At 47.6% G+C, this 144179-nt stretch overlaps 2 long non-coding RNA genes across 2 annotated transcripts; one reads left to right on the top strand and one right to left on the bottom strand.

The window, feature by feature from the left end:
- The first annotated feature begins 81518 nt into the window (after positions 1-81518).
- LOC132657836 (uncharacterized) lies at positions 81519-95747 on the top strand. Its single transcript, XR_009596554.1, has 2 exons — positions 81519-81787; positions 91561-95747. It is a non-coding gene; the product is annotated as an uncharacterized LOC132657836 (long non-coding RNA).
- Positions 95748-104838: 9091 nt separating this feature from the next.
- Positions 104839-130394, bottom strand: LOC121816716 (uncharacterized). Its single transcript, XR_009596553.1, has 3 exons — positions 124928-130394; positions 120097-120178; positions 104839-119382 (listed from the first exon to the last, which is right to left on the bottom strand). It is a non-coding gene; the product is annotated as an uncharacterized LOC121816716 (long non-coding RNA).
- Between the last annotated feature and the right edge of the window lie 13785 nt (positions 130395-144179).

Genomic DNA, 144179 nt, shown 5'->3' with positions numbered 1-144179 from the left:
AATGAGTTTCTGGAACAGTGTAAGAACACGGTAAACTCTAGCTCCCCTGCAATAGCTGTTCTGGTGCTGGCTTATCGAAAGGCTCGTGCATGTGAAAGTGTGCGCTGCGGTGTTAGAACTGGATTCTGGTTCTGACTCAGCACCGTGCCTGGAAGGAGATTCTAAATTTCTCTGGAACTTAGTTTCCTAATGTGCGAAATGAGGAGACAGGACGGGTTTAGGGTGGTGCCGGCGCTCAGAATTCTTGCTTCAACCTGTGCAGAATCCATTAGAAAGCCCAGTTAGTGGGCTCCCCTGGTGGACCAGGGGTTAAGATTCCTCGCTCCCAGTGTGGTGGCGGAGGTGGGGAGGCCCTGTTTCCATCCCTGGTCAGGGAACCAGATCCCACGTATCACAGCTAAGATCCAGAGCAGCCAAATGGAAAAAAAAGAAAGCCCAGTTTAGAGACAGAGTGAGACCCCTCGCCCTGAAGCAGGAAGTGCTGCTGGAAGATAGACCAACTGGTGTAGCCAGAGGTCAGCAACAGGGACAATGAGGGCTGGATTAGGCCTGTAGGTTTGTTCCCTTTGGGGTGTGTGTGTATGTGAGCGTGTGTGTGTGTGAGTGTGTGTGTGTGTATGTGATGTAATGTAAGGTGGGAGGAGAGTTAGTGGATTTCAGTGTGTTTAGACGGGGTCCCCCCTCCTGAGGGTAACCAAGTTTGATCCACGTTCAAGCTTTTCCAACCCAGCTCTTGGAGTGTAGACTCCTTGAAGGAGAGGCAGAATCTCTCCCATTCATCCTTCACTGCAACCCCCTCCCCAGCCCTGATCTGGTCCCTTCTTTCCTCCCACCCTTTTATGATTATGAGCCCTTAGAAATTCCCACTAGCATAACATTGGTGCAAAGGGCTGACTCTCTGCCAAGGGGCTCTCTTGGGAGCCAGCCTTGATCAGAACTATGGAGGCCCGTTCTGTAGCTGTGTCCATGAGCCCCCATTTAAACGGCATCCTGAACTTTATACTGTGAACAGTGACAGGGGAGACCAGAAGCATGGGAGAGGAGATGAGGGGTCAGCCCGGACCATAACGATGCTGGAGAAAACCTATTGAATACATCTTCTTCCCCAAATGACTTTCCTCGTGTAAAATTGTCCTCTGTTATTGCCGGAAAAAGGGTTTTTAAAAGAGGTTAACATGCGATTTAATGAATATGGAGTAATAATGTTCCTTGTATCAAATTAAAATTCTAAGACGGCCACATGAAACAAGTGCGTTATGAGTACCCGACATTATGTATTATTATTATTATTGAGCTGCTTGATTGCCCTACAAATGTGGGAATAAAAGAAACAGCTCCAAGTCCTGCATTTGAATTGGTATGCATCACCTTCAGAAGGAGAATTTGGGCAGACCAGGAGCAGGCCCACCCAGCTAAGGAAGATCCTAGGGTATTAAGAAATAACTTTAGGGACTTCCCTGGTGGTCCAATGGTTAAGACTTTGCCTTTCAATGCAGGGGGTGTGGGTTCAATTCCTGGTCGGTGAGCTAAGATCCCACAAGCCTTGCAGCTAAGAAACCAAACACAAAACAGAAACAATATTGCAACAAGTTCAACAAAGACTTTAAAAATGACCCACATTAAAAAATCTTTTTAAAAAAGTAACTTTATAATAAAGCAAAGGGATAACAAAAAGCTGGCTTAAAATTCAACATTTAAAAAAACGCACAAAAAACTAAGATCATGGCATCTGGTCCTATTGCTTCATGGCAAATAGAAAGGGAAAAAGTGGGAGCAGTGACAGATTTTATTTTGGGGGGCTCCAAAATCACTGTGGGTGTAACTGCAGCCATGGAATTAAAAGACTCTTGCTTCTTCGAAGGAAAGCTATGACAAACCTAGACAGCATACTAAAAAGCAAAGACATCATTTTGCTGACAAAGGTCCATATAGTCAAAGTTATGGTTTTCCCAGTAGTCATGTATGAATGTGAGAGTTGGACTGTAAAGAAGGCTGAGTGCTGAAGAACTGATGCTTTTGAATTGTGGTGCTGGAGAAGACTCTTGCAAGTCCCTTGGACAGCAAGATCAAACCAGTCCATTCTAAAGGACATCAATCCTGAATATTCATTGGAAGGACTGATGCTGAAGTTGAAGCTCCAATACTTTGGCCACCAGATGGAAAGAGCTGATTCATTGGGAAAGACCCTGATGTTGAGAAAGATGGAGGGCAGGAGGAGAAGGGGGCGACAGAGGATGAGATGGTTGGATGGCATCGCTGACTCAAACATGAATCTGAACGAACTCTGGGAGATAGTGAAGGACACGGAGCCTGGCTTTCTGCAGTCCATGGGTTCACAAAGAATCAGACAAGACAGCAACTGAGCAACAACAACAGCGGTGATAACAATGGAACAGAGAGACGATAGTACTGGTCTTGTGGGCTCAGCAGATAACAAGGCTGTGTGTGAATTTGGATTCTAGCGGCTCTATGCTAGTGCTGTGTCATTTAGGCAAGTCGTTTCACTTTTCTGAGCCTCTGTTTCTTCACACTGTTATTTAGCCTGGATAAAGGACTGTTATGAGAGTAGAACCTTTGTGTTGTCGAGCTGGGGTAAGGATAAACTGAGGTTACAGACGTGAAAGCACTTTGTAAACGATGGGCCACTGAGTTCTGGGATTGAGGCTAATGGAGAGATCTTAAGTTTTATCTACTTGCCATTATTATGATTTTTTGGCTGCGCTGGGTATTCGTTGCTGCACGCTGGCTTTCTCTAGCTGCAGCGAGGAGGGGCTCATCTCCAGCTGCGGTGCGCAGGCGTCTCACTGCAGCGGCTTCTCTTGTTGTGAAGCACAGGCTCCAGGGCACGTGGCCTTCAGTAGTTGTGGCTCAGGAGTTAGTTGCCCCGCAGCAAGTGGACTCTTCCCCGACCAGGAATCGAACCTGTGTCCCGTGCATTGGCAGGAGGATTCTTACCTACTGGGCCACCGGGGAAATCTCGATAACGGAGACAGCTTATGTTGCTCTCTTCCCTATTCCCAACCTTTCTCTGTTTCTGAAACCTGGCCGCTGTTTATAATGTTTAAGAAGATTAAGCTACATTCTTGGAGAAAGCAATGGCACCCCACTCCAGTACTCTTGCCTGGAAAATCCCGTGGACGGAGGAGCCTCGAGGGCTGCAGTCCATGGGGTCGCTAAGAGTCAGATACGACTGAGTGACTTCACTTTCACTTTTCACTTTCATGCATTGGAAAAGGAAATGGCAGCCCACTCCAGTGTTCTTGCCTGGAGAATCCCAGGGATGAGGGAGCCTGGTGGGCTGCCGTCTATGGGGTCGCACAGAGCCGGACACAACTGAAGCGACTTAGCAGCAGCAAGGGCCAGGTATTATTTCACTCAGTTCCACTGTAACTTTACATGATAAGTGTTATTATTAACTCTATTTTATAGACTAGGAAACAGAGGCTCAGTATGGCTCATAAGTTGCCCAAGGTCACAGGACCAGTAACTGGTAGAGATTTAAACTCAAGTTTTCCTGACTCTAAAACCTCTTAGTTCTTAGACTGTATTTGCCTCTAAAATATGCCAGACAAGCTGCTTCCAAACTGTGCTTGAACACCTCCAGGGACGGGGGCCTCATTATCACTCCCCATTCCCATCTTCCCGTGAGTGCTCTCCCCTGACACATAATGCATTATCGTGGTGATATTATTATCTGTAAAATAGAGTGATTGGAGAGGATGCTTGCTTCAGATCTATCCCAGAAACATCACTTGACGAGCACGTGCATTTACAGACAAATTCAGCCCGGCTACAGAAGAAAGGATTTAAAAAATCTTTGTATGAAAATGGAATACAGCAAGTAAGAGATGTGTGTGAATGGGGGCAATTAATCCTCTTTTGCTGATCGCTGTAAAAAAACATTTGCTGGAGAGGAAGCATTTATTCCCTGCAGACACATGGTGTGATTTTGAAATATCTCCACAGAAGGAAAGATGACTGAGGAAATACAAATCTATTAAATGTGCAGGGCGCAAGAAAAAAAGGGCTCCCATAAAAGGATTTCTAAGCCATATCAAAGGCTTGTGAGGTCAGGGAGGGCTGTCGAAACACTACCAATTAGAGCTAACTGAGAAACCGGCTTAAATCTCAAAATTAAAGATGAAGAGCAGCAATTAACCTGTCTTGTAACAGAAAACATAGCCCTTAATGCTCGGTGTAATTTAATATTTCAAAATCATGACCACAAGCATCTAAGGCTCCTGTTCAACAGTATAACACAGACAATAAAAGTCTCAGTGGGGCTTCGGCTATCATGGGTGAGACGGCAGAGGAATAATGCCGGGGCCAGGGTGACTCTGAAGTCACAGTGGCGCTGACACAGTTAGAGCTCACCCCAGGACATGAGTCCACAGGCTCAGCTGCATTTGGCAAAGACCCGTTCTGGCCAGCAGGCACATTTTGCTTTGTGTTTCATGGGCTTTGATAGGGTGGATTAAGCTGATGTGAGTGGATATGCATGAGGCACGCCTGCCGTGCTCAGAGGGTCCACAGCCTATTCCAGTGGGTTTCTCTAAAGCGATGCTCTCAACATTGGGGAGCTTTGAAAATGCCTCCCCCTGGAGCCTTCTCACAGAGAAGAAGGCTGGGGCATCAGTATTTTCTAAGGTTCCCAGTTAATTTTCATTGGCACCAGAGCTGAGAACTGCTGCTCTGAAAGTTTGTGGGAACTTTCAGACCAGAAGGTGGACGTTTGCTACGCAGTCAAGTCTTGATTAGAGTCAGATCAACAGGGTGGCACCTGATGTGCTGATTGTGAGCTGTGCAGATAAGAAAATGGGTCCACAGAAAAACTTACAGCTGGGAGCTGGATAAAGCAACCACGTAGAGTCTCGCCCCTAACGAAGTCTCAGAGCATAAGATCCATGGCTGAGAATCTAGGTTTCCTTGTTGCCAAAGAATATTGGTGGCCACTCCAAGCGTGTGAGGCCCTGGTGGGTGGCCGGCCGGCCTTCCACAAGAAGATGGAGCTGGGGACTTTCCTGGTGGTCCGGTGGCTAAAGTCTTCACCTTTCAATGCAGAGGTGTGGGTTCGATCCCTGTTTGGAGAGCTAAGATGCCACGTGCTTTGCAGCCAAAAAACCGAAATATGAAATAAGTAATATGTAACAAATTCAGTAGGCCTTTAAAATGGCCCACATCAAAAAAAAGAAAAATCTAAAAAACAAAAGGATGGAGCTGAAACACATCCCTGGAGCTCTCCAAGTCCTAGGGCCTGGCCCCCAACTGACTCTCCTCCTATTGCCCGAGTGACAGCGTGGGGCACTGGGAAGGTCACCAGCTCTGTAGACAGATGGACCAGAGACATCATTTAACGGGAGTGATCTTGGGGAAGGAGCTCTGCTCTCTGAGCTGGCTCAGTTTCCTCATTTATGAAATGCAGGAAGTAATGGGACTCACAGGGATGATGTGAGGAGCGCATGAGATCAGCTGTGGGAGCCCCCAGCGTGGTCCCTGGCTTGCTTAACCACACATATGCTAGGCACTGCAGAAAGCCTTTTCACGGACCCATGCCCAGCATCAACCATGTGTGTGCCCTTCTGGGTCCCACCCTAAGCTTCCTGCCTCCATGCTTTGCCCAGCCAGGTCCCCCCCACCCGGAGCACCTTTCCGCCTCCTCCCTCATGTCCAGTCCTACAGTATTTGCCCAGATGCTGTGTTAGGCTCTAGATACCACCTCTTTCTCCTTCTGCACCTTCCTCATCTCAGAATTTAGGTTTTAAACCCTCCAATGGGACTGTTTTCTCCTCTCCCCATTTAGCTCACCAGCATTCTAGCCCCTACTCTAGACACCATCACTCCCACCTACACTGAGAATTCCCTGGGGATAACATCTGTGATGTCTCACCACCTGGAGGACAATGTGAAGTCCCAGAAAACATGTAGGCTTTGGGACCTAATCCCCCACCCCCCACAAGTCTAGGAGGTAGGTCCTATTATTATAGCCACTTTACAGATGAGAAAACTGAGGCATAAGTTAACCTGTCTCAAGTCAAATAGCTAGTTCAGAGGTGGGGCCCAAACCTAGCAGGCTGGCTCCAGAGTCCTGGGTCTTAACAACTTTGGGATAAATGTGAACAGGAGGGAGGAAGGGAAGACCCAGGAGAATAGGAGGTGGAGACACTGTGCGTTCTAGCTGGACCAGGGAGGCGTGTTACCAGCATTGGGAGCCTCAGGGATGCCACATGAGCCTGGGTTTCCCTTTCCATTGCTGTCAGTGTGAACCACCACGGGACAGGACCAGAGGTCACTGGTCAAGCCTCCAGTCTGCACTGACCTCCGGGCTAGAGCCCGGAGACAGCCCAGTCCCCCCTCAAACCACCCCAAATGGACCACTCCAAGTCCACAACTTTCCCCCACCAGAGGGAGGGGGCCCTGGGCATCTAGAATGATGGGAGTGGTGACGTGAAGGGGAGCCCCAGCCCCTGACCAAGGTCACACCTGAAAGAAGAAAGACCCACTGTGAAGGGTGCTGTCCAGCAGGGCAGCCACGGGTCGCGAGCAGTGACAGGCCGTGCGATCAGCGCCTCCGTGGCCGGAGCTCTTCCACCGCAGCCCAGCCTTCCTCCTCCCCGCCTTCCCACGGCTGGGCTCCGCTGGCCTCCTCGGATCCCGCCGGTGCTCCTCTTGCCCACGGCCCTCCACATACGTCTCTGCCAGCACTGTCCTCTGGCCCCCGTCCACTGTCCCCGCTGCTTTAGGTTTTCTCCCGTGGCCTGTTTTGTACTCTAGTCATTCAGTTGTGTCCGACTTTCTGCGACCCCATGGACTGTAGCCCGCCAGGCTCCTCTGCCCATGGGATTCTCGAGGCAGGACACTGGAGTTGCCCTTTCCTCCTCCAGGGGTGTTATATTCTCTGCTCTTCCTGAGGACAGTCTGCCCTGCTCCTCCGCGCCTCCCCCATGTCAGCCCGCTGGGGCCTCAGTAAGCCATGGATGGTGCTCCCCACTAGCCAGCTGGTTCAGATCACCTTGACCTGAGGAGCACCAGAATGCTGAGACCCAGCCCCGTCCCGACCCTGTGCCCCCGCTTCCCAGTGTCTCCCCAGCTCACTCAACACTAGGATCTTCCGGCCCCCCGGCCCCCCCAGAGGCATTAGTTCTGGGGTCATAGGTAGCTCGCGTAACTCTCTGAGCCTCCGCTTCCCCACCTGCCGTTGTTCAGTTGCTAAGTAGTGTCTGACTTTTTGTGACCCTGTGGACTGTTTATAGCACACCAAGCTTCCCTGTCCTTCACCATCTCCCAGAGTTTACTCAAACTCATGTCCATCTGTAGAAGGGGACAATCACACTTACCTTCCGAAGCCATCTGAGGCTATAGTTAGCAGCCATTTAGCAGGAGCATGCAAAGGCCTGGCACAGAGACCCCGGGCATTCACCAGTTCCCTGCTGGCCTTCCAGCCCAAACTGCCATAGAAAGTGGCTTCCATTTGTCCTGCTCGTGTCCCTCTCCCAGTTTCTGGGCAGTGCAGGGCTCCAGACCCACCCTGCAGGCCCCCCCTCTTAGCCCCTTTCTCTGTGAGGGGCATGGGAACTAAGTCTGCCCCTTAGAGGTGTCCCAGGACTCCTGCAGCTCTGCCCAGCAAGAAAGGCTGGCATCTTGGAAGGGCATCCAGGAAGCGAGACACCTGGGCAGAACCTAAAACTAGTTCTGGTGGTGGTCGGGTGCCCCCATTCTGCTCTGAACCCCAGCAAACCTCCTGAGGGGCCTCCAAGCTTCAGCTCCAGTGGCTGAAACCGCTCCTGTATAGAATCAAGCCACACAGACAAAGCTGAGCGGGGACGTTTGGACACCCAGAGTGGCTTCCAGCCCCAGAACCCAGTGTTCAGAACAGAGCTCGGAGAAGGCTCTGTTCCACAGAGTGGGGAGGGAAAGCATTTGTCTTTTTTGTTTTTTGTTTTTTTTTCAAGCAAAAACAGAAACAGTTTCCACCCTCTCCTCCCCCGCCCCCAGAGTTTAGCTCCTCACCAGTTAAAGGAAGGTCTGCTTCCGTCACCTACAACCTGAACACAAAAAATAAGAGGAGGAGAGGGGCGGGACACAAAACTCAGCGAGGTATTATTTTTTAATTCCGAGCACAGCCCTTCAGGGTTTGTTTTCACATTCACAATTCCCTGCTGTCCTCTGAGCAACACAGAGGGAGGTGAATGCAATTGGTCTTTTTTTGTCTGCTGCTGCTGCTGCTGAGTCGCTTCAGTTGTGTCCAACTCTGTGCGACCCATAGACGGCAGTCCACCAGGCTCCCCCGTCCCTGGGATTCTCCAGGCAAGAACCCTGGAGTGGGTTGCCATTTCCTTCTCCAATGCGTGAAAGTTAAGTCGCTCAGTCATGTCCGACTTGTAGCGACCCCATGGACTGCAGCCCACGAGGCTCCTCCGTCCGTGGGATTTTCCAGGCAAGAGTACTGGAGTGGGGTGCCATCGCCAGCTCAGAGAGGCTCAGGTACTTGTCCTTGGTGACCCAGCCAGTGAGTGCTGGACTAGGATTTATACCCATCTCACCACCAACTAGGGCCTTCCCAGGTGGTGCAAGTGGTTAAGAACCCGGCCACCAATGCAGGAGACTTAAGAGACAGACGTGAGTTCAATCCCTGAATCAGGAAAATCCCCTGGAGGAGGGCATTGTAACCCATTCCGGCATTCTTGCCTGGAGAATCCCATGGACCAGAGGAGCTTGGCTAGCTACAGTCCATAGGGTCGTAAAGAATCAGACATGACTGAAGTGACTTAGCACACACCACCGACCAGGAAGTTTCCCATTGTGTCCTGGGGGTGCTAGGGATTCTAGGGGGTGGCAGAGGGAGTTGCCGGGAAAGAAGGAACATGTCTGGGTTGTAGTGATTGCTCACACGGAGCAGAGCCCTTGAAAGGCTGTCCAGAAAGCAGGAAGCATGGGATGGCAGGAGATGTGATATTCACACATGGGTTAATTTCTGTTCCTGTTGCACATTACAGATATTTGTTCCTCTGACATATCAATTGGGCTTCCACATTAGATTTCATTTGAAGAAAGGGATAAACAGCTTAAAAATAATTGGAAACCAGTGCACCAAGCCAAGTTAGGTCTGTGGCTTGTGCCTCCTGGATTGGTTTGTGATGAGGTCGTTTTCTGCAGGACGGTATAAGGATAAACTTACCGATCTAGAGATGAGGCTGCGTGGCAGAGAAGGCCCGCACCAGTTGGGTAGGAACAGGGCCTCTTCACTCATTTCAAATTTAAAATCTTTAGCTGTTAAAAAATGGGCAAGAGTCTCCTTGATGTTGGCTAGACTGGAGTAGCCAGCTCCCAGGGCAAAGCATGCGGGAAGCTTTTGTAAGATCTGGGCTGCGAGGCGTGGCCCTCCAGGCAGGCCAGCTCCTGAGACTGTGCCAGTGTCTCTGAGCTCCTGGCTGGGCTAAGAGGCAGAACTGACATCGGCCAACACCCAGCCATTGAGCCCTGACCTTCAGGCAGTGGGTAGGGAGGTTGCCCTCCTCCAAGCAAAACACTTCAGTCTTCTTGGGGCCCTCAGGTCAGCTGGGCAGATGAGCTGGCAAGGCCACTTGAGGAGTTTAAGAAAGTCTCTGATGTTGCTCGGACAGCTGCAGAGGCTAAAACAGCAATTTCCTCTCAGTGGCTGGACACAGCGTTCCCAGAGCAACACGTGGCCCCCAGGTGCTTGTGGGCAGCCCCTGTGGGTCCTGACCCTTTTCCTGCTGCCTGGCCTGCTCCCAGCCAGAGTCAACCTGCTCCAGAGCTGACGGTTCACACAGCAGTGAGGACCAGGCCCAGAGTCACCCAGATTGATAAGACAAGACCCGTGCCCCTGAAGAGCAGAGGACATGCCAGAAACACCCATCCCACCAGACAGTGAGATCTGGAGGAGATGAGTATAGTCATGAATACAATTTATTGAGAGCTATTTTCTTTTTTCCTTTTTGACTGTGTCTGGTCTTAGTTTCAGCAGACGGGAACTTCATTCTTTGTTGAGGCATGTGGGATCTAGATCTCTGAGCAGGGATTGAACCCAGGCTCCCTGTACCGGGAGCAAGGAGTCTTAGCCACTGGACCACCAGGGAGGTCCCTATTGAGAGCTGTTATTATTATGCGCTGACCAGGAGCTGACTGTGGCTCAGATCATGAACTCCCTATTACCAAATTCAGACTGAAATTGAAGAAAGTAGGGAAAACCGCTAGACCATTCAGGTATGACCTAAATCAAATCTCTTATGATTGTACAGTGGAAGTGAGAAATAGATTTAAGGGCCTAGATCTGATAGATAGATTGCCTGACGAACTATGGAATGAGGTTCGTGACATTGTACAGGAGACAGGGATCAAGACCATCCTCCCCATGGAAAAGAAATGCAAAAAAGCAAAATGGCTGTCTGGGGAGGCCTTACAAATAGCTGTGAAAAGAAGGTAGGTGAAAAGCAAAGGAGAAAAGGAAAGATATAAGCATCTGAATGCAGAGTTCCAGAGAATAGCAAGAAGAGATAAGAAAGCCTTCTTCAGCGATCAATGCAAAGAAATAGAGGAAAACAACAGAATGGGAAAGACTAGAGATCTCTTCAAGAAAATTAGAGATACCAAGGGAACATTTCATGCAAAGATGGGCACAATAAAGGACAGAAATGGTATGGACCTAACAGAAGCAGAAGATATTAAGAAGAGACAGCAAGAATACACGGAAGAACTGTACAAAAAAGATCTTCATGACCCGGATAATCAGATGGTGTGATCATTCATCTAGAGCCAGACATCCTGGAATGTGAAGTCAAGTGGGCCTTAGAAAGCATCACTACGAACAAAGCTAGTGGAGGTGATGGAATTCCAGTTGAGCTATTTCAAATCCTGAAAGATGATACTGTGAAAGTGCTACACTCAATATGCCAGCAATTTTGGAAAACTCAGCAGTGGCCACAGGACTGGGAAAGGTCAGTTTTCATTCCAATTCCAAAGAAAGGCAATGCAAAAGAATGCTCAAACTACCGCACAATTGCACTCATCTCACATGCTAGTAAAGTAATGCTTAAAATTCTCCAAGCCAGGCTTCAGCAATATGTGAACCGTGAACTTCCGGATGTTCAAGCTGGTTTTAGAAAAGGCAGAGGAACCAGAGATCAAATTGCCAACATCCGCTGGATCATGGAAAAAGCAAGAGAGTTCCAGAAAAGCATCTATTTATGCTTTCTTGACTATGCCAAAGCCTTTGACTGTGTGGATCACAATAAACTGCAGAAAATTCTGAAAGATATGGGAATACCAGACCACCTGACGTGCCTCTTGAGAAATCTGTATGCAGGTCAGGAAGCAAACAGTTAGAACTGGACATGGAACAACAGACTGGTTCCAAATAGAAAAAGGAGTACGTCAAGGCTGTATATTGTCACCCTGCTTATTTAACTTATATAGAGAGTACATCATGAGAAACGCTGGACTGGAAGAAACACAAGCTGGAATTAAGATTGCTGGGAGAAATATCAATAACCCCATATATGCAAATGACACCACCCTTATGGCAAGAAAGCAAAGAGGAACTAAAAAGCCTCTTGAAAGAAGAGAGTGAAAAATTTGGCTTAAAGCTCAACATTCAGAAAATGAAGATCATGGCATCCGGTCCCATCACTTCATGGGAAATAGATGGGGAAACAGTGTCAGACTTTATTTTTGGGGGCTCCAAAATCACTGCAGATGGTGATTGCAGCCATGAAATTAAAAGACGCTTACTCCTTGGAAGAAAAGTTATGACCAACCTAGACAGCATATTCAAAAGCAGAGACATTACTTTGCCGACTAAAGTCCGTCTAGTCAAGGCTATGGTTTTTCCTGTGGTCATGTATGGATGTGAGAGTTGGACTGTGAAGAAGGCTGAGCACCGTAGAATTGATGCTTTTGAACTGTGGTGTTGGAGAAGACTCTTGAGAGTCCCTTGGACTGCAAGGAGATCCAACCAGTCCATTCTGAAGGAGATCAGCCCTGGGTGTTCTTTGGAAGGAATGATGCTAAAGCTGAAACTCCAGTACTTTGGCCACCTCATGAGAAGAGTTGACTCATTGGAAAAAACTCTGATGCTGGGAGGGATTGGGGGCAGGAGTAAAAGGGGACAACAGAGGATGAGATGGCTGGATGGCGTCACTGACTCGATGGACGTGAGTCTGAGTGAACTCCGGGAGTTGGTGATGGACAGGGAGGCCTGGCGTGCTGCGGTTCATGGGGTCGCAAAGAGTCAAACACGACTGAGTGACTGAACTGAACTGAACTGAGCTCAAGTACTGTGTATATTACTTAACTGAATTATCATTAGCATCCAGTGTAAGGGGAGTCCTGTTTCTAATTCCATTTACCAGATGAGGAGACTGAGGTCCAGAGAGCTTAACTCAAAGCAAAAGAGTGGAGCCTTGAATCCAAGTCAGATGTTCATCCTTTACTCCAGGGGGTCTGGAGTGAGCCCCATCCCCGCCAAGTCTATATGCCTTAGTTTCCCTACACCAGACATTCTCAGTAGGGGCGATGTCACCGCTGAGAGGACAACTATTGATTTGGTGGGGGTTGCAAAAAATCTGACGTTTTCGTATATAAAGCATACATACAGATACATAAGGCTTCCCAGGTGGCGCTAGTGGTAAAGAACCCGCCTGCAGATGCGGGAGGCATAAGAGATGAGGGTTCGATCCCCGGGTTGGGAAGGTTCCCTGGAGAAGAGCATGGAAACCTACTTCTGTATTCTTGCCTGGAGAATCCCATGGACAGAGGAGCCCCACGGGTCGGCTACAGCCCATAGGGTCACAAAGAGTCAGGCACGACTGAAGCAGCTTAACACACACACACACACACACACACACACTCATACATAGCATATTGGTAGTATCAAAAAATTAATGTGGAATGCAATCAAGAACTATTAGCGAGTGGCAGGAACATAGTAGGAACATCATAGGTGCTCAGTAAATGGTTAGTCCCCCCTTTCACTGCCCACTGGAGCCAAATGTGAATTGGTTCCACTTTGAGCTTTTGTGCATCAGCCTTAGTCTCCCCATGGTCCCACCCAGCTCTCCCCCTCCATCCTTTTATCCTTCATGCTGAGGCCCCTGCGTGCTCCACATCTGAGTCTGCACCCAGTAGGACCCAAGTTCATTCCCAGCACCCCTGGTTCCTCCTTAGAGGCCCCTGCTCCTCAGAGTTCCCTGCTGGGACTTGTTACAGGTTAAACAGATATAGACTTAGCTTAGCTGAAATGAAACTCAAACACTTCAGGTCATTGTTGTCAATTCTCCCAACACAGGGAAAAAGGTAATTGTCAATTAATGAGCCCATCAACTGAGGCGGGAGAAAAATCAATAACACGGACCAATACAGAGTGTTCTAATGCCAGTCAGGCTTCCAGGAACAGGAGCCTTTCAAATAGGTACATGGAGTAATTGGCTTCTCCCTTGTGACCCGTCCCATGGACTCTACAACTCTCCAATTAACATGTACCGTTGACAGGCACACAATTATTTGGGTTCACTGTGCCCCAGCCAGTGTTTGTTCAATCAGAACTTGCAAATACGTGGAAAGTGCACAGAATAGCAAATGCAGGGAGGCTCTAGGCAAAACCAAACAGTGAGCGGAACTTAAAGGAACCCTGGACCTGGGATTTCTCTTTCAGAGATCTGCCCCGAGTCTCCCCTCTGATGCTGGCTCAAGCCCTCCGCGCCTGCCCATTCTGACCAGTTTCTAACTAGACCCTTCCCCATGTGTGTGTGTTAGTCACACAGTTGGGTCCAACTCTACAATCCCATGGACTGTAGCCCACCGGTCACCTCTGTCCATGAAATGCTCCAGGCAAAAATACTAGAGTGGGTTGCATTTCCGGCCCAAGGGGATCTTTCCAACCCAGGGATCGAACTTGGGTCTCCTGCACTGGAGGCAGATTCTTCACTGTCTGAGCCACCAGGGAAGCTCGCTTGCCCCCATCCCCACTGACAAACTCAGAGAAGGTTGCCTATGACTTGGCTGGCATTGATTCCTGCAATCTAACAGAGAGAAGGGGAAACCATCCCCCTCCAAGTCCCACTAGAAAGGTGGATCTGTGCCTTTGCACAGGAAGTTCCTTCTGCCTGGAAGATAGTTCTGACCATCCATATCAGCCTTTACATCCTCAGAGTTTTTTTTCCTGGTCTGCCCCAGGCTACTTCTGGAGCCCTTCTCCCCATTCAGCCATAGCACCACAGGCTCATTTTGTCCTTAGTACTGACACCATTGGGTCCCCCCACTGGTTCATCTTCTGGTTTACCATCACAAGAGTAAGCCATTTGATGTCAGAAGCTAAGTAGCATTCATCTCTGAATATCAGCACTCGGCATAGAAGGTGCTTGGTGAATGGTTGTTGGATGGATGGATAGATGGATGTGTAGGTGGTGCAAAGGAGGGTGGGTAAGTGGATGGATAGATGTACAGGTGCATTGAAAAGGTGAGCTTCCCTGGTTGCTCACTGGCAAAGAATCTGCCCGCAGGGCAGGAGACCTGGGTTTGACCCCTGGGTTGGGAAGATCCCCCGGAGGAGGGCATGGCAACCCACTCCAGTATTCTTGCCCGGAGAATCCTGTGGACAGAGGAGCCTGCAGGCCACAGTCCACGGGGCCACACAGAGTTGGACACGACTGAAGCAACCAAGCAGCAGCAGCAGAACAGGCAGAGAAACAGACAACTAGCTGGGAACGAAGGTGGATGAGAGAGTAGAGAACAAGTGGAGAGAGGTGCACTGGGCTGGGTGGATAGTGTGTGGGCACTTGAAAGGCCACTTAACACAGTGGTCGGGTGCGTGGGCTCTAAAGTCAGACCTCTAGTTTGAATCTTAGCTCTGGTGCCGTGCTGGGCTTAGTTGCTCAGTTGTGTCTGACTCTGTGATCCATGGACTGTAGCCCACCAGGCTCCTCTGTTCATGGAGATTCACCAGGCAAGAGTACTGGAGAGGGTTGCCATGCGTTCCTCCAGGGGATCTTCCCAACCCAGGGGTAGAACCCAGGTTTCCCACATTGCTGGTGAATTCTTTACCATCTGAGCAACCAGGGATGCCCAAGAATACTGGAGTGGGTAGCCTATCTCTTCTCCAGGGGATATTTCTGACCAGGAATCAAACCAGGGTCTCCTGCATTGCAGACAGATTTTTTACCAGCTGAGCTACCAGGGAAGCCCCTGGCTCTGGTATATCCTGATAAGTAAATCACTCTTTTGGGGCCTCGGTTTTCTTATCTGTAAAGTGGAAATAATGAAATTTCCTCTTAGGCTTGTTGTGAGGACTAAATTGGACCTATGAAAAGCTTAAAACAGTGACTGGCACAAAAAAAAAAGGACTGAATAACCATTAGCCATCATGATTTTATTATTATCATTATTACTATTAAGAAGATGAGAACTGAATGGATGCATGGAAGGATGGATGAACGCGCAGATGGTTGGGTGGATGGATAGATGGACGGATGATTTGATAGGAGAATGGGTAGATGGATGAGAATGCATGCATAGATGGGTGATAGATGAATGGATGGATGATGAGAATGGAAAGAGGACAGGATAGAGGAATAGATCTCTGTGCCAAAAGTAGTGGATGTCGTGGAGCTGTTGCACCGGAAGCCCTCCTCTGAACTCACCCCCAAGCTATCAGAGAGGGTTGTCTACTGAACTCCCCCTGCTTATCCAAGTTTTACTGTGGGAGGTCCTGTTGGATTCCTCGCTCACAAATACCAAGGCTGGCTCCTTGTAAGGTCCATGATAATTCACAAATCCAAGCTGTCCTTCTCTGAGGGTCCTACTGGAACTGAGAGACTAGTAACTTGGTGTCTGCCCTCCTCTCATAGAGCCATGACCCACAGCCCAGACTGACTCTTCCTAGAGACTGACACCCCGTGAGCCAGGTCTGAATATATTGGAAGTCTTCAGTTTGGACATGTGGGAGCAAGACACAGCTTTGCTTCTATCACTGGTTATTACTCTCAGTTCATGTAATTGTCCTCAGGCTCCCAGGCAACTAAGGAAATTGACTGAGCATCTACTGTGTACCAGACCCTCGACATTTGTTATCACATTTAATCCTTATTAGAACCTCAGAAGGTAGCGTGTAATTATCCTTGATTTACACACAAAGTCAAGGGCTCACATCACAGCATAAGCGGAAGAGTGAGGATTTGGACGTGGGTTTCCTACTCCAATGCCAAGGCTCTTTCTACAATCCCAGTCTTCTTGGGGGTCCTCAGAAGAAGGTCTCATCCCATTTCCAGGGTGCATAAAAAGTGCTGCTTGGGGACAAGAGCTGGGACTGTGCTACAATTCTAGACAAAACAATGCCTTCTAGGCATAAAATTCTATTTCCTAATGATTTGACGTTAGAACTACTTGGCTGGAAGATGTTCTCTTTACCAGTTTAAAGAGTTTGACTGTCCCCCACCCTCCACCATCCTCCACGCCTATTTGATATTGATAGTGAAGAATATGGACTTATATCCCCTTTGCTTGCCAAGGATACCATTATCGAATGTGTTATCTCCACAACGGAAGTGGTCCTTGTACTGGTAAAGTGGACGAATCAGCCCTTCTCTGCCCTGTCTCCCTGGAAGCTAATCTTGAAATTAGCTTCAGCTGTAACCCACTGTCAGGGCTTCTCGGATATTAATGGGACTCTTGAGGACCAAAGAACCTCAAGAATCATGGTTATATTCTGAATTGTGGAATTCCAGGCCCTGTGCCATCCAGGCACCTCACACTGTCTCATGTATAGAATCCAACATACCTTCTGGCCAGGTAGAGCTTCCTCTTCCTGAGCCAGTCTAGAGATTCTTGGAGGCAATTATTAATTATCTAAGTATTTGGAGTGCTATATAATGTTCAAAGCATCTTGTTATTGGATCTTCAAAATAGCCCCAATACAAAAAAGAAAGTATAGATCTATCTCACTTATGAACTTGAGCAGGAAAATTCTAAATAAAATATCAGCTAATGGGACTCAGCAATATATTTAAAAAAAATACATCATGATCAAGTAATGTGTAACTCAGGAATTCGAGTTAGTTCAATATCAGAAAATTGATTATATAATACAGCATAGTAACAGATTAAAGGAAAAAAATTAGAGGGTCATCTCAAATGATGCAAGAGTGCACTTAATAAAGTTAACACGTATTCATGATTTTTAAAAAATCTTGGCAAAGTAGGAAAAGAAGGGCATTTTCCTAATCTGATCAAGTGTATCTGCATTATTAAAAAAGTAAGCAAGCATTGTGCTCAATGATAGAGCTTTAGACGTAGTTCCACTAAAGTCGGGAACAAGAGGCCCTCTATCATTGGTTCAGTACAACATTGAGCTAGAGACCCTAATCAGCGTAATCAAGAAAGAAAACATAAGCAAATTGCACAAGAATTGGAAAGAAGGAAACATAACCTGCTTTCCTTAAATTTCTGAATAGAAAATCCCAAATGAACTACAATCTTCTGGAATGATTAGGAGAGTTTGCTATGGTTGCCCAGAATAAGTTCGATATCTAGGTATCAATTGTATTTCCATTCACTTCCAGTGACCTTCCATTCTACTAGAATGGAGGACTTGGAGGGTGGAGCGTAGAAGCCCCAAACTGAAAAGAAGATGCTTCAGCTGGACACCAGGCCTAGCACGGATGCAACTGCCGTTATTACTTCTCCCTGGGACCCATCCTGGGGAATATCCGCTCAACTGCTGTGGAATGCTAACCCTCCAGCTGAGTTTTGACCAGGAATCCCCATTCTGGCAGAGTGCTCCAACCTTGCTGAGGATGCGGGGGCATCTGAAGTCAGTCAATCAGACAACATCATGTCACATCTTTCTAGCATAACTGGCAGCCAGAAACTTGGAACATACTCGCTTAATTTTTGTTTACAGTTGGGAGCCTGCCTTGTGGAAATTAACTTGCTCCTGGCCTGTTTTAGCTCTCTTCTCTCTGAATCACAGGGTTTTAGCAAGACAAGGGAATCCAGAAGCTATGTCCTTTGTCACTGGAAAAGCTAAAGCACAAAGTAGGAAGGTAACCAACCAGGTGGCTATAGCCAGAAGAAGCAGGGCCTGGGTTATCCATCCATCCGTCCATCCACCATCCTTTCATCCACATGTACATGAACATTCAATATGCACGCACACACACCCAGTGCCAGGCACTGTGGCAAATCCCAGGGGATTAAGACAGACTCTACTCTTGATCTTTTAAACTGCACAGTCTTGTAGAAAAGACCACCAAGAACAAACAAATTGCATTAATCAAATGTGCACCAAAAAAAGAAATTAAATAACCCCAAATGAAAAATGCACAAGTCGTGAAGGAGACATTCATGGTGCCCAGAGGCAGTGGGGTGTCAAAGATTGCTCCAAAATGGACTTAATGTATAAGCTGCAATCCAGAGAAGCCTCCACTAAAAAACAAACAAACCAAACTGTAATAGAAAAAAAAAAATCCTTTTAAAATAGCAAGCCAATCTGAAAGTCACCTAGGGATAAAGACAGCAAAAGATGTGCCTGACTTTTATGGAGAAATTTATAAAGCATTACAGAAAGAACCAAAAGAGCTGGGGTGGCTGAGGGGATGATGGGAAATTAGGAGGAGAGAGAAGAGGCGGGCAAGGGGGTCCCCAGCGCCGGTGCTGGGGTGGACTGGGTACGCACTGAGATGAAAGTCAACAGAAAGAGCAGAGAACAATTTGGATGCTGGACTCGGGGCTCTTGAGGAAGATTTTCTTTCTGTAATGGACCGTACTTTCATGCTCACTTGTTACAAGCATAGCTAATGCACAGGCGATTTTGTAACCAGTTTTCTTCCCACTTAACAATATAGAGTGGATATTTCCCATATCATTTAATAGCGTTTGATGAAAAACCATAAGAATGGTTCTCCAAGGCAGACAAGCAGGGGCGTTTCCTCTGTTTTAGAAATGAAGGAGGAAGCTGAGGGGTGGAGGAAGGAGGCCCACATTCAGGCGGCCTCTCTTGTTGCTGCTCTTGAGGCGCTCAGTCGTGTCCATTCCTTTGCGATGCCATGGACTGTAGCCCGCCAGGCGCCTCTGTCCGTGGGATTTTCCAGGCAAGAATTCTGGAGTGGGTTGCCATTTCCTCCTCCAGGGGATCTCCCCAACCCAGGGACTGAAACTGTGTCCCCTGCATTGGCAGGCGGATTCTTTACCAGGAGCCACAAGGGGAGCTCACAGCATCTATTACCGGCCGTCTAGTTCTCACACCCACTCTGGGATGTGGAACTTCTCCCTTTATGCTGCAAAGCAGGGAAGGTGGGTGGGGTTCAGATTCCGGCCGCTCAGTCGCAGGCTGGGATTGGAACCTGGGTCTCCAGGAGTCTCGGCTCTGGGCGGTTTCCCTAGCCGAGGGAAGGGACACCCCATGCCTGTGCTTCTTTGTCTCACTGAGGGCCGTCTCCCTGCTGTGCAGAAGGACATCTGTTCAGTCTCTCTGCATGTGGGTGATCACTCTGCCTGGCATGGCGCTAACACTGGGGATGCAACGGGATGAAAGCAAGATCTCACCTGAGTTTCCTAGGACTGATACAAATGGCCCCGAGCTTGATGGCTTAAAACAAGAGAAATGTATGGCCTTGCAGTTTTGGAGGCCAGCACCCTGAAGTCAAGGTGTTGGCGGGGTTTTGCCCCCTCTGCAGGCTCCAGGGAGAGCCCGTCTTTGCCTCTTCCAGCTTCTGATGGCTCCTGGAATTTCATGATCGTTGCCAGCATTGCTTCCTCTTTGCCTTTATCTCCACGTGGTCTTCTTCCCGGTGTCTCTGTCCCTCAACTCTCTCTGTCTTTTCTTGGATTTGGGGTCCACCCTAAATTCAGCATGACTTCATCCTGAGACCCTTAATTACATATCTGTAAAAACTACTTCAAGATAAGGTCAAATTCCAGCCACAGGGGTCAGGACTTGAACATATCTTGTGTGTGCGTGCGTGCTCAGTCATTCAGTCGTGTTTGACTCTTTGTGACCCCATGGACTGTAGCCCGCCAGACTCCTCTGTCCATGGAATTTTCTATCCAATGGAGCTGGTTGCCATTCCCTACTCCAGAGGATCTTCCTGACCCACCGGTCGGACCTGCACCACTTGCATCTCCTACACTGGCAGGCAGGTTCTTTACCACTATGCCACTTGGAAAGCCCTGAACGTATCTTTTGGGGAAACACAATTCAACCCATTATACAGACCCACATTCTAGTGGAGGGGAGTGAAGAACAAGTAAATATATAGCATGCTGGATGGCAAGAAGTGCTCTGCCAAAGGAGGTGGGGGGCGGGTGGAGAAGGAAGACGAAATAAGTGGGGGCAGGCACTGCCGTTCTAAATAGATGCTTAGGGCAGGGCTCACTGTGAAGGTAACATCTGAGCAAAGATGTGAAGGCGGTGACAGAAAAAGCCAGGTAGGTGTCTGCATGGAAAGCATTCCAGGGAGACAGAATAGCAAGTTTAAAAAGCCCCAAAGAGGGAATAAACCTGGAAAGACTCAAGCATGGAGAAGTGAAGGAGGGAGGAAGGCCAAGCAGAGATGAGACAAGCACCAGGAGGGTCTGTGGAGCTTGGTTGCCCTAAGAGAGTCAGGGCCACTGTAGGGTTTGAAGTCAAGGTTGATATGACTGTTGTGGAGACCAGAGTGGAGGGAACTATAAAAATCCAGGTGAGAGATGCTGGCTTGGACTGGGGTGGCAGGAGCAGGGATGGGGAGAGTTGATGGCGGTCCAGGTACACTTTGGAGATAAGTTCAACAGGATTTCCTGACGGATGGGGAAGGTGAGAAAAAGAGAGGAGTCCAGATAACACCAAGCTGTTTGGGTCTGACCAACTCAAGGATGGAGCCGCCACTAACTGAGCTGGAGAAGGACTGCAGGTGGAGCAGAATTGTGTGAATGATGAGGATCTGAGTTTTGGGTGTATTGAGTGTGAGGAGGAGATGCTGGTTGGGCAATCGGATATTTGAGGCTGAAGTTTGGAGCAAGGTCCGGTCTGGAGCTGGAAAGGTGGGCGTTGCCAGTCTAGAGATGTAATTTATAGACACCCCAACAAGGAGAGCCCAAAGTGTGGAGCCAACACAGGAGGCGGGAAGGTAGGGCCGGTGAGGTGGGAAGAAAGACAGGGATGTGTGGCGCCTTGGAAACCAATTAAGAGCGATTTCAAGAGGAGGCGGTGATCAATTATGTCAAATGCTGCTGCTGGGTCAAGGGAGATGAGTGCAGAGGAGTGGCTCTTGGGCTCTTAGAGGTCTTTGGTGTCTTTGTTGAGAGCAGTTCCACTGGAGTGGTGGGGTGGGAGCTGATTGGAGTGGGATTGAAAAGGACTGCAGGAAAGAAACCAGAGACAACCTGCAGAGACAGCTCTCATAGTGTTTTGATAACAAGGGGGAGAGAGAAGTGGAGTAGTACCAGAGTAAAGAGTGAGGTCCAGAGATGCTTTATAATTTTCTAGGAAGGGAGAAATAACAGCATGTTTGTATGCTGATGGTGACGATCCAGCAGAGAGCAGAATTGGCGACAGAGGATAAAACAGAAAATCTCTGAACGCTGGGCTCCAGGGAGCCAGAGGGGCTGGGATCCAGGGAACAGAGAGGGGTGGCCTTAGTCTCGGGGACAGTCCATGCTGGTAATGGGGGGAGGTGGGAGGGAGGCAGAGGACTCGGACATATGCTCTGGAAAGTGGATACGGGGAGGCATGAGCTTGTGGAAAGCCTCTATTTTGATTGCTTCTATTTTCTAAAAGAACCGAAGTAAGACCTTCTGCTGAGGATGGGGCTGGAGGAGGAAGTGCTGGGGATCTAAGGCAAGAGGAGACGGTGGGTCTAGGAGATGGGGGCCCAGAATGTGATGGAGAAATAAAAACCTCAACTGCAGATACCATCGAGGGCCTGCTTGAGAGTTGTTTTCCATGTGCTGGTTGGAAGGATAAGTGAATGAACGAGTGATTTTGAGATCATGAGGTCAGAAAACCCTCCCCTGTGATCACGGCTATGTGTGTTTCCAGCCCCCAGCACAGAGCCTGGCACTTGGTTCACTTTACTGATGACTGACCAGGTGAACAAGCATGTGACTGGCAAAAAAAGGGGCTGTTCTATCCGTTTGAAAGTGCTTTTCCCTTTGTTGTCGTTCAGTTGCTAGGTTGTATCTGACCCTTTGCAACTCCATGGACTGCAGCTCACCAGGCTTCTCTACAATAACTGTCCTTTACAGCATCAGACTTTACGTTCACCCCCAGACACATCCACAATGGAGTGTTGTTTCCGCTTTGGCCCAGCCCCTTCGTTCTTTCTGGACCTGTTAGTAATGGCTCTCTGCTCTTCCCCAGTAGCAAGCATTTTGGACACCTTCTGATCTGGGGGAAAGTTTTTCTTTTGAGCACAATAATCTCTAATAAGATGGAGCGAGACCCTGGGCAGCTGTAAGACCCCTGGCACCAGCCATCTTGCAGGAAGTTAATTACCTCTGGTCTTTTCTCCTTTCTGTTCTTAGTGGTGGAGAGCAAGCCTTTGTCCCTGACAACCTCAATTATTTCTTGCTTCTCTTGAGCTCCCCTCCCTGACTAGAAGGCTGGTATTCTGGTCACCAGCCTGCTTCTGGGCAACCAAGATAGCCTGGCTTCCCCTGAGGCCAATCCACCCTCTCAGACTCAAGACATCCCCTGTGCTGCGTGTGCCCAGGGATAACAGCAAAATGGTGCCTGACCTCACCCAATCCATCCTTGTGGGTCAATGGTTTGGACATCGAGGGACTGTTCTGGGCTCACTGCAAAGCCCAGGCTCCTGGCCCCACCCACCTCTACTATAGTCCTCCCCACTTGTGATGAAGCCCCTTTCCTAGGCTCTTCCCCCACCAGGTCCTGCCTGGGCATTTGCTTTTTCAGCACCTTGGCAGCTGTTCTCATCTTCCCCAGATGGGACCTTTTGCCAAACACACTGGGGTTAAACCCCAGGAAAAGTTGAGGCTTTAGGGGCACTCCAGCACCTGTAATTTAAAAAGTTCCCCAGATGTTTTTGAAACACAGCCATGGTTGAGAACCATTTCTTAATCCATAAAATCAGCCTTGTTGTTCAGTATCTAAGTCGTGTCTGACTCTTTGCGACCACGTGGACTGCAGCATATCAGGCTTCCCTGTCCTTCACCATCTCTCAGAGTTTGCTCCAGCTCATATGCACTGTGTCGGTGATGCTCTCTAACAATCTCACCCTCTACTGCCCTCTTCTTCTTTTGTCCTCAATCTTTCCCAGCATCAGGATCTTTTCCAAGAGTCAGCTCTTTGCCAAAGTATTGGAGCTTCAGCTTTAGCATCAGTCCTTCCAATGAATATTCAGGGTTGACTTACCTTCAGGATTGACTGGTTTGATCTCCTGGAAGTCCAAGGGACTCTCAAGAGTCTTCTCCAGTTCAGTTCAGACTTGGACGTGAGTCTGAGTCTTCTCCAGCACCCCAATTTAAGGGCGTCAATTCTTCCATGCTCAACCTTCTTTATGGTCCAGCTCTCACACCTGTAGATGACTACTGGAAAAACCATAGCTTTGATTATATGGGCCTTTGTTAGCAAAGTGATGTCTCTGCTTTTTAATATGCCATCTGGGTTTGTCATGGGCTTCACCAGTGGCTCAGATGGTAAGGAATCTGCCTGCAATGTGGGAGACCTGGGTTCAATTCCTGGGTTGGGAAGATCCCTGGGAGTAGGAACTGGAAGCCCACTCCAGTATTCTTGCCTGGAGAATCCCGTGGTCAGAGGAGCCTGGCAGACTATGGTGAGGCAAAGAGTTGGACACGACTGAGCGACTAGATGACGTGATGAGGTTTGTCCGAGCTTTCCTTATCATTATGAGGAATTTTTTGTTGTTGTTTCCTTTCTCGCTATGAGTGAAAAGCAAATCAGTGTGGGCACTGTCGATCCAGCAGTCTTCATGTACCCAGAGTGTTAGTTACACCTTCTTTAACTTCCATAGCAGACGTGGGTAGATGTCACTAGTCCTGTTCTACAGGTGGGGAAGCAGATTCAAAGAGGTGAGTGAACTTGCCCTTGGGTACTGAGCTGGTAAATGGCAGAGCTAGGGTTTGAACCCAGATTCATGTGCCTTCAAGATAGCTGTCCATCTGTACCTGACACATAGCAGGCCTTTACTCACAGAGGATGTCTTCTTTCTCTTCTGTCAATTATCAATATATAGATACTGATAATCCCAGCCAGGAAGAGTAAAGTGGGCCTTTTTTTTTTTTTTTTTTAAACTGGTCTACAGACACAGTCCTATAAAAGTCAGATAGTTGCTGCAGTCCATCCTACCTAGAAGGTGTCAAGAAGGCAAGGATGGAAAGGGGTATGTGAACTGGGAATTTAGGAGCCACTGAAGGACTTGAAGGAGCAAAGGGATGTGACCAGAGCAGGAAGAATCAAGCTTAAGAAGGGAACGAGCACAGACCACAGGGAGACCACTCGGGAGCCTACCGCACCGACAGGCTATTGCAATGGTCTAGGCGCAGAAGCAGGGACAGACAGGAGTCGAGATGCAAACAGGCCAGCAAAAAATGCAGGACCCTGTGCCTAGCTGTCTCTCCCTGGACAGCCACGCCGTTTTCACAAGGCAGCTGGAAGCGCTCTTGGGCAATCTCATCTCCAAAACGACCACATTTCATTATCATTTAAGTCTTTCTTGGGCTCCACCAAAGGCTACGAGTGTGTTGAAAAAGAGAAGCGTCTCTTTCCTCAGGTGAGGGGAGAGCATGCCAGAACTTTCTCTTCTAATATAAACTAGACACGGAGATGCAGCTGAACTTGGCAGAGCCTGCCGGAGAACACTAATAGACTCGACGAGGACAGAATTATAGGAAGAGACAGCTCCAGAGGGTGGTGAGGTAGGGAGGGGAAGCCGCCCCGGGAGTGCCAGCCCCAGGTGGGCTCACAGGAAACCGGGTCAGTGCGGGCAGCCCAGACAGCCCCAGAGCCTGGCCAGGCTCAGCTTTTCACCTAGATAGAGGTTTCTCCCTCTGAGGAGCAGAGATAAGACCCCTCGCCCCCAGCCTCCTTCTTGGTGGGTTTCTAATCAATCTCATTAATTATGGAGGCTCAGGGACTGGAATGGAATCCACAGCGTTTCCTGCCTGGGAGTTCCCATTGGGGGGGTATAGAAGTGACCTAGAAACATTTAGCTAGGAAAACAAACAAACAAACCAGCCCCCGAGGGTTTGACACTCCCACCAGAGACAGGGAAGGGGTTGGGGTCTACTGTGTTTATGTACAAGGCTGCAAGATATCCTCTGGGCAGCGAGCTGTCCCGTGGAACATTTAGCTTCGACCACTGTGCTTTGCTTTTATAAATCAGATTATTTTCCTTCTGCCTTTAATTAAAAAAAAAAAAAAAAAAAGCCAGCGCTGGTCTCTGACTCACAGGCTCAAAACAGCCTGCGCTGGTTACAGAGGTTGGGAATTTCAGCAGTGGCACAGGCTGGAACTGCTCTCCAATAGGAAATCGAAGACCGGGAGACAAAGGAGGGGAGGTGGAGCGGGGAGGGCAGGCAGAGCAGGAAATAGCGGCTGAGTTAATGTTCAGCTGAGGGGTGGGGAGCTGGCTCCCGGGTGCTCCCCCAAAACCGAAAGGTTGCTCAGACCCAGGAGTGAGGGAGCAGGGAGGGTCTCGGCTCCCAGCGGGTAGCCCGTTAGTCCCCTGTGAGCATCAGTGGGCTGCTCATCCCAGCTCCTGGGTCTTAGGCAGATGCTGAGCTGAGTGAGAGGCTGTCACCTCCCCCAGAGGGCACCGTCACTCACGGTTGATAAGGTGGCCGCAGGGTTGCGATCAGCTGGGGGCTGCGGGAGGCCCGGGGAGGCCAGAGCTGGCTGCTAAGAGAGATGTCCCCTGTTCTGACTTGTGTCTCTCCTCTCTCTCTGCGCCTGGCTTTGTCTTCCTTTTTCTACCTTCCTTTGAGTCTCTGGCTCATTTTAACTCGCTGTCTGTCTCATTCTTTGTCTCCTCCCCTCTTTTCTCTGCCTGAATCTCTTTCACTCTCTGAAGAAAAATGGCCAAACTTGTGAAACCAGAGATCACACCGCCCCCCTACCCCCGCCCCCAGGCTGGATGTGTAAGAAAGAAGCAGGGCTTTCACCTCCAGGCTCTTGTTCTGCTGTGTGGAGGGTTCCCTGCCGAGAGGAGGAAGGGCTGGGAAAAATCAATGCAAACCCGGGTCATTTTCTGGGCCTGGTGACAGGGGGCTGGAGGGCTACGGCGGGCAGGGAAACCCGGGAAGGCCAGACACTGGCTCTGACCCAGGCTGGACACAGCCAGGGCAGGCCTCCGCCCTGCAGGGGGAAGCCGGCCGTCAAGGCCGGGATGCCCCAGGGAAGTCAGGAGGCAGCGAGACTGCAGTCCGACAACCAGGACAACCTGGTCAGATCCCGCTGCTGTTGCACCGAGTGAGACAGGGCATTTCTGGGGGTGAAGTGCAAGGACAGAAGGCCCCAGAACTGGGGGCTGTAGGATCATCATTGCATCAGTCCTCCTAAGAGCCCCGTGAAGGGGGCAGGGGTTCTCATCTGAAAGGTCAGGGAGGCTCAGACAGGCCATGGACTGTGTCCAATGCGCTCAGCTGGGAAGAGCAGGGCCGGCTCCTCATTGTGGGCTTTTCCTGCTAGTACTTCTTCCTGGAGGAGCCGGCCCCTCAGCCGCTGGTAGGTTCAGAGTAGAGGCAATCAGGTGAGGATGAGCCCAACGGTGGGGAAGACGAAGGGAGGAGGAGGATGGGAGAAAACTGCCCTCCAGACCTCTCCCTCTGGAGATTGCTTGGGAAGACAGTTCACGGTGCCCACGTCCACTTTGGGAGATGGAAACGTTCTGTCGCTCTGAAGAAAGCAGAGGAGGAGGAAAGAACCCGACACAGAGAGACAGAGAGAGGGAGGCAGAGTCCTTCCCGTTTACTCCAGTCCCGAACTCCCCTCCCTGGAATGCAGGCCTGTGGGCAGAGGGGACAGACACAAGAGAACAGTTACTGAGCCTACTATGAGCCTGTGCTGGGCTAAGTGTGGTCACAAAGGGGCTCTTCTGTCATAACACCCCATCTTTATTTTATTGAGAAGTAAGCTGAGGCATGAGGTGGCTTCCCTGGTGGCTCGGCAGTTGAGACTCCGCCTGCCAAAGCAACCCACTCCAGTGTCCTTGCCTGGGAAATCCCATGGACAGAGGAGCCCGGCAGGCTACAGTGCATGATGTCGCGGAGTCAGACACAACCTAGCCACTGAAGAACAAGAACAAAGGGAGGCACAGAGAGGGTAAGCAGTTTGCTCACGATCACACAGCTAGGAAGTGGCAGAGCCGGAGCTCACTCCCTCCACTTTCCTTGGCCCCAAGCTCTGTCTCTCTCCCCATCTTCTAGCATGGAGCTGGGGGTGGGTGGGCAGGGTGAGGGGGGACACATCAGCTGATCTGCCCTGCCCCCAGGTAGCAGCGGAGACTGAGCCAGGCCTGCTGGGGCAGTGCCCGCCGCTGGGAGGGGAGGAGACAGGGCCAGCCCACAGGCAGTCCAAGCCGCCTCCTCCCCAGTGCCCTGCACTGCCTGGAGAGTGGTAAGCCTGTGTGGGGCCCTCCTTGGCTGGCTGGAGGAGCAGACTGTGTCCGGCATCTTCTCCAGGGAGCACGACCGAGGCTGCACGTGGTCGTGGCGGGCAGAGCAGCTGAGCGTGGATGAGGGCTGCGATCAGGGGCCCAGGGAGTCTGTGCCACAGTTTCCGGCTGAGAGCTCTACTCCTTCACACCCTGGGGCCCCCAGCCCCGCGACTCTACCTGGACAGGCTCTGAGAGGGAGAGGGGACCGTCCGTGAGGGGCACAGAGAGCCAGATGCGGGGCTGGAGCCGAGGGACATGCACCTCGCGCCACCCTGTGAGCTGACATGCGACCCTGAGATGTTCACGCGACATGAGTGCACCCACCAGGTGGCTTGAAGATGAACCCGCCGCGTGGCACTAACAAAAAGCTGATGTACCCCTAACATCACTTCCTCCCCAACTCGGGCACCCTGGAAAGAATGTAACTCGAATATGTTCTGACATGCAACGCTGTTTATTTAACCCATGACTGATATGTTGCTTTCACTCATATTAAAAAATTTTGGAACCAATTTTTCAAAATCAGGGTATTCACATACAGATCAGAAACTCTGGCTCTCCCTGGTGCCTGTTCCCCACAGGGCTGCACTGGCTGGAGCTGAGAAGGGCACCCCCTACAGGCAGGGCAGGGCAGGGCTTTTGAAACTAACCAGGAACTCTGTCCTGCCCACTTCGCTCTTTCCCACTGCCTGCGGGCCCCACAAACCCCAGGGCTTGGGACAAAAGTCTGACACATGCCTGTGGTGGCCTCCATAACACTGTCTTTCTGGTCCTTCTCAAAAACGCAGCCACTTTTCAGCTCAGGAGAGGATGGAGGCAGCCTGCTACAAGCTAGGAAGCCTTATCCCAGGTCCTTCATTTCTGTCACTCTGCAGATGACAGACAGCGTATTTCTCTGAGGGACACCCAGATTGGACACGCAGAGCCTGTCATGATAACAAATGGAGTCCCCATTGCCTATTCCTGAGCTGCCAGGGAAGCCTCTCGGCCTGTCCATCATGCTCAGAGAGTCAGGCCGGGCCATCCTGGGCCTAAGGGGGTGGTTGCCATGAGAACCAGAGCTGAAGCTGGACTGAGGAAGGCGGGGTCTTAGCCCTTCAAAGGTTGCATCTCCTTTTTCGGTTCTGGCTTAAGGAATGTTTGTCGAGCACTGGTGACTTGCCAGGCCCTGTATGAGATTTGGAAAAGAGACTAAGATTCATCCCCTTGCCTTAAGAAACCCATGGTTTGATAGACTAGTTTAGGATTAACATATGCACACTGACGTATGTAAAATAAACAACAAGGACCTACTGTATACTATAGGGAACTATATTCAATATCTTGTAATAACCTATAATGGAAAAGAAATGGAAGACGTTATATATACATATATGTGTATGTGTGTGCATGTGTATATATATGGAACTTTGCTGTATTTACAGAATCACTTTGCTGTACGCCTAAAACTAACACGGCATTGCAAGTCAACTGCAGGGGGGAGACAAGAATGGATCACACATCCTGGCTGGATTTACAGTTCAAGGTTAGGGAGAAGCCTAGTCGAAGGCTGAAAAGAAAAGTCCTTCAGTAAGGGCAAAATCAGGACAGTTTCATGGGGAGTATGGTTTTGAGCTGGGCCTTAAATATCTCACTAAGGAGAAGGGGTGAGCGGGTATTGGGAAGGCGCCAGGGGCTGGGGGAGAGAGAGGAGGAGAAGGTGTGGAGACAGCAAGTGCAGGATAGGGAGCACCCATCTGGCTACAGGAGCGGGTTCATAGGGACTGATCTGCAGGCTGCTACGGTCCTCCATGGTCAGACATGTCTGGGGAAGGCTGGGTTCATTTCCAGGAAGGAAATAGAGACTCTTCCAGGTATATTTACCCACAGGCCGTCCCTCTGCCCGTCTCTTTGCATTTACAGGTGGGGGAGCACCGCGGGGTAGGGGAAGGGAGTGGCAGGGGAGGTAACACGCAAAAGCCAGGTCATGCAGAGCCTTGGGTGACAGCTAGCAGCTTTGTTCTGCAGAAAATGGGAACACTCAAAGTTTCTAAGCAGAAAGTGACTTTATCAGGCTTGCTAATATTTTAGAAAGATCAGGGACCCCTGGAAGAAGAAGAAGAAGAACAAGGTGAGGAGTAGAATGGGCAGGGAAGCGGACGAATCCTCCAGCCCTGGACCAGCAAGAGGACGTGGGAAGGAGCCGGAGGGGAGAAGCATTGGCTGGCATCCCCGTGGGGCTGCAGGGCCTACTCGAGGAGAGTGGCCAGTGGCTCCCTTCCCAGTGATATGAAGCATGCCAAGGGTCTGAGAAGGCTGACCACTCACCTGGGAGAGCTGGGCGGTCAGGAATGGATGCCTCGTTTATAAGGGCATTCATCCCTAAAGGCCGGGATGCACCCCTTCTCTGCAGAAGTGTAGGGGCAAGAAGGACTCCACAGCTGTGTGGACTTGACCTCCTGTGCCTCCATTTCTTCAGATGAAACAGGGATAGAGACGAATTGGAGGGGAGGAGGTGCCTGGAGGATGAAAGAGCCACGAGCACCTTGTGGGTACTCAGGGGACGGTATTCCCATGGTGCTCAGCTCCTTGTCACTTCTTAGGAGCTAAGGTTCTGGAGTCAGGCAGAGTTAGGATCAAAACTTAGCTTTGCTCTGGGCTAACTGCGGGGCCCTAATCAAGTCACCTCCTCCCTAAACCTCAGCCTCCTCATCTGAAAACGGGGCCTCATGAAGCTCTCCCCTCAGGAGTGGTAAGGGTTAAGAGAGATAGCACTATCGTCTAAGGGGTTAAATGGTATCTGACATGGTAACTGCTCAATAAATATTAGCTATCATTAATTTTTAATATTAATGAAGTGTTAGACTGTTGGTAGTAAAAGTCCAATTTGGATTTCTATCGCAGAACTTTTAAAAGCAATTTTATTACTTTCAGGTACAAAAGTGACCCCTGTTGGACTACGACAGTGTTGGCAGGAAGCGTCTCGGGGGCTGTCTTGGCCCTTCTGAGCTGCTTACAGAATACCACAGACTGGGTGGCTGACAAGTAACAGAAGCTTATTCCTGACAGTTTTGGAAGCTGGAGGTCCAGACTCAAGATGCTGGCAGATTCAGGGTCTGGTGAGTGCCCGTGTGCTGATTCATGGACTAACTTTAAACTCACGTGGTGCGGGGGACCAAGGGATCTCTCCCGGACCTCATCTAAAATGGGCGTTACTCCCTGAAGGCCCACCTCCTAATAGCATCACAGTGGGCATTAGGATTCAGCCTATGGATTTGAGGGTTGACACAAGCATTCAGTCCAGAGGTCTCTGTTAATCACTGGATAATAAAAATTTGACTCATTCCTGTATCTTCAAAGGTGCTTCTCAAGTACTTAAAAGTTTCTCCTGTTTTCCCATTCCCTGTGAGCCCTTAGAACATGGACACCAATGCTTACTTGCTGCCCAGGGTTCTTTACTGAGCAGCAGTGCCAAGGTCCAGGTCTGGTTCAGAGTCACCAGCAGCCAGGAATGAATGGTCAGCTGGGAGCGGGGCTGAGGAGAGGCCCGGCCACTGAGAGCATTGTTCACAAAAAGGAGCAGACTGAAGTCAGAAGAGGTGGGGAGAGAGGTGATGGTCTCTTCTTAGGAGTGAGTCTCTTTGTTATAGCGGCTTAGCTTCCTCTAACTGATACAAGGAGCTTCCAACGAATATGACAAAAAAGAATAAGAAAGTGCTTGGCAAGTCACTTCTGAATCTGTGACTCTTGGTTTCCCTTCTGTAAAACAGAGTTAATGTCCAGTATCACCAGCTTACATCTAGGATTTTTTTCACTGAACTTCCACCATATATCCAGGATGGAAAGAGGGCTAGGGATACAAAGAAATAGAAAACAGGAAAAATCTTCAAATTCCTTGACCCATCCCAGTAGGACCTTAGTGAAATTACCCAGCTCACCTTGTCCAATCTCATGACGCACCTGTGTCCCAGTTTTGCGGGGTCCATACCCTCTCCCCACGCAGGCCTCTGCTAAAGCTGTATGGTCTACCTGGAATGCCTTTCCCCTTCTTCCTTGCTGCAGAAACATCCCTCATCCTTCGAGACTTTCTCTGGGGTAGAGTCAACTCTTCCTCTTTGGGCGATATTACCAGGAAGGTACACGTCCTTCTGGCTTTTATTTAGCTTCTCATCAACTTTCAACTGTGCTAAATCACTTTAGTCATTTCTGACTCTTTGCAACCCCATGGTCTGTAGCCCACCAGTCTTCACTGTCCATGGGATTCAACTTTCAACTACTAAACTTTGAGTGACCAGTGCTGAGCACAAGGCCTGTCAAAGAGCAAGTGCTGAAAAGTGTATGGTCACTCAATAAGCACTAACGAGGTCCTGAGCTACAGATCAGAGGCATCATCCTGAAGAAAACACACACCTTTGCCCTCAGACAGCTTATATTCTCATGGGGAAAACAGACATTTTCCCCTGGTAGCTCAGACAGTAAAGAATCTGCCTGCAATGTGGGAGAACTGGGGTTTGATCTCTGGGTCAGGAAGATCCCCTGGAGAAGAGCATGGCAACCCACTCTAGTATTCTTGCCTGAAGAATTCCATGGACAGAGGAACCCGGTGGGCTACAGTCTGTGGGGGTCATAGAGTCGGATGCAACCAAGCAACTTTCACTTTCAAACACACACACACACACGCAAACGTATATTCACACAGTGGTGAATGATATAAGAATCAAGCAAGGCATGGTCCCAGAACATCTCAGCGGGGTGACTGATTTTAGATACGATGTCAGGGCAGGCCTCCTTGAGGAAGTGCCATCTAAGCTGAGACTTCAAGGGAGTGGGCTTTGAGAAGGTGGAGGAGGTTGTCTGGGGTGAGGATGGTGCTCCAGGTGAAGGCACAGTGTGTGCAGAGACTGAGTCAGACAAGAGCTCCGTGTGAGATTATAGGCTGATGAGCGGCAGAGAGTGGAGGGAGCTGGGGCTGAGTGGCTTGAGGATTTGGGGTTTTATCTGCTGAGTACCCAGCAGCCATGGAAGGGCTTTAGGTAGTGGAGTGGCCTGTGTGGCTCCCATCAGCAGGAGAGGAGGTTACTGCCATGGTCCAAACCCAACAGGCTGCAGCCTTGGACCTAGGAGGTGGCCGTGGGGAGGAGACAGGTGGGCAGGGCAGTGCTGTGGGAGCAAATGGAGGTATTGAACGGGACCGTTGAGGGGGAAGGTTTCTGGAAGAGGGGAAGGACGGATATCAGAGAATAATGAGGAAGGAGAGAGCACCTACGTCTTCAAGAACCGTATCTAGAAAACCAGTTGGAGCTGGGACAGATGGTGTGTGAGGAAAGCTGAATGACTAGGCAGAGCTTGCCAGAGAATGACACCATGGGCTTCTTTAAATGAATGCTGTCAACATCTGAGTGAGGCGGAATAGAATCTGTTTAAGACTCAGGCCTGGGACTTTCCTGGCGAACCAGTGGTTAAGACTCTGCCTTCCAATGCAAGGGGTGCAAGACTGATTCCTGGTCAGGGAGCTAAAATCCTACATGCTTTGTGGGATCTTAAACTATCTCACCTTAATAAAGGTCCACATTAAAAAAAAGGAAAAAAGACTCAGGCCTGTAAGAAACGAAAACAACCAGCACATCTGTCATTAGGTAAATACGCCAGGGCTCCTCTACAACAGAGAGTGTGGCCACACCAAAGAGCAAGGGGGCTTGACACAGACAAGCAACTGTCCCCAAGAGGGCTGTGGAAAGGCCGGGCCCAGACTGTGGGCACTGCATGTGGCCACTTATATTAGAATGGGGGGAGTGTGTGAATGCTGCGTAGCGCTAAGTCGCTTTAATTGTGTCCAACTCTTTGCGATCCCATGGACTGTTGCCCACCAGGCTCCTCTGTCCATGGGATTCTCCAGGCAAGAATACTGGAATGGGTAGCCATTCACTTCTCCAGGGGATCTTCTTGACAATATAAATATACAAATATAAACTATGACTATATTTTCTTCTGGAATAAAAATAAACTATCTCTTAGAAGCACCCAAAAAACTGAAAACATTTGTTTCCTCCAAGAAGGAAAACAAGAGAGAGGAAGACTTTTCACTCCACATCCTTTAGTGCCTTCTGGATTTTCAATCATGAGAATGAATTAACTGTTAAACAATTAATAACTGTCATTAAAGAATAAGTTCTGGCTTAAAGATTAACCAGCTGTTACACAAAATGTATAGATCTAAGGAGCTGCTCTTAGGGAGGTAGTTTGCTTGCTCTGGTGAGGCCCCATCTACTACCTGCCCCCACCCCCAACACCTTACCCCCACCCTCTGGTGCTGGGGAGGCAACAGTGAGCTGGGGGGACCCCTGGCTCCTTGCCTCCCTGTCCTATAAACCAGTGTATAGTAAGATAAGTACCAGTTGCAGGGTTCTACAGTTTTGACTGGTGCTATTAAAATTGATTTTTTTTCCTTGAAATCACCTAATATTCAGAAAATATATGGTCAATTCCGCAGCAGCAAAGAGCCTCAATCAACACACTCCAAGGTCAGAATCCTAAGCCAAAAAGTTTCCACTGAAAGCAGGTCCACGTGTCATCCAGAGGGGACAATCCCCCTTGTGCCCTTGGAGGCCAAGTCTGGTGAACCCAGGGAGGGCCCAGCCACTTCTGGGTAGCGCCCTGAATTCCACACATGGGCGGCCCCTGGTGGACCAGTGGTGGGCCCTGGTGCCCAGTCCAGAGCAGGACAAGGCAGGAGATGGGAGAAAAGAAGGTGTGATGTGGTCTGCAGGACCCAAAGTTGAATGAAAAGGAGAGACTGCTCAAGACTTCGTACAGACTCTAAGATGGCAAGAGCATAGCATGAACACAAGCGTAGGGCTCTATGTGATCCCGGAAATCCCACACCCATGAATCAGGTCTCGTAACGACCCTCTAGGGTAGGCCACCCAGAGGAGGCTCAGATAAGGTTCAAAGAGATGTCTAAGGTCACAGGCACCTTAGTGGAGGTACCAGGATTTGAACTCAGGTAAAGACCGTGCTTCCCGTACACACTGCACCCTAAGAATGGTAATCAATGTCCTGGGCACTCACTCCATGCAGGGCCCTGTTCTTAACGTCATTCACGTATTTGTTGAACACACAACCATCTGCTACGTACTATTAGTATCTCTGTTTTACAGATATGGATGTAAGTACAGAGAAGTGCAGTAACTTTTCCAAGAACACCCAGCTAGTGAATGGCAGAACAAGCATTCAGCCCCAGGCGATCTGATCCCCAAAGCCCAGTTTCACCACCACACTCTCCTGGGAAAGGTGGTTCAGGGGGTCAGGGGGCTGAAATCGACCAGCCATCCAGAGTGGGTGGGTCAGACTTGGGAGCAGAGAAGAAGACTTTACTGTGACCAGATTCTAGATTAGTCTGGGACAATTCAGGCAGTTCTGCATCATTGCCGCAGGACAGTCGTGCAGGTTTGAGACACTCGGTCTGTTTGTAGGAAAATGGGCAGCCACATCTTCACTGACGGCCTCAGACTGGTGGGACAGCCGCTTGCAAAGAGGAGGGATAAGGTAATGGAAAATACTGAGAGAAGCTTGAATGTTCATTCCTGCTGCCGTGCTTCCTCCATGAGGCAAACAGTGACTAACACCAGGGGCAAAGCCCCCTCGCCTCCCGTAAGTGGCATCCCCACACCATGGGCACTTCAAGAGCCCCCTTCCCCAGCCCAGGGCCACTTTGCCGAGTCGACGGGACGCTGAAGCTGGGTGAGGACGAGGAGTGGGCATCTAGCAGGTTGGGGCAGGAAACTGGCATTTTGTGCCTGTGGTTATTGGGAAAATCAGCACTTTCGTGGGAGACAGAGTGGACCCCAGAGAAACAAGAATGAGACTGACTAAACCCTGTCTCCTCCTCATCACAGTGCTGCGGGATCCCCGAGCTGTGTTCACCGAGTGGTTCATGGCAGCCTCACCCAAACCTTCAGGAGTAACTACGTGAGTGTTCCCATGCTCTCAGCTGGAAGGCTCATGCCCTTGAAAAAGGAAGTAACCCATCCAAGAATACTCAGTTGACAAAGGCCAGAGCTGGGAGCCCAAGACCTGTCTGGCTGACTCCAGCAGGTGCATGGGTAACCACCGTGTTATGCCCCAACCCTAGGTCACCTGGGCAAGGTTCTACTTCCTCATCGGAGCATGAAGACTGAATAGCTGTAGTGCGTGGAATCATGTGAAAACTAAAATAAGACCCCGCGTGGAGAGCTCCTAGCGCAGCAGCTGGTATACAGTAAGCGCTCAAGAAATGAGCTGCAGAAAAGAGCCCGCTCGGCTTCGGGCTGCTCAGACCTCCCGTATTAGATGTGAACCCACCTGCAGCAGGTTGTATGATTTCATTTTATCTCAGACACCTGAAGTCTGGACCCTGGACTTCAGCACACCAGTGGATGTAAATGAGATGCAAATCAAACTGCCCTCAGATAAACAGGGAACCAACCAGCTGGAGATCAAGGGGATGGGCTGCCTCTGAAGATGAGCCGATGCTCACATCTGTCTGATTTACGGGTCATCGCCAGTCTTCCCGAACAGATGATGGCACCTCCAAGCACTTAGCGAGGCAGAGGGGCCTTCACGGCCCGATTCTGGGCATCTCCCTTCTCTGTGCCCTTGTAGGAGCCAGGTCCTCACAGGTCTCCATCAAACCTGCTCAGAAGATGTGGGGAGATTTCCTCTTGCTCTGGACTGAGTGACTGAGATTCACTTGAAGTGGCAGCCCCACCCGAAGTGTCCACACCACAGGGGTAGATGGAGCTCTGCATAGAACGGTGCAATGCAGAGAGGCAGTGTGCTAATGACATGCAAATACCCAGACGTAACGTGGGCAACGAAACCCACCAGCGCAACCCAAGGACCCTCATGTCTGGAAGCGGCAGGCTCTGGGGTGACGGTGAGCACCTTCCGTTGCCCAGCTGGCCACCCCACTGTGCAGAAGCTGCAGACCCAGACAGGCCAGTCTTTCCCAAGAAAACTGCAAATCTTTGATCGTGACATTCTTGATTTCTGGTTCAGTTTGCTCTAAATACCATTAATCTTAACAAAAGTTTGAGGTTTTCTGGCTCACGGGCCTCCTGTTTATGGAACTTCTTACAGGAATGGTTCTCAACCTTCCCTGGGGTCATGGGCCTTTTGAAATTACAGTGAATAAAGTCTAACGAAAAGCCATGGTGTGAGAAGGTTCTCGCAACTCCGATAAGAGCAAAGGACTGATGTCTAGAGTACTTTAGTACAAGAACAAACCAAAAGTCCAATGTGAATCAATCATTAAAAAACAATACAACGCAATAGAAAAATGGGTAATAGACCAGAGCTCTGCTTTCTGGAAAGGAAACCCCGAAGGCCAATAGACATAGGAAAAGTGACCACTCTTACTAATCATCTAAGAAATACAAATTAAACAACAGGGAATTCTCTGGATGTCCAGAGGTTAGGACTCTGAGCTCTCACTGCCAAAGGCCTAGGTTTGACCCCCTAGTCCGGGAACTAAAATCCCACAGGTCACATGGCATGACATAAATAAATAAATAACATTACCACCCCTTCACCACACACACACACACATACACCAGCTTGGTAAAATCAATGTGCCTGACAGTGTGGACCGCAGTGAGATATCAAGGAACCAGAACATTCATCTACTGCTGAGGGGAATGTAAATTGGAAAAAACACTCTGGAAAACAATCTGGCAAGGCCTGGGAAAGCTGAATGTGCACACAGCCCGGGATGCAACAATCCCCCCCAGTTACTTTCCTTAGACAAACTCCTACATACACACAGGACAATGCCTACAGAACACTGCTCATAATAGTCAACTCCTAGAACTAGCCCTCGTTTCCGGAAAGCGGCGAGCTGCGGCTGAGTTATGCAACACGAGGCCACAGAGCAGAGAGAGGGAGCGAACATCAGGGCCACACTCGACTCGGCGAGTCAAGTTCCTTGGGAAGCAAGTCCGGATGTTCACGGTCAGAGTTCAAAAGCAGGTGCCACCGAACAAGCTGTCATTTAGGAATGGGCTCCTAGGCAGGAAAATGATAGAGGCAGCTAGAAATGATCATTAAAACACAAACAAACCAGGAGAGTAGTTACCTCAATGGAGAGAAGGGTGATCCAATTAAAGTGGGGCTCACTGGGGGCCTCCAGCTACTGACAGTGTCGTGCTTCTCAATGCAGGGATACCCAACACTTTCTCCATTATTCTTTCCATTATTTGCGACCCTATGGACTGTAGCCCACCAGGCTCCTTTGTCCATGGGGATTCTCCAAGCAAGAATACTGGAGTGGGTTGCCATGCTCTTCTCCAGAAGATCTTCCCAACCCAGGGATCGAACCCTCATCTCCTGTGGCTCCTGTCTCGCAGGCGGGTTCTCTACCACTGAGCCTCCGGGGAATCCCCCTCTTCATGTGTATTCCATCACAAAATAAACATAAAGATCATTCTTCTATTAAAAAAAAGGTCTGATGAAATCTAGGGATCCTCCTTCCAGAACTATGAAAAAACATCACATATTTAATCTAAATGCAGGTGGCTCACAGGGCCTTTTGAGGTCCTCTGTAGGAGGAACTCACCTAGGCTGCCACAGCTGACTCACACACTTGTCATCCCGGGAGGTGGGCAGCCATCGTATCCCACTGGCACCCCGAAGAGAAGCTCTCCACATCTGCACAGCCTCCTGCCACCAGCCTCGGCACACTTCCCTCCCTTCCTGGAGTATTTCCGCCTCCAAGACCCCCGGCAAATGGAAATACTGGGGTCTTGGAGGCGGAAATACTCCAGGAAGGGAGGGAAGTGTGCCGAGGCTGGTGGCAGGAGGCTGTGCAGATGTGGAGAGCTTCTCTTCGGGGTGCCAGTCCTAGAACATTCCTTCCCCCGCTGGCACCCCTAATCTGCAGCTCCCCCAGAGTAAGAAGTATGGAAAGAAAGAAGTATGGAAACACCAGAAGGTAGCTAATTGCTTGTGTTACAAATAGTAATCTTGCCTTTTAAACCTTAGGAGGATAATGATCTGTTTTTGGTGTATTAAAGCTTAATTGTTTAAGTAGGGGAATAAAAATCAACTTCTAAACAGGGGAGTCTAGAAGCAGCACAGACTTCCTGGAGAAGCAATGCTGTGAGGTGGCGGAAGAAGGCTCACCGTACGGCTTGGGGAAGACACTTCTTCCCCTTGGGCCTCAGCTGCCCATCTGTTCAGTGGAGACACTGGGTTTCTAGAAGACCCCTGAGAAGTCCCCATCCCTGACATCCCAGAGTTCTGATCGCCAGCTTCATCTTGCTTCCTTCTGGAATTAGGTGAGGTGAGAACGGTCTTCCTCATCACCACCCGGGGCCAGGCACGTGGTGGATGCCGACTGATGAGGCTGTTGACCTTACTGTAAGTGCTGCATATTCCTCGCAGGGCTAATCACAGACAGAAGCCTCGCTCTCCTCATCTATAAAGCGAGAAGTACCGTGTGGGGCCAACGTGAGCCACGCAGGACGTGAGAGCCCTTGACCAGTGCCTAGGACACAGTAGGTTCCATCTGGTTGGTCCCATCTTACCTTGGCCGCCTGAAACAGTGCTTCTGCTCTGGCTGAGCTTACCCTCTCCCGGCACACACAGCACAGCTGCTCCATCCCTGGGTCCTACCGCCATCCCACTAGATGGGCCAGGCCATGGGCAGACAGGCCCTAGGCTGTACTCCAAGTACAAATAGAATACCAAGCCTCTCACTCCCAGGAGGTCCTAGGAGCCTCTGTTTGTTGAACACGGTTTCCAGAGCTCTCGGGGCCCCAATACGTGAACAACTAACTGCACACCTCTCTCCCTCGGGGCCAGAGTCCACAAATGTTGGGTCAAAAGTGAGGGCAATAAATCCATCTAGTAAATGAAACACTCTGTAATAGACCCAGCAAGCTCCTTGAAATGTAAAGACAAGTAAAATAATGAAATTAGCAAGCGAAAAGCAAGAGCAATTCTGACTGAAGAGTGGCTCTTTTGAGGTGTTGGCTATTAAAGGAGGTCAAAAGTCGGCGGTGGAAAGACAGAGAGGAGAGAAAAGGAAAAAAGAGGAAGAAGAAGAGGGAAAGGAGGCAAAGAGGCAGAGAAAAGAAGAGGGTAGAGGGAGACAGGACATAGAAAAAGATAATTTCAGGTCCTGGTGGTAAGGGCTTTGAATAAATCTGATTTGGTGTCAGCAGCTTGCCTTAGCTTCTCTGTCTTATTTGTTTCAGGTGAGGAGGCTGGAGTCAAGACTGAATCCATGCTGACCTTCAGATAAGCTGATTGTTGGCTAGAGAGGTCCACTGCCTTGCTCACACTCCAGAGGAGACAGATACTCAGTCCCTTGGGGCGTAGAGTGATGACTGGGGAAGAGGGGTATTCCTAGACTGAAGGTCTCAGCTCCTGCCAGGTAGCCTTCCCCACACAGGCCTGGGGTGGCAACGGGAACCACAGTCCCCCAGGGCACTCACTGTTCATTGAGATTTCCCTACATCCCACTCAGGTCTTCATGAACAGTCCCTTGATTAAACTCTTCTCCAGTCTCCCAACTTGAGTGAGCTGTCTGCTTGCTGCTGGGACCCACTTGAAATAAGCGCACAGGCAGTGATCCTCAAGTCAGCCCTGCCTACAGGTTATCCCATTTCCAGATAAGAACACCGAGCCCAGAAGCTCAGAGAGGGGAAGTGACTTGTCTGAGGTTGCACAGCTGGTAACAGAGGAGCTGGGGTTACCACCAGCATCTACTGGTTCCCCAGCCTGCCCTCAGGTTTCCCAACTAGAGAGAGGGCTTCCCAGGTGGCTCAGTGGTAAAGAGTCGCCTGCCAATGCAAGAGATGCAGGTTCGATCCCTGGGTCAGAAAGATCCCCTGGAGAAGGAAATGGCAATCCATTCCAGTATTCTTGCCTGGGAAATCTGCGGACAGAGGAGCCTGGCAGGCTATAGTCCATGAAAAGAGTCAGACATGACGTAGTGATAAACAACAGCAAACCAGGGAGAGAAAGAAAGAGAGTGGTTCAGCGATGGAAGACTGGGTCAGAAGTCGGGGAGCTCAAAGGCTAACACCGTCACTGCCCACTTGAGTCCTCTCTTAAGCAGGAGCCTCAGAGGCTGCTGGGAAGCTGCCTTCCTTATCTCCCAAAGCCCTGTCAATTCCCTGCATCAAATGTCTCCATCACATCTTCCATCTCCACTGCCAGTGTCCCAAGAGACTCTTTGTCGTCCCCTCCTACCTGGTCAAAGTCACTTGGCTGCTTCTTACCACCATCAGCTTCTCTACTATGAGAGGGATCTTTCTAGAATGCCTGCCTCACTCTGACATCTCTTCCCAGAATCTGTCTCTCCTTCTTCACTGCCTATGAGATCAAGTTCAAACTCCTGGGGATCAAAACCCTTTTCAGCTTGGCCTCTGCTGACCTTACCTCCCCCAGTGACCTCCTCACCACCCGGTGTGGCAGCCTTTGGAACATCTGCAGTTGATGCATGCACCCTGCCCTACCCACATCTGGGCCTTTGCACAGACTCTCTCCTCCACTCGGAGTGCCCTTCTGAGCTTTCTGTTTTGGGCAAACTCCCATTTTTTCTTTCAAGATCAAGCTGAGGCATGACTAAGAGGAAGGTCTCCTAAGTTCCCCCGCTGTCATCACTTTCTCTGCCCCCAATCTCCCTCCCTGACTATCTCTTCCACTATTGTGCTCAGAATCTTTGTTCCTGCCTTGCCACAGCTTTTTGTTTGTATTTTCTGCATCAAAAATCCTTCAGGAAATAAACCATGGCAATAAATCTAAAATGAACCATGAATTTGTTTGCCCCACACAATAATTGCTACCCTGCCTCTCTCCCTTGCTGTTCTATGAACGTTTGAAGGCAGGGATGTATCTTCATCCTCTAGGTTCCCAGGTCAGGGCCTGGACACCTGCAGTGCTCAGTACATCTTGTTGACTAAGCCACTAAGATCACTGATTCTTGACTGCGTGAATAAGGAGCCTTTGGACCCGAGGCCGCTGTGTGGCCTGGGGCAAGTCCCTGAACCTCTCTGTCCTTCTTCCTGAAGTCTCAATGGTAAGCCCTTCCACTTGTTCTTAGATATATAACTACCCTTTTCTTCCTCTTCCTCAGAGCCCAAGCCCTCTCCCAAGTGCTACAGCACTTTTTCTTTTAGTTTTATCCCCAGAGCCCTCTTTAAAATTCTCCTCTTTGAGTTTCTGTAAGTTCTCCTGCTGTTGATTTATTTATGCTCGGAGGAGAGCTTGTTGGATCACAGAGGTGCCGCTGGCAGAGCCCGGGAGCCCCCACGCATGCTCACAAAGAGTTTTCTCATCCATAAAGGATTCTGGCTCCAAGGCAAGCGTGATGGGCCATGGGAACACACAGGCCTTCTTGGTACCCGCAGGCGTGTGACGGCATTTTGGACCAAGACTCAGGACTCGCTGCAAACCCAGCTGGGGGGTGTGGGGCATCCTGGGCAGCACTCCACCTCTTCTTAGGATCATCAGGCAGCATCTGGGGCGACAAATACCGTTCTCCTCTTGCGATTTACTTTTCCCTGTTGCTGCAGCCCCGTCCCACCTCCAACCAGTCTTCCAATAAATGTGCTAACCCCCCTGAGGCGGAAGTCATCCAGAAGCGAGGCTGTGTGAAACATCAGGCTGGCGGCAGACACGCCCTGGGAAGACCTGGCCTCCCCTGTCGCCTCATTACAGCAAGCTTTCCCACACACCGCCACCGAATCACCGATCCCAGAAGACAGGAAGCCATCCCCTTACAGTAACGTGACTTATGATTTACGGTTGTGATTACGATTCCCTTCTCCACCTCCCCCCCCGCCCCCAATTTCTTTTTTTTTTTTGCAAAACATCTGATTTAATGGGGAAAATGCTATTCAGAGGAGCCGTGAGCTGTAAAATGCAATAGCAGGGGAAAATGCTAGTATATGGTCTCTACTAGTAACAGCTACAGGAATCAGCTCTCAGATCGGAAACAGAGGCTTCTCAGGAACTGGCCTGTGACATTCCTGCCACTGGCTGAAAGAGACCCAGGCTCAACCCCAGCCTGGAGAGGCAGCCTGGAAGGAAGGCCCGTCTCCACCTCCTTAGCCAGCCCTTGCTTTTCATCACCTCCTGGCCCTCCCTGGCTTGCGCTGTCAGCGATGGGAGAGGGGCAGAGACCTTAGACTCCGGGGCCAGTAGCTTCCTGCCAGGCTCCTTGGCTGAAAGAAGCAGCCAGCAGCTGCTGACAGGGCATTCAAACCTACCTCTTTCCTCTAATTACAAGGTGAACAACCCTGACTCAGAGGTACTTTTAGCTACTTTAACTCCTATGAGCAGCCTAGGGTGATGGGAGCCCTGCTGGCTAGCGCCCAGGATGCCTGGGTTCAGGGACTTTTATGACCCTGGGCAAGTCCCTTCCCTCTCTGGCTTTGCTTCTTTGTAAAATGGGACAGCTGGACATGGTCTTGAGAGTCCCTTGGACTGCAAGGAGATCCAACCAGTTCATCCTGAAGGAAATCAGTCCTGAATATTCACTGGAAGGACTGATGTTGAGGCTGAAACTCCAATACTTTGGCCACCTGATGTGAAGAACTGACTCATTTGTAAAAACCCTAATGCTGGGAAAGATTGAAGGTGGGAGAAGGGGACGACAGAGGATGAGATGGTTGGAGGGCATCACCGATTCAATGGACATGAGTTTGAGTAAACCCCGGGAGTCGGTGATGGACAGGGAGGCCTGGCATGCTGCAGTCCACGGGGTTGCAAAGAGTCGGACACGACTGAATGGCAACTGAGCTGAACTGGACAGGATCTCAGGGTAAGCAGGGTGACCTCTCTTCTCTCTTCATTGGAACATGAGCTCCAAGAGGGCAGGATTCTCTAACCTGCTGAGTGTCCAGCACCTAAAGTACAATGCCTGTCACCCGGAAGTCACTCCAAAAAATAAATAAAATCTGATATATGAATTCTGTAGAGCCATAGACTCATGGCCTGAAGGTTTATGAGCAGAGGTTTAAGAAGGACCTCAGAGCAACTCAGAGATTTCAGCTGAGGTGAGGACTTTTCCAAGACTCCTCTGCTCCCTCACCGAACCCTTGTTCCCCCACAGGAAGCTCCTTCATTTTCCTTGAAGGAAAGTCATGTTCCTGGAGCTGATGCTTCCAACCCCAGATCGGCCAGTGGGGATGACTTCTCCCTCCCACATCACAGGGAGAGAAGCAGACCCGGCCAGTGGGCCTGGGTCTCAGGCTGTAGCGGCTGCTGCCCCTTCTAAGAGGCTTGGTCCTGACTTTGAGAGCCAATTGCTCTAAGCCCATGTCTGGATGGGCCTCTTGAAGCTCTGCCTGCTTTAGCAAGCAGGAAAGCAATTGGGCAGCTTCCAAAAATCTTGAACTTTGGCCTTTGATGGTTGAAGGTCACGATGGACACACAGACTAAAATCTCAGGACACAGGAGGGTATGAGGCACAGGGCCGGGACTGTGTGGTCAAGGTCCCGTGTGCGTTGGCACCAGGGAGCTGCAGGGACCTGGAGGGGCTAAAGGAGAGAACGGAGGACCCCAGGGCCTCCTCCAGAGCCCTCCCCAACCCCTACAAGCGCCCACTCCCCAGGAGTGCAGGCATCACTTGGCTGAGGGGCTCAGTGCCCCCTTTGTCCAGGCCTCTCTCTTGAGCTCTGGTGATTAGACACTTGCCCCTTCTGCTCATCCCTGCAAAGTGTCAGAAATCAGACTCAGCATCTCCACCCAAACCTGGTCCTCTGGGAGCTCAAGATGAGGCTCTCCCTTGTGGTTGAGAGAGGCGGCTCAGAGATCAAACTGGTAGCGACAGCAACAACCCTAATATTAGCATGAAGCAGGCCTGGACAGAGGTCCTTCCTGTGGGTCTGGGGTCGGGCACACATTGTGCCCATGGCTGAGGGTTTCTGGATCTCCTGGTCCGGCCCCACTTGAGAGGATCAGTCCCTTTTTCTGCCCTCAGACGGGGTGCTCCAGGGGTCCTGGAAGCCCTGGGAGCCAGTTTGCAAAGCACAGAGCAAACAAGGGCGCTGCCTCCTCTCCCCGTTCCGACACACAGTCTGGTCTTTGTAACAATCACTTGCTCACGACTGTCTCAAATTCTAGTGGTGGAAACATCGTAATTGAACCGGCTGCAACAGGAAAACGCTTAGGACAGCGAGGGAAGAAACCAGACGGCGAAGTGGTACGTTCATTCCAGCTGCGCCTGTCTCACAGGCCACCCCACCCCACCCCACCCCTGCACCCCACCCTGGAAGGGGATCAGCCAAGACAAAGCAGTTTTTTACGCCCTTTCCCACTGGGTTCTTTAATATTCTTGCTACATTGTGTTTTTGCTTTGTTTTTAAATTGTTTCAAACCTTCCTGAAGCTGCGACAACCTTCCAGCCTCTTTTGCAAACTCTGAAAGTACCTTTTAGGGGAAGAAGAGGTGGAAAGACGGCAGAGTTGGGTTTCAGTAGAGCAATAGCCAAGGTTCCGAGTGAATAAATGCAGAGACTGGTGAGAGCTCCCTCACCTCCTGTTTGCACCATGTGAGCTGGGGGTGAGCTAAGGTTCACGAGGGCGAGAGGCAGGGGCAGACTGCCCACATCCCTAACCAGGCTCCGTGGGCCTCCTGGGGCTGGGCTGTCAGGGCACGGAGCAGCCTTGTGACTGCTGGTGGCTTTCCTATGTCAGGGGTGCCAGCCAGTGCCAAGGGAGGACCCTGCTTAATCGCTTTTAATTTTAAAATCCTGACTTTACAAAAGGAATCCCCCACCATAATTCCCTAACTATTCCAGGGGCTCAGGGACAGGATGAAACACCTTCCCCTCGGGAAATAAGATCACATTTCCACAGAAGTAACTTCAGGACTCCAAAAGCAAAGATATAGTCCAGACCATCCCCTCATCCAGAGATCCCAGAGCTCAGAGCCGCATCTCCAAGGCTGAGGCTTGACCCTCTGGGAGAGGCTGAGTCATCCAGGACAGAAGGCAGGTCTCCTCTGCGACCAGACAACCTGAAACCAAACCCTAGCTCCTGTAAGTCAAGGAACCTCTCTGAGCCTAAGGGTCCCCATCTGTAAAATGGAGCTACTAGTCCCTGGCCTGACCATCTCCCGGAAGCCCTGTGAAGCTGTCAAATACGGGCATGCATGCATGTGGCAGTGCTTTGGCAGTGGTTAAAACTTGTGTGCCGTCAGAAGGGCTCGTTTCTCTGCAACTGGTAGGCTCTGCTCGCCAAAAATCACAGCGTTTGTGAAATCTGCACCAAGTACACGTGGCTGCAGATTTTAGCTTGTTTCCTTCTGCTGTGGATGAGGGAGGAGTTGGCTGGGGCAGAGGGCGGGTGGGGTGGGGGGTGGGGGTCCTGGCAAAGCCTACCGGCAATCCGAGCTGATAGAGAGTAACAGAGGCTTTTGTGGGGGAAGGAAGGGTTGATCATCAATCAGAACAAATAGATAAGACAAAAAATGTCATTTTGAGCATTTCCTCTGTGCCATGCGCTTTACATCTGATATCTTTTATCTTTCTAGTCCTCATCACAACCCTATGGCAAAGGAACCATGCTTTTTTCAGATGAGGACATTAAGGCCCAGAGTGACTCAGTAACTACCTGCAGGTCACCACAGCTGGGAGGGGACCCCAGTGCTGTCTGCGCCTGGAGGTCACACCCTCCACCACTAGGCAAACTGCCTCTCTGTTTGGACGATGGCCCTGGTGACCCCCAGGGAAGAGGACACCAAAGTGTTGCTCTATCTCTTCAAGGAGAGTGCAAAAATCAAAGAGGCTGTGGGGCAGATATACTCACTGTATCAGTTAGCTATTGCTGCGTAACAAATCATCCCCCAAATTAGTGACTTTAAACAATAGCTCTTTGTCAGTGTTCACAGTCTGCATTTTGGCTGGGTGACTCTCCTATTCTCTGTGGTAAGATGCAGATGTGGAGAGCCCTGCTGCTCTGTGCTGTAGGCTGGTCTGAGATGCCTGAGGTCCCTCCAATCCTTCCAGCAAGCCAGCTGGGACACACTCGTGTGACCAAGTCAGCGGAGCAAGAGGGAATGGAAATACTCAAGTGCTTTTGCAAGCCCTGCCTTGCATCAAGTCTGCTGCTGTTCCATTGGCCAAAGCAAGTCCTGGCCAAGCCAGAGTCAGCGTGGGAGGGTGCTGCCCAAGGGCAAGGAGACAGGAAGCAGGCAAAACTGGGAACAGTATTGTCAGCAGCCCCGTCTGGCAGCCACAGCCTCTGCCGGCTCACAAGTCCCTCCTTGGTAGATCCCCAGAAAGCTCATCCAGGCTCGCAGACGATACCCTTATAAGCACTGGGAAGTCTTTCCATTTTCCTAGGAGCTTGGTCTTCACTCATCCGCAGGACAACCCTGAGGGTCTGGGTCCAGGAACCCCTGTTACTGGCGAAGAGACTGACAGACACACTTTGCTGTGACTGACTTTGCAGCCAGTCACAGAGCTAGAAAGTGATCAAGTCTAGTCATGCGTTCATTCCACAAACGTTTCATCAACACGCACTCGGTGCCCTTGACACCCCACTCCTGGTAGCAGAAGAGCCCAGGTCACCTGCTTCAGGAGTCAGAGCAGCTGGAGAGGAGTCTCCTGCAGGCAGGAACCCTTTCCAAAGCCTCTCCCACCCTCTCAGCTGTGAACTTCCTGCCCCAGCTGCGTGAAGGCCATTTCCTCTCATTTACAATTGACGACACAGAAACCCAGAGAGGACTAGTGATCTGCTTGCCTGGGGTCACACAGCAAGCTCACCAGAGGGTCCAGACTGAAACCTGGGTCTTCTGGAACCCACAAGGGCACTCTCCAGAACACCAGCACTTGATTAGTCCAATTCTGCAGATTCTTTTTTGTTGTTGTTTTAAAAGAACTTCTGTGAAGTCCTGTTCCCTCCTCCCCGACCCCAGTCATTCTCAGCCTCTCTCCCCTCCCATCCCCGTCACTGCAGGATTCTGCAAGAGCACTGCTGGAACAGAGAGGCCTGGCCACGGAAGGGGTTAAAATCCTCAGAGTCTCTTATAAATATTTCATGAAAAATATCTGCTGAGATAACCCCAGACTGTTGATGTCGACATTATGGCACCTGCACATTTTAATTGGTCTGAGAGAGCTGGCCCGTAATTGGTGCCTGGAAATTGGCACAAACCTGACTTGGTTGTAAAAGGGAAGAGTGGATTCTCCAGAGAACTGGGCATTTTAACTCCTGCCTGGCCGAGGGATGGGAAAGTGTGGAGGAGAGTCATCAGGGAGAGGAGGAACGGGACAGGCCTGCCCGAATGTGCCAGCCCCCAAGCTAGTCCAAGCTTCTGACTCTGCTGGAGTCAGGAGGAAAGGGAGAGATGAGTCAGTGGTTAGGAGCGCAGACTGGGGGCAGGCTGGCTTAACCTTTTCTATGCCATGACCCCTGAGACCGTTTGGTCAAGACTGTGGGCTCTTTCTCAGAACAATGTTTTTAAATCATAAAGTATGTATGATTACAAAACAAGTCAACTTTGTTGCTTCTTTTTTAAAAAAAGTGATCTATTTTAAATTGGGCTACAGCAATGTATGTGTTGACAAAGGTCTGTAGAGTCAAAGCTATGGTTTTTCCAGTAGTCATGTACAGATGTGAGAGTTGGACTATAGAGAAAGCTGAGCACAGAAGAACTGATGCTTTTGAACTGTAGTGTTGGAGAAGACTCTTGAAAGTCTCTTCGATGGCAAAGAGATCTGACCAGTCCATCCTAGAGGAAATCAGTCCTGAAAATTCACTGGAAGGACTGATGCTGAAGCTGAAACTCCAGTACTTTGGCCACCTGATGCGAAGAACAGACTATTGGAAAAGACCTTGATGCTGGGAATGATTGAGGGCAGGAGGAGAAGGGGAAAACAGAGGATGAGATGGCTGGATGGCATCACTGGCTCAATGGACATGAGTTTGAGCAAGCTCCGGGAGTTGGTAATGGACAGGGAAGACTGGAGTGCTGCAGTCCATGGGATTGCAAAGAGTCAGACACGACTGAGCAACTGAACTGACTGTGCTTCCTTATTCCTTTTACCTGACAAGATCTAATGGTGTCACAACCACTGTGCTTTCAGAGTAAACATGAGCACAGATGATATTTCAGGCTCTCTGCCACAGTGTGACATGGAAACACCTGTGATTTCGACTGGTGACCAAGTCAGAGGTGCTGTTACCATAACTGGTGTGTTGCTTACATTCACACTTGAAGGAAATACTAAATTTCAGTTAGCGGTGGGTGAACATAAAGTTGTATTTCTTCCCACGCATGTTCATAGACCCCAGCCTAAGGATCCTGGCCTTAGAGCCTCACAGCTCTGATATTTCCTAGTGAGGGCCTTGGCTTCCCCTGGCCGTGGTTTCTTCATCTGCAAAGAGGGCTTGGGAGGTGGGCTGAGCTGGCTTTAAAAGCAGCTCTGTGGCTTGGGTGTGCCCTGGGAATTTGGCTGGGCCTGGCTAAGCCTCACTGGCTGCAGAAAGGGGCTCCTGGCAGTAGCACCCTCAGGCTGATCTGGGATGGGATGAGATCGTGCAGGCAAAGTGTCCAGCAGAGGAGCTCAGGACGAGGTAGCAACCCAAGGATGAACCTGGTGCTTTGGTGGCCAACCCAGGCTGCCCAGAGGCAGATGAGAAGCCTGTGTTTCCCCCACTAGACCTCAGATACTCAATACACTTAATCTACTGTCCTGTGCGCATCTACTGGCCTGGCCTCTGCTGCTTCCTGCCGGTAGCCCAAAGAGGGTCCTGAACTCCTGAACACATCACCTCCCGAGCAGGGCTGCTCTGGGATGTTGTCAAGTCGGTACCCACCAAGCCAGCTGCGATGGGGAAGCCAGACCCATGTGGTGACTGATACATCCCTGCCTTGGGCGGAAGTGCCAACTTTAAGATTGTTCTAAGTTCCCAGCTCTCCCGCAGCGTGGGCAGTGATGTCACCTCCCCTCCCATCCCCCATGCCTGCTGAAGGGCCTCCTGTGCAAATCTCAGGCTTTACCCCAACACCATGCTAGTGGTGGGGAGGCAGGACCATCCTCAAAAGAGTCAACCCCTTTAGGGCAGTAAGATGGGAGCAGTGACCGACCTTGGCCCCACCAGTCCTCTCTGGGGCTTCTCCTAGACACAGGAGGTAGATGGGCATCTCCTGTTTTGGAGTGACAGGAAAGGTTGCCATGACTACCTGCCTGTTCTGAATCCCATCCAGCCCAAGCCCCACCCCCTTCCTTGACTGGCAGCTGCAGAGCTGCAGCAGCCCCTCCTGGTCTTCCTCTGCTCTTGCAAAGCCAGCCAGAGTCCCTGGAAGTCAACCCTCCACCCCCATTCCTGGAGAAGCCCTCCATCCCCCAGGAGACCCCTCTTCCTGGGACTTGCTGTGGGTTCTGGGGGAAGCCATCCTCTAATTGTGGACATATTTAGAGCCCATCAGTGCCATAGGGAGCAGAGAGACAGTGCCTTCGGAGAGCAGAGACTGTGGGCCTGAGACGGTGGGGGAGCTGGAGACATCCTTGCTAAGCCCAGGCTGGGTAACTGTGGAGGCACAACAGGGGACAGATAGGCAGGGGGCTGGGGGGCCAAGAGCCCTTCTGTGACCAAGTGCCCTGCCCTAGGGCCCTGGGCCTTTGCAGGCTCCTGCTCCCCAGCTCCCCACAGCCCCCCTGGAAGGAGGGAAAGGGGGGCCAGTGAGCCTGGATGCCTTCTCTGTGCCTGGACACCTCATGCCACATCCCAGTGACTCTCTGGGGCAATAGGAGCGCTGGTTTGAGGCCCATTTTACAAACAAGATGCTGAGGCTCCGAGAGGCTCCGTGATTTGCTTAAGGTTACGGAGCTAGGAAGTGGCAGCCTCAGAACTCAAACCCGGGCCTCCCTGACGGATGATGCTTCTATGAAGCCCAAACTTCCCGCTCCAGACCTGACCCTCAAAAGCCAGCCTGCCAGTTTCCAAGTCGTATCTGTGTGCCGGGCACTGTTCTAGGCTCTAGAGACCCTGTGGACGTTCCACGTTAGGAAAGTGAAGAGGGATTCAGAGCCCAGCGTCACACAGCCTTGAACCGGAATTTAATCTAATGTGTCTGCCTTCAAAAACAGTGATCTGAGTTCAATTCAACCAACACTAACTAAGCATCTGGTTAGTGACCTTGACCTTAGTGGGGCTATGGCAGCAAATGCAAACACCCTGTGAAGCCCACTTTCTAATGAGCTTACTAGAGCTTACTCTTTTACAAAATAGTAGACAAAAGGTAAATCACCTAATATATTAGGTGGTGGTAAGTGCTGGAGAAAAATTCAGGCAGAGTAAAGGAGGGCGAGTGGGCCCAGAATGGGGTAGGAAGGGGACAGTGTTAAAGGCGGTGGACAGAGGAGACCCCAGTGAGAAGGTGACCTTCTAGCAAAGACTCGAAAAAGTTGCAGAAGGGAGCCACCTGGCACATAACAGATGCTTAGTAAATCTTTGCTAAGATGAGGAACTAGTTCCAAGACCCACCAGGTGATGGTATTTGCAAGGTTACCACCCATCAGCAGAAATCTGCGTTCCCTTCTGCATTCTGTGGACTTCGTTTACGGCATGTGTGGACATGGCATTCTATGCTCAGTAAACATCTGTGGACTTGAACTTGAAGGGTGGGCAGGCTCGGAGGGAATGCTTAGCGCACCACATGGAATAGCCTGGGTGCGAGTTCCCCCCCAAGATGGCTAGATCTAGTGCTGTCTGCAACTCCTGACTTTTCTGCAAGGGGAACCACTGCTAAACCCAGACATGCATGCTGGGCAGAAACCTGTGGACAGGCCAGACAGTCTAGGGTGGCTGGTAGGCGATTGTGGCTTTGTGGTTGGGTGCTAACCAGGGGACTCTAAAAGGGGACCCAGGTCCCTCTCAAGCCTGCTCAGGGCACTTCAGCACAGCCTGGCTCACTGTTTGCAGCGAGACCAGCTGAGATGTTATTTCTGAAGTTAATGCCCCGTGGGATGTGGGCAGGGGCCTGGGGGTTGGAACACTATCTGCAGACTGTGCTTGCAGGGGAAATCCTGACAGTGCTGCAAAACTAGACTGTGATTCCCTATAATTGGATACATATTTATTTAAAGAGGTTATAATTTCCTACTGGTTTGCTGCTTGATAAATACCGAGTTTGTTATTATTATTATTATTTTTTCTTAACTGCAGCTTTGGAAAAAAACAAATCCAGGTTTGGACTTGAATAGGGATGCATGTTATGACGATCCCAGGCAGCAATTTTCCTCCAAACTCCAGCAAAGCCAAGAGCAAGATGGGGTGGGGCTGGAGTGAATGCGGGGTAAACAAGATGTGGCAGTGGGGGTGGGGGGTGAGGGCAGGCAGCAGGGCGGGAGGGAGGCCTGGGTGTAACTGGAGTGACAGCATTCAGTTCAGTTCAGTCGCTCAGTCGTGTCCGATTCTTTGTGACCCCATGAATCGCAGCGCACCAGGCCTCCCTGTCCATCATCAACTCCCGGACTTTACCCAAATTCATGTCCATCGAGTCGATGATGCCATCCAGCCGTCTCATCCTCTGTTGTCCCCTTCTCCTCCTGCCCCCAATCCCTCCCAGCATCAGAGTCTTTTCCAATGAGTCAACTCTTCGCATGAGGTGGCCAAAGTACTGGAGTTTTATCTTTTGCATCATTCCTTCCAAAGAACACCCAGGACCGGTCTCCTCTAGAATGGACTGGTTGGATCTCCTTGCAGTTCAAAAAACTCTCTCAAGAGTTTTTTCTAACACCACAGTTCAAAAGCATCAATTCTTCAGTGCTTAGCTTTCTTCACAGTCCAACTCTTACTTCCATACATGACCACTGGAAAAACCATAGTCTTGACTAGATGGACTTCTGTTGGGAAAGTAATGTCTCTGCTTTTGAATATGCTGTTTAGGTTGGTCATAACTTTCCTTCCAAGTAGTAAGTGTCTTTTAATTTCATGGCTGCAATCACCATCTGCAGTGATTTTGGAGCCCAGAAAAATAAAGTCAGCCACTGTTTTCCCATCTATTTCCCATGAAGTGATGGGACCAGGTGCCATGATCTTAGTTTTCTGAATGTTGAGCTTTAAGCCAAGTTTTTCACTCTCCTCTTTCACTTTCATCAAGAGGCTTTTTAGTTCCTCTTCACTTTCTGCCATAAGAGTGGTATCATCTGCGTATCTGAGGTTATTGATATTTCTCCCGGCAACCTTGATTCCAGCTTGTGCCTCATCCAGTCTAGCATTACTGCCCTGCAATTCCCTCCTCCGTGCTTCCACTCCTGCATCCCCCTCTGCCTAGAATGCCTTTCTTTCTCCATAGCTGCATGTCTAAATCCTACCTATTAATACACGGCTGACAGGCCACCTCTTCCAGGAAGTCATCCTGGATTCCCCTGCTTGCCGAAAGCTGTCTTTAGCCTGGTTTCCCAAAGTCCACCCTCAACTCATCTAAGGTGGTTGCCACAGTGCATTGTGGTTACTTGGTGTTGTGGGTTGAACTGCGTCCCCTCTCAAAAAGATATATTGATGTCCTAACCCCTGGTTCCTATAAATGTGATGCTATTTGGAATTTGGGTCTTTGCAAATGATATTAGTTAAGAAAAGGTTATACTTAGTTTGGGGTGCGGGGCGTGTCTAATAGTATGACTAGTGTCTTCATAAGAAAAAGAGGAGAGACACAGAGAGCCCTGTGTGACCACAGACGCAGAGTTTGGACCCATGCAGCTGTAAGCCAGGAATTTCGCAGCCTCCACCAGCATCTAGGAAGAGGCAGGACCGGATTCGATTCAGAATCTCAGGGGGAGCATGGCCTTGGGCACATCTTTACTTTTCTATTTTTAATTGAAGGATAGTTGATTTGCAACGATTGTGCTGTACACCTTCATTTTAGGTTTCCAGCCTCACGAACAGTGAGAGGGCAAATTTATGTTGTTTTAATCCATTCAGTTCATGTTGCTTTCTTAAGGCAGTCCTAGGAAACGAACACCCTGGGGGACAGGCCTTTCTTTCTCCTGGAAAGATCCCTGCTGTAGCACAGCGGGCACAGTGTCGGTGCTCAGTTAACACTGATTGATGAGTGAATGGCTGGATGGGTGTCTCCCTGGAGAGGGCGGTCCACACCTGGTCTTTGTGTCCCCAAATGCCTTGTGTGGACCGAGGTCCTGGCCTAGTTTGTGTCCCTGTGGCTTCCAGTCTGGATCACCACAGCAGGTTCCCAACTGGCTTCCCTGCCTCCGCTCTTGTCTTCCAACCACTTTCTCAAGCTTTGCTGAGCTCTTAGGTCATTCCACACTGAGAGCACTTTCCCATCTCTGGGCCTTTGCCCAGGCTGTGCCCTTGGCCTAGAGTGGTCCCCACCCCAGGCAAACCCCCACCCACCTTGCAAGCTACCCTGCACCTCCTGTATGTTCTGTTTCTAGGATAGCTCCTTTCACCCTGGGTTCCACTTACTTGTCTCCTTGTCTGTCCACCCTCCTGGCCTGTGAGTATCTTATTTTCCATCTGTGTCCCTGTGCCTTCCTACTGAGGAGGGGCTGGTGGAAGCCTGAGGGGTGAGCTAGGGCATGAATCTGGGCCGAGTGGTGAGAGGAATGGTCCTCCCTTACCTTGGCTTGCTGGATGATTCTCACATCTGTCTCACCCCCTTTCAGGGCTCCGGGTCCCAAAGGACTGGGAGGCTTGTGGGGAGACCTGATGGGCAGAGCTGGAAGGGGCTCTAAAGCGGCTTCCTGGCCACCCTTCTCAGGTTCTAAGATCACAGGGAAGGAAGACGCTTGTCCCCTCCCAAGGGACCATGTGTCCAGAGCCCCAAGATTTGCTTGGAGCCTCTGGTCAGCTTACTTAGTAAGACTCTCCAGCCTTAGAGGCTAGAACTGGGGGAGCTGATGGGGAAGGAAGGAAGGAGAAGATGACCAAGTTCCTCAAGAGGAGATGAGAATCAGACTCACAGCGCATCGACCATGTGCCAGGCCCCAAGCAAGCTGCTTTGACACTTTATCTGGAATTCTCAGCATAGTCCTAGGAGGCAGGTACTATTTACAGATGAAGGAACTGAGGCTCAGGTGCCCCAGGTCGTGCAGCTGCTAGAGCTGGGATTTGAACCCAAGTCTTCTTGGCCAAAGGCTATGAGCTTCCTACTACGCTGTCGTGTCTCTTCCACAAAGGGCACCAGAATCTGGGTCAGGCTGTGGCCTCAGAGATGGCCAGTCTAAAGGGGCAGCCAACGCTTTGTTCTCAGCTGCCTGGAGAACATTTTGTAATCCATGTTTTTCAAAATGGAACAGAAAGTTCTGGGGTGCTCAGGCCCTTGAGGAAATTCCTCTTTGCAGTGGAACAGTTAGGTCAAGTGGAAGACGGTAAGGATCCAGGTTCAGGGGTCAGACTTGGAGGATTCCATTCACAGCATGATGGGACTAATACAAAGTTCGCATTGATGGGGGTGTAGTATCCAGAAGGAGGAGGTGATTATTCTGCTGGCCTTGCAGGGGTCCAACAATGGTCTGAGCAGGGTCCACTCTTGGGAACTCACATTGAGAGAGACATTGCCTCATGAAGAGGCTGGGGATTTTTCACCTAGAGAAGATACATCGGGAATTGAGAAATGTCACTAATACCTCAAGGGCTCTCCAGTGGATGAGCAATTAGACAAGATTCCTTCTGGTTCTAAGAGCTGGAGCGAGGACCAGCTGCTGGAAGGCACAGGAAGCCAAACCTCACGTGTCTCCTCTAAAAACACAAGGGGCTCCCTTGGTGGGAATTAGATCTCTATGGCAGGAGTGATTCAAGGGAGATGGTAAAAAGTTGAATCAGCATGAAATTTTGAGTTGGACCAGGTGTCTCACCACAGATGAGAATGTCCGGCCTCAGGAGATGCTAAATAAGTCCATCCTCATTATAATATTTTTTATGGCAATACATTAAGTGCTTGCTAAAAAGTCAGAGGCTCTGGTCTTTTGAATCAGTCATTTCCCTTGAGAATGGGGTTCTGGGAATCTACATTTTAAGGCGGTCCTGTTATGCATCCAGGTTTGAAGGTCACTGTCTATGAGGTCATAGGGGCAGCAACAACCCTCAACCCCTTCCCCTAATTCACATAATAGAGATGCTCAGTGTCTCTCATTCAACCCATGAACCTCTCAGGTCTTCTGCCCCAGACCCGGTCTGCTGCAGGCCAAGGGACCCTGACTGCTGAGGCTGAATTTAAGCCTGCTGGTTGGTCCCTTTCCATCATGATCTTCTGGGGAAGCAGGAACCAAGTGTTGCTATTACCTGGTCTGGAATACAGGGTGGGGAGAAGCATCCTTGAGGCCCAGACTATTTCTCCAGAATGTCTGGCAATAACAGGCTGCTGTTGCTATTTAGGTTGCTTCTGTCGTGTCCGACTCTTTGTGACCCCATGAACTGTAGCCTGCCAGGCTCCTCTGTCCATGGTATTTCCCAGGCAAGAAGACTGCAGTGGATTGCCATTTCCTTCTCCAGGGGATCTTTCTGACCCAGGGATGGAGCCCACGACTCCTGCCTTGGCAGGCAAATTCTTAACCACTGAACCACCAGGGAAGCCCCATCAATAACAGGGAACGGTGATTAATTATCTGTGTCAAACTGGTTGGGCTGTGGTGCCCATATATGGGGTCCAACATCATTCTGGGTGTTTCTGTGAAGGTATTTTCGGGTGATATTAACATTTAATTTGGTGAACTTTGAGCAGATTTGCCTTCCATAATGTGAGTGGGCCTCATCCAATCAGGTTAAGGCCTGAACACAATATTGACACCCCCTCCACCCCAAGTTCTGCAGCAGAAGCCTTCAAGCTTGAGTCACATCCTTGGCTCTTCTCTGGGTCTCTAGCCTATTGACCCATCCTGCAGATTTTGGACTCGCCAGCCTTCATAACTGTGTGAGCCAATTCATTGAATCAAGTGTACGCACACACACATATGTGTATGTTGCTGTTCAGTCGCCCAGTTGTGTCCGACTCTTTGTGATCCCATGGACTGCAGCACGTCAGGCCTCTATCTCTCACCCTCTCCCAAAGTTTGGGAACTTGAACTACCCAAGTTCATGTCCATTGCATCCGTGATGCCGTCCAGCCATCTCATCTTCTGACACCCTCTTTTCCTTCTGCCCTCAATCTTTCCCAGCATCAGGAACTTCTCCAGTTGTTCACATCACATGATTGAAATACTGGAGTTTCAGCTTCAGCATCAGTTCTTCTGTTGCAGGAAAGGGGACCCTTTCCAGGGCCCAAAACTGGGCTCTTGTCTAACACTCGGAAATGAATTGTCCGAGGAGACACATGTGCTGACAAAGCAAGAGATTTTATTGGGAAAGGGCACCCGGGTGGAGAGCAGTAGGGTAAGGGAAGCCAGGAGAACAGCTCTGCTGCATGGCTCATAGTCTCGGGGTTTATGGTGATGGGATTAGTTTCCAGGTTGTCTTTAGCCAGTCATTCTGACTCAGAGTCCTTCCTGGTGGCGCACGCCTTGTTCAGCCAAGATGGATGCCAGAGAGAAGGATTCTGGGAGGTGGTCGGACATGTGGTGTCTCCTTTTGACCTTTCCTGAACTCTTCCGGTTGGTGGAGGCTTATTGGTTCCATGTTCCTTACCAGGACCTCCTGTCGTAAAACAGCTTATGCAAATGGTCACTATGGTTCCTGGCCAGGGTGGGCGGTTCCAATCAGTGTGCTTCCCCTGACACTTCAACAAGTATTCGGGGTTGCTTTTCCTTAAGAGTGACTGGTTTGCGTATGTGTACATAGATATATGTGTATATACACACACTCATACACCCTGATCACTATACCTGGTGATGCAGTATATATATACACACAATATCACACACACGTGCACACACACACGCACACACCCTCTTGGCTCTGTTTCTCTGGAGAACTGTTACTGAAACACAGGATGACAGACCAAGGCAATCAACAGAAGCGTTTTGCAGAGTCGAGCTCCCTGGGCCCCGGGAGCTGCCAGGCATAGAGGCGGCACAGACAATGTGGAAACTCATTCTGCCAAAGCCTTTTGCCTCCGCTCTGAAGTCGGTCTCAGAAACACAGAGCGCTGGAAGGTGCGGCGATTCCATGAAGCTCCTTAGAACCTTCTCGGGAAAGGCAGAGTGAGGCAAAGCCCAGTAATTGGGGAGCCAGCAGGTAGGCAGGGAGGGCTGATTGAGAGGCATGCCTTAACTTGTCCAGACACAGGCAGGGATGCTGAGAGCAGGGGAAGGAGGAACGGAGCCTCTTGAGAACTTGGAAAAATTAAAGAGAGACCCCACAGAGGCCAGCTTTCAAATCACCCCAAGAATCAAGGGAGGAAAGTTCACAGAGAATGTTCCCAAGCCTTTGAGGTCCCAGACTCCCAAATCAAAAAGACCCAGGGCGGGGGGTCATCCAGTCCAGCCTTCTGCCTCCAGACTGGACGGTTGGCAGCCCAGGCCAGGGGACCCCTATATTGGGAGTATTTGCAAAGGAAAGTGGAGAATCCTGATAGCACGATGACCAAGGCCTTGGCAGATTCTGAGCGCCCACTGGGTGCCAGCAAGCGAGCTCAGAACTTTCCAAACACCAGCCCATTGAACATGGGCACTAATAATATGCAGCAGATACTATTCCTGTGCCCACTTGACAGATGAAGAGACTAAGGTCCTGGTGAAGAAGCATCTGTTAGGCGAATGTATGTTCCTCGATTCTTTGTCTCGTCACAACAAAGATTTGGAGTGACGGACATCACTCCAAAACTCATTCTGCGCATGGTATGTTTTACGCACACACATTTTCGTGTCGCAGCTCTCAGGTCTTGGATAGACTGTGTTATAGCTCTCAGGTCACGAAAGAACCGTGTTATAGCTCTTAGACAAATCAGTGCTACAGCTCAGTGTTACAGCTCTATTTTATTTAGAAGATAGCAGGAAAATCCATCTTTGAGGGGTGAGGGCACGTGGCGCCCAGCACGCGGTGAGGAGACAGCAAGTGAGCTTTGGCTCCTCTTTTTATACGCTTATCTCTCCCTGGGCCTGTCCTATGTAAATTGGGCGAGCCAGGAGTGTTGTTTGTTTTCCCTGAGGTCCTCACTCAGGTCCTCGGACCTTCCTCTGTTCTATTTTCGCAGGCTTTTCCCTTCCTTGTCTTTTAGCCACTGCCATTTTGGACTCCTTTCCCCTAGTCTGCCTACCTACCACATCCAGATAGAAAGTGATGAAACTGAAATTCACACCCAGATCAGCCTGATTCCAAAGCCCTGTTCTTAACCACTAAGGAAGGAGGAACAAAAGTGGGTGGAGGGGAAGAAAAAGAGCCTAATCCTGCCGTTTCATGAATAAGGATGAGAGCCCAGGAAGGACAGAGAACTTCCCTGGGGACTTGAAGTTGGTGGTGCGGGCTCAGTGTGAAGGCAGGGGGTCAGTGCGGAGAGCGGGTGCAGGGTACGTTCCTTAAGAGTGCAGAGCTGGACAAGCCGGCAAACGGGAAAAGATGCTGGAAGGAAGGCTCCAGGCCTGACCGGCCCACCAATGCCAGCCAGTGTGTTCTCAGGCCCCGGAGACATGATGGGGTGACCCTCACCAAGTCTCCCTCCTCACAGCCCCAGAGTTCCGCCTTTTGAGTAACTCGTCTAGATATCTTTTTTGAAGTGCAAACACCGCAGAGAGGCATCACACGCTGGGTCCAGTTCGAGCACCTTCAGCAGAGGTGCATCTCTCTGCTTGCTTTTTACACGTCTGGCACCTGGGGGTGAAAAAGATTAGCCCACCTTCAGGCCACCCCTTGAACACAGGTATAGGTGGTAAGTGGCGGTAAGTCTGAGAAAGATCCACAGAGAGAGGTTTGGGGGAGAAAGGGGGAGAGGAGGCAGGGGCTGCCACAGGCGCCCAGCAGTATCTCCCAGGCTCCTCAGATCTGTATTTCCTAAACGAAATGCCATCTTTCCTCCCCAGAGCTCATCTCCACCTTGGCCGACAGCGCTGAGATTCTTGGAGTCATTCTGACCTGCTCTCTCCCTCACCCAGCCCGCCAACAACTTGTCCTGCAGATCCGGCCTCCCGGGTGGACCTTGAGTCTCTCCACTTCTCTTCCCTCCACTGCTATCACTGAGCCATCACGTCTCACCTGGACAATTGCTACTTCCTCCTGCCTGGTCACTCTGCTTCGCCTGTTGCCTTGCAACTATCCATTTTCACTCAGCAGCCCAAGTGTTCTCTTTAAAACACAGATCCAGTCAGGTTCGTGCCTCCTAAAACCCTTTCCATGGGGGTCCACTACCTGCAGGACAAAGCCCAGACTGCTAAGCAGCGCTTACTGGGTCTTCTGTGATCTGACAGCTACCTGCTTGCCTGATCCCACCTCCTGCCAATGCCGAGGACCCCCTGCACTCCAGCCATCGGAGCTGCTTGGGGCTCCCTCCCTGAGAGCCGCTCTCCTGCACCTCCCTGCCTTTGCAGGTGACGTTCCACCTCCCCCTGAATTTCTCTTTCCCATCCCCTGTCCTTTTGTGGAGCCTATCCTCTAAGGCATCATCCCCTCTAGGAAATCTCCTGGGGTCTCCCCCACCCCCACCCCAAGCCCCGGCAGATGGCCCAGCCACTCAGCATTCAAGGCAATCTGCGCATTCCTCCACACTGCGTTTTAATTATGTGTTGACTTGTCTGTCTCTGCTAGACTGTGAGCATGTGTGCTCTTTAAGTAACACAGGAATTGTATCTTTCTCGTCACCAGTGACTAGCTCTTGGTGTGCCGCTTAATTGCACCCCAATGAGCGTCTCCGGAGTGAAGGCAGATGGGAAAGCCACCGTAATGCCAGGTAGAAGGTGGGAACAGGAGGGGATGATGAGAGGTACAAGAGAGAAAGATGGGGTCGATTCTAAGTCTTTCTGCAAGTGGTCGCCTTGGAGAGGGGTCCCAAAGCATGGAGAGGGTTTCCACAAGCAGAGATGGGAAGCCAAGAGGCAGCTGGGGGCTCTGCTGACCATCTGCACAAACATATCATAGATGCTGCGCTTGCCTGGTGGCTCAGATGGTAAAGAATCTGTGTGCAGTGCAGGAGATCTGGGTTTGATCCCTGGGTTGGGAAAACCCCCTGGAGGAGGAAATGGCAGCCCACTCCAGTATTCTTGCCTAGGAAATCCCATGGACAGAGGAGCCTGGCGGGCTACAGTCCACAGAGTCACAAAGAATCAGACACGACTGAGTGACCAACACTTCCACTTTTGCTGCAGATGCTAGCGCTGCAGGCCCAGAGGCAGGTCTGAGATCCCACCTTAGCATCCACCAGGGTCTCAGTCCTCCCCCTTTCAACCATGTCAGTAAGGGATCTGTATCTCCAGGGTGGACTGCTATTCCTTTGGGCCACTGGAAAAAGCAACACATTTGGGCCTTTAAATAGCTTGGCCAGGTTTTCCGTTGTCCTGAGTTGCCTTTATTCACCACGCTGCTTGGTACTACTCAGCGCTCTTCTCTATTTCCTTGTCTTATCCTCTGTGGGCCCAAGGCCTGCAAGTAGCTGGAAGGGAACCAGAGCCTCAGGGGAAACACTCAGTGACTTGGCCTTTCCTGTTACTTCTTACCCTCTGCTCTTCGGGGCTATGTGCAGAGACTGGTGAGAAGGCCAGTTTCTGTGCTAAGAAGAGTATTTGGACATCTTGACCAGGTCTCTGTATTAACCAGGAACTTGAGTGTATCCAGAAAGCCACAAACAAGAAAGCATGTTTTCCCCCAAATTGGTTGTTTGTATTCAGGAAGCTGGCCGTGGGCTGGGGGTCAGCACGCATGCATGCAAGTAGAACCCAGGCAATCGTGCCCCTTGGCTGACTGGCACTGGGAGCTTAGCTGAGCGCAGAGGCTCACCTGGTGCCCAGGAGCACAGGATCAAGAGATTTGCTTTGCTGGCAATTCAGCTGTGCTTTTGATCAAGGAACAAAAAATGTGGAAAGCCAAACCGACAACAAAACAGAGCAGAAAAGTGGTTTAAGGCGAAACGGTCGAGTTGGGTGGACTTCCTGTATCTGAAAAACCCCAGCACACTGTTTCCGGGGCCTGCCCACTCCTGGGAGCAAGAAGTGGGTGGGTGAGGAAGGGAGGGATTCGCCAGGGAGGGAGGGAGGGCGAGAGGGAGGGGCCTTTCTGGAGCACCTACACGCTAAGCACTGGGCTTTGCCTAAATTGAGAGGCCAAGGGGCAGAGTGGTTAAGGTAGTGGGATTCTCGAGCCAGTCCACCTGGGCTCAAAATCTGGCCCTGTCCTCCCCTACTGTGTGTCCCTGGACTCTGCTTAATCATTCTGAGCCTTTTTCTGCAGTAGCGAAATACAAGTTGTTATGAGGATTCTACGTGTTTCCTAAATGTTTGCTAGTGTTATTATTATTATAATATTCACTTGTTTAATCTTAACCATAACCTGTGAGGTGTGTGCTTTTATTCTCCTCGGTTCTTGGACCAGGAAACAGGCTCACAGCTGGTAAGAGGCAGAGATGGAGCCAACCCCTTACACCTGCGGGAGGAGTCGACTCCACCCCAGCTCTGGTTGATGACGGGACTGGTCCTGGATCCTAAGATCTCAGTCCCAAGATGGAGGCTCCATTGATTCACCAACATGTGGCCCCACATGATGGGGATCGTGGGGCAGAATGGGTCTCCCTTGAAGACCCCCTTCCCCTGTTCTCCTCACAGATGCAGGAATTGTGGACCAGAAGGATCAAGAGAGCATCCTGCAGCCGTCCCTTCCCACTGGGATGACAGTGGTGGGCCAGCAGTCAGCAGATGTGCATTCCACCCCCAGCTCTGCCACTAACCCAATGGGTGACCTTGGCTAAGTCATTTCCCCCATCCCTAAAATGGAGTTGGACTCAATCCTCTAAGGCCCTCTAAGGCTCTGTGCTTGCAGTTTTGAGGATCAGTGTCACATCTCATATAGGAAGATGTAAAAGTGAGTGTTTCAGCCAGTCTACCACACTGAGAAGTGATAACCTTTTTGTTGAGTGCCCCTTGGAAGCACGTCCATGTGGCACGTACCATCAATTCCACGGGCTTTGAGAAGAGTTAGGAGACAGGGAGAGGGTCACCCGGGTTTGCTGCGTCCCCGCACCAGCGCTCATGTAATCCCTACCCCCGCCCCCCCCCCCCAGCAGCCCGGTGACACGGGGACTGTTGATGGTGCCATTTTACCAAGGAGGCAGCCGAGGCTCAGAGAAGGCAGGTCAAACGTGGAGATGACCTTTGAGCCCGTAGATTTCTGACTCCAAATCTGTGCTCCTCAGAAGATTTCAGACAAACCAAACATTGCAAGCAAACAAATGACTTCGCTTTTTTGTTGTTCTTTTTTTAAGCATCTCGCTATTCTTCCACAGTCCCTCCTCCACCGGCAAAGTGGGGACTGAGATCCAGTCCATGTTTTACAGCCCCAAACCTTGGCTGCCCTGGAACAAAACAGCCTGACCAGGGCCTGGAAAGCTTGAATCTGAATGTCTAGCACATGTCCGGCTGGTGTCTGCTGAAGTCCACCACACTGGAGCCTGCCTGGGGGCTGAATGGTCGGGTGCCCAGGGCACAGAACACACTCCCCACACGTTTCCCATCTTCCACCTTCCTCCGGTCCTATATGGGTCCCCTCTTTGCAGGCAGTTTCCCAGATCTCCAGCATCAACCATGTCCTGTATGTCTGGCCTGGTCCTCCAGGCAGCATGGGGAGCCACTGCCCCCATCTGCCCCTCCTTAGGAAGCAGAGCACCCACTGTCTTCCAGGCAGAGTTGGGGGCTTTGAAGTCAGGCATGCCTGGGTCCACAGCCTGGTTTCCGCTTTATTAATTATTTTGTTAATAATCTTATTTTATTAATCATGCTGCTGCTGCTAAGTCACTTCAGTCATGTCCGACTCTGTGCGATGGGATCCTGGCAAATCACCTCACCCCTCTGGGCCTTAGTCTTTGTATTTGAAAAACAGGGAGACTATCTAATTCCTTTAAGAGCTGCATGCAGATAAATGTGCACGATGCTTTAGATCCAGCTTGGGTGGAAGCACCAGGGGGGCTGCTGGGTGGGGGGAGGGAGTGGCGCCATGAGGGGCAGGGTCCTCAGTGCCCCACCCATCCCGCCAGAGCGGCTCCCCTGGTGTGTCTGGTTTACGTAGCAGGTTGGGCTGGTGATTTTGATTGGCGGAAAGGGTGATGCTGCTGGAAGTGTGCAACTCATGGCTAGAGCTGTGTGGAGGTGCTGGGCACTCAGCGGGCACTTCATAAACGTTAGTGTTTTCCCCTTTCCTTCTCCTTGCCCCCATCATTCTTTCCCCGCGGGCTTGATATTCAGTGTGTGCTTGCTAAGTCGCTTCAGTCAAGTTTGACTCTGTGCGATCCTGTGGACCGTATCCCGCCAGGTTCTCTGACCATGGGATTCTCCAGGCAAGAATACTGGAATGGGTTGCCACGCCCTTCTGCAGGGGATCTTCCCCACCCAGGGATCAAATCTGCATCTTGTACGTCTCCTACGTTGGCAGTCGGGTTCTTTACCACTAGCACCACCTGGGAAGCCCCCGTTATTCAGTGGCTCAGCTAAAAGAGGAACCCAAATGAATGGAGAGAAGGCAACAGTGGAAAGAGTATGGAGTGCTTTCAAACTGTCATCAGCCCAGGGTGATGCTGGGGGTAGGAGGTGTGGGTCCAGGAAACTATGTCAGAGACCCCACAGGGCTCCACGCCAAGGCCCCCTGCCAGCACTGAACACCAGGGAACACCAGCAAAGACCCCCACTCCACCCACAAGCCATTTGCAACAGGCTTTCCTCTTCCTCTTCTGAAGGGAGGACCCAGAAGGAAACAGACCCCTGAAGATGTGTGAAGGGGGCCAGCAGGTGCGGAGGCCGAGTGCGCTGGCCTGGCGGCTTCATGCAAACCAGCAGGGTCTGCTGGACTGAGAGGGCCCCGGGAAAGGAGAGAACCTGCCCTCAGCAGTGCCCAGTCCCCACCGTACTCTGAAACACGCAGACCCGCTCCGGAGAGCAGCTCGGCAACTGGAGCCACAGCGCCACCTTCAGGCTTGCATCCACCTTGCATTTCGCCTGCAAAACCGTCTCGGCTATAGCGGACCGTGCGGGGGGACTCAGATCCAGTCCACTAATCCTGCAAGATGTTGTGTTGCTGACGTGCTGAGATAGATGAGCTTAGACTGGGGAGAAAATGTAACCGAGCAGCACTGTCAGAGCTGGAAGCCAATCTTCCCTCTCAAAGATGGGGAAACAGAGCCCCAGAGACCGGCCCTCAGTTACCTAGTGAGTTGCAGGCAAAGCTAGAACCTGAACGCAAGCTCTTAAGCATCCCATGCCTCTCAACTCGGATGACTGTTTACCTCTTAATCGCACAACGACTTTGCGGTGCAAGAGACAGCTGCCATGGGCCTGCCACACAAAACTACAGAACGGTTTATTTCCGCTCTGAAGGCCCAGAAGATGAGGCTGAGGAAGCAGCCGCAGATGAACATTGGAACATGGACCCCAGGAAGCCCAAGGAGAGGCCTCCGCTCTCGTAGAGGATGTGAAGGGATTTCATTCACGGGAGTCAGCTACCTTCCTGCATTACCCTGGCACGTGGTCTCCCCATCTGGCAAACTCCCACTCCCCTCCACGATCTACTCACAGATTTCTGTCTGCGAGGGCTTCCCTTTCCTCATTCCCATGGAACGCATCATTTCTGCCTTGTACCACCACTCTACCCCCTTGAGACATTGCATGTTGGAAGGATCCCCCTACATTAGGATGATTTCTGTGTCTATTTATGTAGATGGGGGATTCTGGCCAGGAACCCAGATCTTGTTATTCCCTGTGTCTCCAAAGCCCAGCCTGGCACAAAACAGGCGAGGACCAAAACAAATGATGGAAGCATGGGTGGTGGGCGGTGAATGGGTGGATGCATTGGAAATGGAGTGAGTCTAGAGGATGGGGTATCACTCAAATTTTATATCCTAAAAACAGTGATGGCATCTGTCCTAAGGAGACACACATCCAAGAGCATCTGTTTCTAAACCATCATGAAAAAAGCATAACTGCGGATAGATGTGTGAAGAGGAATGGTGTGTTGACATCACCTATTAGCTCCTCCTTCTTCCTAACTCTTTCTCCTGGTTTCCCAGGGACTCTGTTGGAATTCAGACAGTGATTGTGGAGGTGTGGTTCCTGAGATGCCTGTACCAGAATCACCTGGAGAGTTCATGAAAAGGCAGGTTCCTGGGCCCTGCCCTCAGGAATTCTGAGTATCTGAATTAGCCCCACCCAGGTGACTCTGATGCATAGGTAAATTGGGCCACCACTTACTAAAGAGGAGGACTTCCCTGGTGGATCAGATGGTTAAAACATCTGCCTACAATGCAGGAGACCTGGGTTCAATCCCTGGGTTGGGAAGATCTCCTGGAGAAGGAAATGGCAACCCACTCCAGTATTCTTGCCTGGAAAATCCCATAGACGGAGGAGGCTGGTAGGCTACAGTCCATAGTGTCACAAAGAGTCAGATACGACTGAGCGACTTCACTTTCACTTTGCTAAAGAGGAACAGCAAACAGGAACATGCCTTTGTTGACTGGTCCATCCAGAGAGGCTGAAAAATTGACCTGAAGTCCCACAGATATTAAGTGGCAGGAACTGCCTGGAGAGTCCTCCAACACCTAGAGGCCAAGGGGAAGGGAAGGGTCTCTGACTCGTTCCCCCACCCCTACCTCACCCCATCCCTGACCCAGCCTGAGGAGGCTAGCACACTCCCTGAAAAGCTGGCCTTTCCCTACCCCTTCAGGCCATGGTGCGCAGGGCCTGCCTGGTGTTCTCGTCCCCTTGCAAAGCCCAGAGTGGCCGAGTTTAATCCATGTTCATCATGGCAGAGAAGCCAGCAGCTGTCTTCAGTGTCTCTTTCTACCTAAACAGAGCCGTCTCTCCCAAACAGGCTCTGCCCGCAAACATGTCCAGACCTGGGACACCAGCCCGGCTGTGTTCAGCCTGGAAAGAACTCAAGGATGATGACAGAACCGGAAGACCATTCTGGACCCGGGGATGACCAAACATCCGAGCAACTCTGAGTGGGCAAGCAGCCCTCCCAGGCCAGCTGGTGAGCTCCTGGAAGGAAAGAGGGAAGGCCCGTTGGAAGACAGAGGAAAACGCACAGCATCACCCAACCCCCTGCCTAACCTGTGTTCCAGAAGGACCTGCCCTCCTGCCGTAGTGGGCCTTTGGTTGAGCACCTACTATGTGCAGGCCCTATATTTGGTGCCTCACTGTTTTGATTCATCCTCGTAATAACCCTCAGGAGACATAAGATTGTTATGCCTGTTTCACGTATGGGGCTTTCCTGGTGGCTCTGCGGTAAAGCACCTGCCTACAATGCGGGAGACTGTCTACACTGCAGGAGATGCACGTCTGATCCCTGGGTCAGGAAAATCCCCTGGAGAAGGAAGTGGCAACCCACTCCAGTATTCTTGCCTGGAAGATAACATGGACAGAGGAGCCTGGTGGGCTACGGTCCATGGGGTCGCAAAGAATCAGACTGAGCAACTAACTAAACCCCCACCACCAAGATCCAGAAAGGTAAAGTGACTGGCCTAGGTCCTGAGCGGGTCCGACTAGGAGCAGGGTCAGAACTTGAATTCAGGTTTCTCTTTTTCCAGGCTCCCTTGCAGCCGGCTGTGCTGTTCCCCACATCAGCCCAGCCTGTCTGGCCCCCCTGCCTCTGTCCAGCTGCTCCCTCAACCCAGAGGACCTTGACCCTGATTTCACTGGGAGTCATCCTTCGGCTTCTTCAGACCCACGTCACAGGCTGCTTCTTCCCTAAAGCCCTCCTGGATCCCATCTCCCATCAGAGTAGAGAAGTTAATTGCTATGTTCCCAAAGCACATTGGGGGATTCCCTGGTGGCTCAGACGGTAAAACGTTTACCTGCAATGTGAAAGACCCAGGATCGATCCCTGGGTCAGGAGGATCCCCTGGAGAAGGAGATGGCAATCCACTCTAGTAGTACTCTTGCCTGGAAAATCCCATGGACTGAGGAGCCTGGTGGACTAGGGTCCACGGGGTTGCAAAGAGTCGAACATGACTGAGCGATTTCACTTTCTTTCAAAGCGCATTGCTCAGACTAGTATTCACCTGCATTTTCATCTGCCGTCTAGTTGCTATTTCCATGACCATCTGCCTAAATCTCAGTCTCCACCTCCCACTCCCAGTTCCTGCCCACCACACCCCTGCCCCATGGCCTAACTCAGTCATTTTTTCCCCTCAGCAGGCAGGCTTTCAGGCTGTCCCTGTGGTTGAATCACACAGGTCCATGGCCCATGCGTAGACTGAGCTAAGTGTCCCTGTCTCCCACCTCCCAGGCCAGTGCCTGCTGTCACCAGTGAGGGGGATATGTCTGTTGGTCTAATGGAGGAGCCCTGAATTCTAAGTTAGAACACCTGGGTTTGAGACTTGACTGAAGCTGTGGACTTCACCTAATTCGCTGAGCTTCCCTGGGCCTCAAGCTCTACTGGTGGAACGCGTGATCTCCGTGTCCCGTGGCTGTCCTACACTGACTATGCATCGAGTGGGGCTTCCTCTACGGGGCATTTGCATCTTTGATGTTGTTCTGTCGCTCAGCCTTGTCCAACTCTTTGCAACCCCATGGACTGCAGCACACCAGGCTTCCCTGTCCTTCACTATCGCTCTGAGTTTGCTTAAACTCATGTCCATTGAGTCGATGATGGTATCTGACCATCTCACCCTCTGTTGCCCTCTTTTCCTCTTGCCTTCAATCTTTCCCAGCATCAGGGTCTTTTCCGATGAGTCAGCTCTTTACATCAGGTGGCCAAATATTGGAGCATCAGTCAACATCAGCTTCAGCATCAGTCCTTCCAATGAATATTCAGGGTTGATTTCCTTTAGGATTGATGGGTTTGCTCTCCTCGTGGTCCAAGGGACTCTCAAGAGTCTTCTGCATCTTTGTCAAGAATCTAATCCACTGAGCCCTCAGAGAGGCTATGGGGTGCCTGATAGAGACTAAATCAGGCTTAGCCGGACAAGGGGGTTTAAGTGAGAAGAGATGACTTTGGGTGGGTCAGCTGAATGCCAAGAAATAAAAGTGGACTTGATGCAGTGGCTGCTGACCCCTCGCAGGGAAGGACAGAGAAGTGGGGCTCGGCGCCACTCACAGGGCGCCAGTGTTGGGGGTGATGGAAAGAGAGCTCCATTTTCCCTTGGACACCACTCAGGAGCCTGAGAGACCAGGTTCTGGGCCAGCATGAGTGGCAGCAGCACTGAGAAAGGAGAGGTTCTAGAAACATCTCAAGAGAAGAATCTATAGGGTTCAGGGATGCCAGCATTGGGCAGGGAGGAGGAGGGGAAGCAAAGACGGCCCAGGGGTTTGATCCTGGAAGATCAAACCAGTGATGAGGCCTGGAAGTGACAGGCAGATGAACCCGTAGAGGAACAGCTGAGGGCCTGGGAGCCTGGTGCAGAGTGGGGAGGGGGCAAGGGGCTGGCCCAGCTTCCAGGCTCCTCTGCTGCCCTGTACCTTGAGCAGGTCAGTGTTTTGAGCCTCTTCTGTCATCCATGAAATGGGAGGAAGAATCCTACCTGACAGGGAAGTTGGGAGGCTTTTAGCCACTAAGGCATATACAGTGCCTTCCATGATAAGCCTCGTAAACAGTGACGAGTTCACCATCCGTCTGTATTCCACGAAGTAATCATAATAATAGCTAGCATTTAGTGATGACCTGCCAGGTGCCAGGCAGTGTCATAAGTGATTTGCTTATACACATGATCTAAACCCTTCCTCCCCCAAACTCTACAAGACCCCCTGCATTTCGTGGATGGTACTACTACAGATCAGAGAAGTGAGACAACTTTCCCCAAATCTCACAGCTGGAAAGGGGCAGTCCCCTCCACCGAGCTCCAGTAAGTAGCTGGAACACGGAGGGTGAAAACCCAGCTGAGGTCTTCCAGGTACCTCGTGGCAGCTCCCAGCCTACAGCAGAACAGGTTCCTGGGAGCTATTTGCTCTGGAATTCTATTCTCTCTGCTGTGAATGCTGTTAGACAGGGAACAAATATCTCCTGGCTTGACTCTCTGCGAGCTGGGCACTGGGAAAGGATGTCAGGCCCGAGACCATTGTTCATGATCCGCGGCTGCGCCAGCCCTCCCGCCCGCCTTTCATGCAACTTCACCGGGTGCTATTATTCAGCTCTGAGCCATCACCAGGAGCTGCAAAGCAGTTAATTACAGAAGTATAATCTCCTTCTTCACAAGAAGCTGATCTTCGAGGGTTGCAAGAAGATAAGATTTATGCCTCTTTCAGCTCCTTTATTCGCTCATCAACATAGATTCATATTTCAGTTCCCCGCATCGGAAACAAAAGAGGAAACTGCTCAGCCCACTGCTGCTGGAGAGAGATAAATTAGGTTACACAAAGAGCCAGTCCTATAAACTCCATCTCTTTCCCTTCCTTTCATGTTGGTGATTATAAACAGAGTCAAGGGCAGTTGAAATAGATCCCTCTGCCTGCCTGCCTGCCTGCCTGCCTTGTCTACTCAAAGAGAGGAGACAAATGGGGTGATAGAGATCCGCATGGTACCAGGGAAAGAGGCCCGCCACAACCCATCACTGGCTTGGTGAGCGGATCAGATAGAAAGACCTTTGTCTCCTGCCCTTCCCTGGTCACAAAATTGTTTCCAAAGGCCACAGAGAGAAGCTGGACGCTGTGCCACTGTGAATGCTTTCATTTTCTCGATGGCAGCGTGTGCGATGCTATTTGCTCAAAAGAAAGGGCCTTGCAATTTGGCGGCCCACGTGGCCTGACGGTGCCAGGGCCCCTGGCCAGTTTTAGTAAAGTGGACACAGGTCGCCAGCAGATCAGACCGCAGAACAAGGCCCGATTTAGCAGCCCTGAGGAACAGGTTCCAGCCTCTTCAGAGAGAGAAAAAAAAAAAGACCCACTTACCGAGAGCAGTCTCCAGTGACGTGATATTATCCTTCTACAAAGGAATCGGGGAGGGCTATTTTAATCATTGGCCTTTGCGCCTCTTGTGGTGCTTTTCTGGGCTTTGCTGGAGCTCTTAGCTGTCAAGAACTCCGTTGGTAGGAGGAACAAGGGGACCCCAGGATTGACCTGATTTGCCTGAGGAAACAGAGCAAGTTGGTGGCAGGGCTGGGGATGGCAGAGGTTCTGAGGGTAAGAATTGACTGGGCATCAGTGCAGGGTGCCAGGCACTGTACCAATGCCCAGAGTCCCTATACCAACCTGCCACGTGATGCCACCTCCCCAGGGTGCTCCTTTCAGACATCCTGGCTCTCCTTGGAGGTTTTCTTTCTTTTTTTTTAAATTTCTGATTGGGGGAAGGGAAAATCTAATATTTGAAAGATACGAAAGGGGAGAAAAGAAACTGAAAGCAAGACCAAGTTGGCCTCTGTAATAAAATGTCAACCTGCAAGACACTAGACAAGGGTCTTTAATAGACCTGGAGATTCAATTATGCCTTTATATTTCCAGCTGACTCGTCAGCATCTAAATCAATCTTTCACTGTAAACACACCCTAATTCACAAATAGAATATAAAACAAATCATGTTTGAAAGTCGTGTCGCTTCTGAGCCATCCCTCTTCAAAGACACACACCTCGGCACTTGCTCCAAGGATGAAGGTTAATGAAAGCTTTGGGCACTGTCTCCAGTTCAAAGCCTGTGGTCCATCTCGCAGATGACTAGAGCTCAGAGGCCGAGGCTGGATCCATCTTTCCCATTCTGGAACTTTTAGAGGCTGCTCTCCTCTCAGCTGCTCGTCACCCTTCCTCAAGCCCTCAGAGTGCGTCCGTGCTTGCAAAGTCGCTCCAATTGTGTCCAATTCTGTGTGACCCCATGGACTGTAGCCCACCAGGCTCCTCTGTCCATGAGATTCTCCAGGCCATGCCCTCCTCCAGGGGGTCCTCCCCACCTGGGGATCGAACCCCACATCTCTTACGTCTCCTGCACTGGCAGGCAGGGTCTTCACCTCTATCACCACCTGAGATAACAACTCCTGCCTCTGCCTGGATCGTTCCAATTACTTTTTCCAGATGCCATTTCAAATGTGATAGTGCAAGTGGATGCTAGCACAGTTGATTCTCTACCAGCTGCCAGGGGAAGGACACAGCCCGCCCAGCCCCACTCGTCTGGGAAGTGGGGCCTTCCTCTGTGGGATGAACCCATTTCCCCAAGAGGGGATACCCAACCCTGCAGGGCCCCTGTCAACCAGCTCTCAAACCAAGTTCCCTTCTCAGGCCATTCCTCCCCACTATTTTTTCCCCCTTTTGGGGGCTTCCTATTATTTTTTTATAACTTACAAAAGTAATCTGCTCTTTGTAACACATTATTCACCTGAGCCGTGTAAAGCCGAGGTCTCCTCGGTCTTCTCTGACCCAAATTCCGCATTCCTAAGGAGCCAGTTTGGAGAAGAAAATGGCACCCCACTCCAGTGCTCTTGCCTGGAAAATCCCATGGATGGAGGAGCCTGGTAGTCTGCAGTCCATGGGACTCTTGCATGCCAAGAGTCGGACACGACTGAGCGACTTCACTTTCACTTTTCACTTTCATGCATTGGAGAAGGAAATGGCACCCCACTCCAGTGTTCTTACCTAGAAAATCCCAGGGATGGGGGAGCCTGGTGGGCTGCAGTCCATAGGGTCACTAGGAGTCGGACACGACTGAGCGACTTCACTTTCACTTTTCACTTTCATGCGTTGGAGAAGGAAATGGCACCCCACTCCAGTGTTCTTGCCTGGAGAATCCCAGGGACGGCGGAGCCTGGTGGGCTGCCGTCTGTGGGGTCGCACAGAGTCGGACACGACCGAAGTGACTTAGCAGCAGCAGCAGAGGAGCCAGTTACCAACAGTCTCATGTATGTTTCTTCATGTATTTCTTTCAGTTCATGTAGATAGTGAAGAGTCCCCTGAACTCAGTTTTTTTACAAATATGGGATCAAACCATACATATTTTTCTACCACTTACTATTTAGAATAACAAAAGGACCTGGATATCTTTTCAAGTCAATGCAGAGATGCTGGGTTCATTCTGTTTAATAAGGTTTTTTGCGTGAAATGGCACAAGTGCGGCATGAGTATGGGTGTACCTTAACTTTCCAAACCACCCTAGAACCCTTGACTCTTCTGGATGTTTCCTGGATATTTTGATATTGTATCATGTCTGACCCATCCTATCTAAAAAAGCCGTGGCTTCCCTCCATTGATCAACTGTCTTTGGCAAGGCCTTTTCCAGGCTGACCCAGCCTTAGGAAGAAAAGTCCTTACTCACATGGCGTTCCCCAAAGCAGTCCCTGCCAGGGGAATCCTGGCTTTTTGAGGCTGGACTCAGACAGACTTGTAAAAGCAGGTTCATTGCCATGAAATCCAAACTTCCTTTTGGCAATGAAACACACACACACACACACACACACACACACACAACCATAAGGCGTAACTAGACCCTTAAGACATCAGGAGCAGGCATGCAAAAATTCTCCACGCAGTTCTAGACATAAACCCAGTACCCACCCGAAAGACTTTAGAAAACAATCCTTGAGAACACAGAAAGAGACTGTTTACCAAGGAACAATTTTCATAATGCTGTTGCCGCATTTTATTGTAGCGGGAAGAAGTCTGAAGTGGAGACAGGCTACAGAAGATTTCTGCGCTCATTTAAACTGAATGCTAAAACAGTCTGGGCCTGAAACGTTTCAAAACTGGAAGTAAATTCTTGGAGGCAATCTGCTTTCCTGGAGCTCTTTTATGGAAGTCACATTCAAACAGTTTTAGAAATCAAAATGAAATCTCACGAAATGTCTTTAAGAGTTTGTATCCCCTAGAACTAGTGATTTCTTTTCTGGGGCTCTATCCTAAAGACATAATCAGCAGTGCCAGCAAAGATATACATCAAAGGATGCTTATCCCAGAATTATTTATAATTTCTGAAAAACGTAAAATAAGCAAAATGGTTTACAATGGGGAAATGTAATCTCGCACAGCTATTTAAAGAGATGTGCACAAAGGGTTGAATACTAAGAATAACTTTATGTTACAATGTTAAGTAAAGAAGAAAGATAAATTGCATATTTAAACTGTGTATGAATATACGTAAAAACACTGGAAGGACATACAGCCACATACTAACAGTGGTTATCCCTGGGTGGTGGAACGATGTGTTATTTTTAATTTTTCTCTTTCATTTTTCTGTAATTTATAAATTTTTCTAAAATGAGCCTGTGCTAGTTTTACAATGGAGTAAGTTAGATAGTCTTAAACCACACACAAAAGATAGAGCTGACTTTACCATTGTGGGGGACATGGGGTGGTATGTATGAGAGGAGATGGGTATGGTCAGTTAAGGGTTTTCTGGGTTTAGGGGGGCTGCGATGAAGAAATTCCCCCCACTTTTTGGCATCTTTAAGAGTGTGGGCCGTAAAATGAAATATCTTCTGCAGAAATGCCAAAGTAGTGATACTGTCCACTCACTCGGCGTGTGGCGCGCACCTACTGTCTGCGAGGCACTTGGGGAGATAACTAACTTTGCATTCTAGTTTATTAAAAATCAAGACTACATTTCATCTCCATCACCAAACAGGTAGCATTAATGATCTTGATTTTCCCCCTACTGTTCCCAGAGAGGCAAGCAGAAAGATAAACGAACAAGTTGTGATTTGTAATATATTCCCTAAAGAACATATTGGAAGTAGCCCGTAGCCCTGGGATCTTCGTGACTCTGCTAAGACTGTGTATTTTTCATTAGAGCCAGCTTGGGGGAAAGATGCAGGCAGGCAGTTATCACGCTAAGGTCTGCAATTTCTCCTGTCTGTTCTGAAAATTCTTGACTGATGGGTGATCTCAGCAGGACCAGTAAAGAGTTATTAATCGATTCATTTAGCAAATATTTATTGAGTACCTATGATGAATTGATGCTATTCCAGGGGCTGGGCTAGTGCAGCAAACAGAATCTTCCACCTGGCAGCATTTATATTCCAGTTCAGAAGACGCCAATAAATAAAACCATAAACTAAAATCAGCCCGGTCATGATCACTGTTATGAAATAAATAAATAAAGCCAGGTTATGAGCAAAGAGTGACAAAAGGTTATTTTCTAGATAAAGTATTTTAAAAAGTGCTCCCTACAGAGGTGACATTTGAGCAACTACCTGAATAAACTGATTGAGTGGCATGACCGTCTAGAGGAGAGTTTTATGTTGACAGAACAAGTGCAAAGGCCCTGGGGCAGGAATGCAGCCAGGAAAGTCAGTCTGGCTGGAGCACTGAGAGTGAGGAGGAGAGTGGATGGAAACTGAAATCAGGGAGGCAGCCAGGAGCCAGATCATGAGGAACTTGGTAAGGACTTCCGGTTTTATTCTAAGAGTGAAAGGGGGACAGTTTCGAGATAGAGAGTAAAGTGATCTAAGTTTTAAAAGATTACTCTGGCTACCATGTCGGGGGGATGAGCATATAAACAAGAATTCAGGCTAGGAAGCTATTGCAGAAATCTAGTGAAAGATGGTGATGGAGATGGTGAGAAGTAGTAGGATTCAAGATATATTTTAAAGATAAAATGTGTAGGATTTGGGGTTAGATTGAATGTGTGGCAAGAACACACACACACAAAACAAAGCAAAAATCCAAACCCAAAAACATATCGAGGAAAACTGTAAAGTCTTCGGCATCAAAAGCTGGGTATACAGAGGTACATTTAATGATATGGGGAGCCCTGGGAGAAGCTTAGCTGCTTTGCTTGTTTTAAGGGAACATAGAGGATGTTATCAGAGAAGGCAATGGCAACCCACTCCAGTACTGTTGCCTGGAGAATCCCATGGACGGAGGAGCCTGGTGGGCTATAGTCCATGGGGTCGCTAAGAGTCGGACACAACTGAGCAACTTCACTTTCACTTTTCACTTTCATGCATTGGAGAAGGAAGTGGCAACCCACTCGTGTTCTTGCCTGGAGAATCCCAGGGATGGAGGAACCTGGTGGGCTGCCGTCTCTGGGGTCACACAGAGTTGGACACGACTGATGTGACTTAGCAGCAGCAGCAGCAGCAGCAGCAGAGGATGTTATTAGTGCCATCTCACAGCCTTTCCACTTCAGTGAACACTGGTTGACTTCTGACTGCCAGCATTTGCATCTCTTTGCCTGAGAGCTTTTTCCCAAGCTGTGGAAACCACTTTGTGGGCCCAGCACACCTCATGGGAACAGCCATCAATCCCTGACACTCTGAAGTTGATGGATAAATATCCCAGCTTCCTTCCCTGGGTAGGATGGGTGGGGCGGCATTGGATGATTCTGACACGTGCCTGTGTGTGTGCTCAGTTGCTCAGTCGTGTCTGACCCATGGAATTTTCCAGGCAAGAATACTGGCGAGGGGTGCCATTTCCTACTCAGGGTATCTTCCTGACGCAGGAATCAAACCTGCGTGTTTGGCGTCTCCTGCCTTGGCCGGCGGATTCTTTACTACCGGCGCCACCTGGGACCGCTGCATCTCGGGGTTGACCAGTAGCTCTAGTTCCTAGTCCCCAGTATCAGCTAGCTTGATAACGCATCCCTTTACTGACCTTTTTCCTTTTCCAGCTCATTCTCCCCAGTTCCCTGCCTATGATTTCTGCACCTTCCAAATAAATTACGTACACTTGAATCCTTGATTCTAAGTCTAGTCTGGGGGATTCCAAACTAAGATGAAGAAAACAAGAGCCTCTACCGATTTCTTATGCCCTGTTCTTTTTCACAGCCGCTAATCATCTTATCGTTGGCCATTCTTTCTCATCCCCTCTACCAGAATGGTAGGAGTCAAGATAATCAGTGAACTATATGTGGTAGAGAAAAAATGGAATGATTGTAATAAACCAGATAGTCAATTGACTTCCCCTTCCCAATCCCTGGCCTTGCTAATAATCAGTTTTCCTTTCTTTTCCAACCACTAAGTACAACTATTCCACCTTGCTTTTTCATTTTTCAAAACTGATTTAAAAAAAAAAAATAGAAAGCTCAGTCACCTAAGAACACCAAGGAAGATGTCAAAAATGGGAGAGGCAGGAGAATGACAGAAATTTCCATCCCCTCCTTCACTGGACAGGTCAGCCAATGCCCGGCAACATGAAGGTCACAAACTATTAGGAGCAGCAGCAAATGTTATTTACTAAGCATTGACTATACAGGCTTCCCTGGTAGCTCAGCTGGTAAAGAATCTGCCTGCAATTCAGGAGACCCCGGTTCAATTCCTGGGTGGGGAAGATAACCTGGAGAAGAGATAGGCTACCCACTCCAGTATTCTTTGGCTTCCCTGGGGGCTCAGACAGTAAACAATCTGCCTGCAGTGTGGGAGACCAGGGTTTGATCCCTGTGTTGGGAAGATCCCCTGGCGAAGGGAATGGCTACCCACTCCAGTATTCTGACCTGGAGAATCCTACGGACTGTATAGTCCACGGGGTTGCAAAGAGTTGGGCACAACTGAGCGAATTTCACTTTCACTTCACTTTCAAGCACTGACTTTAGGAGGAACTAGAGTCTGTCATCAAATGCCAGGGGGGCAGGGAGACCTGACTTGCCCTATGCTGTACCTCTCGGGGAAGATGCTTGTTTGTAAAGTAGGATTTTATATGTCACAAATGATTCAGAGTCATCACTTTCCATTTTCCTTCTGTTGACATGAATTGACTGTGGGAGGAGGTGGTTTAAAAAAGCAAAAGCTGCACAAAGATCTTTTGGTTTGAACAAAGAAAATGCTGTTGCGAATGCACTGCTGTCAGCGACCGTCAGGCACGATGTGATCACCAGCGTCCTTTCTATAGATGAGAGGACGACAGAGGCACAGTCCCACTGGTGGCGAGGATACTGGAGTTCGGGCCCCTGGAGGACCAAGGGGTCCTGCAAATCTTGAAAGCAGTCAGATCTGGGGTCAAGCTTCAGTTTAACCACTTACCAGCTGGTGACTTTGTGTGTGTTATCCACTCTGAGCCTTGGTGTCCTCATGAGCTAAGTGGGGAAAACGTACCCACTTCACAGGGTGCCTGAGATAAATCATGGAGAGCGATAAGCACACCATCAATGTCAGCTCTGTTTTCTGGGTAACTATTTGTGTTGAAAGCAGCCTGGCAAGTCTACTCTGACTCAGTAAAAACTTGAGAAAAATTGGCTCAGTGATTCTCGGAAAAAAAAAAGGATGACACCCAAGTAATGGTTCCTCCCCAGGCCTTTTGTGCTGCTTCCAAAGCCCTCCCATGCTGGGACGGCAGCTCTTCCTGAACCCGTGTCTTGTGCTTCAGTGTCCTCAGCACTGATCACAGGGCTTGGCCCGTAGAAGGGAACGAGCTTGGTGTCACGGAAATAACATGGTTTTGAGTTAGACAGGCCAGGGTTCAAGTTGCTGTTCTGCCACATGTCTTTGAGCAACTTGCTTCCTTAAACTTCAGGATCCTTATCTGTAAAATGGGTGATAACATCTACTTTAAAATAGAACTGAGATGTAGAGCCTAATACCAGTGCCAAATTGTAGACACTAGAAAAACACATTCGCATTTATTAACATTTGCTGAATTAACTCGTGGACAAAAAGAACTGAACTCTGTTCAGTTGTCAGTGTACATCTCCCCCCATCCAGACGCAATAGAAACCTGCCTTAATACCATTTTCTTTCTGCCTCTCAAGATGTAGCCACAGGTCTTTCTTATAGCAACAAAGTTTTGTTAAAAACACACCACCTGCCCTGATGTGCACACAGAAGGAACATCAGGTCACAAATAACGCCCAGCGAGCGGCATAGCCTCTCCCCCAAATATACGTTAATTACAAATGGAGCTCTCCACCTTACAGTGAAGATCTGACAGGCACCTCCTAAGCCCAGTAGTCACAGTTCTCATCACCAGAATGAAACTTGTTGCCATAGTGGGCCCCCAACACGGTACACTGAGAAGGACGCGTCACTACTGTGAAGGTTTCCTGCAGAAACTTCAAAACCCCCGTCTACTTGTGAGAAAACATCAGACAAGTCCAAACTAAGGACAGTCTGCAAAATAACTCAACAGAACTCTTCAGAAGCATCAAAGTCAAAGTCAAAGTCATAGACAAGGAAAACGCGAGAAATTGGCCCAGGTTGGAAAAGACCAGGAGACGTGGAAATGAGATGCAACGTAGGACGCTGGACAGGCTCTGCATAAAGTTTGCAGTTCAGCTTTAAAAACAAAAATATACTGACAGCAGCTTTGAAGGGGTAAAGATTGACAAAGCTTCAACCAAGAGGTGAACAGAAGAGAGAAGGCTGATCCTAGAATTTACTGACCCGCTGCGGGTAAGAAAGCTTCGTGAAAGGATTAAAGTCTAAGCTCTATCTTTGTTTTTTCAGACCTGAGCTTCAGTGACAGTCACATTCTCTCCTTCACCACCAGCCTCTTACTTCAACCTGAGTCAGAGAATGAATCCAAGCCCCTTCCACATAGTTTCACAGCAGTGTCATTTGCCTCTGAATTTTCATCAGTTCTCAACATAAATATTGGATGCCATAGTATGGTAAAGGCCTTTTTAGACAAAATATGTCATTTAAGTAGAATCACCAAGTTAGGATGGAGCCTCTGGTTCGAGGTTTTCTAACTAGTAGCCCCCTTCCCATTGATCCTCAGGAAGGAGAGAACCCCACACACCTGAATTCAGTTAAGTCTGAGTTTTAAAGTTACACAGGACTCCAAGTAGGGCTTTCACTTTATATTTGGGGAAAACTGCAAATCTGGAAAACTCAGCAGTGGACACAGGACTGGAAAAGTTCAGTTTTCATTCCAATTCCAAAGAAAGGCAATGCAAAAGAATGCTCAAATTACTGCACAATTGCACTCATCTCACATGCTAGTAAAGTAATGCTTAAAATTCTCCAAGCCAGGCTTCAGCAATATGTGAACCGTGAACTTCCGGATGTTCAAGCTGGTTTTAGAAAAGGCAGAGGAACCAGAGATCAAATTGCCAACATCCGCTGGATCGTGGAAAAAGCAAGAGAGTTCCAGAAAAACATCTATTTATGCTTTATGACTATGCCAAAGCCTTTGACTGTGTGGATCACAATAAACTGAAAAATTCTGAAAGAGATGGACTACCAGACCACCTGACCTGCCTCTTGAGAAACCTACATGCAGGTCAGGAAGCAACAGTTAGAACCGGACATGGAACAACAGACTGATTCCAAATAGGAAAAGGAGTATGTCAAGGCTGTATATTGTCACCCTGCTTATTTAATTTCTATGCAGAGTACATCATGAGAAACACTGGGCTGGAAGAAGCACAGGCTGGAATCAAGATTGGTGGGAGAAATATCAATCACCCCATATATGCAAATGACACCACCCTTATGGCAGAAAGTGAAGAGGAACTAAAAAGCCTCTTGATGAAAGTGAAAGAGGAGAGTGAAAAAGTTGGCTTAAAGCTCAACATTCAGAAAACGAAGATCATGGCATCTGGTCCCATCACTTCATGGGAAATAGATGGGGAAAGACTGGAAACAGTGTCAGACTTTATTTTTATGGGCTCCAAAGTCACTGCAGATGGGGATTGCAGACATGAAATTAAAAGACAGTCCTTGGAAGAAAAGTTATGACCAACCTAGATAGCATATTCAAAAGCAGAGACATTACTTTGTCAACAAAGGTCTGTCTAGTCAAGGCTATGGTTTTTCCAGTGGTCATGTATGGATGTGAGAGTTGGACTGTGAAGAAAGCTGAGCACCTAAGAACTGATGCTTTTGAACTGTGGTGTTCGAAAAGACTTTTGAGAGTCCCTTGGACTGCGAGGAGATCCAACCAGTCCATTCTAGAGGAGATCAACCCTGGGATTTCTTTGGAAGGAATGATGCTAAAGCTGAAACTCCAGTACTTTGGCCACCTCATGTGAAGAATTGACTCATTGGAAAAGACTCTGATGCTGGGAGGAATTGAGGGCAGGAGGAGAAGGGGACGACAGAGGATGAGATGGCTGGATGGTATCACCGACTAGATGGACGAGAGTTTGGGTGAACTCCGGGAGTTGGTGATGGACAGGGAGTCCTGGCGTGCTGCAATTCATGGAGTTGCAAAGAGTCAGACACAACTGAGCGACTGAACTGAACTGAGGTCCGTGGAGGGCAAGCCCAATGGGGTGGCTTCATAGAACCACCACAGGATGGCACACTGACCTCTCCAAGCTGCTCGTATTTACTGCAGCCTCACTGTCCTGACCAAGAATGAGACCAGCTGACAAGCTCTACATAGCGGCAGACGTGTGGGCCCCACCAGATCTCTGATTCAGACTCTTTTTGACACTACAGCCTAAGCATCTCTAGTGGGAAAGAGTTCTGGAAGATACAGGTGCCGCAGAGCCAGTGTGAGAGCCGCTGTTCTTCAAGTGAGACTGTGTGTGAGTGTGTGTGTGCGAGGCACAAGCTTGCACACATTTTAGCACTTCTAGGCTATCTCTGAAGAACTGGCACTATCATTTCCATGTTCCTTCATGATCCTCCACCCTCTCCGCCTCAGACAGTGCTTCTCTTGACTCTCCATTCTGCGCCCCTGTCTCTCTCCTCTCATGTCTTAAGGTCCAGTCTCTACGGCACTTGGTCCCCTCACCCCTCCCAATCTTCCCATGTCAGTGCACCCGAGATGAGATGATAATGGCGTGGTGCCAACAGAATCCGTTCAATCATGCATTCTTTCGTTCATGTACTGACGACGATTTGGGACCCTGGAGATAGAGTAACACACAAGAAAGACAAAGATCTTTACTTTCATTGTTTACGTATTATTAGGGTGGGGTTAGTCCGTAAACAACCCATAGGGTCACAAAGAGTCGGACTTGACTGCAGCGACTTGGCACGCAGGCAATAAACAAAGGAAGAAAGATACAAGAAAACAGCCGTAATGAGGAGTGTTGTGATGGAAGGGGGTTGGGGTGGTGTGACCGGGAGTCACCGGGGGCCACTGAAGTGTGGGTGGCAGAGGAAGGGCTTATTTGAGGAGATAGCATTTAAACTTAGATAGAAACCAAGAGATTCAGCTCTGCAAACACCTAGAAAAAAAGAAGTGAAACTCTCTCAGTCGTGTCTGACTCTTTGCGACCCCATGAACTATACAGTCCATGGAGTTCTCCAGGTCAGAATACTGGAGTGGGTAGGCTTTCCCTTCTCCAGGGGATCTTCCCAACTCATGGATCGAATCCAGGTCTCCCGCGTTGCAGGCGGATTCTTTACCAGCTGAGCCACAAGGGTTCCAGGTGAGCAGCTCGTGCAAAGGCCCCAAGGCAGGTCCAGGCTTGGAAGACTGACAGTGTGGTGGATCACAGTGAACAGGGAGGTCGGGGATGGTCACAGGCAAATCCAGGTTACGTAGAGTCTTACAGGGCTCTGCAATTAGTGTGGGAAGACAAAGAGAGGCTCAAGATAAAGGAGTTATAGAATATAATATATTTGTTTAATTAGTCGTTTTTGGCTGTCCTGGGTCTTGGTGCTGTCTGTGGGCTTTCCCTAGTTGTGGTGAGCAAGGGCGTCTCGTTGTGCTGCGTGGCCTTCTCACTGGGGGGCTCCCCTTGTTGTGGAGCACAGTCTCCAGGGTGCTCAGGCTCAGTAGCTGTGGGCCTCGGGCTTAGTTGCTCCACAGCATGTGGAATCTTCCCAGACCAGGGATAGAACCTGTGCTCCCTGAATTGGCAGGCAGATTCTTAACCGCTGGAGGAAACGTGTCATCAGATTAGAAGCAGGGAGTCCAGATTAAGACGGGTTGCAGTTAAGCAGGTAGAGGATGATGGTGCTTGAGTTAGGAAGGTAGAGATGCAAAGAGCAGGTGGATTTTGGATATGTTTTGGGAGGAAAGCTGATGGAACTTGTTAATGGATAAGCTGTGGGGAATGAGAGAAAGAGGATTTCAAGATTACTCCTGGGTTTTTGCTTTGAGCACACCGATGTGTGGTGTTACCACTGGTTAAAAGGAAAGAACTCTGGGAGGAGAAGAGGTTGGGAAATGGAAACGGAAAGTTTTATTTTAGACATGTTGAGTTTTTTATATTAATGAACTAACTTCCATCTCGTACTTTATATGTATCACCAGACAAAGGACTTTGAGATCCCAGATGCTGCCTTCCTTTTCAATTCCTTGTTAAGCAGGAATAAAGAGAAAGATAACTGAATAAAACATTCCGTCTTTTGTAAAACACTTTTGTGTTCAGAGGTTTTATAGAAGAGCCACATCCTTCCTGGGCAGGCGCAAGTAGCCAATCAATCACTGTGTCGCACCAAGCAATTGTTCAGGGGGCAAACTAATTAAAAATTTAATCCCATGATTTTCATCTTAATCTCTTTTTCCCATTAGCTTTGATCAATGCCCACAAATACAATTTAACAGAACTTTTCATTTAGATAAATGACTGAGTGGGGTTCCTAATTAATCTGTTTGTTATGAACCAATTGATAACTAAAATTATATGCTAATTACTAAAAATTTCACACTAATTTTTGAAGCACTTTATTAGTACAAAAGCTGTATTCCTGTTATCAAACGAAATGTCCTGTCTATGGTGCATTCACCCATTGTTCAAACCTATTTCTCTTGACCTTCTAAAGTCAAGTGGCAGCATGCTGTGTTCATAAAGAGTGGCCTTGAGAAATGTCTGCTCACTCTTACCCAACACTGTAATACAAATAACAGTGTAAGTTGTACCAATGAGGAGATTCCATGAACTTCTCAGCTACTTAGGAGCTTCTGCTGCACCCTGACAAAACTGCAAACAATCAGGCCAAGAACCATTTAAAACAACTAAACAAAACATCAGCGAGGATGTGATGAGTATCTGAGAAGGAGCGAATTTTACAGCCTGTCCCAACACCAAGGTCATTGCTAAGGAGGCTCATGGATCCTCACTAGGTCTTGATGGCAGGGAATGTACATTTGGCGACCATTTTATCATCTATAACGAAACGTATACTGCCTTCAAGTCCCATAGCCCCTCTTGGGATGCCAAAATCCTTAGGTTCATCCAAGTAAAAGAGCTCTTCACTTAAAAAATAAAAGTGGCTCTGAAAGTGAAGTCGCACAGTCATATCCGACTCTTTGTGAGCCCATGGACTGTAGCCTACCAGGCCCTCTGTCCATCGGATTTTCCAGGCAAGAATACTGGAATGGGTTGCCGTTTCCTTCTCCAGAAGATCTTCCCCACCCAGGGATACGAACTCAGGTCTCTCGCATTGCGGGCGGACGCTTTCCCATCTGAGCCACCAGGGAGGCTCTAGTCTCCTGCAATCTTTTCAGTCCTCTTTGCAGTGATTTCTCCCCTTGGGTTTTCACTGCCATTTCAACAAAGGGTGAGAAGGGTGAAGAATGGTGCCTGCCATTGATGAAAACCCATACAGACCCCTCCTCTTGCTGGACATGACCCCAGAAACAGGAGGAAAGCTTACCAGAAGGTGTGCCCATTTCATGAATGACTCTTCAGGGAGGAGAAAATGGATTTCAGGCTGCCGAATCCAGTATACATGCACATTTTATGGAGATAAGACCCGGCTACTAGGCATCATTGTTTCTGTCCACATATAGCATCTGCCACTTCCAACAGCCTGATAACCTCTTTGTGGTCAGTTTTCAACTTCAGCTTACTTAACCTGACTCCCTCCCCAACTTCTCCCCTCTCCTTTCAGCCCCTCCTCTCATCGCTGGCCTGGCAGCTCAGTCAGTCAGGGATGGAGCTGAAGAGAAAAGGAGCAGAGGCCTCTGAGGTTGTCAGCTTCCAGGGGGCTTCAAAGGGTCTCCCAGGCAACAGGAGAGGAAGTGGTCCAGGCTCAGCACCGGAAAAGGAGGTTGGGTGGAAGGCCAGGTTCACTGCCTTGCGTGTGATGGTTGGGACCACACAGCCTGAGGTGCTGAGTTCCGGCTGCCCTGAAGAGGGGGGTAGTGCTCCCTCTCATTCTCATCCTGTCATTCTAACAAGTATAGAGAAAACGAGGGAACTCGAGAAAAACATCTACTTCTGCTTCATTGACTACGCTAAAGCCTTTGACTGTGTGGGTCACAACAAACTGTGGAAAATTCTTAAAGAGATGGGAATACCAGACCACCTTACCTGTCTCCTGATAAACCTGTATGCAAGTCAAGAAGCAACAGTTACAACTGGACATGGAAAAACAGATTGGCTCAAAATTGGGAAAGGAATATGTCAAGGCTGGGTATTGTCACCCTGCTTATTTAACCTTCATGAAGAGTACATCATGTGAAATGCTGATCTGGATGAATCACAAGCTGGAATCAAGAGTGCAGGGAGAAATATCAGCAACCTCAGATATGCAGATGACATAGTTTTAATGGCAGAGATGGAAGAGGAACTAAAAAGCCTCTTGATGAGGGTGAAAGAGGAGAGTGAAAAAATTGGCTTAAAACTCAACATTCAAAAACCTAAGATCATGGCACTGGTCCTGTCACTTCGTTACAAATAGAAAGGGGGAAAGTAGAAACAGTGACAGACTTTATTTTCTTGGGCTCCAGAATCACTGCTGACTGTGACTGCAGCCATGAAATTAAAAGACACTTGCTCCTTGGAAGAAAAGCTGTGACAAGCCTAGACACCCTATTAAAAAGCACAGACATCACTTTGCCAACAAAGGTCCGTCTAGTCAAAGCTATGGTTTTTCCAGTAGTCATGTACGTATGTGAGAGTTGGACCATAAAGACGGCTGAGCACTGAAGAACTGATACTTTCAAACTGTGGTGCTAGAGAAGACTCCTGAGAGTCCATTGGACAGCAAAATCAAACCAGTCAATCCTAAAGGAAATCAACCCTGCATATTCATTGGAAGGACTGATACTGAAGTTGAGGCTCCAATATTTTGGCCACTTGATGCAAAGAGACAACTCATTGGAAAAGATCCTGAAGTTGGGAAAGATTGAAGGCAGGAGGAGGAGAGGGCAGCAGAGGATGAGATAGTTAGATAGCATCACCTACTCAATGGACAAGAATCTGAGCAAACTCCAGCAGATAGTGAAGGACAGGGAAGCCTGGAGCACTGAAGTCCACAAAGAGTTGGATACAATTTAGCGATCAAACAAAAACAGCACTGGGTACAGGGCAGTATGCTATGCGCCAGAACCCAGTGAGCAGGACCCACTGGTCACTTTACCTCCTTGCAGTCAGACCTCCTAAGACAGACCCAGAAGCACTAATCCCCTCAGGAGGATTTGGAGCGCAAGGTCCAAGGTCTACACAGGCCCAGGTGGTCTAGGTGCATCTTTGGAAGCTCCTTGGAGTTTGATGTCTTGGGCTAGGGCCACAGGGTGGTGAATAGAGGCAGATTTGGAGAAGTAGTTGAAATAGGTGCAAGGATGATTTGAGTGTGTGGAATATGAAGGGTTGTGTGACTGCTGAGCTTCTGGGCTGATAGCTAGGTGAATATTGAAAACTAAGATCGTCCCATCACTTCATGGCAAATAGATGGGGAAACGGTGGCTGACTTTATTTTTCTGGGCTCTAAAGTCACTGAAGATGGGGATTGCAGCCATGAAATTAAGACGCTTACTCCTTGGAAGGAAAGTTATGACCAACCTAGACAGCATATTAAAAAGCAGAGACATCACTTTGTCAACAAAGGTCCATCTAGTCAAGGCTATTGTTTTTCCAGTGGTCATGTATGGATGTGAGAGTTGGACTATAAAGAAAGTTGAGCACTGAAGAATTGATGCTTTTGAACTGTGGTGTTGGAGAAGACTCTTGAGAGTCCCTTGGACTGCAACGAGATCCAACCAGTCCATCCTAAAGGAGATCAGTCCTGGGTCTTCATTGGAAGGACTGACGTTGAAGCTGAAACTCCAATACTTTGGCCACCTGATGCGAAGATCTGACTCATTTGAGAAGACTCTGATGTTGGGAAAGATTGGGGACAGGAGGGGACGACAGAGGATGAGATGGTTGGATGGCATCACTGACTCAATGGACATGGGTTTGTGTAGGCTCCAGGAGTTGGCGATGGACAGGGAGGCCTGGCATGCTGTGGTTCATGGGGTCACAAAGAACTGGGCACAACTGAGCAACTGAACTGAACATACTGGAAGAGAACACAAGAGGGGAAGCAAATGTGTGGGAATAGTTTGGTTTGGGACCCTTGAGCCTGTGGGACCCTCTAGAGCAGAACATCAACAGTCATGGGATGTGCCTGTTTGGGTCCCCTCGATAAGAGACCTGAGCTGGAACTCTTCATCTTGGGTTTGGGGAGAAGGATGGAGTAGGTGCGTGGAAGAGATTGCTTGATGGTGAGAATACTGTTGGAGAAAGTGTCCCATCATGGCTCCCAAGAGCTTCTCTATTTAAAGGAGAAGAGGAGAAAGATCATGTAGTCTTAGGAGAAAAACCAAGGAGAGTACGACATTGCAGAAGGCAAGAGAAGAGCACTTTAAAGAAACATGGTAGACTGGATCAATTTTCTGGAGAAATCTAGTGAGATGAAAGCTGAGAGACACTGTAACTAGGCATTTAGCTAGAGCAAGTTCATTGGAACGGTGGGAGGAGGCCAGTTTGGAGTGAGTACGTGAGGGTGGTGGTGAGAAGATAGAGACAACACAGATAGGCCTTCCAAGAAGCTCAGTTCAGTTCAGTCGCTCAGTCATGTCCAACTCTTTGCAACCCCATGGACCGCAGCACGCCAGGCCTCCCTGTCCATCACAAACTACCGCAGCTTACTCAAACTCATGTCCATTGCATCAGTGATGCCATCCACCCATCTCATCCTCTGTCGTCCCCTTCTCCTCGTGCCTTTAATCTTTCCCAACATCAGGATCTTTTCCAAGGAGTCAGTTCTTCCCATCAGGTGGCCAAATCCAAGAATTTGCCTGTAAAGAAATGAGAAAGGTCCTAGACGGAGGATGTTAATTTTTTCTTTTCTTCTCTCTCTCTCTAAGACTGGAGAGACATAAGCTTGTTTATGTGTTGCTGACAATAAAATAAAACTCATATTTTAAGGTAACACAAGACAAGTTTCAATGAATTTTTTTCTGTCCACCTTAGCCATCTTTCCCCCTGCTGGTGTGCATTGTGTGTTTGCATTTTGCATTAATCAGACTTCCCTGATGGCAGAAATAGCTGCTCAGCCATAAAGATCAATTTTTCTTCTTCTAGGGCAAAGTAGGTAACTCTTTAGAAGACAGCATTACTTCCTTACGACCGTTTTAATGTCTCTAGGTATGGAACTTGTACTCTGCCTTCTTTACAGTATTGTTTCACGTACCACCAGATACGTGACTGAGTCTCTGATAAAAATAATAATGACTAGGCAGCTTGAAACAAGTGGCCAGATGTATAATCCTATAAGATCAATGATTATAAGGTGTCACTCTAGACATGAGAAGAAGCAATAAGAGGGAACTGTCTCCTGGACCGTGATAGACTACTGACACTGGGGATCTGGAGGCTTTGGGTTACTGTGAAGAGTCCAGCCTGGTAACAGCATATAGAATGGCCTATCAACGAAATCTTTGCCTGACCTGGAAATGCGCATTCCTAGAGCTGAGAGACAACTTGGTCATGAAAACTTTGCTCGAAATTAAGACCACAGGGAGGGGGTTTGTAAAATAAACAGTGTTGCCCACCATCAAGTTCTGCAAGAATCAAGTCATTAACTACTGCAGTCACTGATCTGCAAAACACAGGGAAAGGAATTCAGGGCTAAGATCGGGAGGAGACCTTTTGTGCTCTGGGAAAACTGGCAGAACTGGCCTGCAGATGGTTAGATATTTTCACGAGAAAATTGTATGAACACGGATTCTTGCATGTTCCCATACTTAGAAAAGTGCTAAATCCATTAACAGTGGTATCTATTCCTTACAAAGAGCAGTAACTTTCTGCCAAGATGTGGGCCTGATGGCTTGTACTCCTTCACCAAAATCATGTATATCCTGGTCTCCCCACTCGCCTCTTTGGAAGAGTCCTCAGAGCTTTCTGAAAGACCATCTCTTGGGCTATGCTCCTCAGCTTGGCTCAAATAAATGTTTCCATTTCTTTCTTAGATTGAGGATCAATTACTTTTTGTTTATTTTTTTATTTTTATTTTTATTTTTATTTTTTGCTGAGAATGAGCAGGAGCCAAAGACTTTTGGTGTGGATTAACCCAAGGACAAATTGACCCCTTCCTAACAGTAGTTCATGAGAAAGATCCTTAGTAAGGCAGGATGAGAGAAGAAGCAGGTATGCAGGAAACAAGTGGCTGGATGGATCTCAAGCAGTAACCCTGGGACAGGAGGATGGAAGGGGGCAGGCACGTAGAGTGTAGGATCTGTGCCGTTGAGCAGGTTTTGCATTTCATAAACCCAGAGGGTATTGACTGCAAGGTCATCCTAATTTTGAAAATCCTTAATTTTTCCTATTAAAAGAATGAGTGCTTCTTTCTAACTCACACCAAGTGGCCATAGCAGCCATGGGGAGGGGTGTTCGGTCCTGAAAGTTAGAGGTGCTTCTGCTCTCACGATGTGTATTTCACCTGGGCTAAAGAGCTGAGATCCTTGAAAGAAGAGAACAGTGTCTCTGAGAGGTCTGGGGACAGTGGAGAAGGTGTGTGTAATTGTTGAAGTCGGAAGGCAGAGAGGAACAAGCAGATTGTAGCCATGCAGATCCCGGACTAAACAGTAAAATAAAATAAATCCAGCTACTAACTGGGCAATAGACATGAAGAGGCATTTCACCAAATAGAATATATAGAGAGACGGCACATGAAAAAAAACCCCAACAGCATTAAACATTAGGGATATGCAAATTAAAACCATAATGAGATTTACCACAATCAAGATTTTTAATTATGATGAAAATCTGAGTCTAATATGTTTAGCACTATTTATCAGTGGAAAAATATTTGAAAATAAAAGAATTTTTGGATTCTATAGCTCTTGGTTGGTTCAGGTTTGAATGTCTTGTCTGAGACTCTGAGTTAGGTTGGAAGCTTTCAAGAGGCATTTTGTAGGATCCAGAACCAAATTCGTGTCACTATCTGCCTAAATTTTTACGATAATTCCAAAAGTCCTCTAATTATAATTGTCGAAGGCAAGAATTTCTTTAATCAATGTTACATTTGTGACTAAATTAACGAAATGTTGGGGTGAGTTGAGTTCTCCACGAGAACTGAGGTTCACCACAATTAGGTAAGTTGTCCAAGGTGAGTAATGAAGGCAGAATAGAACCCACGTCAAAGCTGGAGCTTCATAAAGTGACCCTGGGTCCTCTAACGGGCAGGGAGATTTCCCTCCGGGCTCAGGTTGTACTTCCTGGTGCTGCCACGAGCCGCACCCTTCTGGGTTATTTGCTCTTCTGGACCTCTTTGGTTTGCCTGGCTCTCTCAGGTCAAGTCAGGCCTCTCCTTGCCATATCCAACTTCCTATCGGAGCCAAAGCCCAGACTCTGCAGCCCGTCTTGCTTTTGACATAGTTCTTCCTGCCCTAACCAATCTCACCTCTTCCTGTCCTGACAGTGTTGCAGGCAAGGGGACCCCTTCCAGGGGCCCAGAGTGGGCTCTTGTCTATGTCAGAAATGAATTGTCCAAGGAGACACACAAGCTGACTAAGCAAGAGCCTTTATTGGGAAGGGGTGCCCAGGCAGAGAGCAGTGTGTGTGTATGTGTTAAGTCACCTCAGTCAGGTCTGACTCTTTGCGACCCTATGGACTGTAGCCTGGCAGGCTCCTCTGTCCATGGCAAGAATACTAAAATGGATTGCCATGCCCTCCTCCAGGGGCTCTTCCTGACCCAGGGACTGAACACGCCTTTCTTCCCTCTCCTGCATTGGCAGGCGGGTTCTTTACCACTTGCACCACCTGGGAAGCCCACGGAGAGCAGTAGGGTAAGGGACCCAGGAGAGCCGCTCAGCCACGTGGCTCGAAGTCTCGGGTTCTATGTTGTCGTTGCTGTTCAGTCACTTAGTCGTGTCTGACTCTTTGCTACCCCGTGGACTGCAGCACGCAAGGCTTCCCTGCCTTTCACCATTTCCTGGAGCTTGCTCAAACTCATGTCCATTGAGTCGGTGATGCCATCCAACCATCTCATCCTCTGGCATCCCCTTCTCCTCCTGCCCTCAGTCTTTCCCAGCATGAGCGTCTTTTCCAATGAGTTGGTTCTTCGCGTCAGGTGGCCAAAGTATTGGAGCTTCAGCTTCAGCATCAGTCCTTCCAATGAATATTCAGAACTGATTTCCTTTAGGATGGACTGGTTGGATCTCCTTGCAGTCCAAGGGACTCTCAAGAGTCTTCTTCAACACCACAGTTCAAAGGTATCAATTCTTCCATGCCCAGCCCTTTTCATGGTCCAGCTCTCACATCCATACATGACTGTGGGTTTTAGGTAGTAGAATTAGCTTCCAGATTGTCTTTGGCTAGTTACTGACTCAGGGTCCTTCATGGTGGTGTGCGCACGGCTCAGCCAACATGGATGCCAGCGTGAAGGATTCTGGGAGGTGATCAGACATATGGTGTCTCCTTTTGACCTTTCCCAAACGCTTCTGGTTGGTAGTGGGTTATTAGTTTCATGTTCCTTACCAGGACATGCTGTCATAAAATAACTCACACAATGGTTGCTGTGGTGCCTGGTGATGGTGGGTGGTTTCAGTCAGTGTGGTTTCCCTAACAATAGGGGTTCTTAACCTCTGTCATGCCAGGACCCCTTTGGCTGTCTGGTGAAGCCCACTGGCACCTCAGAACCATACTTTTAGATGTTTTTGACACCTAAGATGATAGGTATCCTGAAACACTGTTATCAAAATCTGTTTTTCAATTATGATAGAGTAATATGTATGCTTCTTTGTTATCTTAAATAACAAGTTCTGGCAGTGGGTTTTCTAACTAGTATTGAAGTACAGCTGAGCAGAGACTTAATTTCAACCTATCTGCAACCACTGTAATATGATATGAAAATATCTGTGATTTCTAGGGAGGACAACAGAGGTTGGTAATACTACTACACTTTGTGGTCTACTTTGCAACCGAAAGTGCCAAAATTCAATCAGAAATTAGTGACCATTAACATATTTTTCCCCATCTAGGTTCACAGACTCCTTGAATCCCTTCCACAACCACGTCAGGGGTCTGTGGCCCCCAAGATAAGAAGCCCCGGGAACAGAACCATGGAGCAGAGAAGAGCTTGGAAGCAGCAGGCTTTGCAGGCAGGCAGCAGCTGATCCCAGAGCCCCAGCTTTAAGTTCACGACGATCATCTCTCTATTCCCCTGATCAAGAGCTTGAATGGGGCCTCACACACTGCTTAACATTCCGAGGAACTTCAAAAACAGCTGCCTGGCAAGAATAACTCTTAACTCTTAGATGTGGGGCAGACCATGATATCAAAGGCTTAAGCAAAGCTTTGCAAATTTCCAGTTTTCAGTGATTGGGTCTAATTCCATGGGGCATTTATTACAGACATATTTTTTTCCCAAAGAGAATTATTTTATGGCTTAATGGGAAAGTAACAACCGAGGCCACTCCCCGCTGCCTCCACCAAAGCCCCTGGCAGGGCCCCTCTGGTTCCTGGCCTCAAAGAATGTCCTGCAGTTTGCTGGGAGCCCACAGGGTCTGCTTTAAAAAGATCAGGTCCCGTGTTTTGTCATCTATGAAACGCTTAGTCTCCCTGCGGCTCAATTAACCGGTGACAATTCCTTCCAGCGCGCCAGAGCTCAAGGCTCTCTTCTCCCTGCCTCATTATTTTATATAGTTTGAAAAGCTGTTTTTTTTTTTAAGTTAAAGATCAATTTTACAGCTTTTTCTTTGGTGGGGATGAAGAAAGCATACTTGCTCTTGGTAGGAAAATTGGAAAACACGGATAAGAAAAAAGAAATCCTCCAACATGGTTATATCCATTTATAGCTCATCCGCAGTGTGTTAGAATATTAGTTCCACATTTTGGTCAGCATTTGGAGTCTTCTGCCACTTTCATTTTAACCATTATTGTTGACTTTGCATTTCATGAGTTTTCTGGTCATTTGCCACCCTCTTTTTAAAATACCTATTCAAATCTCTCACCCATTTTTCTCTTGTGTTATATTTCTTTCTTTTACTGATGTGCAGGAATTTGTTATAAGTCCTGGATATATAACAGATACAATAATATTTCATTGCCAGGTATACGAATTGCAGATATCTTCCAAATGTATCGTTTGCCTTTTCACTCTCTTAACAGTGTCTTCTAATGAGCAAACCTCTTAATTGAAACAAAACCCCAATTTTTTTCCTTTATGATTGTTGCTGCTGTTAAAAATTTTTAAGGAGGAATTTAGGCAGCCTCGCTGAAATTAAGGTGTGCTGATGCAGCGGTTAGTGCTTCCCTGGTGGCTCAAACCGTAGAGAATCTGCCTGCAGTGCAGGAGACCTGGGTTCGATCCCTGGGTCGGGAAGATACCCTGGAGAAGGGAATGGCTACCCACCCCAGGATTCTTGCCTGGAGAATCCCATGGACAGAGGAGCCTGGTGGGCCACAGTCCATGGGGTCCCAAAGAGTCAGGCACGGCTGAGCGACTGACAGACACACACAGGCGGGGTTTGGTCTGCTTAGCCTGTCCTGTGTAGGACTTAGGTACCCAGGAGAGGCCAGTGTGTTACTAGGAGAGCATGAACTTTAGACCCGTATTGCCCAATAAAAATATAATGCAAGGCATATGGGTCATTTAAATACTTCTAGTAGCCACATTTAAGAAAAATAAAAGAGCAAACAAACGTAACTGTGTGTTGGTGGAATATTGTATTGAATCCAGTATGTTCTGGAACCCAGGTCACTTTCATATTTTAAATTTTTTCCTGCTTTAGTTTTTCAGTTAAAATTTTAGTCACACTGGCCATATGGCAAGTCCCTGGTAGCTATGTCTGTCTGGGGACTAGCAGATCACTCTGGTTGAGAGCTTGACGATGAGCTCTGGAGGCAAATGACCTAGGTTCAATATGATTCTATCACTTAATAACAACAGCTAACATCTATGAACTGATTTCTCCATGCCAGGCTCTGTCCATAAGAACTAAAGGTCCTGAGTACTTAAGACATACCAGTACTGTACATGCATTATCTCATTTAATCCTGCCCAAACCTGATGATGGGTCTCCCCTGGTGACTCAGAGGTAAAGAATCCACCTGCAATGCAGAAGCCGCAGGAGTCACAGGTTCAATTCCTGGCTCAGGAAGATTCCCTGGAGAAGGGCACAGCAACCCACCCCAGTATTCTTGCCTGGAGAATCCCATGGACAGAGGAGCCTGGGGGGCTACAGTCCATAGGGTGGCAAAGAGTTAGACTCAACTGAAGCGATTTAGCATGCACACGCACAGACCTGACGAGAGGGGTAATAGTCTCACCACCTGCGGTGGTAAATTTTATGTGTGAGCTTAAGCTAGACTCTAATACCCAGTTGCTTGTTGCTGTGAAGGTAATTTTTTAGATATGATTACTACTCAAGTCAGGAGACTGATTAAAGCTGATTCCCCTCTGTAATGTGGGTGGTCTTCATGTAATCAGATGAAGGCCTTAAGAAAAAAGATTGACGTCCCCCAAAGAGGAAAGAATTCTGCCTCTGGATTGCTCTTTGACTTAAGACAGAAACATCAGCTCTTTCAAATTTCCAGCCTGCCAGCCAATCCTGCAAATGTTGCATTTTTCAGCCCCCGCAGTCACATGAGCAAATTCCTTAAAATGAAACCTCTCTCTCTCCATATATACACACTCCTGCACACATATATGCATGCATATTGCACGTATGTATATGTGCACATATGTGTACATGTGTATATACACACACATATACATTTAGGATATAAGCCCTATTGGTTCTGTTTCCCTGGAAAACGCTTACATACACCCCCACCTCTTCTAACTCCCCTCACTACAGAAACAGAAGCAGCCTGGCTCCAGCTCCCATTCTCTTAACCCCTCTGCCTCTTTCAGTCACTAGGAAAACTGCTAAACTTCTATAGACCTGAATATTTTCCATTGGCAACATAAGATGAATAAGAGTACCTATCTTGTAGGGTTGTTATGAAGCTTATTCAAGATAATATAAAGCAAGTGACTGGAGTGTGGTTACATGTTCAATAAAAATTACTGTTATTTGTTGATATCTTCCATCTTCAAATACTCTGAGCAGGATTTATTACTGATGGTGCAATGGCAACCCACTCCAGTACTCTTGCCTAGAAAATTCCATGGACAGAGGAGCCTGGTAGGCTGCAGTCCATAGGGTCGCTAAGAGTCAGACACGACTGAACGACTTCACTTTCACTTTCATGCATTGGAGCAGGAAATGGCAACCCACTCCAGTGTTCTTGCCTGGAGAATCCCAGGGACAGGGGAGCTTGGTGGTCGGAGACAACTGAAGCGACTTAGCAGCAGCAGAGCAGTGCTGTAGACATCAAAGAATTAAAAGGAGGTTTAGAAACATATATTATTTTAGACTTACTGATGGTCTTTGTTACAGGCACTTTAAGAATAAATTTTTGAGGTTTAGAAACATATATTATTTTAGACTTACTGATGGTCTTTGTTACAGGCACTTTAAGAATAAATTTTTGCTATGCTCATGTCAGTAAGAGTCCCCATCCTGTGCCTAGCACTTGCATTCCATTGTCTATTGAAATCCTCCGGTTAATCTTTCTGTTGAAACCACAGTGTCTGAGAAGCAGAGGCTCCGAGTGACTGAGAAGCTCACCCCGCTTCTAAGTGACAATCCCTCCAGGAAATCATTTCCCTCTCCCTTCATGTCATCAAAACATCAGGTTATCTGCTTTCTTTAATAATCCTTTACAAAGCGGCACATAAGTGAATTGAAATTAACATCAAGTCCTTGTGGGGAAACTGAAAACTTCATCATTCCCACCTCCTCCTTCATTTTTATCTGCTGCTAGGTGCGTGCATTTGTCATTCAGCTTTGAAACTGTTGTATGATCTTATAATTCTTTTCTTGGCAATTTTGTGCAGGTAATCCTAAAGAGGATTTTTTATATTATTGTGTATGATTGAAATTGAATGTAGCTTGTAAAAAAAAATGAATGGTTAATAACTGAGTGAGCCTTGTGTTCTTTGGAAATATTTGTTGTTAAATGAAAAGAGACTTCAGAATGTCAATACACTTTATTTTGTTTGCTTTCCTCTCCTCTTCATCCTTGTATTCTTCCCATACATTTCAAATTGCTGTAATTCGCAGATTAATTTTAAGGTATTTCCGTGAGCTATGTTCATAAACGTCAGGTTTTACAGAAAGATTATTTTTGCGTGTTTTAATACATTTTTTCTCCTTCATTCTCCTCTCTTTGATGTCAGGGTTCGTATAAATCCACTTTAATATGACTTTCATTTGTGAGGCTTAACACAGAAACTATTGTAAGGCTGAACCAAACCTCTTTCCGTTTCTCAGTGATTATCGTCTTCTGTCAAAACGAACCTCTAGTTGGAGAATTTGTTAAAAAAAAAAAAAAAAGGAAAGAAAAAGAAAAGAATCTAAAAACGAGAAATCAAAGCTTTGGGGTGAGCGCAGATTGTATCTAGGGGCTCCTTTTTTTGCACCCACTCTTCTGTGAAGTGCTTTCGGTAGGCTGGTTATGTTGGCTATTGGAGGGAGAGTGTATTTTTGAGTGGAAATTCTATGATGCTTATTCCAGGGTTGGATACTGCAGTGGTTCACTGCATGGTCTTTAACCTCTGAGTTCGGTACTCTTACGTGCATCATTTTTGCCCAGCATAGTTACATGAGGCTGTTTTAAATAATTTAGACTCTGATGCATGTTGAAACAGACACGTTCATAACTGGACCACTAAGACCTGCATTTCAGTGAGAGTGCTGTGCACAACGGCCGCCACTCCCCTGCGACACTGCTCCTCTTCCGTTCCATGACCTCTTCCCTTGCTCTCGTTATTATATCTTCGCTCTATCTCTGGGAGCTAACAGAATATAGCAGGAGAGCTACAGAGAGAGTGTTTGGGAGAGTCTGAATTGATTATGCTCTAATTACAATCCATGCATATTTATTAAGCTCCTGCTATGTGCAAAGCTTTGTTCTAGATCTTGCGTTATAAAGATCAGCATGGTCCCCTTAAATATCCCTCCCTGAGGTATAATCTACGACTACTTTTCTTGGCATTAATTAAGCAATGTACATCAAAGCCTTAAAAACATGCGTGTCCTTTGATCAGGTAACTCTGTCTTTAGAAACGTAACTTAGGTAAGTGAATGAGAATGTGGGTTACTACTTAGTCAAAAGGATGTTCATCACAGTGGTTAGAATAATGAAAATGGGGAAAAAGCCTAAAAATTCAATAGTCAGGGGCTGATAATTAAGGCAATTATATGCTTTGTTCAAAGAAAACACACACAGAGATCAGACTTGAAAATTCCCTGAGCAGACAAAACCAGTTTAGTCACACAAGCAAAGCTTAATTTAGCTTATTTTGCAAGACAAATGAGGTGAACTTGCCCTGGGTCTCTTCTTGCTTATTCCTCTAAAAATCATACTTGAAACTTCAATTGTTCCCCCAAATTGAAATGAGCTAACTGCTAACCAATCCCCTTTCATTTAAGAAAACTCTAATTTTTAACCAATCACCGTGAAGAATAAACAGTCGCTGCCTCCACACTGTATAAACTGCCTGATAGCAATGCTTCTCTGAACCTCATTTCATGTTTCGATTTGAGTACTCCCAGTTTGCAAACTATCTGTTTGGTGTGTGTACAATAAACTTTTAATAATTGCTACTTTGGTGATTCACTGGTTTTGCTTCTATTTTCTTCAAACTTTTGACAATTCATACGATGGAATATTATATAGCCATTGAAACAGGACTATAGACTGCTGACGGACTTTGGTTATATACTGCTACATGAAGAAAGGAAAGGTTACACGGAGGATGCAGTGTGTGATTCCATTTTTATGAATGAACCTATGAATATATTGCACTCACAGGAAAAAGACCAAATGGACACTGAGCCAGTGTGGAGAGTGGTATTGTTGGTCGATAGGATCGTAGGTACATTTTTATTTTCTTGCTTCTATTTGCTTACCAGCCCTTTCTAACTTTCCTCCAGAGATGAGGTATTGCTTTTGAAGTCAGAAAATCCTATCAAAGTTATTTTATTTCTTTTGTTCATCTGTTTGTGGGCATCGGGTCTTAGCTGCATCATGTAGGGTCTTCCGTTGCAGGGCACAGCCTTTGGTTGTGGCTCTCAGCCTCAGTAATGCACAGGCCTAGTTGCTCTGCAGAATGCGGGATCTTAGTTCCTCGACCAGGGATCAAACCTACGTCCCCTGCTTTGGAAGGGGGCTTCTTAACCACTGTACCACCAGGGAAGTCCTTAGAAGTCATTTTTTAATGCAAAATAAAGTAGAGAGTCTGGACTCTGGCGGACACTTAGGTATCCTGCCTGTGCTTTGCAGTCACTTCTGTCCTTTTCATCTGACCCTTCCTGCCCTGCCCAGGGCTTTATTTCTTGGCTTCAGAAAGCCATACCCTCCTTCTTGCTCAGCGCAAATTATAGAACAACCAGCTCAGCCCTGTCTCAGGCACAAACCTGAATCTCTTTTCCTCCTGTGATGAGAAGTCTAAGCAGCTTGGCATGGCCTCTTGGACTGAGTCTTAGGAAATTTCTGCTAGGCAAAATTCAAGATAAAATGAAACTGCTGAACCTGTGGAAATCCAGGCCTTCAGGCTCACACACAATGTCAACCCTGGAATATGGAATCTTGGCTTTCTGTCACCTACAAGGGAACATGACTTTGGGCCTGGCCACAAGTCTTGTTCTGGTCAATGGACGTGACTTGACACTAGGCGGTGTGACATGTTCACACCGTTGCCCTGGGCTTTGCACTGGGCCTGTCTTCTTACGCTCCACCGATTGCTACAAGATGGCATGCCCCAAAGAGCCGCTTCCCTCTCCCTTGGGCACCAGGATGAGACATGGAGAGCAGGCCACCCACACCAAGTGGCCACTGGCCCAGAGAAAATGAGAGAGAGATGGAGCAGATCTGAACCCAACCTGCAAACTGGACAAACGGGAGCCTGGGGTCAGGGGTCCAGCCCAGCCCAGCCAAGTTGCAGCTGACTTGCTGACCACATGTATGAGAATAAAGGACTTTAGTTTTCAGCCACTGAGTTTGGGGGTGGTTGTTATGTAGCATTGTTGTGTTCATAGCTGACTGGTATAGTTTCCTTTCTTCTTCTCCTTTCCTTCCCAAAATATTTGCATATGTGCCAAGACTGGGCCAGGGGACAGAGATACTATAACCATGTATGGACCATGTGATATGCACAACTGCCTTGTTTAACAGATCTGATCTCTATCATCTGTGTTCTGCAGATGAGCAAACACTGCACAAAGGGGCTGAGTCACCAGTGTGAGGCCACAGAGCCAGCAAGTGGCGGGCTGGAGTTGAAACCCAGGCCACATGCCTCGGGGATCCCTGCTTTAGGCCACTCTACTCCCAGCTTCCCATGGTCACTGTGAGTCAGCAAAAGCCTCACGTGTGTGTGTGTGTGTGTGTGTGTGTGTGTGTGTGTGTAAGTGATTCCCAGTCTGAGGGTTGGCCATGACTGTGGCAGGAATAACATGTATAAAGTAGGTTGTCTAGGAGCAGCTCCCCTCCTGCCCTCTGTCTCCCCTCCCGTCCCCACCTCAGCTCTCAGAGGAGACTCACCTTTATCAAAATGATTACACACAGCGTTAGGGGCTGGCAAAATACCTGCTGGCCAAATCCACCAAATCCACTTATTTTTGTATGATCTTATTTTTGTATGAACAAGCTAAAAGTGCTTTTTACACTATCAAAAAAAGAATATTTTGACACATGAAAATATATGAAATCGAAAATATTTTCCTTTCTTTTTTTAATAGGCTTTATTTTGTTGGTTTTTTTTTTTTTACTAGTTTTAAGTTTACAGAAAATAAAGAGCCGCATGTACAGAGTTTCCACATACCCACTACTGCTACCACTCCATGGCCTTCAATTATCTTGTATTAATGAAGTACATTTGTTACAACGGATAAGCCAATGTTGGTACATTATTATGAACTAAAGTCTATAGTTTACATTAGTGTTCACTCCTTGGGAAGATTCCTTGGAGAAGGAAATGGCAACCCACTTCAGTATTCTTGCCTGGGAAATCCCATGGACAGAGGAGCCTGGTGAGCTATAGTCCACGGGGTTGCAAAGAGTCGGACATGACTGGGCACAAACACACAGGCACACCTGATGGTGTATATTTTATGGATTTTGGCAAATATATAAAGACATGTATCCACCATCACAGTATCACACAGCATAGCTTCACTGCCCTAAAAATCCTCTGCACATATGCCTAGCCTCCATTTATCCATCCTTCCTCCTCCTTCCCAGTTTGTGGCATCTACTGACCTTTGTACCGTCTGCATAGTTTTGCCTTTTCTAGAACATCAACCAGTTGGAATTATGCAGTACGGAGCCTTTTCAGATTGGCCCCTTTCATTTGGTAACACACGTTTGAATATCCTTTGTGTATATTCATGGCCTGTTAGCTCATCTCTTTTATTGCTCAGTGACACACCACTGTCTGGATGGACCACAGCTTGTTTACCCCTTCACCTACTGAAGGTCATCTTGGTCATTTTCAAGTTTTGGCAAATAAGAATAAGGTTGTTAGAAACATTTGCATGCCCGTTTGCGTGGACGTAAATGTTCAAGTCATTTGGATAAATACCAAGGAGTGTGATTGCTGGATGGTACAGTATGTTTGGTTTGGCTAGAAACCACCAGTCTTCCAGGAGAAGGCAATGGCACCCCACTCCAGTACTCTTGCCTGGAAAATCCCATCGACCGAGGAGCCTGGTAGGCTGCAGTCCATGGGGTCGGTGAGAGTTGGACACGACTCAGTGACTTCACTTTCACTTTTTACTTTCATGCATTGGAGAAGAAAATGGCAAAGCACTCCAGGGTTCTTGCCTGGAGAATCCCAGGGACGGGGGAGCTTGGTCGGCTGCCGTCTATGGGGTTGCACAGAGTCAGACACGACTGAGGCGACTTAGCAGCAGCAGCAACCAGTCTTCCAAAGTAGCTGTACCATTTTGCATTCCCACCAGCAATGTGTGAGAGTTCCTGTGACTCCACGTCTTTGTCAGCATTTGATGTCAGCGTTTCGGATTTTAGCGTTTCTAGGTGGTGTGTAGTGGTACTCGTTGTTTTAATGTGCAGTTCCCTAATGACTTATGATGTTGAGCATCTTTTCATACGCTTACGTGACATCTGTGTGTCTTCTTTGGTGAGGTGTCTGTCCAGATCTGCTGCTCATTTTCTAATTGGGTTATTTTCTCATTGTTGAGTTTTAAGAATTCTTTGTATATTTTGCGTATCAGACGCTTTTTGCAAATATCTTCTGCCAGTCTGTGGCTTGTCTTTCTATTCTCTTCACAGTGAAATTCAAATTTTAGTGTCCGTAAATAAACTTATTGGAACACAGTCGTGGTCATTGGCTTACTCATTGTCTACGGCTAATCTCACACTATGCCAGTATTGTTGCAACAGAGCCCAACTGTCTGCAAAGCCTAAAATATTTACTAACCTTCCCTTGACAAAAAAAGTTTGTTGACCTCTTATTTAGGGGGTCACCTTCATTTCCTCCTTAATGAGACATTTTCTGTCATTCCCAGAAAAGCAGTTCTCATGGGCAGCCATTCCTGACCACAAATTTCCTTCTGGAATGACTGATTTGAAAAGCGCGGCTCTCTTCTGCCCATGGCTGCTTTCTTTTTCTTGTGTACCGTTTCTCTTTTGTGGTTTGGTTTTGACTTCAGAAGACCTTACTCAAGACCTTTCTGAATGGAGAGAGCATTGCTGAGGCAGCCAGAGCTGCCCTGCCTTCGGGGTTCCAAGTCTACCAGGGCCTCTCCCTTTCCCACCGCGGACCCTGGAACCTCATCTTTCTGGTGCAGGAAGTTGGATGCCCCCTGGAGGTAAATCCTTGTTACTACAGGGACATCAACCCTAGAGCAAGGAATTCTTGCCAGCTCCCCTCAAAAGGGAATTCTCACATTCTTCACCTCTCAACCTGCCCCTCTAGCACTTTTGTGTCTGGGATTGAATTTCTCACGAAAGATCTGAGGATCTCATTTGCAGAATTCTCTCATCCCTTTTTCTCCTCCCAACAGCAGTAATCAATTCCAGCATGGGGGCGTCAGATAATTGAAACAAGCTCCATGTTATTTGCATTTTTCAATTTCCACATAGCTGCCAGTCTGATTTTTTTCCCCTCCATATTTCTTGCCTTTTGATTTTTTTCATGTTTTTAACATTTGGTCCAATTTTTTTTCCTTTTTCAATAAGTGAAAAGAATGTAAATCTAGAAGAATGTGGGCAGACTTGTGTTCTTTTTCTTGCTAAATTTCCACTCTTTAACTGTAACAGTGTGACAACAAATAAAGAGAAATAAAGACACTCACACACTCTGTCTGATTTCTTCTCTCCTGCCAGTTATTTTTGATGGTTTGGCATCTGATATAAATCAATTTCTCCCCCAACTTGCATCTTCTGCCTCCTACAGAACATGGCCACTCAAGAGGGTTGTAGCCTGCCAGGTTCCTTGGTGTTAATAAAAATAACAGCAATTATTATACTTTAGTGAGCACTTACTATGTGCCAGCACTTAAGTGTTTTTACATTTAGAGACTCTGAAAGGAAGACAAACTGCTCAGCACTCTGCCCTGCCTTCCTTTGCTGTGGCTGGAAGGGGCTGTTCGTAAGCCTAGACTCTGAAATCCGATGGCTCAAGTTCAAATGTTGGCTTTGCCACCAGCCATGCTGTCATTTGGGGCACATCACCTCACTTTCCTGAATCCCAGATTTCCTCATCAATAAAATGAGAATTGGTAAAGGGGCTTCTGGGTTGTTCTGAGGATTACATCTGTTAATATTGGTAGCACTTTGCACAGCACATGGCATGTGGTGAGCATGCTGTGAGGGCCGGGATCAGTAAGTTGCTACAGCAGCAAGCCCGTGCCAACCTGCTGGTGGTGAGCACTACTCTACCCCTCTGCCCCCTCGCCAACCTGCTGGGCACGGGAGCATCCCAGTAAGAGAGGATACACACACACACACACACACACACACACACACACACACACGTGCAGTCAAAGCTCTTATGTAAGAAATACATTTGGATTCATTCCTAAAAGTTACCTTTTCTGTAAAACTTGTCCAATAATCCCAGGAGCTTCCCAGTGGTTTAAGCCAAATATGTGGATACGACCCTCGGTCCCCATTTTCTCTGCCTTCCACCCCTACCCAATCAGTCCAGCAGAAATCCCCCCAGAAAGTATCCAGAATCTGTCCACATCTCACCATCTTCATCCTCTCAGTTCAGGCCATCCCCATCAGTCACTTGAGTCCTTGCAGTTAGTCCCTCTGCTCTCCCGTGCTCTTATCTTCTTATAAACAACTGGTAGGGCTTCTGGGAGGGGCTTCCCTGGTGGCACAGATGGTAAAGAATCTGCTCGTAATGCAGGAGACCTGGGTTCAATCCCTGGGTCAGGAAGTTCCTCTGGAGAAGGGAATGGCTACCCACTCCAGTATTCTTGCCTGGAGAATCGCATGGACAGGGGAGCATGGCAAGCTATAGTCGACGGGGTCGAAAAGAAACGGACACGACTAAGAAACTAACACTCCCCCCCCGCCCACACACACACACACACACAGGGTTTCTGGGAAGTATTCTCTTCCTGGATAAAAGTGCCATGGCAGGGGAGCCTTCCTCCCTGCTCCTTACTTATTGTAGTGAATATAGCTCGTGATTCACGGAACTGAGGCTGGCACCATGAGACCCAAGGAAAGGTCAAGACGACTGCTGAGATGTAAACCCAGAATGCTGTCATTCTGAGCTTCAAATAGCTTTCTTGGTTAAGCTGGAGGTTGGCTAACTTTTTCTGTGAAGGGTCAGATATTTTCAGCTTTCTAAACCAACGCCTCATTTCTGCTGTTTTAGCAAGAAAGGAACCATGGACAAAACATAAAAAATGAGCTTGGCTAGATTCCAACAGAACTTGATTTGCAGACACATATTTGAATTTCATATTTTTTCACACGTCATAAAACAGTTCTTCTCTTGATTGTTTTCAGCCATTTAAACTGTAAAAATCATTTTTAGCTCACGGGCTGCATGAAAACAAGTGGCAGGACAGATTTGGTCAATGGATTAAGTCACTGTCCATGGGCTTTCAGTTACTGGATTCTTTTCTTCAACTTTCCATTTCACAGATGACAAAGCTGAGGTCCAGAGAAGTGACACAGAGTGAGTGTGTCTCAGGGCTAATAAATCAGGCCCCAAAGCTCTGACAAGTCCAGGATTCCCCCCCGAATACCCTCCTGCTTCCTTCTCATTCACACACCATTTATGGCTCTCTTCTAGGCTCTGACATTTTGTTTTGTGTTGTGGTTGTTTAGTCGCTAAGTCACGTTCGACTCTTCTGTGACCCCATGGACTGTAGCCCACCAGGCTCTTCTGTGCATGGGATTTCCCAGGCAAGAATACTGGAGCGGGCTGCCATTTCCTTCTCCAGGGGATCTCCCTGACCGAGGGAGCGAACACGCGTTCTCCTGCTTTGGGAGGTGAATTCTTTACCACTAAGCCACCAGGGAAACCCCTGTCCTTTATGTAGGTGATCGCATTTCTTTCACACAAAATGTATCGCGTATCAACCTTTGTTGAGGGCCTGCCATGTGCTGGGCACTTTATATCATTTCGTCTCATAGTGTGAGGCAAGTATTGTGCTCATTTCACAGACGAGGAACGGGCAGCTCCAAGAGGGCTGCACCACGCCCAGGTTCACCCAGGAGTAGGCGGGGGACCAGTCCCACCAGGCCCTGCTGCTGCACCTTGCCTCCTCTCCTCTTCAGGGCTCAGCGCTGGGTGGCTGGATGTGCCCTAATGAAGTGAACATAATCTCTCTTCTTGTAGGCGGACCCTGGTAGAGCACAGAGAGACATTTCTTAAGTTTTATTCTGCTAAAGTGCACAGCTTTTTACTGGTTCTCGGTGGAGCTGGGCTTCCCTAGTGTCTCAGATGGTAAAGAATCCGCCTACAATGCAGAAGACCTGGGTTTGATCCCTGGGTGGGGAAAGGTTCCCTGGAAGAGGGAATGGCTACACACTCCAGTATTCTTGCCTGGAAAATTCCATGGACAGAGAAGCTTGGTGGGCTTACAGTCCATGGGATCTCAAAGACTTAGACACGACTGAGAGAGACTCACACACACACACACACACACACACACACACACACACACACACACAGGCGCGCGCGCGCACACACGGAGCTAGAAACGACGGAGACAACGTGGTGACATTCACCATCCTGACCACTAGAGGGCAGCAAGAGGCCATGTTGCTAAAGCCTCTTACAGCCTCTGGCGATAACCTCAATTTATTCACACGTTTATGGGAAACTTGGGGGAATACATTTCAACCTTTTATTCCAACATCCTCATTTTTCTGACAGAAGTAAATGGAATCCCACAGGAGTTAGGTTGTGACCTTGGGCATGTCACTGACATGCCCATTTCCCAGGGCAGTTGAAGGAATCATCGTTTCCTAGAGCTGCCATCACAAATTGCTATAAGCTGGGTGCCTTACGACAGAAAAGCATTCTGTCACCATTCTGAAGGCCAGAAGTCCAAAATCAAGGCATCAGCATGGCCGTGCTCCTTCCGAAGGCTCGAGGGGGAAAGTCCCTGTCTCTCCCAGCTCCTGGTGAGTCTGGGTTTTCCTTGGCCTGTGGCCGTCTCACTCCACTCTCTGCCCCCTGTCTTCTCGTGGGCTTCCTCACCTGTCTCTCTCTGGGTCTTCTATAAAGATTCTTGGCGTTGGGTATAGGGCCCACTTGGTTAATCAGAGACGATCCCGAGATCCTTAACTTCATTATGTCTGCAAAGGTCCTTTTTCTAAATCTGGTCCTATTCATGGGGTCCGGAGGTTAGGATGTGGGCGTGTGTTTGGAGGGGTCCTCCATTCACCCCACGACAATCAAACAACAAATGCATGTTATGTGCTCAACACAAAGCCGGGAACATTGTAGCCATGCCTATAGAGGCTGTGTCTGCAGTTAAACTGTGGAAACATGTCCAGCTCACAAACAGAAACCCAGCTATAGTCATGTCGGTCACCCTCTCCCTCAGGTCTCTAGGGCTGCCAGTCCGACTTGCCACGCTGCTTTTCCCAACTTGACCAAACTCGTTTCGGTTTTCAGATTCCCCCAATTCTCTGTCATAGACAGGTTTTTGGCAGAAACCACTATTTATCACAAAGTCTTCATTTTGCCTCACTAAGATCAGGCTTAAGGTGATCACTGATCAGAGTTTGAGGAGTGCAGGTTATAAAACAGCCCACATGCAGAATGGGGAGAAACAATCGGCAAAGCAGTCAGGATGTAGCGTCATCTTGTTTGGCTTCAGGCCAAAGCCAGCTTGGCCCCTTTAGGTAATGTCAGGCATCAGGTTGAAAGGTCAAGGTAGACTTTCACTGAAAAGAAAGGACACTGGTTTTACCCTCAGAGTCAGTTCCGTGGCTGAGCCAGGTCAGTTCAGTTCAGTTCGGTTCAGTCACCCAGTCGCGTCTGACTTTCTGTGACCCCCATGGACTGCAGCACGCCAGGCCTCCCTGTCCATCACCAACTCCGAGAGCTTGCTCAAACTCATGTCCACTGAGTCGGTGGTGCCATCCAACCATCTCATCCTCTGTTGTCCCCTTCTCCTCCCACCTTCAATCTTTCCCAGCATCAGGGTCTTTTCAAATGAGTCAGTTCTTCACATCAGGTGGCCAAAGTATTGGATCAGTCCTTCCAATGAATATTCAGGACTGATTTCCTTTAGGATGGACTGATTGGATCATCGGGTGTGTTCAAGTGTCAGGGGTTTGTCTGGTTGAAGGAAAAATGGAGAAAAAGAATGGTCCAGGGGCTGAGGAGGGCAGAGAGGTCTGTGGAGGTGGAAAGAGAAAGGATAGCTCTACTGGTTTCAACCCTGTTGGGCCGCATGACTGGAACCTCAGTGTTCTCAGCTTTCAAATGGGGTCATAGCAGGAAATACCCTTTAGGACTCAGTGATATGTGGATGTACAGGTGGCACTAAAGGGTGATGGTTGCTTTCCCCACCACTACCAGAACAAAGAGTAATGGGTGGCAAGGCACTTTTGGGGTGCTGGAAAGACCCAGGACAGTACGGGGACCTGAGCTCTGAGCTAGACTTGTGTCTGGGCTGGAAATGAAGCAGAAGGGAGGCCCCCACAGCACGTGGGATGCACAGCGGGGAGGCCTCTGTGCAAGCTGAGAGCCCATGAAGCACCTTCTGGAGGTGATATCAGAATCATAATGCTTTGTGTCTGTGGTGTGACCTTGCTTTTACCCCTGGAGACTGCCCCCGCCCCACCCCGCCCCCTCCAGTTACTAGTGGTTGAGGTCCTTACCAGAGGGCCGTTCAGGTAGCGATGATGTCAGTATAGTGTCATTGTCGCCAGGCTGATGGAGCACATTTACCCAGTGTCCCCAGCCCTGCATGAAAGAGCTCAGCAGAGCACAAAGTCCACACCCCCCCCTCCTTACCACACCAGCTTCTGGGAGCCTCACCCCCCCCAGAGGCCAACCTCAGCTGATCTGGGCTGCATTTTAGAAGCTGTTTGCTCACCTGGATGAAGGGAGACTCTTGTGTTAAGAGGCAAATATAATTTTAGAAAGTGTTTCTTGTGTTCCCTGGGCTCCCAATGACTGTGGTTGCTCTCTTTTCTAGAAAACTGCCCTTTTGCCCCAGTGTAATATTTTCTTTTAATGTTGAGAGGCGCAAATCACCCTCGTGACCACTCCCTTAGATCTGCGGCAGCGAACGTGCAGATCAGTAAACACAGACAATATCTTAAAGCAGCTGGGGAGACAGAAAATCATTGCACAGGAAAAGACAATTATACCCCCATTGGACCCCACTACAATCCCTAATGAAGTTAGAAGACAGTAGAATATAGTCTTTAAAGTGCTGAGAAAAACTATCAACCTGGAGTTGTGCAACCAGTGAAATGATCTTTTAACCACAATAACAAAACACAAAACAGAGCACTTGCTACTAACAGACCTCCCGCAAAGAGTACAGATAACTTTTACTTCTCTCTTTTCAATTAGAGTGACTTTTATTTATTTTTCGTGTAGAATTGCCCTGGCTAGAATTTCCACTACAATACTGAAAAACTGGTGAAAGCAGGCACCTTTCTTTGTACCTGATCTTAGGGGGAAAACATTCGGTCTTTCACTACTGATTATGATGTTAGCTGTGAGTTTTTCATAAATGCTCTTTATTAGGTTAAGAAGTTCTGTTGCTGGTTGTTGGGTATTTTGTTATGGAAGTTGTATCGTTGTTGTTCAGTCGCTCAGTTGTGTCCGACTCTTTGCAGCCCCATGAACTGCAGCGTGCCAAGTTCATGTCCCTCACTATCTCCCTGAGTTTGCTCAAACTCATGTCCATTGAGTCAGTGATGCCATCCAACCATCTCATCCTCTGTTGTTCCCCTCTCCTCTTGCCCTCAGTCTTTCCCAGTATCAGGGTCTTTTCCAATGAGTCAGCTGTTCCCATCAGGTGGCCAAAGTATTGGACCTTCAGCTTCAGCATCAGTCCTTACAATGAATATTCAGGGTTGATTTCCTTTAGGACTGACTGGTTTGATCTCCTTGCAGTCCAAGGGACTCTAAAAGTCTTCTCCAGCACCACAGTTTGAAAGCATCGGTTCTTCGGCCCTCAGTTTTCTTTCTGTATGGTCCAACTCTCACACTGTACATGGCTACTGGAAAAACCATAGCTTTGACTATACAGACCTTTGTCAGCAATGTGATGTCTCTGCTTTTTAATGCACTGTTTAGGGTTGTTATAGCTTTTCTTCCAAGGAGCAAATGTCTTTTAATTTCCTGGCTTCTGTCACTGCATTGATTTTGGAGCCAAAAAATATGAAATTTAACACTGTTTCCACTTTTCCTTTTTTCTCCATCTATTTGCCATGAAGTGATTGGACCGGATGCTGTGATCTTAGCTTTTGAATGTTGACTTTTATGTCAGATTTTTCACTCTCTTCTTTCACCTCCATCAAAAGACTCTTTAGGTCCTTTTTGCCTTCTGCCGTTAGAGTGGTATCATCTTCATATCTGGTTGTTGCTATTTATCCCAGGAACCTTGATTCCAGCTTGTGAGTCATCCAGCCCAGCATTTCGTATGATGAGTCAGCTGTACTCTGCATATAAGTTAAATAAGCAGGGTGACAATATACAGCCTTGACGTACTCCTTTCCCAATTCTAAATCAGTCTGTTGTTCCATGTCCAGTTTTGCTGCTTCTTGTCCTGCATACAGGTTTCTCAGGAGGCAGGTAATGTGGTCTGTTATTCCTGTCTCTTTAAGAATTTTCCACAGTTTGTTGTGATCCACACAGTCAAAGGCTTTAGTGTAGTCAATAAAGCAGAAGATGATGTTTTTTTGGAATTCCTTTGCTTTTTCTATAATCCAGCATATGCTGGCAATTTGATCTCTGTTTCCTCTTTTATAAATCCATCTTGTACATCTGGAAGTTCCTGGTTCACATACCGTTGAAGCCTAGCTTGAAAGATTTTCAGCATAATCTTGCTAGTATGTGAAATGAGTGCAATTGTACGGTAATTTGAATAGTCTTTGGCATTTTGTGTTTGATTTTATCAAATGCTTTTTGGCATTAAATCATCTTGGAATTGCTGGGATAAATCTCATTTGGTCATGGTATGTAGTCCTTTTAATATGCTGTTGGATTTGGTTTGCTATTTTGTTGAGAATTTTGCATCTCTATTCATAAGGGATATTGATCTGTAGTTTTTTATTTATTGTTTTTTATGCATTTGATTGCTTTGATATCAGGATAATATTGGCCTCATGTAATGAGTTAAAATGTTCCCTCATCTATTTTTGGGAAGATTTATACATCAAAAATGAAAAAAAATGCTGAAAGATATTAAAGGAAATATAAATAAATGGGAAAACAATATGCCTATGGATTGAAAGAATTAATATTATTAAGACAGAAATCATCCCAAGTGATCTACAGATTCACTGAAATTCCTTTCAAAAATCCTGGGTGCATTTTTGGCAGAAATGGAAAAACTTATCCTAAAATTCATATGGACTTGCAAGGGCCCCCAGTCATACTAAAAAAAAAAAAAAAAAAAGGAGCTGGAGGACTCATACTTCTTGATTTCAAAACTTACTGCAGAATTAAAATACTAAACGCAGTATGGTACTTACATAAGGATAGACATATCGATTAATGAGATAGAATTTGAAGTCTAGAAATAAAATAATACATATATGGTAAACTGATTTTCCACAAGAGTGCCAAGACTAATGGGAGAAAAAATGGCCTCTTCAGCACAGGTGTTCAAACAAAATCTGTATACAAATTTCATAGCTGTGTTACTCGAAATAGCAAATAGGTGGCAACCACCCAACTATCCTATGAATGACTAGAAATGTAGGCTATCCAAACAATGGAAATTGTTCACCTATAACATAGAATAACACTGAAAGCATTGTGCTAAGTGAAAGAAGCCAAACACAAAAGGTCCAACAATTGATTCCACTTATATGAAATATCCAGAATAAGAAAGTCTCTAGAGACAGAAAACAGATGAGTAGGTGCCAGACGCTGGGTTGCAGGGGTGGGAGCAATGGGGAGTCACTGCTTAATGGATGTGAGGTTTCCTTTCAGGGAAATAGAAATAAGTTCTAGAACCAAGTTGTGGTGAAGTTTGTACCACATTGTGGAAGTACTTAATGCCACCCAACTGTGTACTTTTTAAACGGTTAGAATGGTAAGTTCCATTATATTTACTTTACCACCAAAAGTTTTTCCCCAATAACTGAAACTAGTACTTCAAAGATTTTCCCCTTGTTATATGCAGAAGACTCTTGAGAGTCCCTTGGACTGCAAGGAGATCCAACCAGTCCATCCTAAAGGAAATCAGTCCTGAATATTCATTGGAAGGACTGATGCTGAAGCTGAAACTCCAATACTTTGGCCACCTGATGTGAAGAACTGACTCATTTGAAAAGATCCTGATGCTGGGAAAGATTGAAGGTCGGAGGAAAAGGAAATGATGGAGGATGAGATGGTTGGCTGGCAACAATGACTCAGTGGACATGAGTTTGAGCAAACTCTGGGAGTTGGTGATGGACAGGGAAGACTAGCGTGCTGCAGTCCTTGGGGTCGCAAGGAGTCGGACATGACTGAGCGACTGAACTGAACTGACTGATGTTGACACAACTGGTTCGCATCTTTTAGAGGAATGATATGGCTTTGAAACAAGAGCTTATTGGTTTCAAAACTATGACCAAGTTAAGTAAATTTGCTAACTCTTGTGTCAACTCGATATTATTAACATTGAATTCCAAGAAGTATTGCATACTCTAAATTTCTCACTGTCAACAAAGTGCTCTCCTGTTTCTTATGCAACCCTACCCATCCCTCCAGCTGTACAAAGTTTCAGAGAGAAGACATACAGGGTAAGCCTGTCTTGGGGTTGCGCCCACTGGATCCTCTCACTTTGACAAGCCCATGAGTGTTTTTAGTTTTCTTTCTTTTCTTTTTTTTTTTTGTCTTTTTCTCGGTGACTGCATTATGAAAAAGTATTTAAAGAATAAGACATTTCAGCAGGTGCAAATGAAAGAACCGTGACCCTGACAGGCAAGCCATTTGCTGAGTCTAAGAACTGGTAACCCTTTGGAGGGGTAATTTCTTCCTGGCCATTGAGGACTCAAGATACTAGAACATCAAGACTAGAGAAAAATAATAAAATAAAGCTAATAACAAAAGACATGAGTGGTCCCTGCCTGGCATGGTTGGGACAGAGAAGATGGCATCAGATCAGCCTGAGTGACTTAAAGCGGGGCCTGGCAGTTGGGGAGAAAGTTGGTGGTGGGTGATGACAGGCAAATGAAATCAGTCAGCTCCACGCAGGATTTGGTGAGAGGTTGAGACCCTCCTGAGGGAGGTTGAAGGATCAACTGAGAAGGTGGATGGGGGGCCCGGGCAGGGCTTAAGCTCTAGGGGCTGAGTATGCACCTGTGGTTCACTTTTGACAACAAAGTCAAGGTGTAGAGGTGAAGAATGTGGGGTCCAGAGGTAGAAGTGTGCTGGTGGAAGAGAGGCGCCAGTGAGTGAGGACATTGGCCGAGAACAAACGCTACGTGAAGGCCCCAGGAGAAAATGGAGGCTGAGGATGAAGAAGCTAGTGTTGGCAAAGGCAAACGCAGAGGAGCTGGGACATAGTGGGAGCAGCCCCATCAGGAGGCCCCCAGAGGGCAGCGGGACACTCTGCCACATGCCCCACAACAGTGATCTTGCCCCGGCCAGAAAGCTGCCCTCACAAAGGGGCTTGTCCCTGGGGCTGTGAGATGGATACACAGCTGTGTGGGCAGAATGGGGACAAGGAAGGCTTGTCAGGAGTCATATCCCTGACTTCTCAGGGCCCTTCTAGGCCTCATCCTAAGGCTCTCTTCCACATCCCCTTCTCTAGAGGTTCTCCTTCCGTGTCATCTTCTGGGAAGACTGGATCAGGAAAGAAGGTGGAGCGATGACCCACCTTTCCCTAAGACAGAGGGGCCCCCGGGGCCACCTTGGCTTCTTGCAGGCAAGCTGATGAAGCTGCAGGAGCAAAGGAGGCCCAGAGGAATGTTCCTTTCGATTAGACGTGGAGAGCCTTAGGAATTCGCATACAGGATAAGATGATCAGTGATCACGAGGTTGATAGTGAGGCCCTCAGGGACAGTGCTGAGTCATGTTCACTGGTGGTCTCTCCTGTGATGCAGACCGGAAGTCATCCCGGAGGGGTAAGCCTGAGACGTGTCCTCCAGAATCAACCGCAGCAGCTCACAGCGCCACCCAGTGGCGAGACGCACTGCCTAGCTCCACCCTCCTTCAGTCCCCTGCGTGGACAGCATGGATGGTCTCCAGATTCTTCTCCTGTGAGCCACCTCTCCCGGAACTTTGCCAGAAGGTCTGATAGGAGACTTTTCGAAGCTAAAGACTGCTCTCCACATCAGCCCTAACACAAAGGAAAGACTGCACCTAGAGATACTGAGAAGGAAAGTCAACTAATGCACAAGGTTCACTGATGATTGCTGCTGCTGCTGCTGCTAAGTCACTTCAGTCGTGTCCGACTCTGTGCGACCCCATAGACAGCAGCCCACCAGGCTCCTCTGTCCCTGGGATTCTCCAGGCAAGAACACTGGAGTGGGTTGCCATTTCCTTCTCCAATGCATGAAAGTGAAAAGTGAAAGTGAAGTCGCTCAGTCGTGTCTGACTCTTAGAGGCCCCATGGACTGTAGCCCACCAGGCTCCTCCATCCACGGGATTTTCCAGGCAAGAGTACTGGAGTGGGTTGCCATTGCCTTCTCCTCACTGATGCGTAGGGGCCTCTCTTCCAGACTCTCTCAAGAATCCAATCCACGGCTACTGAATTATCCTACTTGAGTTGTTGCAGAGGCTCCCTGCCACACTCAGCCTGCGAGCCATGGATAGGAGAGCCCTAGTCCCTCCTCTAATCTCTGCCCTGCCCAATCTGTTCCCTGGAAAGTAGGCTTTCCTTATCTGACCTGTACCTCCATTTTTCTTCAATATTAGATTCCTTTATAGAAAGCAGAGACACAGATGGAGGAACCCCCACCACACAGGAAGTAGAAGATAGAATCAATTCTCCAAGAAGCCAGGCTTGGGCTCGGCCATGGGACACTAGCCTGCTCAGAAGAGTCTTTCACCAGCCTCATGCAGCTGGGCCTTGAGAATGTACTGGAAAGCTGAGTTCTAGGCCTGCATCACAGAACTATTGTGCCATCACAAAGGGTTCTTGAGGGGGGAAGTTGACACAAAGAGGAGGTGAACCCATGGCTCCCACCCCTACCATCCAACCTAGCAGATCCCTCCTTTCTTCTCTGGATTGCTCTATTTTGAAAAGTCATCCTGATTTTCTGTGTAGTTCACATGAAACCAAGATGTCAACTCTGTCCACCATTTAGCCCACTCTGGATCAGATAAGATGGTTGATTTCATTGAGAGTGTCCCAGGTTGAGGGTCAGGAGTCCAGAATTGGCCACCCATGGACAGAAAATCTTGAGCAAATTATTCCATGCTCTTAGGCTCAGATCTCGTATCTGTGAAGAGGACTGAACTGGACCAGTTTCCTTTGGAACACCATATCCCAAGAAGACAGTGAAACTGACAGGAAAAATTTCCCAGGTCAAATAAGTAATTTTGACCGTAGCTCCCTCTGTGCAATTCAAATGCACATAATGGTGTTAAGAGGCCTAGCCTCTTCAATTTTCTTCAATTTGACATTTCCAAACTTATTGACCATAAAACATCCTCCATTTGTTTGTGTAAAATCAACTAAGATCTTAAAGTGTATAATTTGCAATGGATTAATTTGAGAAACCATGAATGAAATGATTGCTAAATTTGCTGTAAGCTTTAAACTCATCATACTTTTGAAAAAATAGTCCTAAGTTAGGAGATACTATCTCACTATAAAAATAAACTCATTATAAGGCAAGCGGGCAGGTGATAAACCAGAAAAAACATTGGTTCTGACCCCAGAGCAGAACCATCCAGTATGTTGAAGAGGAAACCCAAACTTGCTGGAGGAGGGCAGGAACCAGCCCACATGTCCCCAGTTCCTATCCTGGGACCCCAGCACACAGCAGTGTCCTTCTCAGACAGGAATCTGGACAAGGTAATGAGAGTGCGCTGCCTTTGTTTCTGCCCAGAGACCATCACTTTCTTTCATCTTCATAAGAACATTGGTATAGAAGGCCACTCCATTATTTTAAAGATTTCTACAGAGCTGATCTCAGTTGGGTGTGTTCCTAACTGGATTTCTTCTTCCAATTGAGAGAACTGTTTTACATTGACAGAAAATAAACCCCTTTTATTCCCTTTGCTGCTTAGCCTCCTGTGTTGTAGATCTGGTTCATTCCTTCAACCTCCACAATGTTATACCTGCCAGGCATTGCACCTGAGGACTCAACAGGAGCCACAGAGGCTAGTCCTGTGTTGGCTATTTTAGTCTGTGCTTGACTCTTTAGCTCTCTATTTACAACTCCTCAAATATAGTGAAAGTTCATTGGGGCAAAGCCTCGTTCTTTGGTCTCGAACAGTGCTGATAACAGTGACGTATGAAGACACGTGACAGTGCCCACGAAGTGACATATGAAGATCAGCAGTCGCATGTACTAGGCAGCTCCCTACATGACTGCTAGGCAAGTGGCAGAAAGAATGAATAAATGCCTGGACCCCAGCAGACAGTTGGTCCAGGCTATGAGATGAAATCAATGTCCTAAGAGCAAATCTTATTCTACACAAACTGGATTTTTGGCTATTTCTTATTTAATAATCCAAACACTCTAATAAGAAAATGGGGGCCTGAGAACCACTGGAAATGAACTCTTAGATGCCCAGGTCCCCTTGGGAGCATGATACATAGACTATCAGGGGTGGGACCCCTGCTCACTCTTCACTAATGATCCTGGGCACATTACTGCCCTTCTCTGTCCTTTTTCTTACTCTAAAATGGGGATATTAAAATTCTTTCACAGAGATTATGGTGAGAATGAAATGTAATGGCATATAAAAGAGTCAGCATGTTACATGTACAGAGCAAATTCTGCAATTTCAACTCTATGTGTATGGCAGGAAAAAAACTTCTTAAAGAAAGGCAAGGAAAGAAAAATACTTCCTAAATTAATAGAAAATAGAATGAAAAAATATAATTCCCCGACACAGAGAAAACAATTTAAAATTTTAGGTGGAAGAATAAGCATTTAATAATTGCCAAGAAAAAATTGGAAAGTAATCTCATTATTACTTTGAGAAGGAACTTGCCATAGGAAATACTAAAACTTCAAACTAAGGGCACTGCAATGAATATAAGTCTGATTTTGACACCAAAAGACACAAATGCACCATTGGTTCATAATAGAAAAGCCCAAAATAGATCCAAGTATATGTGAGAATGTAATGTGTAATAAAGGTGACATTTCAACTCAACATATTGCATAGCTTATTTACTAAATGGTGCCAGTATAATTCACAATCTACATGGATTGAATACAGTTAAATCCTTTCTATACATTTTCTATAATAATAAATTCCAGATGAATTAATAGCTTAATGTAACAGCTTAAACTTTAGAAAATTAAAATAAAATGTAGGTGTGGGAAATACTTAACTGGGTGAGGTATGACACCCAGAAGCCATAAAGAAAAAGAGGGACAGGTTTAATTTTATTAGTGTTCGAATTTTCTCCATAAAAATGATGCTACTTGGGGAAGGAGAGGGTGAGGTGATATGAGAGAATAACATTGAAACATATACGTTACCATATGTAAAACAGATAATGGGAGTTCTATGTATGATGCAGGGAACCCAAAGCCAGTGTGTTAGAAAAAATGATGCTACTAACAAAGTTGAAAGATGAATACTATGCTGCTGCTGCTGCTGCTAAGTCGCTTCAGTCGTGTCCAACTCTGTGTGACCCCATAGATGGCAGCCCACTAGGCTCCTCCGTCCCTGGGATTCTCCAGGCAAGAACACTGGAGTGGGTTGCCATTGCCTTCTCCGGAGGATGTATTTCTAAATAAAATGGTACTTTAAAAGATCTCCTACATATTGGACAAACAGCCCTATTGGTGAGTAGGTGAAGAAGAGATTTTCATTTTCAGAAATATTTTGGAACAAGTATTTAGAGGAACCCTTCTCAATACTCAAAGACCTAAAAATGTATGAGAATATAAGTAAAATACTTTTAAAATCATGACTGAGCTGGCAGTGAAGTCAGGGAGGCAATGAGAGGGCAGAAACAATAAGAAAATGCTAACCAGAGAGTAAGTGCTGGAGTCAGTATTTACTTACTGCTAAGCCACTTCAGTTATGTCCGACTCTGTGCAACCCCATAGACGGCAGCCCACCAGGCTTCCCTGTCCCTGGGATTCTCCAGGCAAGAACACTGGCATGGGTTGCCATTTCCTTCTCCAATGCATGAAAGTGAAAAGCGAAAGTGAAGTCGCTCAGTCTTAGAGACCCCATGGACTGCAGCCTACCAGGCTCCTCCGTCCATGGGATTTTCCAGGCAAGAGTACTGGAGTGGGGTGCCATTGCCTTCTCCAAGTATTTACTTAAAGACTTCCTAAGAATGAATAGAACTGTTGGGGGAGTTAGTAATTTCCTGGGTTCTGTCTCATCACAACAAAAATTTGAAGCAATGGATGGACCAGTATTACAGCCCCACGTAATTTCCTCGTAATTTCCTCAGACAGACCAGTGTTACAGCTCAATTTTATTTAGAAAGAAAGGAAAATACATCCTTGAGGCGTGAGGGCTGGCCTCTGGCCCAGTTTTGGCCCCTCTTTTTAAGTTCTTTTCTTCTCCCCCGAGCCTGCCCTATGTAAATTGGGCTAGCCAGGGATGTTGTTTTACCCAAGGTCCTCACTCCTGTCCTCCGACTCTTCCTTTGTTCTATTTTCTCGGGCTTTCCCCTTCTGTGTGGTTTAGCCACTGCCATTCTGGACTCCTTTTTTCTTATTCTAACTGCCTAACAGAACTATGCTATGATCCCACAATCCCACGTCTGGGTATGAATCCACAAGAAGTAAAGTCAGGATTTTAAGAGATGCCTGCACTTCGTGTTCATTGCAGCATTGTTCACCACTGCCAAGTCTTGGAGGCAACCTAAGGTCCATCAACACACAAAGGGGTAAAGAGAATGTGGTACCCACATACAATGGAATGCTATTCAGCCTTTAAAAAGTGGGAAATCCTGCCACTTATGACAACATGAATGAACCTGGAGGGCATTATGTTAAGTGAAATAAGACACAGAAGGACAAAACCTTTTAAGATGTTACTTACATGGAGAATCTAAAATGGTCAAACTTATAGAAGCAAACACTATCACGGAGGTTGCCAGGGGCTGGGAGTGGACTGGGGTATTAGTCAAAGGGTATAAAGTTTCAGTTATACACAGTGAATAAGCCCTAGAAATCTATACACTGTATAATGTCTATAGTTAGCAATGTTGTGGTTGTTGTTGTTGTTTAATCCCTAAGTCATATGCAATTCTTTGCGATCCCATGGACTGTAGCCCACCAGGCTCCTCTGTCCATGGGATTTCCCAGGCAAGAATATTGGAGTCGTTTGCCATTTCCTTCTCCAGGGGATCTTCCCAAGCCAGGAATCGAACCCACGTTTCCTGCATTGGCAGGCGGATTCTTTACCACTGAGCCACCAGGGAAGCCCAATAGTTAACAATATTGTACTGTATATTTAAAAGTTTGGTATATCTAATGTTGTGTTCTTATCACAAAGATTTAATAATATAGAGGGTAGAAGGAAACATTCAACAATGATGGTTATCTTTATGGCATAGACTGTGATGATGGTTTCTCAGATGTATACTTATTTCCAAACTAATCAAGTTGTATATATTAAATTTGTATAGCTATGTAAATGTCAACACTACCTCATTCAATGAAGTGATTTAAAAATAAAATTAAAAATAATTTTGTAGAAGACATATTTTTATTCCTGATAGCTAAAGCCTGAGTTTTAACAGCCCAGGAGGTGCCAAGGGCAGGATACAGAACCTGAGACCTAAGCAGTAGGGAAGTCACATTAGAGACCCCCATGTGAAGTCAAATGCTGCAGAAAGTATGTGAATTAGAACCCACCTTAAACACAGAAAGTTTAATGAAAAGAATGGAAAATGCCACAGTATGCAAATTTGAACCAGATAAAAACCCATATGACTATAAACCTCAAACTCTATATGTCAAAGAAAGCATAAAACAAGCATTTCCAGATAGAGGGAGCTTACGTAAGGATGGAGGGGTAAATACATGAGGATGGTATTACAGCCTTCAATCTCTGTGTCCCCAATACCTTAACTTTAAAATGTAGAAAATACAATTGATAGAAGTTTAAAAATGACTGGGGACTTGCCTGGTGGCACAGTAGATAAGAATCCACCATGCCAATGCGGAGTGGATCCCTGGCCTGGGAAGATTCCACGTGCTGCAGAACAACTAAGTCCGTGCACAGAAACCACTGAGCCTTGTGCCACGACTACCACAATGAGGAGTCCACGCATGCAACAAAGAGGAGCCCGCACTCAGCCCAACTAGAGAAAGCCCACTCACAGCAAAAACCCAGCAGAATCAAAAAACAAAGATAAGCTTAAAAAGCTATAGTTCTTTAACATAATTCTCATTGTAAGCATACATACAAAAATATAGCATTTACTTGAAATAATAAAAACAATATTTCTTTAACTTATTTGAAATAGTAAATCAAATACAGCAATATATAAAGGCAACACTTAGACAAGAGATATTCATTCCAGGTATGCGAGATTGCTTTAACATCTCAAAACTGATCAATGTAATTTGTCATATTGATAGATCAATGGTGAAAAGTTAATATGACCTCCTTGATAGATACATGAAAAATCATTAAATTAACATTCATACTCAATCACAATAAAAAATAAAACTCTTAGCAACCTAGGCATAGAAAGGAATTTCTCAATTTGATAGAAGGTAACTACAAAAAAAATAAATCTACAGAGAACATTATACTTAATGATGGATGTTGGAAGATGGATTGAAGGAAAAATGTTCAGCCAACTGAGAAGACATCTTGAAACAGCAAAAGGAGGCAGGCAGCTCCATAGAGGCAACAGATCAGTTTATTATAGGGTAACTTACATAGCGGAATCTGGATTGGACAGGCAGCAGTTCACCGGCACACCATACTGTCAAAGGGCTGCTGGGGCAGTTTTATAGTTAACCTAGGGTATAAGTGTTGTTTTTGTTGTTTTTCAGTGACTAAGTCATGTCTGACTCTTTGTGACTTCATGGACTACAGCACACCAAGGTTCTCTGTCCTCCTCCAATATCACCTGGCATTTGTTCAAACTCATATCCTCTGAGTTGGTGATGCTATCTAATTATCTCATCCTCTGTCACCCCCTTCTCTTCCTGCCCTCAGTCATTCCCAGCATCAGGGTCTTTCCAATGAATCGGCTCTTTTCATCAAGTGGCCAAAGTATTGGAGCTTTAGCTTTTGCACTGGTAGGTGCTTGGAAACAGAGCATTCATTCCTAAGTCAAGGTTTACAAATGGGTAACTAGTCTCCTGGGTGCTGACAATACATCAGGGAAGGTTTTCATCCTTGGGGACTAACAGAGCATAGAAGCCATCTAGTCCTAGTGATTATTAAAGAATATCTATTAACTACAGAGCTGTTGACAGCAGAGAAGTGATTTACTGCACAATACGGCCCCGGGTAGGGTCAGCAGAAAGCCAGGAGAAACCAAGGACCCAAGATGGGGTCAGTTATGCACCCATCCAAAGACCCCCAAATTCCTTCCTGGGTAGGTGTGCATGTTCACCAAGAGACATGTACATATTACCAACAATACTATTAACGGCAGGAAAATACCAGAAACTACCCAAATGCCCACCATTTAAATGGGTAAATAATTTGTGGAGCATTCACTCACTGTGGAATATCACGCAGCCAAAAGAGTAAATGAGTTCTTGCTAGCTGCAGTAGCTCGGATGAAGTTCACAGCATGATGACCACTGAAACAAGTCAGATAAGAACCGGGGGAGTTAGGAAAACAGCTCTAGATTCCGGGAGACTAGAGAGACATAGGCAAACAAAATGGGTAAATTTGACTGAATTTCAGATTTTTTAAAAGTTATGAGGATAATTGGAGAAGTTTGTATATGGACTGAATGTTGGATGAAGTTATTGATATACTCCTGATGTTCTTAAGTGTGGTAATAGTGATGAGGCTGAATAGGAAGATTCTTGGGAGATGCACGCTTAAGTGTTTAGGGTTGAATACAGGCTACAGTTCATGGGGTGGCCGAGACAGACATGACTGAGTGACTGACTTTTTTTCACTTCACCATGATGTTTACAGCTCACTCTTAGTTGGTTTGGTAAAAGGGAAGTGTGTGTATGTGTGTGCACGTGTGTTTGTGTGTGAATTTGAGGGCATGTCCAATTTCAGTAGATACTTCCAGTTTTCCGTAGTAGTCCTACCAATTTATTCTCCCACTAGCAATATAGAAATGTTCTTTTTACTCTGGTAGATATTTATTGTCTATCTTTTAAACTTTGGCCATTCTGATAAGTGCATTATAGTTTCTTATTGTGTTTTATTTTGCATTTCCTGATAACAGAGTTAAACACTTTTTCACTGTCTTTGGATAACTTTGGGGAAAATTGACATAGTTGCAATATTTACATCTTTAATTCATTTCAATAATTTTTCAATTGGTTTTCAGTGAAAATATCTAACACACATTTTATGCAATTAGTAAAGGAAAAGTGGTTGTGTGTGTGTGTGTGTGTGTGTGTGTGCACATGAGCATGTGTGGTATCTATACAGAGAGATGGAGCCAGTTTGACAAAACAACTGGTGGATCTAGGTGAGAAGCTCCACGGGTACTTACTGGATTGTTATTTTAACTTTTCTAGGTTCTTGACTTTTTTTCGAAAGACAATAAAAGGAAAAATGAATGGAATGCCTACCAATTATAGACAATGTGTAAAACAGAACATAAAGAAAGAAAAAAACAATAAAAAATCCAAATAGACTTTTAACCTGAAAATAAATTGCATCAGTAGCGCAGAAAATCTGCTATTCCTGTCTTAAATATTGAATTGAAGGCTCTAGTCACACAGTAATAAAAGAAAAAAGAAATGAAGTAAAGATTGAACAGGAAGAAACAAAATTATCTACATAGAAAACCCAAGAGACTCTACAGACAAATTATTAGAACTAAGAGAGTTTGCCCATGATTACTGCATATAAGATCAATCAGCAAAAATAAAATGTATTCTACATCCTAGCACCACAGAGCTAGAAAAAGTAATTTAAAAAAGATTCCATTTATACCAGCAACAAAAATAAGTAAGCAAAAATAAATTTAGCCAAAAGATTTACTAGTTGCTTTATGTAGCAATCAGTGAAACTTTACTAAAAATCCATTAAAGAAGGATATGGCAAAGGAGAGATAAGCTTTGTTTGGAGATGGTAAGATTCAGCATCATAAATATGTCAGTTTCTTCCAAATTAATTTCTAAATTCAATTCAATTCCAGTCAAAGTCTCCAAAAGGTTTTTCACTGCACTTGACAAATGGATTCTAAAAATGCATATGGGAGAGCAAGAATAATCAAGACAATTCTGAAGTTAGTGACCTTTGTCCTGACAGGTGTTAAGAGTGATTCTGCAACCCCATGGACTATACAGTCCATGGAATTCTCCAGACCAGAATACTGGAGTGGGTAGCCTTTCCCTTCTCCAGGGGATCTTCCCAACCCAGGGATTGAACTCAGGTCTCCCATATTGCAGGCGGATTCATTACCAGCTGAGCCACAAGGGAAACAATACTTAATATACAGTCAGTGTAATTAAGATAGTGTGATGCTGGTGCAGGATAGAAACGTGAACCAGTGGAACAGAAGACTGAACCCAGAAACAAATATGGACACTTTATATTCCTGCATGAATAGGGAGACTTTATACTTGGCAGAGGTTGCATTGTCAATCAATTCGAAAAGGATGGTCTAGTCAATTAATAGATTATTTTAATGGAAAAAAGAAAATTTGATTCCACTTCCGATCAAGCACACAAGTAAAGCCTGGTGAACAAATGACTTAAATATGAGGGAAAAACTTCAAGAATAAAATATTTATAGGTATATATAGATCTAACACCCCAAAAAGATGTCCTTTTCATTATAGGGGACTGGAATGCAAAAGTAGGAAGTCAAGAAACACCTGGGGTAACAGGCAAATTTGGTCTTGGGATACGGAATGAAGCAGGGCAAAGGCTAATAGAGTTTTGCCAAGAGAATGCACTGGTCATCGCAAACACCCTCTTCCAACAACACGAGGGAAGACGCTACACATGGACATCACCAGATGGTCAACACTGAAATCAGATTGATTATATTCTTTGCTGCCAAAGATGGAGAAGCTCTATACAGTCAGCCAAAACAAGACCAGGAGCTGACTGTGGCTCAGAGCATGAACTCCATATTGCCAAATTCAGATTTAAATTGAAGAAAGCAGGGAAAACCACTAGACTATTCAGGTATGACCTAAATCAAGTTCCTTATGATTATACAGTGGAAGTGAGAAATAGATTTAAGGGACTAGATCTGATAGATAGATTGCCTGATGAACTATGGAATGAGGTTCGTGACATTGTACAGGAGACAGGGATCAAGACCATCTCCATGGAAAAGAAATGCAAAAAAGCAAAATGGCTGTCTAGGGAGGCCTTACAAATAGCTGTGAAAAGAAGAGAAGCGAAAAGCAAAGGAGAAAAGGAAAGATATAAGCATCTGAATGCAGAGTTCCAAAGAATAGCAAGGAGAGATAAGAAAGCCTTCCTCAGTGATCAATGCAAAGAAATAGAGGAAAACAACAGAATGGCAAAGACTAAAGATGTCTTCAAGAAAATTAGAGACACCAAGGGAATATTTCATGCAAAGATGGGCTCAATAAAGGACAGAAATGGTCTGGACCTAACAGAAGCAGAAGATATTAAGAAGAGGTGGCAAGAATACACAGAACTGTATTTGTGAAGAAAAAGATCTTCATGACCAAGATAATCACGATGGTGTGATCACTCACCTAGAGCCAGACATCCTGGAATGTGAAGTCAAGTGGGCCTTAGAAAGCATCACTATGAACAAAGCTAGTGGAGGTGATGGAATTTCAGTTGAGCTATTTCAAACCCTGAAAGATGATGCTGTGAAAGTGCTGCACTCAGTATGCCAGCAAATTTGGAAGACTCAGCAGTGGCCACAGGACTGGACAAGGTCAGTTTTCATTCCAGTCCCATGGAAAGGCAATGCCAAAGAGTGCTCCAACTACCGCACAATTGCACTCATCTCACACGCTAGTAAAGTAATGCTCAAAATTCTCCAAGCCAGGCTTCAGCAGTACATGAATTGTGAACTTGCAGATGTTCAAGCTGGTTTTAGAAAAGGCAGAGGAACCAGAGATCAAATTGCCAACATCCACTGGATCATGGAAAAAGGAAGAGAGTTCCAGAAAAACATCTATTTCTGCTTTATGACTATGCCAAAACCTTTGACTGTGTGGATCACAATAAACTGTGGAAAATCCTGAAAGAGATGGGACTACCAGACCACCTGACGTGCCTCTTGAGAAGCCTATATGCAGGTCAGGAAGCAACAGTTAGAACGACATGGAACAACAGACTGGTTCCAAGTAGGAAAAGGAGTGCATCAAGGCTGTATATTGTCACCTTTCTTATTTAACTTCTATACAGAGTACATCATGAGAAATGTTGGGCTGGAAGAAGCACAAGCTGGAATCAAGATTGCTGGGAGAAATATCAACAACCTCAGATATGCAGATGACACCACCCTTATGGCAGAAAGTGAAGAAGAACTAAAAAGCCTCTTGATGAAAGTAAAAGAGGAGAGTGAAAAAGTTGGTTTAAAGCTCAACATTCAGAAAACGAAGATCATGGCATCTGGTCCCATCACTTCATGGCAAATAGATGGGGAAAAAGTGGAAACAATGTGAGACTTTATTTTTTTAGGCTCCAAAATCATTGCAGATGGTGATTGCAGCCATGAAATTAAAAGATGTTTACTCCTTGGAAGGAAAGTTATGACCAACCTACACAGCATATTGAAAAGCAGAGACATTATTTTGCCAACAAAGGTCCGTCTAGTCAAGGCTATGGTTTTCCCAGTGGTCATGTATGGATATGAAAATTGGACTGTGAAGAAGGCTGAGCATCAAAGAATTGATGCTTTTGAACTGTGGTGTTGGAGAAGACTCTTGAGAGTCCCTTGGACTGCAAGGAGATCCAACCAGTCCATTCTGAAGGAGATCAGCCCTGGGTGTTCTTTGGAAGGAGTGATGATAAAGCTGAAACTCCAATACTTTGGCCACCTGATGCGAAGAGTTGACTCACTGGAAAAGACTCTGATGCTAGGAGGGATTGAGGGCAGGAGGACAAGGGGACGACAGAGGATGAGATGGCTGGATGGCATCACCAACTCGATAGACATGAGTTTGGGTGAAGTCCAGGAGTTGGTGATGAACAGGGAAGCCTGGTGTGCTGCAATTCATGGGGTCGCAAAGAGTCAGACGTGACTGAGTGACTGAACTGAACTGAATTGATAGATCATATATTTTAAAATACATAGAAATATACTAATGTATTCATTACTTCAGATAGGGAAGCCCTTCTTAAAAAATTCACAAAAAGTACAAGCCATGAAAGAAAAAATTGGACCTTCTTAACATTAAAAATGTTTGCCTACCAGAAGTCACCACCAACAAAGTAGAAAGATGATCACTCATTGGGAGAGGGAACGTGTTACCCAGATGACTGACGGAGAATGAGGGCTGGTGACACGCGAGTGACTCCTGTGAAGCTGTAACAGAAAGACAAACAGTGCAACGGTCAGATGGGCGGAATCCGTGAAGAGACATTTCTCAGATGAAGTATGAAAGGCCCTGCTAGAAAGATGATCATCTCACTGGTCATTCAGTTCAGTTCAGTTCAGTTGCTCAGTCGTGTCCGACTCTTTGTGACCCCATGAATCGCAGCACGCCAGGCCTCCCTGTCCATCACCAACTCCTGGAGTTCACTCAGACTCACGTCCATCGAGTCAGTGATGCCATCTCATCCTCTGTCGTCCCCTTCTCCTCCTGCCCCCAATCCCTCCCAACATCAGAGTCTTTTCCAATGAGTCAACTCTTCGCATCAGGTGGCCAAAGTATTGGAGTTTCAGCTTTATCATCACTCCTTCCAAAGAACACCCAGGGCTGATCTCCTTCAGAATGGACTGGTTGGATCTCCTTGCAGTCCAAGGGACTCTCAAGAGTCTTCTCCAACACCACAGTTCAAAAGCATCAATTCTTTGACGCTCAGCCTTCTTCACAGTCCAATTTTCATATCCATACATGACCACTGGGAAAACCATAGCCTTGACTAGACGGACCTTTGTTGGCAAAATAATGTCTCTGCTTTTCAATATGCTGTGTAGGTTGGTCATAACTTTCCTTCCAAGGAGTAAACATCTTTTAATTTCATGGCTGCAGTCACTGGGAAATACAAATTAAACTGCATTATGGGTTTCCATTTTCCTTCCATTATTAATAAAAGTGAAGAGTCAGATAACACTCTGTGATGGCAAAGGTGAAGAATCATGGAAAATCTCATTTGTGGCCACAGGTACAACCTACCAGCCAGGGTTTCGCAATAACAAGGAGTGCAAATCTTACAACATTACTGTCCACCCAAGTTAGAGAAACTCTTGTGCAGAAAGAAGACAGACAAGAACGCTCAAGTCAGCATTATTTGTTAGAGCAAAAACTGGAAACAACTTCACTCCTTGTCAGTGAAAGAAGAAAGAACTATGGTACATTGGAAAAAATAACATATTTCACAGCAATAAAAATAAACGAGCCAAGGCTATAAATACAGCATGGATAAATCTCACAAACATAAAATTGGGAAGAAGCCAGAGTTCGTAAAAATACATACAATGCAATAATATTTATATAGAGTCTTAAAATTTGAAAAACACTATAAATGGTTTATGGATACTCACATATGTAGAGAAAATACGATAACACACGTGAAAATAATAACCACCGAATTCCAGACTTTCCAGATTTCCTTTAGAGAGGAAATAAGGATTGGAGAGAGCAGAGGGCTTTATTTGTGTCAGAAATGGTTTCTCTTTTATCCAGGGGGTGGGAACATAGATGTATGTAATACGCTCCTCTGTGCCATTTTTTGCCATGGCAAAATATTTCATAATAAAAAAATGAAGAACAAAAACCACAAAATCTGATTGAAAAACGAGCAAAGCAACTTGTAAATGTCAGAGACTGGGCCCACCATGAAGGCGCAGGATGGCGGGTTCCACCTCGGGCAGGATGGAGGATCCAGCAAGGAGAGTGAAGCGCACACTCTTCATCCGGCTTTGGTGTCTGATGCACAGGACGGTGGCCGGTACGAGCCCTGGGACGGCAGGAGAGACTTACGTCACATCACAAAGGTCAGACACCTGCCGGAAGTCACGAATTGTTTGAAGTCCTTTCTAGGCCCATTCCAGCTATAGGGAATCTCACCAGTCACTGTTTGAATTATGACATTATTGACTACTCACTATGTGACAAGGAAAGTGGAGAAACAATAGAAAGTGAAATGGACACGGTTCCTGCCTACAGGATGACAGGCTAGAGGCTGAGATGGGCCTTAATCTAATGGTCACAGAGATAAATCTGTGCTTCTAGACTGTGATAAGTGCTATGATGGAAAAATCACAGTGTGTTATGAGAAAGCCCACCAGGTGGCCCACATATAGGTTGGGGGATCAGGAAATTTAGCTGAGGAGGGGTACTGGAGCTGAGATGTGAAGGTTGAGAAGGCATTCACCCAACAAAGATCAGGGTAAAGGATTTGAGGCAGAGGGCTCCAAGGCAGGAGGAAGCACCTGGAGATAGATGCTAGGGGAAGAGAAGGAGGCCTGGAGTGCAGGGAATAGAGCCAGAGGAAGCCGGAGAGGAGACAGCAAGACCAGGCAAGGTCTTCTAGGACATGTAAAGGTCTTCAGCCTAAAAGCAATAAAAAGACATCAAATCATTCTCACATAATCAGATCTGCATCTTGAGAAGTTCACTCTGTTGACAATACCAAGTGCCAGCCAGAACGCTGAGCATCCAGAACCTTCCTCCACTGATGGTGGGAATGAAAAATGGTACAGCCACTCTGGAAAACAGTTTGGCAGTTTCTTATACAGTTCAACATGCACTTGCCATGTGACCCGAGAGAAATGAAAGCTTATGTTCACACAAAAACCCGTGCAGGAATGTTTTAGACATCATAGCTTACTGCTGGAAACAACCCAGATTTTCTTTAACAGGGGAGCGGATGAACAATCACACAATCTGTGGTACACATGTCCAATAAATAAAATCAAAGGAACAAACCGCTGCTGTACACGACAACATGGGTACATCTCAAATACATTTTGTGAAGAGAAAGAAGCCAGACACAGAGGGCTCCATTCTGTATGATTCCACTCATATGACATCCTGGGAAAGGCAGAAGTATAAAAGGATGGAAAATAGACCAGTGGTTGCCACATATTGGGGTGGAGGGGGGTGAGTTTGTTGATTACAAAGGGGCACAGGGCAAGGAACATTTTGGGGTGATGGAGATGTTCTCTATCTTGATTGTGAGAAGGTCCACACAATTGTGTGCCTTTATCAAAACGTATAGAGCTACACACCAAAAATGGGGATTTACTCCATGTAAATTATGTTTCCATAAGAAGAAAAGAAGGAGGGAGGGAAGGAAGGAAAGGAGGGAAAAACCCACTCACCTGCCCACGGGGAAGTGATAAGAGAGACTCTGCTCCCCTACCCCACAGCACACAGAATGCTGGATGCCCACTTCCGCGGGAGGCAGAGCTGAACTGGAGAGCGAGAGAGGAAAAAGTGCCAGGTGTCAGAGTCAAAGGAGGCTCCAGAAGCCTGGGCGGGCAGCCAGAGCTGAGGTTAGGGTCCCCTAGGAGACCTACGGCCACCCAGCTCTTCTCACTGCCTGCTCCTGGTCCTTCAGGAGCTCTTGGTGCTGTTTAAGGCCACTGGAGAGGCAGAGATTTAGAATGGTCCTAGCACTCTGGAATCTGTGCTTGGGGAAGGAGTGTATGTGAAGAAAGCCTGCCCAGGCAGCTCACTATCCTGTTGGGAGAAAACCATACCAACTCCTTGATGAGATGGTATGAGGTTCCCTCCACGAGCATCACATCCAGCTAACAGACAGTCATGGATCCATCTCCAGGAGTCACAAATGCAGCTTAAAAGTTTGTGTGCGCGACACGCTTCTTTTCCACGAGGAGAGGGGGATGTGCCCTGAGACGAACACTGCCCCTGTCTGTATCTGTTTAATCACCCATCTGCTCACCTCAGCCTCAGGAAAAGCTCGCCCACTGGCCAGCACAAGGGGTGGCGAGCCAGAGAAAGAGTTCGCTCTGTCACTTTGCCTTCAGAGCATAAGGTCCCTACAGGACCCCCACAGGCATCACCCCGAGTGGCCGTGGGAATGAAACTGAAAGGCTGGGGCTTTACAGAGCAGGGTCCACGCAGAGAGTGGCAGGAGCTCTGCAGCTGACCCACAGCTTCAGGGCAAGCTCACACCTTTGCTCCACGGTTGGGGTGGAGGCCCAGAGCTGTGCGGGGAGGCAGTCCTGTATCCAAGGGCAGATCTGCTTCTGCGGAGCGGGAGACCCGGTCCAAGCTCACGGCTCCTTGGGACCGGGTGTACGCCCGCTGCAGAGACAGACTAACCTCTGAGGACGTCTCCAGACTCACAGCTGTGAGAGCTCCCAGGTTTTACACGGTGGAGAGCGCTCTAGTCATTTATGCACAGGCCCCCTCCCCGTGCCCCGCACTGCCTGGGCAGTCTCGGGAGTGACAGGGAGGACGACCCTCCCACAGAGCGTGAGACGTGATGTCCAGAGAGCAGCTGAGAGGGGCTTACCGCATGTCTAGGCCAACTCTTCCTCCAGAAGAAATTCCCCTCATAGCTCCTTCCAGAGGCACTTAGAGCACTTGCCTAGGGCTTGAGTTCCCCTCTTGTCTGGTACGGGCGTGAAAACTTTCCTCTGAGCTCAGATTGGCGCCACTCAGCATGTTTCTCCTGAAGAGAGGGACCCTCACCCGTGCCTCCCCTCAGACTCTGTGACTGGCGCAAGGGGTGGGCGCACCACCCAACCTAGGCCAGCCAGGCACCGTCCCTAGGGTTTTACACGTGGCTGTTGAAAAGAGAAGACCATTCTTTCCTGTTAAATCACAGCTTCGGGATTGGCCTCCAGACCTGTTGGAGGGGTTTGAAGGAATGGGAGGTCAGGACAAAATGTGGAGACCCTGGATCTGCAGACAGGATAACCCAGCCTCTGCCATTCCCTGAGTTGGGTGGCTGAGTTAATGGTCTTCCTGTTTAGCTTCAACTAGAGTAAGATGAGTGTTGTGTCCCTTGTCTCTCAAAATGACAGAGGACTCACTGCCCACAAGGTTGACTGTCCTCTTGGGCGGTGCTCAGATGTGGGAATTTCTCCGCCGGCTGGAAGGAGCCAGACCCAGCCTCCCCCATCACTTCTCCCAGTCTCTGGAGGGAATTGGACCAAATGCACTCACTCTCAGGAGAGTCTTCCAATGGCGGCCATAGAAGCTGCAGAGTCCAGGTGTGTGTACGGTGGGGATACAACCCCTGGTCCGGTCCTGCAGCTGGAGGCAGGGGCCCCGAGACAGAAGGTGAAGGTGTGGGCCAGGCTTCTGAGACCTTTCAGGCCAGTAGACCTTCCTAACGTGAAGCCCACAGTGCAGTCTGAGCAGGGCCTCATCGAGGCTGAGGCTTCACCGGGGGTGGTGGCTTCCGCTGGCCCCTGGCCCTGAGACAAGCCCACCTGAGTTCTGTGTAGTGAACACAGAGGGCTGAGGTTACAGGTTCAGGGTCAGACACAGCAGTCCCTTGAGACCTCTGCTCCCAGCACAGAGCCCTGCCTGTCCTGAAGGGCAAGGCTGGCAAAACCAGGACTGTCAACTCTGCATCTGGGGAGCAAGTCAAAGGAGCCAGCAGGGCGGAGCAGAAAGGTGGGAAATGCTGTCAGCAGGCCCTTGCAGGATGTTGGTGAACCAGCTCCTCAGACGTTGGGAGCAGGGCCTGCTGATGAAGGGGTGTTTACAGGCTGTAGCAAACAGTTATTTTATGGCTGGGAGTGCAGGCAGGAAATCAGGGTTTTACGGCTCACTAAACATCAATAACAAACCCAGTAAGAGACCCCATGGCCCTTCACAGGCCCAGAGCACTAAACAAACATTAAGTAAGAAACCCATCGGTTCCAGCTCTGTCCTGGAGAAGTGCCCCTGCCAAACACGTCAGCCCAAGGCTCCTTCCTTACAGTGGGAACCAGCCAGAAGACCAAGTCCGCTTAGTTTGGTTTGGTTTTAGTTTTCCAAAGAAATAAAGATTTAGTGATTCTCTTAGCTGGAGGGAAAAAAAAGAAAAACCGACCCCAACAAAGGGACTAAATAAAAGCATAAATCATTATAATATCAATTGTAAGGATATTGTAATGACTTAGTCACTCAGTGTGACCGACTCTTTGTGACCCCATGGACTGCAGCCCGCCAAGCTCCTCTGTCCATGGGATTCTCCAGGCAAGAATACTGGTGTGGGTTGCCATGCCCTCCTCCAGGGGATCTTCCCAACCCAGGGATCGAACCCAGGGCTCCCGCATTGCAAGCAGATTCTTTATCGTCTGAGCCACCAGGGAAGCCCAAGAATACTGGAGTGGGTAGCCTATCCCTTCTCCAGGGGATCTTCCTGACCCAGGAATCGAACGGGGGTCTCTTGCATGGCGGGTGGATTCTTTACCAGCTGAGCTACCAGTCCCTAGCAGACTAGATCACAGTCTAGGGATAATGCCACACTAGGCCAGGGGTCACAGTCTGTGTGTCCCATCCAGAGCTCACTCTGCGGCACAGAATCATTCATATCCAGGCCCCTGCTTGGTCGGGGACAGTTCTTGGTCATTTATGTGGTTCCCAAGTGACAGAAACGGGAATATCTCAAATACCAGAATTCCCACAATAATAATTATGTGCATTTATAGCGTTTTATGGGGTTTCCCCAGTGGAGCCCCAATGACTCAGCAGGTAAAGAATCTGCCTGCAATGCAAGAGACTTGGGTTCGATCCCTGGATTGGGAAGATCCCCTGGAGGAGGGCATGGCAACCCTCAGTATTCTTACCAGGAAATTCCCATGGACAGAGACGCTATGATCCATGGGACTACAAAGAGTCGGACACGACTGAAGCGATTGAGCACACAGAGCATTCTACAGTTTTTGAAGGGTGATCAAACTCAAGCCTCTCACTCAGTCCTCATCACAACCCTCAAGGGAGGCCAGGATCCCAACCCTCATCTTACAGATGAGGACACTGAGTTTTAAAAGTTGAAAGGACTTGCCAAGGTCAGTAGGTAACTGGTTAGTTATGTTATTTGGAGCTCTGTCGGTTGCAAGTAATAGAATTTTTTTTCAAACTAGATAAGACAAAGGAAAAAAAAATCAGTGACTCATTAAACCAAAGGTTAGGCTGACTTCAGGCACAGCTGAATCCAGGAATTGATATTTCCCATCATCTCTGGATTCTACTTTGCCTTGTAGACTTGTGTCTCAAACCTCTAAAAGGTGGCACCTGGCAAGGACTGATTTCCATTATTGTCACAGCCACAGATCCCAGCAGAAAGAGCTTCTTTTCTCTTTTGGTCTCAGTAGAAGTCCCTGAGGGAAGAAAGGATGGAGGGAAGGAAAAGTGTTCATCAAACTGAGAAGGTGAAGAAATGAGTCAGGCAGCTCCACAGAGTCAATGAATTGATTTACTGTAGGGTAACCTGCTCACAGGGTGGACTCTGGATTGGGCAGCCAGTGATCTAGAAGTGCTTCCAGCCTCACCCCACACTGCCAGCGGCCCCCAGGACAATTTCATAGTTAACCTAGGGTATGAGGGTAGATGCTTGGAAATAGGACATGCATTCCTAAGCCAAGATTTACAAATGGGTAACTGATCTCCTGGGTGCTGGGAATAATACATCAGGAAAGGTTTTCATCATTGTCTGGGGACTAACAGAGCATAGAGGCCACCTGGTCTTAATGATTATTAACCAAAGCTCTTAATGACAGAAGTGATGGGCAGAGTCAGTGAAAGGCCAGGAGAAACTGTAAGGGCCCGAGGTGGCATCAGTTATGCTAACAGCCATACCAAAAGCATAAGATAAATAAATGGTAAAGTTGAATCTAAAGGAAATAGAGCTAGTACAGGTAATAAACAGTAGTTTTCAGAATTTCTGCAGAAAAGTTTGTGAAGATGTCGCAACCAAGAAAAGCAAGAGTTGCTATAAAGATAACAGAGTTCTTAAAAAGTGAAAAGCCCACTGCCAAAATTAAAAGTGAATTAAAAGTTTGATTTATAAAGTCAAGGGAATCTCCAGATGGTAGAAGAAAAAGAGAAAAGGATAGAAAATATGAGAAAAATATGAAACATGAAAGATTGATCTAGAAAGTGTAACATCTGACTAATCTGAATTGCAGAAAAAGAATTGGGAAAGTGAAAAGAATAAAAGTATTCCTCAGGGCTGAGGACCATGTCGGCTTCCCAGATGGCTCAGATGGTAAAGAATCTGCCTGCAATGGGTGAGACCCGGGTTCACTTCCGAGGTAGGGAAGATCTCCTGGAGAAGGGAATGGCAACCCACTCCAGTGTTCTTGCCTGAAGAATCCCATGGACAGAGGAGCCTGGTGGGCTGCAGTCCATGGGGTGGCAAAGACTCAGACATGACTAAGCACTCAGGACCGGATATTTAGATGGAAGGGCCCACAGAATGCCCAGAACAATAAATAGAAAGGTGCCCACATCCACTGTGGTGAAACAAACCCCAGGCATAAAGAGCAGATCTTCTAAACAGTAGAACTTTTTAAAGAGAAACAAGAACAAAGATTGCTGTTAGAGGAGTGAGACCCAGATTGGCCCAGAAACTGGGCAGCAGGAACAGGATGGGCGCTCCTGAAAGCATGAGGCAAGACAGCATCCAGCCCAGAGCTCTACGCCCAAGCGGCCAGCAGCGCTGAGTACGGTCTAAAGTGAAGAGAAGAGACATTTTCGGATTTACCAATACTGAGAACATTCGTCTCTCATAGTCACTTTCTGAGGAAGTTCTTCAGGATACGCTCCAGCAAATGGAGTCCTCTTTCTTGCACCAAAGAGAGAGAAAAGTGAGGCATACAACCTAGGAGTATGATAGAAGTTCCAGAATTCCAGCTAACAGAGCAGGCCCAGAGAGCAATTAACCTTGTTAGAAAAAGAGCTGGATGATTCCAAGAGAAAGATACCTCTTTCTCTTAGAAAGAAAAACACAGAGTTGAGACTTTATATATTCATGGAATTTGGTACCACATAAAAGGGTATTGCAAGCAGTTTGATAAATAAATAAGTAAGGCAATGAGGCACACCAGAACTTAAGGAATCTAACTCCCTAAAATGTTTGATACTGAGGGGAAGAGAATGAACTCAGAGCCAAACTGGCTAAACTGGTGAAATCCGGCTCTGGAATTTTCAGCTGTGTTGTTTTACATAACCTCGCTGTGCCTCAGTTTACTCATCTATATAACGGGGATGGCATTCATACGTAATACGACTGTTGCAAAAATTACATGGATTAGTACATGTAAGTAATTAGCACAGTGTCTGTCACATAGTAAGAGCCCAGTAAATTTTAGCCATTATTATTAGGGGTTTTCCTGAAAGGATTTATTTGTGAATAAAGTGTTTGTCGCTCAGTCGTGTCTGACTCTTTGAGACCCCCATGGCCTGCAGCCTGCCAGGCTCCTCCGTTCATGGGGCTCTCCAAGCAAGAACTCTGGAGTGGGTTGCCATTTCCTTCTCCAACTTGTGAATAAAACCAACAGTCAATATAAAAAAAAAAACATACATTGGAAAAACTATAGTGATTGTTGTGCCAATTTAATTACAGAACAAGAGGACTGGTTAAGGTCAGATTAACTACCTTAACAAACACATCCAAAATATATAGAGACTCACACATGATAGAAGTTTCTAGTAGCTGTTTCCTGACTGGCAGCAGCTCTGCCTGAATTGGTGATTCAGGCCTCCAGGTGTCTGACCCCGGCAGTCAGCATGGGCGTCGAGGTGGCGTGGGTTTCCATGCATCCAGTCAGTGGGATGGGGAGGAGCATGGAGGGCCGCCCACTGCAGTTTTCATGGGCCTCCTGCCCCTAGGCCATCTAAAGTGCAGGCGCAACTTGATCACAAAGGACATGGGGAGTGTCGTCCAGCTGTGAGGAGACAAAGAATGAAGGATTTGCTGAACATCATCTGTCACAGAGCCTTGTGGGCAGCCACCTCTTCTGCTTCAGATTAAAACATGGAGTTTAAAAAAACACTATAATAGCTCTAATCTCCTAATTTTTCCACGCTCTGCTTTTTCACCTTAAAAGAATCTCTTAAATTAATACCTTGTAGAGAAGAGCAGTTATCTGATCAGAAACTCATTTCGCATAACCTCAGTTTCTTCTGTTAAATTTAAGTAAAATCAAATTTAATATCTACATTTTTTAAAAATACATGCACATCTTGATCGCAAAGCTTACTTTGCAATTCCCAAAGCCTGGAAGTATTTACCAGTGCAGAGCTGCACTCCTGGAAAAGTTCAAGTGAGATCCTGTTACCGGCATGAAAAGCCTTCGGTCACTACTTGCCTGGACGATGCTCTGGACTCACTTCCAAGGTCTCTGTCAGCCACTGTCATGTGGACTTGAAAGGAGGCTCAAGAAGATACAGTTTCGAAAGACGGCACCTCTAGTCTCTGTCTTGTGCCCTCACCATGCACAGGGGTTCACTGCTCTGTGGGAAGGAGCGCAGGTTGTGAACGGGACAGACTGGGGCCTCCGCCTGCTTGTTTGTGCACAGGGGATGCTGGGCCTAGAGCGAGAGGGTTGCTGGAATTCACTGATGTGGATTCCCATCTCAAACTTGCAGAAAGGCTGGGAGGTAGCACTTTCCAGGGCAGGAAGTGATTACTAAAGAAAAAAAAGAAACAGGAAGATTGCTGGAATCAGCAGATCCTAGAGGATCTGTCCTAAGTGCTTCGCAGGCAATACTAGCACCACCTCCAGCCCCCATCAGGACCACTCAACACTGCTGATGGCAAAATAACCCGACTGAAGTGTTCTGAGGGCCTGCAAACCATGGATCCTGCCTCCAAGAGGCTCCGAGGTGAATCTCTGCTCTGATGGCTGCTGTGTGAGAGTTTTCTGATGACTTTCCTGAATGCTACGCTTGGTGTAGACTGCATGATCCCATGATCCCCTAGCCAGCTCCTAGAGAGACCTGCATCCCAGGGCTCACCCTAACCCACCCTCCTACTACCCTCTGGGCCTGGGGCCTTTTCTGCCGGGTTTGATGACTCCTCAGTCAGGGGAACAGGCTGCAGCCAAACCATGTGCTCACTGGCTCCATAGACACCTCTACCCATTGAGAGCCTTGATCATCATTCGCTCGTGCTGACCATCCACTAAGCAGAGATGTATTGAGGACCAAGTGCTTTGCTGCAGTCTGGGGATACATCAGTGGGCAGAGAGGCAGTCCCTATCCTTATGAAGCTTATATTTTAACCAGAACAGGGATTTCTAACCTCAGCACCAATGACATTTGAAGGTGTTAGTCGCTCAGTCGTGTCTGACTCTTTGCAATCCCAAGGACTGTAGCCCGCCAGGCTCCTCTATCGATGGAATTCTCCAGGCAAGAATGCTGGAGTGGGTTGCCATGCCCGTCTCCAGGGAATCTTCCTGACCCAGGGGTCGAATCTGGGTCTCCTGCATTGCAGGTGGATTCTTTACCCTCTGCGCCAGGACGTATGCGCATTGACATTTTGCCAGATGGATTTTTGTCGGGGAATGGGGACAGTCCTGTGCCTTGTGAGATGTTTAGCAGCATTCTTATTCTTTACAGAGTAGCCACTCCCCTTCTCCCAACAGTGACCACCAAAAATGTCCCCGGACATTGCCAAGTGTCTCCTGAAAGGCAAAATTACTCCCAGGTGGGAACCACTGAATTGGAGAGGCACACAAATAACACATAACACACACACACATATGCACACACGCAAACACGCACCCCTAACAATACATCTAACACAAGGTTCACCTTAAACAGCTTCTAAATCCCAGGATTTGCCATCAGGACACCACCTAACCAGAGCTAGCACTATTTTGTTGCCGGGCACTGTGGTGCAGAGCTACCTGACTCATTCCTTACATTAACCATCTTCACCCCATATTACAGATGAGAAAACTGATGCTTAAAAGAAGTGGAGCAACTCGCCACAGCTGTTAGTAGAGTAGCTGAGATGTGAACCCAAGCCGTCTGACTCCGGACATGGCCCTGTTAACCATACACACTCCGAAACAACAGTGTGTTGGCCCAGCCTGCACCCTCAGGTTGTCAAGGAGCTGTGACCAGATCACGACAGGGAAGCACAGGGCAAACTAGAGGGAGAGATGAGCGACTTCAAGGTCAGTGTTTCCCATTCCTGCGCTGGGCCAGCAGTGACAGAGCCATGCAAGAAATCTGGGACTGATTTTTCTCTCACTTCCTGGGCTCATTTAAAAGACATTATTTCAAGGCCAATAAAAAATCCATGGTGGATGAGAATGCAAAATCACATACTTTCTTAGGGTAAAACTATAGAGACTTCCAAGGAAGTCTGCAGTTACCGCTATCTTTAGAGAAGCTCTGATTAATAACAATGACAACAATACAAATAGCAGCTAGTATTCCCCAGATGCTTCCAATGCAATGACTGCTGTTCTAAGCACTTTGCTTGTGTTAATTCATTTAACTTTACAAAGGCCCATTAAATATGTGCGGTTTTTAAACATCAATTATATCCTAAAAAAACAATTTAAACAAAAAAAGAAAATGAGGGCACTGTGAACAGATACACTTGTCATTACTGAGGAATCCTATTTATTTAACTATAAATATCACTTTTCTTTTTTAAAAATAAAGCCCTGTGGGTTTGATTAAGGCAATTAAGGGCTGAGCGAGGGAAGTGACTTTGCTGCCATTTCCTGCTGTGATACCCACAGAGAGGGTGCCAGCTCGCCCACGATGGGTACCTCTCGGCCTCTGAGGTCAGCGGATAGAGCTCCTGAGGGGCAGGTCGCTGTGGATGGAAGGCACGGTGAGATGCCCAGAGCGGAGCCAAGGGCAGCAGCAGCAGCGGGTAGGGGTGTGGGCAAAGGGGAAGCTTTCTGGCCAGAATGTGCGAGGTGGGACCCCCAGGAGAGCAGAGAGAATCTGGTCCTTGATTCCTGAAAACTGGTGACTTTTCTTCAGGGCAGGTAGAAACCGGGTGGGAGACAGACGCAGGCAGGGATGGAGGCGGTGCACACTGATGGAGCTAGAAAGCTGGTGGAGCAAAGGCAGGAAAACAACAAAGGAGGAGCCAGGACCCTGCTCTGCTTCCTCCCCAGGCACAGCCAGCACTCTGATGCTCCTCAAACTATGGTCTGTGGACTACCCACGCCAGTGCCCCCTGGGGAGTTCACTGGAAAACATGCATTTCCCATGTTAATTTAAACGACAGACTATTTATTTATTAAAATAAGAAATCTAGCAGAGTCACGGGCTTGTATTTCTGTCCCATTATATAAGGGGGAGAAGAAAGTCCAACAGTCCTGTCCTGATTTGACAGAGCATCTTACAAGCATTTATACTCTTTATGAATACAGAAATGTCCATTGCAGCATTATCATCAGGAGAATGGTTGTACCAAATTACAGGTTTCTCTTTGAAGATTATTTTCACAGGACATGGGGAAAAAAGCTCTGAAGTCTCAGGAGTTTTCTTTGTTTTTAATCCTTCTGTTTGAATTATACTTCTGCAGAAAGATTTATGTCAACAGGAGACAGAATACACTGGTGGTAGGTTCACAAATATTGACACATTCAGATTATCTATTGTGATGTGATAAAGAGTCCCAAATCTCAGTGGCCTGAAACGGTACTTTGTAATTATCTCTCATGTCTCAGCAGTTGATTGGACTCAGATGAGCAGATCTCACTTAGGGTCTTTCAGACAGTTGCCTTCATTCAGATCGTGGCCGGGGCTGCTGTCATCCAAAGGCTCAACTGAGCTGGACATCCCACAGGGCTCACTCATCACAGCCTGTGTGGGCTGTGGGCTGGGAGCTCAGCTAGGCTGTTGACTGGAGCTCCTATACGAGGCTTTTCCATGCACTTGGCCTTCCCAGCATGTGGAAGAGGGGCTCGTAGAGGGAGCATCTCCAGTGAGCATTCCAAGAGGCCCAGGCAGAAGCTGGGAGGTTTCCTATGACTTAGTCTTAGAAGGCTCAGAGCATCACTTCTGTGGATTCTGTTGTCTAGAAAATCACCAAGATCAGCCCACATCAAAGGTGAGGGAAGCAGCTTCTCCATCTCCATACAAGGAAGCAAGGAGTTACAGAGAGGGAAGAAATTGATGGTCCTCTTTGGAGATCATCACTCACATCCACCAGCTGCCTTAGTACACAGAAACCAAGATTGATATTTGCAAGAATGATCTTAATTTTACATTGTATCAAGTGAGATTATTTACAAAAGAAAGAGATGCCATTCTCATCGGACTTACAGAAAAGAGTGAACGTCGCCTTCATTCATTCCTGAGATATAATTTTATAAGCAATCAATAAATAACTATCCATTCTGTGAGCAGAAGAGGATGATGGATTTTCTTTATGAGCAGTGACGGAAGGTAGAGATCTCATTCATCTTTAACACAGAGAGATACCAGTGACCCTGGATCAGCCTCCCTGGTAGAAATGGGGCCCAGAAATTCACATTTCGTTATTTTCATTTGTGGTGTTTTACTCACAGCATCAATTCCTCACCTAATTAGGATCCCTTCCAGGCCTATTGATTAACATAAAGTGTCATGGTAACATTGATGATAATAAACATCTTGTTTGTTTAGCACTTAGCCACCTTCAAAGTACTTTTCACTGATGAATCGATTTTGTTTCACAATAATTCCCTAAACCCCCTCTGGGGTTTTACCTCTGTGATACCTGGCTTTGCCTACAGAGCTCCTCAAATTCACCAACTTGACTTTGCCTCGGAGATTTCTTTTCCAATATGGCATGAAGTCTTCTCCAAAACACCTCCCCACGTCCTCCTACTCCACCTCCACCTGGAAGTCCACCATGATTTGAATGAGGGGAAAGGAGAGTATTCTTTGAGAGGGCCCCTTAGGCCCTTCACCCATCAGCCAAGAAGCAAATCTGTGAATGGTTTGTGGGGTCAGCAGAGAGCCTGAGGGGAACACGGGATGCGGAGTCACAAGGTCTGGAGGCTCAGCCCACCTCAGTTACAAAGTCTGGTGACTCGAATGAGTCCCTTCCCTTCTCTGGCCCTTGGTGTCCCCAACTGTGAAATGAGGGCGTCAACCAACCTCAGGGGCTTCATGGGCACCTTTGAGCCACTTGGAAGCTCCTCAGAGGTGCTGATGTGTGCTGTGGGGATGGGGGACCCACACGATTCTTCTCTCTGCTCCTTTGTCATCCAGAGTATCCTGTGTTTTGTTTACAAGTTCAATTTCTACCTAAAACTTCATGCACGGAAATATTTTTCTTTTTAGAACGTATTCATTTGGGGCTGTGCTGGGCATTTGTGGCTGCATGCGGGCTTTCTCTAGCGGCAGGAAGCAAGGGCTGCCCCCTGGGCAGGAAGCAAGGGCTGCCCCCTGGCTGTGGGATGCAGGCTCCTCACTGTGGTGGCTTCTCCGGTTGAGGAACACGGGCTCTGAAGTGCAGGCCAAGTGGCTGCGGCGAGGGGCTCAGCTGCCCTGAGGCATGTGGAATCTTCCTGGAGTAGGGATCGAACTCACGTCCCCTGCATTGGCAGGTAGATTTTCAACCAGTGGGTAAATCCAAGAAATGATTTTCAGTAACAACAATAAGCAGTGCTTCTCCTCCACCATATGACCTCTAGTTTTCCTTTTGGCCCTAGCCTCTCAGCATGAGAGTCATAATTTCCAACAGTCTTATGCTAGGAACCAGGCTTGGGGCCAAGCACTTCCTACCCATTATATTACTTAATTCTCTCCATGTATAGATGTCAAAAACGGTGACTCACCAAGCAAGATATGGCTCTAGGGGTAAAGTACCCCCTCTCTTACCAATGCAGGAGACGCAAGAGACACAAGAGACACAAATTCGATCCCTGGTTCGGGCAGCTCTCCCTGGAGGAGGAAATGGTAACCCACTCCAGTATTCTTGCCTGGAGAATCCCATGGACAGAGGAGCCTGGTGACAGGGTCGCAAAGAGTCGGACAGAACTGAAGCGATTTAGCACACACAGGATAAAGTGCTTTGCCATTGCCCACTCAGCTGGTTCCCTGGTGGGACCCAGAATCACTCCGGTAGCTGCTGCCACCCTCTGACTTGACCGCTATGCAGTACTACCTTCCAGCCTGACCACTGGTCCAGATCACCACAGAGGACTGTCTGGCCACAGCTCCTCCCGCAGGAGTGAAGACCTGGGGGGCGGGGGCAGTCCATTTCCTCCTGTCTCCTCTAGGTGGCAGCATCCTCCCATCGGTGGACAGCGCAGACACGTCCTCTGGTCTGGAAGCTTCCTTTCCCCTGGAAGCTTGTTCTCACACTACGAAAACCAGGACTGCTCTATCCATCTAAAAGTGCTGGTTAAAAATGGGAAATTTTAGACAACAATGCATAAAGAATTCCTGGGAGGTGAATATTGTTCTGTTTTTTGATCTGGGTGCTAGATAGAACGGATGTGTTCATTTTGCAAAATGAGCTAAATTGTAATCTGTGCACTTCTTGCCCATAGGTTCAGTTCAGTTCAGTCGCTCAGTCACATCCAACTCTTTGTGACCCCATGGACTGCAGCATGCCAGACTTCCCTGTCCATCAACAACTCCCGGAGTTCACCCAAACTCATGTCCCTTGAGTCGACGATGCCATCCAACCATCTCATCCTCTGTCGTCCCTTTCTCCTCCCACCTTCAACCTTTCCCAGCATCAGGGTCTTTTCCAATGAGTTGGTTCTTTGCATCAGGCGGCCAAAGTATTGGAGTTTCTTCAGCTTCAGCATCAGTCTTTCCAATGAATATTCAGGACTGATTTCCTCTAGGATTGACTGGTTGGATCTCCTTGCTGTCCAACGGATTCTCAAGGGTCTTCTCCAGCACCACAGTTCAAAAGCATCAATTCGTCGGTGCTCAGCTTTCTTTATAGTTCAATGTCACATCCATACATGACCACAGGAAAAACCGTAGCCTTGACTAGACGGACCTTTGTTGGTAAAATCGCATCTCTGTTTTTTAATATGCTGTCTAGGTTGGTCATAGCTTTTCTTCTAAGGGGCAAGCGTCTTTTAATTTCATGGTTGCAGTCACCATCTGCAGTGATTTTGGATCTATAGTGATTTGATCACTACTAACATAGCTAGCATCACTTCATGGGAAATAGATGGGGAAACAGTGGAAACAGTGTCAGACTATTTTTGGGGGCTCCAAACTCACGGCAGATGGTGACTGCAGCCATGAAATTAAAAGACGCTTACTCCTTGGAAAGAAAGTTATGACCAACCTAGAGAGAATATTGAAAAGCAGAGATATTACTTTGCCAACAAAGGTCTGTCTAGTCAAGGCTGTGGTTTTTCCAGTGGTCATGTATGGATATGAGAGTTGGACTGTAAAGAAAGCTGAGCACCGAAGAATTGATGCTTTTGAACTGTGGTGTTGGAGAAGACTCTTGAGAGTCCCTTGGACTGCAAAGAGATCCAACCAGTCCATTCTGAAGGAGATCAGCCCTGGGTGTTCTTTGGAAGGAGTGATGCTAAAGCTGAAACTCCAGTACTTTGGCCACTTCATGCGAAGAGTTGACTCACTGGAAAAGACTCTGATGCTGAGAGGGATTGGGGGCAGGAGGAGAAGGGGACAACAGAGGATGAGATGGCCGGATGGCATCACCGACTCGATGGACGTGAGTCTGAGTGAACTCCGGGAGTTGGTGATGGACAGGGAGGCCTGGCGTGCTGCGATTCTTGGGGCCGCAAAGAGTCGGACACAACGGAGTGACTGAACTGAACTGAACATAGCTAGTGGAGGTGATGGAATTCCAGTTGAGCTGTTTCAAATCCTAAAAGATGATGCTGTGAAAGTGCTACACTCAATATGCCAGCAAATCTGGAAAACTCAGCAGTGGCTACAGGACTGGAAAAGGTCAGTTTTCATTCCAAGCCCTTAGGTTATACTTCAATAAAAAGTTTAAAATGACACACACTCCTTAAGGATTCTGTTTCAATGTAAATCATAGTTTTCATTATTTTCCCCATATTTTACTGATTAGAGCTTTGTGCCATCTTTCTTAAAGTTTCTGAAATGTGTTAGTACAGATAAAATGCTCAGACTCCTGCCTGACATGCAGGAAGTAGTTCATAAACGTTAACACTGTTTCCTTTTGTATATACCACGATGCATCACCTGTGACATCCAGTCTCACTTTCTTCACAGCAGAAGAAGAGGTTAAACACACTTGCCTAACAATTTGATGGCAGAATCCTAGAATTTTATAATTTCCCTCAGCCCTTTGCACGTAATTTGCTAGTACTTATTTTAATGGAAGCCCTGAAAGCAACTTACCTTTATGGGTCTTTCCAAAGTACTCACTTCCGTTTTTATAGAACTAACTCTCTTCATGCTTCTATCTCATTGTTATTTAGTCGCTAAGTCATTTCCAACTCTTTGCAGCCCCATGGACTGTAGCCGTCAGGCTCTTCTGTCCATGGGATTTTCCAGGCAAGAATACTGGAGTGGGCTGCCATTTCCTTCTCCAGGGGATCTTCCAGACCCAGGGATTGAACCCGCATCTCCTGTGTCTCCTGCCTTGGCAGGCAGATTCTTTACCAGTGAGCCACCCAGAAAGCTCCTCTATCTCATTAGTTGACATATGTTATATATATATATGTATGAAGAGCAACTGGCATGAAAAGATTTGGAGATGAACACAGCAATTGGACTGCAGACACTGAACTAGTCTGGGAAGTCGGTTCTGTGGAGGCTGGATCAGGAAGCTATTACCATTTTAAGTGCTGAGGTCCCCAGGATTGACTCTTATAGGATTCTAATGGCTACTGCACTCACCAGGCATTACTGAAAGTTCTTGGTGAGGATGTCTGAGGGAGGCAGGAGTAATGATCGAAACCAATCAGATGGCTTCTGTGCACCAGGCTCTGCGCTGGGTGCTTTCCGTACCCTCCTAGCAACCCTGTGAGGCACAGAATATCATTGACACTAGAATCTCTGGATGTGTAGCAAACACTCCAAAGGCAGCGGCTTAAAAGGGCTCCAAATCTCCCTTCAGCTCTTGCTCTGCGGGCCGGCACTTTGACTGGGCTCGGTTGGGTGCTTCTTCTAGGGTTAGGTGAGCCCCGTCACGTATCTGCGGCGGGCGGCCAGTCAGCTGCACAGCTCAGCTTCTGGGTGCGCTGTGGTCGTGCAGACACCTGGGCCACTTGGTCTTTCATCCTCCAACAGGTCAGCCTGGGCTTCTTCACATGCTGGCTGGTCAGGATCCCACGACAAAGAGCAGAAGCATGCAAGGTCTCCTTAGGCCTAGGCTCAGAATCGGCACACGTTTCCACCAGTCGGTCAGCCAAATTAAGTCACAAGGCCAGCCCAGATGAAGAAGTGAAGCAAGAGACGTCCAGTTTTTGGAAAGCCATATTATTGCAAAGAATGATGAGCACAGGAAAGGGAATAATTGCAGCCACCTTTGCAAATATACCACACTCATTATATAAATGAAAAAAAGTAAAACTCAAGCAAGCTAAGCTGACTCGTCTATCCAGGGTCTTTCAGCTCATAAGCAACCAAAATAGAATAATACAT

Source organism: Ovis aries, chromosome 15 (genome assembly GCF_016772045.2).
Source record: "Ovis aries strain OAR_USU_Benz2616 breed Rambouillet chromosome 15, ARS-UI_Ramb_v3.0, whole genome shotgun sequence".
Taxonomy (NCBI): Eukaryota; Metazoa; Chordata; class Mammalia; order Artiodactyla; family Bovidae; genus Ovis; species Ovis aries.
The sequence above is the reverse complement of the archived record's forward strand: the minus strand, read 5'-3'. Positions and strand labels throughout refer to the sequence as shown.